Below are 144179 nucleotides of genomic sequence, written 5' to 3' on the forward strand. Positions count from 1 at the left end.
GGTTTATATTTTAAAACGTAATTTTCATTTTTGAGGAGAGAATGCACCTTCAGTGTATGGTAACGTACGCAAGGTCTGATTAATTGAACATGTTGTGTGAGGCTGTGTGGGTGGATGTCTCTCTGAGCTCTTAATATCCAGCATCCTTTTCTCCAGGGCATTTCTCTTCTTGAGTGACAAAATAGGACTAGAGACATAAAGACTTTAGTTCTCCCTATCCAAACAAACGATGTTGATAGAGGCACCAGCATGCAAAGTATGAATTTCAATTTCAATGAATCGATTTAAATCAGTAGCAAATTCCCCGATTTCAACAGAACATGGGTAAGGCTTCAAGCTCTCTTTGTTTTTGAGGAAAATAAGTGATCAACCTCTCTCTGCGTTCTTGGAGAGCACAGGTCAGAAGGGCTAATGCAGTAGAGTGGGTAGCACACTCTGGCTTGGGGCAACAGCTACCTCCATCATTTTGCTCGAGCGCTGCTCCATCCGTTCCCCTTCCTGTGCTTTACCTATTCAGATCATGAATTCTTTTAAGCAAGGATCAATCTTATTCTTTATCAAGACGGTCTTTCAAGCATGCAATAACTGGTGGTAGCAGCAGCAGTGATATTTTCTCGAGCGTTGTCTCAGGAAATGCTTGACCAAAGCCAGCTGTATCAGTTTCCAGCTCACAGGATTTCTGATTCATTTTAGCAATGTATCAGAACAAAACCCAAGGATTTGGGATAACGTGGAGCTTTGGAAGAAGTTTGATTCTGCTCTAAACTTGAGCACTGATGCTTTACTTTCTGGAATAAAAGCTCTGCCTGTGAGCATCTGTGAACTCTGTACAAGTTCAAAAAACAGAACCAGACCTACACTTTGTGGCTTCAGCCCATCTTTCATTCATTAATTTCTAAAGTATTTTATGGCCTTGGTTATCTGGCTGCTTCCTGATGCCTTTAACAGCTTCCTCATAGCAAGTGAAGCTAATAAATTTACAATCACCATTCTTACGGAAGTCTTAAGCAGAGTCACTTTCTTGAAAAAAAAATAAAAAAGGGAGCGGGGCTTCATCGTTTGATCTCTGTGATATCTGGCAGTTGGTAGGGAAACAATACAAATAATAATTGTGACTGATGAAATGTACGGGAAGAACATTTGATAATTGGGTGTGCAGGAAAATGTATGACCTGGAAGATGCTGGATCAGTCACTGGAACTCACCGTTCAGCTTAGGAAGCAGTATTCCCAGCTGCATTCCCAGCTCAGGGCCCTCTATGGCAGCACAACTTGTTAATCATCACACCATCAGACTGGCCAGAATGCAGCTATATAACTTAGGCTTTTGTGTTGCCGTGGATGCTATCTAAGCATTCCTGGAACAGTAATTTCCTTTTTGACCTCCATGGAAACAGTCATAAAACAATTCTTAAAATGTCAGGAGAAACTGCATCTAATGGTGGTGCGTTAGCCAAAGAAAACATACTTCAGTTTTGAAGCATTGCCACCAAAACACTGAAATCTTAAAGCTACTAATAGGCTGTGCATCAGTGCCTGAGCACTTTACCATGACATTTAATAAAATGTAATTCATATACCAGCTTTCCTGAAATCATAGTATTCACCAAGGTACACTAAAAACTTTCCAAAAGAGATCAGACAAAGAGAGAAGGGCACTGGCGACAGCCGAGCTGGAGGCAGAGAAGGACCAACTGGCTTGTATGCTCCAGTAATATTGCAGGCATCATGACTGGTAAATATTTAAAACCATGTCGCACTCCTTTAAGTATCTGTCGGCTAGCCAAAGGACTATTGGTGCTATCGATAAATATATCACACAGTCGATGTCACAACAAGAAGGATGTGACATCTCTGAGCAAGTCAATCCATACGGGCAGTAGTGCATTCTTACAGGGATTTGATTTTTTTCTGATACTGCTTTTTGGCAGCAGGGAAAAGGAGAAGATTCCTCATGCATTTTTATGGAAAAGTTGCCTCTTGAATCGCGGGTCTCGCGTGCTTTAGTGATTTTGAGGAAGGAAGGGAGGGGCAATCAAATGTGCCAGGTGAGCAGTTGTGACTCATTTTGTATCTTAGCTAAATAATTTGTCGCAGTCAATGGTTGATGGCTGAGAAGCCTTTGGTTGTGGCTACCTTGTGCCAGATTGGATCCAGTGCTCAGTTCTATGTTTCCTCTGAAGCAGGGTTTCCATGTTTAATTTAACTAGGTACCAGTGCCAGGAGCAAACAGAGTCATCCCTGGCCTTGTGCTGGATGGTACGACGGGGGAGAGCTGGCACAGCAATCGAGACACTGCCCTGTGCTGGGAGATGCTGGGCTTCCTCCACTTCTGTTGAAGTTGGCATATTGGGCTATTAATGCACTTTCAGTTCTGGAGATGCTCATTCACTCTATAGTAGGAAAATATGTCAGCTATTCCAGAGATAATGACACCACTGTGAGCAGCTGGCTGCCCTTCCTCTGCTGTAACGTTGATGTACATCAATAATCTGGTAGGGCAAACTTCAAAAGCTTCAGAGAGTGAGTTCATGCCAGCACACAAAGTTCAACTGCTTATGGGAAGCCTCTCCAAGCATATCAAATGCTTTTGGGCTGGAATTTGGACTGCGAGTCTTTCAGGATTAGGCTCTCTTTCGTCTGCTGGAGGACAGTAATTCCTGGTTCCAGCAAGGCTGGAATACCATGAGAACAGGCGCCTTTGAAATTTTCTGAGATTTGAGTTTCCATCCCGAAGATTACTGCCTGAAATCAAGTTGTGCTGATAGATATGGGAAAGAGGAGAAAAGAGCACTTAACCAAATTTCTTCACTGTTGGGTATGGCTTGGGCGTGTTTCAAGTTCTTGATGAAAGCCAAAGCCAGCTCTTTATTAAAACTGGCTCACGCATCCCCAGTTTGTGAGTGGCTGTCGTGCGGATTCCTGCTTATACCCCATGTTTCTTTAATTCACGGGTGTTTCAGATTGCCTTCGTCTTTTCACCCTGAAATATTTTATTTTAATACACTCTTTTAATATAACCAAAGTGTGGAAAGCTTTAAAAAATTCTACATGAAACTATTTGTACAATATTTAAACTCCACTTTAAAACCTTCCAAATGTCTTTAAATATTTCTCCCTTCTTAAGCCCTTCTGCACTTTGGAACATACTACAGTTTTGAAAGATGCTGCCTATTCATTTTATTTGTATAGTTTTATTTTGCTATTTTTTTTTTTAATTGGGACTGAGCTAAGCTTGTTCTCTGTAACTGATATGGATATCATTTAACTGATGTGGGTGTAAACTTTCACCCTTAAGACAATTCAAAAATTATATTTCTAATCCTCTTATCTCTCCCATGAATCATCCATCTTGCTTGTAGGTTTTCTGGAGAGAATGATTTAATTATGAATGAATTCTTTCCATTTGGATTTGTTTAGTTTTAAGAAAGATAAGTTATCTTTCTTTCTATGAGAGCGAGCGATTAAAATATTTCTAATTATAAATTTGACAGTGGTGCAATTCAAAGTACTTCACTGACTGTTTGCTGGTGGAGCAGAAATATAACTGATGAAAATGTATGAGAAAACTGATGAGCCTGTGAATTTGAACATCGTGATGAAGCGATATGAAAGGGAAAAGTAACAGCAAATTGCAGGAATAGTGAAATAAACAGCAATAAGTAATCAATGCATCTTTCCTCTTCAGTTACCATTTAATTTAGGTATTCATAGTGGTATTTACTCTTCAGCCAAGTCATTTGCTTGTTGTAGACAGGCGAGTTCTTTAGAAACTTACCTGGAGAAAACCTGTAAAATGCCTTTTACTTGATTCTTGCTGCATTGTACCTGGGAATGAAAGCTTCAGGATATATGAGCTCCAATAAGAAATAGAGAGATAAACACCCACTTGGGGCTGGAAGTGTGTCAGAAGTAAGCCTGAAGGGAGTGCGAGGGAGTGCTGTGGGATATAGTTTTGATATCTGAAGGGGAGTAGGTGTCACAGAGGACCCGTGCAGAATTTAATGGGTGGTGATAACGTGGGGGAGCTGGGGCTGTTGGGGAGTGAGGCCAAAGCAAAGAGATATTAATGCCTGACAAATTTTGTTACAATCTTGTGTGATCGTCAGCTCGTGGAAGCAGGAATCTAAATATTCCTTTTGTTCACATGGATACAGACCTGGTGTCCATAACGCTTTCTACAGTTACCTGAAAGGGGGTTGTGGGGAGGTGGGTGTTGGTCTCTTCTCCCAAGTGACAGGACAAGAGGAGATGGCCTCAAGTTGCGCCAGGGGAGGTTCAGGCTGGATATTAGGAGAAATTTCTTTCCTGAGAGAGTGGTGAAGCATTGGAAGAGGCTGCCCGGGGAGATGGTGGAGTCCCCATCGCTGGAGGTGTTCAAGGAAGGTGTGGACGTGGCCCTGCGGGACATGGTTTAGTGGGCATGGTGGGGTTGGGGTGGTGGTTGGACTTGGTGATCTGACAGGTCTTTTCCAACCGTAGTGATTCTGTGAGTGATACGCCGTGTCCCAGAGGTGGGCAATTGCCACCTAGCAAGGATGAGACAAAGCGATATTGTGAGGGGCCCAACATCAACCTTCTCCCACATTTTCCTACTTTAAGAGCTGTGATTTCATTGGGGGCCTCTTTCTAGTCAAAAAAAGGGTTCTGCATCTGTGCTGCCTTGTTCTGTGCTCCTGGTTGGGGCTTCTGCTCTGGCACCTAGGAGGATATCCCCGTTTTCCACGTTCACCTGGTGTTCACAGGGAACCAACATCCCACCAGCAGCATTTACAACCAAAAGGCCTGAAGTAAAGTGGGTAATCGGAGTCCCAACTTCCAGTCCAATACAGCACATACCAAGGCCTTTCCTGTGAAATCATCCGTAATAACACATTTCACCTTATGTTGCTGTTTCGCTTCAGTTTTTGCAGGTTATTTTTCAACTGAAGACACTGGTTTTGCTTGTGCCATCATTTCATTAATTCACTGGACACATTCTGATAATCCCTACGTTCAAAGCTAGGGGAGGGAAGCAGATGGCAAGGACTGTCTAGCAAAAGGTCTTCCAACTTTCCATGTTGTTTTCACTGGAAAAGGAGGATAAGTACGACTGCACTGGCATTTGGGATTTACTGTGACACAAATTTCATGCCATCTTCTGGAAAAATACCTTAGGGATGTTTTATCTGCTTTTACTGATACACCTTGAGGAAACTTTGAGCCTTTTCAAGGTGGTGTTACATTAATTACATGGTGAAAACCTTCTTTAAATATACATGGTTTCTTCAAAAAGGAAGTGGTCAGTATTTGCATTGTTAATGGAAAAGAAATTTAAATTGGAACTTTTTGGACAAACTGTTGTAAGTTCTTCTATAATCAATATTTTTTACATAAACAAGAATATATATTTATATATATATATATAAAATATAAATATAAAAATAACCCAGATTTATAAATATGAAAAATTTTGGAAGAAATGTGTTCACCATTTTGTGTCACTGCAGACAGTTACAAATCAAGAAGGTCCATGAATACTCAGAAACAACGCTCATGCATTCACACATGGGCTTAATAAAAATTTAGTGTGTGGGTAAAACCAGAAAATATTAGTGCACTATTTCAGTATGTTAGAGTTTAATGATACTCAAAATAAATCATGTCTTTTGCCATCCTTTGTAAGTAATCACTTGATGGGATCAGATTACAATGTGCTTTCAAAGACTGATGTAGAATTTCGCCTCTTCTCACCAACAGTTATTTTGATGGATGAGTAGTACGTTTCTCTCAGAGAGGGAAAAGGACTGTATATTAACATTTTCTATTAACATGGTATATTTTCATAACAAATAGACTGTGAGATGTTCATAAAACAGATACAGGCAGACAGTAACTCAAAATAATTCTTCCTTTAGAGCTCAGCGACTCAGGATCACCTGGTATCCTTGGTGGTTTGGACTGGGTTTTTCTGGTTCTAGCCCCTTCATGATCTGGACCATGAACCCCTCTTACAGTAGCGTATTTAAGCACATGCTTAAGTCTTATGAAAGTTACTCATGCGCTTAAGCACTCTGCTGAACTGGGCCCTGACATACGTTCAGGAAAAATGGATTTGAGGCTTTTTTGTTAAAGTTTTACTGGGCGCTTGGCACGTTAAGTGTGTGTCATGCGCAACTCCGAGCAATTAACATTCCTGTTAAGGTTCCTTTAAAAGTTCAGCATTATGGGATTCTTCTCAAAGAACGGGCTTTAAACCTTTGACCTTTCAGAGTATTTCTAAGGAGTTACAAGGACGGATACGTTCAAACTGTTCTGAGTTGCTCCTTCCGTAGTAAAATGTGTTATATTGATCTGAGTGACCCAGAGAGTCTGCTTTTGGGGAGAGAGAGCATAAAAAGGGACTTTGGTGACTGGTAAAAGGCCCCGGGCAGGTTCTTTATGGTGGGTGTCTTCCTGCTGGAGGAGGGAAAGGATGGTGGAAGACCTTCCTTTTCACCTGGCTCAGGTCTGTACGTCAGGGAATACACAAAAGTAGGCTGGGGCTGCTGTTCTGCTGGAAAAAACCTCACACCTCCAGAAGAACTTACTCTAAATGGCGCTCAAGGAAGAGCGGCATTTCTCTGCAGCACGAGGTGGTTTAAATGGTTATCAGACCCTGGCTCGTAGCCGTCAAGATGAGTTATGAACGATGGGCACGCAGGAGTGGGGACGCTCTGCAGCGAGCCGAGCGGCTTTGACATGGGAGAATTGTCCTTTGTCCGAAAAATAAGAACCAGCTTCTCCAACACTTCCAATCTCACGCTTTTCCCAAGGAGCGGTGCTAGAAGGGGCAGTTACGGGATACCTGACGGACGCAAAGACAGAAGAGAAGCGGGGTGAAGTTTTACTATATTTGGGTAATCCTCTAGCACTGAGGTAATCCAATATTTTGTTTCAGATGGCTGAATTTTTTTTTCCCTTTCCTATGCAAGCGAATTGGTGCTTTCTTAAATATTGACATTAATCTCCTCAGTTGGAAGCAAACCAAGCTTCTGTATTTCTTATCCTCCCAAATCGTCTGTACTTCAGATCTGTTTACCAAACGGACTATATTGCATTCCCATAAATCCTGTAATTCGAGTTTGCTGTGATATTAATTTATTAGTACGCATGCATTTTCAACATCAATTACGCTCTATCTCAGCAGGCATAATTCTCTCTTCAAAGGAGATAAAAAGCTGTGCAGCTCTTGGGTTTCCACATCCCCTCCCCTCCCTCCGCCCCGCTGCAGAGCGGCCGAGCTCAGCCGGGCTTGGGGGCACCCGGAACCTGCATCTCTGCAGCAGCAAATAGACGAATGAGAAATACCGCTGCTCCAGCGTTATTTTGGGTTTCCTGATATTTTGCTTAAATGCTGTGCTTGTACAGAAGGCAGTTTTCCCTGAACGCAGAACCACCGCAGACGCGTTTGTAGGAAGGAGCTTGAAATTCTGATGGGAGTGCAAATTTCTGCCTCAGAGAGCAGAAGAGGGCATTAGCTTTCAAAGTGTTGTCATTTGAAATCAGTTTTGAGATTTTAGGGGGAGGGAAGAACAGCAAGTCCTTTTTTTCTTTTAACTGAACAGATGTACGCATCTTCATTTATACCCAGAGCTTCCCACTACACCAAACATTGCCCGTTAAGGGAGAACAATACCGAGTGTTTATTTCTTAAAATGAAAAATGAGAAAAGGCAATTCTTTGAAAAAGACCTTTGTACCCGATCTACTCTCCATGTCCTAATATTGCAGTACTTGGGGGAAAACAGCACTGGAAAGGAAAAACTGCCTTGATAAAAAAGAGTTCAGTGCCTTCATTTTCTTCCTTACGTTGGGCTGGAATATAAATGGTGCCTTGTAAATGACAAATAACTTCTCTTTTAGATGACCTGTTTGAAACTGGAAGTACTGTTATAGTTTAAGAAATGCTTGTCAGCCCCTGTCGCTGATGCAAAGGGAAAAAAAAGAGAAGCACGTGGGACTTTGATCCAAATTTTACAGAGTTTTACCCGCATCCGCTACGCTTGTAGGCGCGCAAGCCGGTTCCTCGGATGGAAGCCTTGCAGAACGTGTTCGATTTGGTTCACGTAGGTTTCCAAAAATACAAAGTGTGCTTTCCCTTCATCACCCATTAGCTTGTTTAGTGAATCTGCATGTAATTCCTTGGTACTTTTTGCCAGAAATAATCGTAATAATTATCCCTGTTTTTTTCACTCAACATTTTAGAGGTTGTCAATACTTGATAGCGAAATGAGAGAGTCCATTTTTCCATTTTTTCTAACAAATTAGCCAATAACTGCAATCCAAATCGCTTCCTCCCATGGTGAGACTTGCAAGGGCTGTGAGGGGATTCTAGAGGCGGAAAACCCCTGATATTTTTCTCACTTTCTTTTTTCTTTTCCCCACTTGCCCACTCAGCCCGGCCAGGGCAGCTCTGGATCCCATTTCTTGCAGCCTGCCGTCCCTTTGAGATTTGTTCCTGTGCAAGCTGCCACAGGAATTCCAGCCTCCTTTTTATTCTTTCTAATTTTTTTCCTTATTTCCCCCCTATTTCTATATTTTGAATTTAAATTCCCCCCCTCCTTTTTTAAAGTGCCTTTCCATTGGGATACCTTTCCAACTTGCCACACTAAACTGCAGCACAGATGTTAAGCACATTTAACTGTACAGTCAGTGTGTGCATATTTTTAACATAACTTGTCTTGAAAATATTTATTCAAGCCAAGACAACAGAAAATTAGAGTAATTTGATTGCTCAGGCTTAAGGAATAGATTACTACTGTTCCAGATGTAAGAAACAACAGACTTCTTACTCTCTCCAGGCTGAAAAAAAGGTCTTTGGCTCCTGATACCAACCATATTTGCTATTATGTTCATAGTAAATCTTTTAAAAGTTGAATACCTTTAAGGATTTTCAGTTTAAACTTTTGCCAACTAGCATTACAAGAATTTCACCCCAAAATAAGCTCATTATGAAAGGTTTCAAAATACCCAGCGCTCCAAGGGTGCAGGATTACAAAGCAAAGTTATAAATCATCTTTGCTGTGAAATAAGGGTGCCAGATACCTCTCGAGCAGACTTGGTACTTGGACTACGCAGGGCTTTCAGCAGTCATTACTGATTAAGTTTAAAGGTCAGGCAGTTGGCACAAAAGACCTGTGATCTGGGTTGCCGGTTTTGTTTTTTCTTCCCTTTTCGTCTTCAACTAAATCTTCTTTGTTTAGATTTGCAGTTATCATTCGCAGAGTCACAGCTCCTGAAGAGTGTTTCCTCCAAGCTGATTTTAATCAAATGGAGCTGGGCAGGTACTCTTGGTGAAATTACGATTTTGCAATGCATCTCGTCTCCATTTTCTCCTAGGTACCGTTTTTATTTAATCTTTTATTTCTGATGGAGTGTGCCATTTTATGACCCTTTCAAAGCCAGAGAGTCAATGATAACCGGAGAGAGAACCAAGGTGTAGGGGACTCATACCGTTAAAGAAACGATCCTTCTCAAGCTACGTCTCTGCTGGTTCCCTCCAAACAGTGTGCTGGTCCTTTCTCCACAGGCTGCTCTGTTTATTTGGAAGATTAATTTTTCAAGGATTATCTTTCTCTCCCTTTTCCCCCCCGACGTTTTTTAACAGAAAAAGGCCTGTGTCTGGGGTTTTTCAGAAACTGCACCATGCAGCTTAATGGATGTTTCCTTACAGATCTTCCTCTCTGTCCCACCAGCTGCCTCTGCTCCAGCAGTACGTGGAGAAGAGACTATAAAACTTTCGGTCCAGTGTCTGGTTTTACTTAAGGACCTTATTATTTTAGGGTGAAGATGAGCGTGAGGAAATAGTCTTCATAATTGCTCTTGTACAACAGCTCCCTATGTTTGAAATTACTTCCTTAAACCCATCCTTCTTTTCTCTTCTCTGGACAGCAAAGAATGCTGTATTTTCACTTCTCCTTCTGCAGTAATGCCATATATTTCTCCTGTCAGAGCTTACTGGAAGGACTCATTCAGCGGTGAAGTAAAGCACCGTTTCCGCTCCCTTTTGAATCAAACCCTGTGCCTCCCCTAGCCTGGGTATAACTAGGGATATCCTTACGTCCAACCACTGTACGCCTTAAAGCCAGTCTTAGCCATCAGTGTCTGCGAAGAACAGCACTTTGACTCGTGGTTCCCTAAAACGGAGGTAATGAAAGCAGAATCGTTAAGTGGATAAATGTTTTTGGGCTGCTAATCAAGCAGTGTGGAGCTGTAACAGTGCTGTGTATACACTAGCTGCTGGAAATCTAGTTTAGTTGTCTAAAGGGAGATTTCCTTCATTCCTGTCCTTCCACATTCACCTTTTGAAGAATACAAATGTTTGTGTATAAAAGGTCGTTAGGGGCTGACTTACTGCTTAAATAACAGCACCTTGTGTCATTTTTCACATAATAGCCAGGATGGAGCACAGCACCCTTTAAAAGGCAACTTGAGCCATACTGCTAAATGTTAACTGACAGCCTAGTAAAAACAAAAGTCTTCATTTTTCTCATTTGTCTGCTTTCTAACCAGCCAGAAACTGCGCAGAGTGCTCTTATTAGATCTCCAAGCATGCAACGCGAAGAAATCCTTGGATTCTAAAATTGCTGAGTACACACAAATGGTGCCACAGTGTCCTCGCCCTGTGCCAAAGCAAATCTCTGAGTTATGTAATTCTTCTCCTCAGTATTTGAGTTAGGTAAAATGTTCAGCATGTCTGAGTTGCTTGTAAGAGTGCATAATCTGTAGGGTCCTGCAGTTTATCAAGGTGCCAGCGGCAGACACGCTGGCATTGGATTTCACGCAGCCCTCCGAGGCCGGGGTTGGCTGTGCTGGCCTGTGCTCGCCGTCATGGGAGTGCCCTGGATCAGTGTCTGCTGATGATTTCTAGTAACATGGTTCTGCGTGAAGTGTAAGTTGTGTCTTTTAGGTCAGTCAGAGCTTACGGGCCAGAGAATGCCTTGTTCATGCGCTAACCCCATTTAGCCCAGGAGGTTTTTCGTGTGCAAGAAAGCTCCAAAGCAACAATCAGTCTAAGTCCAAGTCAAGGGGCCGCGAGTCTACGCCACAAGACCAGATAACTATGCCGGTTCAATCAGTCCTGGCCTTATTTTACATCTGCAGTCTGCGAAAGTAACTATTTGGTTGGGTTTACGGTTGGACTTGATGATCTTAAAGGTCTTTTCCAACCTAAACGATTCTGTGGTTCTATTTAGGTTGCATATACTTCAGTAAGGTGACTCTGGTGGCTACAGAGCAGGGGGTTTTCACTCTCCTGAATTGTGATATACCTAGCATGTGCAAATAAACATGAAATTTAATTAAAGCCTAGGCCAAGATGAAGTGGCCTTCAGTAGATTGTCTGCAGATGAAAGGGACTGCGAGAGAATGTTAGCTGCTTATCTAATGCAGGCAGTCAGCGTGTGATGGTTTAGAAGGGCTTTCAAACATTTCTACCCCTTTCTTTGCTTTTACTTTACTTTCTTTATTTTCATTGCATGTAACTTGTAGAGCGGTTGTGAGCTAATAGCTTTGTAAGGCACTTTTCATCCACTTGTGCAGCTTTCAAAAGTGCTCAGCATTTCCTAATTCAATAGCAGCTTTACTGTTGACTTCAATGGAAGCACAAGTGAGACCAAGTACCTCTTGAAAAACCACACTGGTTTCCCCTGAGTTTTCTCTTTTTGACTCTTAGTTCATAGAATAAAGCTAGTAGCCTCACCAAGTGATAATTCTAACAGTTAAAATTTCAGCGTGTTCCTCGATTTCTGCCTTTGATGCTAGTGTCACTAGACAGTCCTTTCCATGGGGCTGCAGTAGGGCTGGGGGACATACAGATACTAATCAGCAGTTAAGAGTTAATTGTTAAGGAAAAGTTCCTACTCAAATCAAATGCGTCCCTTTGCATACATGGGATAATTTCTTTTTTCTCATTCTGCACGATGGCTTTGCTCTGCGTTTAAGTGCTCCGTGTAGGGGAATCTCCTGCTTCCCATAGTGACCTCTGTCTAGCCTGGCTCTTTCCCTTCATCAGCGACACTTGGTACCACTGGGACTTTCTTCTCAACCCAGTACATGAGAAGCTAATGCCACCACACTGTTTTCTGCTGACTTCCAAGTATTATGAAGTATTTTTGTATTTATTTATTTGAAAAGTAAACCCACCTGCACTGCTTTACATAAATACATGCTGAGATCTCCAAGACCCCTGTGTCTGCAGTGCAGTGTTTATCCACTTGGAGCAGAGATCAAGTTCTCCTTGCCTGGCACAATGTCAAGCATAATGGCACTAAGTAAGCCAAATCCTGAAAGCTTTGGGCAGTCCTTTGTTTATCCTTGTTAGTCAGAACTCCCTTGACCTCAGTGGGAACCCTCCCAGAACTGGGAAGCAACGTATGGGTATGGACAGGAGCCTCCAGCAGAAGAGCTCACAGCAATATGTGCAGAGCTGGCTCTGTGTGAGGTGCGGGGTGTCCCTGAACCCAAAAGGTCAGCTGTGCTGATGTCTGGAGGTTTCCCAGAAAAATAAATCAGCTTTTTTGATTCTGAAAAACCAGCAGTCTCTTCGGGGTGCCACGGTGTGTGCCGCAGTGTATGAAAGCAATGAGTGTACAGCTTTGCTTTTCCCCTGCCACACTTAAAGGTCTCTAGATACAAAAGGAGACCTCGTGCAGGAGTCAGCTGGAAGGCTGGAAGATGCACAGGTGCCTCATTGCGTTCACCACCTCCATCTCCTCTCATCCCTAGGAAGTAAGAGTCCATCTTTGGGCTGATATAAAGTGTGCAGAATATGAGGATGTCAGGCTTGTCTCTGATTCCATTTGTTAAGTGACTTTGTTATGTGTTTAAACCCAGTAAAACGTTCAAAGAAGTTTGGTTTCTTTCTTGTAAGGCAAAGCTGGGAAGTGTAATGTCCAGGTATCACAGAAGACTAGTTATGCTCATCCTTGCTCTTCATTAGACTTACACAGAGAGGTCAGTCACCTAACATCACTTGTTTCTAGATTAGTCTCCTGAATTCACACGCCCTACTGCATTAGTCCTCATTTCCGTCCTTGTGCTTCGGCTTTACGTTAGTATAAAGCTGTACACAAATGCACAAATACGTTTAATATCTACTTCCATCCTGGAAGAGGTTTAACAGAGGTTCTGCTCATCAATGGAAATAAAACCTGCATTTGTTGCTTTGGATACGACAGTGCAGGTTGCTAAAACTCTGGGCTGATCGTGTTGTTGAAGGGCTTAGGTAGGAGTGGTTAAAATTTGGTGGCACGATCTATGTTAGTAACTTCTTGTTTTCAACCAATTTTACCTTGAAGGAGCAGCAACAAAGCTTTGATTAGTAAACATGTCCACACTGTTTGTCTGCATCCGTCACCTAATTGAAATGCACTTTATTAGCAGTCAGAGCTTCTTCCCACCAGGCAGGACTTCAGGGTTCCTCATCCTCTAGCAGGACTTCATAGCCGCTTAGTTCACCGGGGAATGACTTGAGTGGGTATGTGCCCCTGTTGGTTCACGTCACATCTGTTTTCCATGTCTGCACCCACCGTAGCTCCTGGATTCCCGGTGTCGGAGGACACTGGGAGTTAACACCTCACCCCAGATAGTGTCCAAGGCATTTGGATGCGTACATTCCCCCAGCTGCATTTAAAGCCCGTGACCAGAGCTGTGCGTGCCGCTGCCTGCTACGTCAGCGAGCGGTTCAGTTTGTTAAAACAGAAAGCCGGAGGCAGAACAAAATTATGTCGATCACCACAAGAAATGCCTCTCAGTGAACATTGTGCTGTGATTTCTGCTGTGAAATGCGTCACAGGTGAGATGTTTGGGATGTGCTGTCTGTGATGTGACACTGCGTGTGCGGGATTTTGTATCTGAATCCAAAATCTGTATCTGCTTAGTTGTGTGCGCACGCATGTGCGTCGGTGCGTATACGTATGTGCGTGTATATGTATTAAATGGTTTCAAAGCTTTAAGCTAGTAATGCAAGGAAACCAAAATCACAGGGCACGATTTGCTCTGTGGTTTGGAGAGAACCACATCTTCTGAGAATTCCCGCCTTTGGCATACCAAGGCCAGGCATTTCAAACAAGGCATGATTTGCTGAGAAATGTGGTGAAAAAAGACACTTTTACATGATTGATATTTATGGTTTGCGTGTGCTTACACTGAGAGATAGGATGTTGCTCAGTGCCATCTCGGTGGCCCTCAATGAAGTTCATGGTCCCTCCAGGCTGAGTTGTTAATATCCCGGAGGAGTACCGGCACTGAGAGATCACTCGCGGGGAGAGAGAAAGAAATTCAGTCCTTTGGCTCTTGGAGTTGCCAGGAGGGTTACGGCGTCTGCTCGTCGCGCTGTCTGTGTCAGGGGTGTTTGGCTGCCGGGAGCTGGGCTGAGACCACCAAATAAAATGTCGTTATCAAAGCAGGTAACCCACAAGGAAATCTCTTCTCTTACTTCTCTTACACCCCTTCTGAGTCTTTAATAGCTAAATTTTTAAAAGATTTTTGTAACGCTATAATCTGCTATCCCTGGCCTTACGTAAACAGCATGACTAACAGCAGCACACAAACCCACTGTCAAAGTCAATTAATTTGGAAGCCTGGGTAAGAAAATACACAACTTGGCAGTGCTGTGTTTCAGGAGGATTAAAGACACGCACAAACCTGAAACAGCATCCAAAATCATTAATTGATGCTGGATTTTCCAGGTATCTCAGTAAAGTCTGGATTAGGTTCAAATATTCCTTCAGCATCTGTGTGTTAAATAGTGGAAAGTTTTTAGTCTTGTACAGCCACAGGGTAAGGAGTTTGATTACTTCAGCGTTTTAATTTAGACTAAACAGGTGGTAGATTGTGATATTTGACCAGAATCATGAAAATGAGAAGGTAATCTGCCAGAATAAAACCCAAGTCTTTCCAACATATTTCTCATATCACTGATGGAGCGTTTAGGCATTGTGCAATCCATGCTCCGTATCTGTCTGACAGAAACCCTCTTCCCAAAACTACAGCCACCCTTCAAGAGACCAAAATTGCGGTTGTGCGCGGTCTCTCTCCGTCGTTCATTCGGAAGCCCCTTTGGTAGCGTTAAGGTTTTGCTTTGTTTTGGTAAAATGGAGTCCTGCGCAAGACGGTCAGGGCTGGGAAGTGGGACGAAAGGGAGGGTGTAGCTCCTGGTGTAGTGAGGAAGGGACCTGTGAATGAACTTTAGGAGACTTGAAAAATTGAACAGCAGAAAAATTTGGCTTGACCACAAGGAGTGGTTTGGGAACTAATTACAGATGAGTGGAGAAAAATTGGAGGAGAGGTCTGTAAATGGTACGAAACTAATGAGGAGGCTATGGGACATTCTCCCGTTTCAGTGTCCCAGTGTCCTGTTTGCTTCGAAGCTTTCAAGGAGAAACTGTGTTTTCCTTTGCTTGTAAATAGTCTGTACAAAATATTTCGAGTGTGTCTGGATGCTGTCAGAGCTGACTAATGTTAGTGAACCCACTAGTCAAATTCAGCCCCGTAATAAGTATGTGCTCGTTTGTACTCAGCAGAATCTCCGCGCTCGGGCTTACTTTGGCAGACGTTCACTCTTATCACCTGCTGAGCTTGATATTAATGCAGTCCTTGGGCCTGAAGAACAAGAATTGAGCAACAGCAATGAAAAGGCTTTGCGCAGCTGTGTGGTTTGCAGCTACTAGGCGAGCAGTTGGTCCACTGGAACTTCATCTGGAGGTACTGTGCTCAGCGTGTTTATTTGGATTGCCCTGCCTTTCAGCGAAAACCTATATCCATTTCCAAGCTAGCTAGTTTCTTAAAGTATGGCAGTTGCCACGACTTTGAAACATAATCTCTGTAGATCTGCAGTAGCGTTACATCAAATGCCTAGCTTCTTGTTTGTTGAGCTAATAAAAAAATCATCAGTGGTTTATCCTTCCGTGAGGCTTCAGCGGCTGCAAAAGCAGTTAAGACTGAACAAGCCAACTTTGCCCTGCTCCTGTTGATTTCCTATTGTACAGGCTATTAACTTTTAGAGACTCTGGGGTTTTTTTGTGGCAAAGCCATTACGGGGTCATGAAGACTACAGACATTTGTACTTCTGGGAGCAATTAAGACGAAGGCTTGCTAAGTCTTAGTTGTGCTGTTTAGAAGTGGCTCTTTTGCACCAGCCATTTCCTCCGTCCTGACTGTGCTTGAGAAAGCGCATAAGGATTGCTGCATAATTTAAGGATTCAGGAACTTGGCTTCACCAGACCTGTGGATTTGGTGTCCATTATTAAGCTGCCAACGTGAGGCTCGCAGTGCTGAGATCTGCGTGCCCGTGATGGGATGTTCAGTAGCCCCTGGAAGTTTGCATAATTCTGCATCTGTTGAAATCATGGGGGATCTAGTACAAGAGTGTGCTTAAGCCACTGATGAAACAGTGTGAAGATCCCCCAAAAAGTAGCAGTGAAAATAAATTTGGTCCTATTGTTAAGTTTGGATTTAATTTTTCTTAATGTTAGAAAGTATCTGAATCCAGGAGGTCCTGATGAACCTTGGATTCAGGAAACTTCCCTATAGTAAATAAGTTGTAACTGTGGCTAAATCAGTACAGGAACTCACTCCAGCAATGAAAGGACTAAAAATAAACCTCTGAAGCATTGATGTAAACCTTTTGTGCAGACTAATTGCCTATAGAATTGCTTTTGTTAGCTAGCGTGTGGACAGCCCTGATCTGGAGTCCCACGAGGGCAGGACAAGGACAGATGTGCCTGTGTCGTGTCACCATTGTGTCTGAAAACCAACCTGGAGCCATGAAAAGGGAGTTCAGTCTTCATCTCTGAGAGACCTTGCCCTCTCTTGAGGCTGCTAATAAACGCAAATTAGCTGGAGGGTCTTGGTTTGGTTTTGGTCTCTTGGAGATGCTGTGCCTGCATGCGCCAGAGACGGAGAGATGTGGGTCAGATCCTGCCTCCCGGCACTTCCCTCGGTGCTCCCAGCTGAGACCTGAGCTAAGCCCCGTTCTTCACACTCGCACTGATCAGCTCTTACTCGCAAGTGTCATCTGGTTGACTTCAAGGAAAATTTAAAAACCCCAGTCTTTTAGCAGAAGAAATTAAGCTTTAAGTCTACCTTCTAAAATGTACGGGCTTTAAGCCTGTCTGAGATCAGGCTTGTGCGGGTTTAGACCAGGGTGTAAGTTCCTCTTGAACAATCAATGTAGCTCAGTCCCGACTTGGCCAAAGCATCCAGCTCTGGCATCAGTTAAATATTTACATTCCCTCCTTTTTATATAAATTGTGCTCTATTAGCATACGTTTCACAGTGTATCCTTGTGTTTCAGCCTCTTTATAAATTTGGCAGTTTGTACATTAATCAACATCAACCCATGTAAAATCCTAGGCATGAGGCTGAAGCCGTCAAACGTGCAACATTTACTGTTTCATCATACGCAGCCAATAAGTCATGTTGCAATGTATGCCTTGTACCAAGAGGATACGGTATAAAATGGAGCGTGTTTACACTAGGGAGACTTCTGTGTATTTAAGAAGTAATTGTTTCAGGACCGTTCATTAATTCATGAGCTGACATGGGTACATTTTTCCTCACTGCAACAAAAATAATTATCGAGCTCAAAAAATAATAATGAATTTGCACATGGCAGACTTCTACTGTAATTTTCTTCACAAGTTATAAGGGTTTAATTGTAGGTTGCTAGTAGCCTTATCCATTTCAATCATTTCTAGCCCTCAAGTGCTGAGGTGCAAGGAGTTACAGTGTGCTGCGATTTATGGTGGATGTAAATGATTTCTTGTTTGCCCTCCCTCTACTTGGCTGGGTTTGCCTTCTTTAAAGCTTTTGCGGGTGGATTTAGTGCAGTGGCACTGATGGAAGCCAGGGACAAGCGAGCAGGTGCAATGCAAAGCCCTGTCCAGGCACTTCATCCTCCGTCTGCAAACACTTCTATCCTAACCGTGCACTTGTGGGCGCTGCTCAGTCTGCTGTTCTGTGAGATAAATAAATGGGAAGCTGTGTGGATGTTGTGTCATTAGAGAGGCGAGCCCCCCCTGCCAAATGCTTGGGCATGGCATTGAAGCCTTCAGGAAAGCAAGCTTCCGTAGTAGGTGCGGGCTGGGTGATAGGGATCAACCACAGAACCACAGAATCGCTAAGGTTGGAAAAGACCTGATTCATTCTGATCATTCAGAGTCACAAGGACAGCTAGGCTTTGCAAGAGAGCCTCTCCTCTCTGCTTGGAGGGATCTTGGCACTCTTTAGATTCAGGACACTTTGAGTTGGGTTGTTGGGGAGGTCCCCATCTCATGCAGCCAGATGTTGCTACTACAGTGTTACCCCCAGAAAGGACCTAACAGAGATCGTTGCCTCCTTCCGTTCTTCCCTGGACTCTTCCTCACCATTCCTGGCGTTGAAGCCTCTTCACCAAACAGTGCCCTGGGACATATTTCTCTGTCTCCCTGCCCTCTTGATATTGTGATGGGTTTTTGTGACTCCTCTGTTTCTTGTCACGTCCTCTTGCCCCAGACTAGCCACCCAGTAATTTCGTGCTGCCGCTATTAGTTTTTTTGCTTTCTTCTGTTGCAGTCATGCAGTTTCCTTTGTGTGGTTCCCACTTCCACTTTCTCTTCTGTCTTTCCGCCAGTCTGAGGTGCCCAGAAGAGAATAGCTCAGGGCATGGGAAAAAATCCAGGATTATCTCAGGTAGGTTTGGAGAGATGGGAAATTTGCATTTATTATGCAAATTCCCAAACTTTGTAGGTTTGCGTGACAAACAGCTGTGCTGTGCTCCCTTCCAGGGTTATTACTACTGAAGAACAACCAGACTCTCTGATATCAGTGTCCAATAAAAGCTGCCTTTATGGGCAAAAACACGATGTGTTCCTCCAATATCTTGCTTCCACATCCCTCGTGTTTCAGATTGAGCAGAGTAGGAATAATTCTTCCTAGAGGAAGGTAGCGGTCCCGTGCCCTTATGCAGTGCAGGATCATGCCCGGTCCACCTGAGCGGTGCTGTTCCCAGCAACGCCGGGCAGAGCGTTTTCTGCACTAGGTTCACGCGCCTGAGGTTCACGTCTGGTTGACGTGCATTGAAGTGCCATTGTAGCCACATTTCTCCAGTTCGTAAGCACAAAGGCTCGACTGTGAGCTATGAAATGCTGGCGTTCAGCCAACTGGCCATTTCTTTTCTTCATTCCCTGTCATTAAAGCTGTGGGTTGCTCCAGGGTGCAGTGTTTTGCTCTTCTTAAGTGGAACTGTTAACGACCCAATTTAGAGCAATGTAAAGTGCACCCAGATTCCACAGTGACTTCTAAATCCATATAACATTAATGATAATCTGTAATTAATTGCTGCAATCAAAAGGAATTGTAGTTCAGTAATTAGAAATTTAGGATTAAAGTATTAGCATATAAAAAAAGGCCTCTTAAAAACCTCTTCTTCCAAGATCCCATGGAAGAAAACGGTTTTTAACTGATAGGACCTTAGCCGAAGACAAGTGACTAAAAATATTGCAGTCAGCCCTGACTTGTGTAGCCACTAGACTACTGCCAAAACTTTTAAAGGTACTTCAAGAGTTTGCAGGTATTCAGTACGTAGCCATTACGTAATTTTCTGATGATACTGCCTATTGATACTCCAGAAGAAATCTTAAAAACGATGTGTTTGAGGTTACTGTTCAGTAACCCCAATGACTGCTCACCTTTGAGCCAAAAGCTTTCCTGGTGTATCCTCATTGAAGAGAGCAGATCTGCAAGAGAAGGTAAGGCAGAGGTGTCAGGTGCATGCAGCACTCTTGGCTTCCTGCCCTGTAATCAGAAATAGGGCATCGGGATTCTTTCTGATGATGCATCATAAATAGGCTAATCCTTCAATTTATCTCTAGCCCTCGGGAGCTTGAGGCATTTAGAAAGGCTCCCAGGCAGAGAGGTTATTCATTGAGTACGTGCTGATGAAAGTGCCAGAAGCAGTGATGAGGTGCTCTGATAGACGGAATAGGCTGTGGTATAAATGAAGTTCCTAACAATTTCCAGTCCTGCACTAAATTAAATCATCCTGCTGCACGTCTCACTTTTGAAGCTGAAAATTAATGTATTGTACGTTTGAAATCCACAGAGCTCAAATTCTTCATTGGTGTTGAAAATTTCCCTATCTAATGTCAATTGTTAACCTACCCCAGGCTATCAATAATGATATACTACAGATAAATAACACGTAGATGTGCTTGAAAGTTTTATGTTCTAGTAGTGTGAGGAAAAGTAACCATTTGGACGTTATTAGCATCATGCAATGTCACCTCTGCCCCTATCTGCATGGAACGGCCTGAAGAGCTCCAGTGGGTCCTTTGCCAGCAGAACGTGCGGTTTCCGACATAGCGATGGCAGCAGTCATGAACTCTGCAGGAATCGTTTGGTAAACTCTGTCTCTCAGATCTGCCTATGCAAAGTTTTGGCAGAACAAGCTTTGCCTTTGCCTTTTCTGCCATAGAGTAACCAGGTGGAGTAAAGCTAACTAGTTAATGTTACGCGTTTGAGGGAGAAATGCCATCATGCGGCATTTCATCTTGCTTACCAAATAGATCTTTAGTTAAGGTCCGTTCTCCGGCACTTTTTATTGCGTACACTTTGTAGGCTGCTCTCTTTCAAAATATTTGAAGTGACAGTACAAAGGCCAACAGCTTCACCCGAACATGCAAGGTTGAGGCTTTTTGCAGGAATATGTTTTTAACATGCGCTATGTTTGCTGCAGGCTACATGTACTGTATTTTTTACACATCGTTGTGTACTGAAATCGCTATATTCGTAGCTAATCAATGGAAGGTTTGCCATTGACCTGTGGTGTTGCATAGTATTAAAGGCAGTATATTCTCCTTGAGAGACACCTGCCTTACTTGAAGAGCAGAAACGCTCTCAACGATTTCCCATCTTCATGCCGTTTTGCCTCGTTCAGCTGATGGAAGCATTTATGATTCCTGCCTCCTTTTGAAACACAAGAATTGTATAATGCAGACATGTCTACTGACATGCAGAGATACTGATGTCATGAAAATAATATCCTTTCACGTGTTGAAGATATAAGCAAAATTTTTGGGTATATATTATGGAAATGTCAGGATGGTGCCAATTTTTAAACAGACAAGAAAATTGGTAAATAATAGGTTGTATCCATTACAGTCTGCAGAAAGTATGTCTAGATTTCCTTCAGCACCTCCAGGGTGGGCTGTGGATAGGCTGGTAAGTGGCGGATTGCAAAACGTAGTATCTTGGGAGATCAGATGAAAATGTGTGGGCAACTTACAAAGGATCAGTGAAACAGAAAACGCAAAAGGCAAAAAAGGAAGATGAGGGAGATACGACTAAGAAGAAAAACAGCCGTGAGGCATATCTGTGGGAAGATCCTGGAAGAGATCAGTCAGGTAGGAACTAGACAGAGAGAAAGATGAAGCGTCGGTCTGGAATGTGCAGAAAAGCAAAAAATACTGAGCACTTAGTATAATTAGGTTTTGCTCTAAGTCCGTATAACTTTATCTATGTTTCCTGTTTTCCCAGTATTATATCCAAGTAGGATAGCTAAAGAGTCTATTTTCCGAAGATTTTTATTCACCTTTTAAAGAGGCATTGATGCTTCTACTAGATCTGCTGCTATCAAGTGTTTATCGGTGATTTGGCCAAAATAGTTGTGCCCAAATCTCCTGTCAAGTTATCCTGTCCTGACCCTCCTGACAGCGTGGGGTAGCTCCCCGTTTGTACCTGTCGTGAGGTCTTGCCCAATCTTGTTTTTAGTGTCTCGTGGAATTGGGGTTTTATCACTTCCTTAGGCAAATTCCATCACAGGATAACAAATCTCACTTGGGGTAGGCTTTCTGTGCAGTTGCAGAAAGAAATTCACAAATGGAAAACTTCTTTTTTTATTTAGTTTAAACATTAATTTTGTGTAGTTTATCGTATTGCTCAGACTTCTAACTCCTTGCTTACTCTAAATACCTCCTTGCTCTTTTTGCTATTTTGGGAATTCTACAGTGAGATCTGAATTGCATATGTGGCAGTCACATTCATATTTGTATCAGAAAAAATTACTTGCTCCTGATTATATCTATAATTACATAATTAGGGCATAAAATTAGGGTATAGAACGAGCCACTGGTGCGATAGAAAGTAAGGCAGAGGATGCCCATTAAGACACTCTGAATTTTTTGTTTGCGTGTTTTAACTAGACATATCTTCCACCTTAAAAGGATGTGTTCCTGCCAGACCTGGGATTTTCATCTCTGCGCCCGAGAAGAAAGCCTGTCCCAGGCAACACTTGTACTGGATGTGTACGTTCCTACGCTCAGCAGCCGTACGGACCTCGTGCATTGCTCGTAGGGCCTTGCAAGCAGAATAGCCACGTTCTTAGGCTTATTTTACTCTCTGCTTTGTTTCTATACAGCAGATTTATTCCCCATTAAAATCTTCAATCATTTCGGGGTTTGGTGTCATCTTAGTTATCTCCCTTCTTCCTGTTTTGACTTATATTCCCTTTACTTTGCGTTACAAATGCATCACACAGAGATATTAATTAGCCTGGGCACGGGGCCTGGATCTTCTCCTTCTTGGTTCTGCGGCCAGGGGATGAGCCTGCCCCGTCCTTTTGATGGTCTGTAACCGTGACAGTACAAACACTGGAGCACTGAGTAATGGTTGCTTCTGGTGAGAAAATGAGACAGTAGTGTGTGCCTGTGATAAGAACTAGCTCTGTAGTTTTTCTTCAGAGGCAGATTTTTGTAAACCTTATTGAAGTTTATTTAATCACAGAGGCTTTAAAAGCACTGACTTGTGTGAAATTCACTCTACACTTATGCAATATGGTAATAAAATCAGATATTAGCCAACTTCTCTGTTGGGAGTGTATTTGAATACACTTTTCTTGGCTTTTCACAGGGGTTATAATTGACTGTTGTGATTTCTCATTAACTTAAGACCACGGTTTCTTAACAGTGATAGAGATTTGAACAGATACTTATCTTTCCAGTATTAAGGACAAGATTCGTCATTCATCTGGAATGATTTCATCTATATATAAAATCTTACCGGGATGATGGTTCTCTCTGCTGATCACCTTTCTCAGGTTGCCCTTCTTTCAAAACAAATCTTATTGTTCAAATAGTTAAAGCGGAGCATAAAAGGGCATTTTTAACAATTAAGGATTAATTTTTAAACTCCTTATTTGAAATCCAGTTGCAATATTAAGCAGAATTTTTTTTCTTTTTTTTTAACGGTAACAGCAAATGGGCAAGCCTGGTTCAGTGCCCCAAATGCAAGTCGCTGTGTGTAAATCCCGGATATGGGATTTACAGAATGAAGGGAGCAATTGATTTGTGGGAAGTTGAAAGGTCGGATGCGTGGCTGAAGTGAGTGGATGGGCCATTGTCGAGCAGAGCGATGGATGCTGAGCCCTGCTCCCTGGTCTCCTCCATGCCTCCGAGGTGTCGTGCGGGAATAGCCGGTGTGACCTTCTGGGTGCTCCAGCTTTCACCCACCAGCACACAGTGGGTCCCAAAAGGGAAACAAGTCCTACTCATTCCCAGTCTGTTTTTTTTAAACCCATTTTCCTCCTGGAGGCAGCGTTACTGAGCGAGGCGGATCAGGCAAGAGCAGGAGGTGGGTTTGGTTCTGGGGGAGGAATGCTCAGTCGAGGCTTTGATCCTTCTCCCATCCATGACTCATCTCTCTCCATGGGCTGGCTGGGAGCTCACCTTCTGACGGAGTGCGCTTCAGATTTGGCCTGAAGGTTACAACATAGTTTTTCCAAGGAGAGGTATCATTGCTCTCACTTTCATGCACAGCAATCCTAAGTCATCGCAGTTAGAAATAAAACGTCTTGTGAACTTCTTTTCTGGGATACTTTTGTTTTCTGCATTAACTTTGAATCGGTGGTATGTTCCCGTGCTGTGTAATGGCTCTGCATGTTCCTTTCAATCAAATAAAATGTTTGCTAAGGTCACAGTAATACTTTGCTCTTAAATCGTAGCTTTAATTCAGGAATATCAGAAAATTACCAGTTACCAGCCTGGAGAACTATCTCACAAATAGTAAAGTTTGGTCTTCTAAAGTGGTTTCTTCTGTAGGTCAGATGATGGATGTCTGCTCTGTGAGATTTACGGTCATGTTTTCAAAGTCTATTTAAGAAAACGTTAACGTTGAACACTCTGGAGTTTTAAATAGCAAAATATTGCATTTGGTCATAGTATTGTTAGTACTTTTTCTTTCATTTTGGTTAACGTGTGTTAGCTGTTTGCAGAATATGGTTAATTTGTGGGCTTTTAATAGCAGAATATTTCCAGGTGAACAAAAGTAATATTACCTACAGAAAATATATTGTCGAGTGCACAACTTGAATGTGTGAGCAGCGCGAATGACATAACCTCAAATGGCCTCAAGTTGCGCGAGAGGAGGTTCAGGCTGGATATTAGGAAAAATTTCTTTCCCGAGAGAGCGGTGAAGCATTGGAAGAGGCTGCCCAGGGAGGTGGTGGAGTCCCCATCGCTGGAGGTGTTCAAGGAAGGTGTGGACGTGGCACTGCGGGACATGGTTTAGTGGGCATGGTGGGGTTGGGTTGGTGGTTGGACTTGGTGATCTGACAGGTCTTTTCCAACTTTAGTGATTCTGTGATTCTGTGAACCCATTGCCCCTGGGTTTGCACGGTGTCCTGTGGACATAAGAGATGAACCTGTTTGGTCTCAGTGGGAGGCGTGAGAGGCACCTCAGATCCCTCTCTTGGGTTTTACCACAAGCCTACAGGAGCTGCCCCATTTCTTGGGGAGGAGGGATGGAAGGGCAAGGGCCCAGGGGAGACAGTGGAGACTGAGTGTCCCAACCTTCTGTATCGGCCCGGCACCAACCGGATCCTGGTCTGCATTTTGCCCACCAGTGATTTGTCACCTACCCCACATCTCCGCTTTAGCCTCTGAGCAAATCCTGGGCCCCGTCGGCCACGGTGTCGTGCTGCCTGAATGACTGTGGTCACCGTGAAGGTGATATTAGCACTGGATCCATTTTGTTTTCCTTAAACCTTGTAGGTCTTTTAGCCACGTGGTCCCTAATGTTTGCGTTAGGTAAGAAGCTCAACTTTTAAAAAGTAAAGAACGAGGAGGGATGGACACAGTGGGCCAAAATTTCAGCTTGTGTAAACAGGGGTCACTGCCGACTTCAGAGCGATGCCGTTTTACACAGGCTCAGGATCTGTCCCCATCGGTGTGTTTCTGCCCTGCTTATCTGCGCAGGCCAGGGGCCATGTTCGTAGGTGAGTTATAATGCCTTCCAATTCCGTGTTTACATTGGAAATACTTGACAGAGTCTTAAATAAGCACTGCTACCAGGTGGGCTTTTAAGAAAGACGGTATTTATAAAAAGTGTAGTGGCTGTATCTGAGCTTAACAGCTTCATGCATTTGTATGACTTTGTGTTTACAATTTTTTGGTGATTTTTTTAATGAAATAGAATAGTTGCTAACTGGCCAAATAAACGCAGAACATCTTTGCATATCATTGCACTGCCACAGTTTTATGTGTGAAATCGCTTTGTAGCTAAAAGGTCTGGGAACAAGCTACAGGGATGGTGTCAAAATAAAAACAATACACTTCAAAATATTCCTGTTCTCATTTGGGATCCTGCTGACGCTCAGCATCCCGACTCTGCGCTCACTGTGCACCTATGGGACTGCATGAAATCACCCGGCACTGGGGGTCCAGCCAGGGCGCAGGATCGGGCCGCAGGGTGTTAATTGGTAGCGAGTCTTTTCAGCATCTCACTCAGATCTGGAGCTGACACATTGAGCACTGCTTGTTTTTATTTCAAATTCACCCTCCTCTCCCACGTTCGGTGCCATAGCACTCCTGTCCATCGTTGCTCTCCTCCTTTTTGAGGTCAGGTTTCCTGGGGCTGGGTGGACACAGGGAATTGGGAGGTGCACTGCGTTTCCATGCCACGTATTGTCTGTGCACACCCTTTCTTCCCACTCTTCTCACTCACCAAATTTCATATATATGTGTATTAATCCTTGGGGGTTGGCTCTGAGAGATCGTGCTCCAAAAGCTGTCTTTCCCAGATGCCTGAAGAGCCCATGAGGCGCCCGTGGGTCAGCTGTTACAAGGGGACAGTGACTCCCCCCCAGCGTGTGACGATGGCTTTACACTGCTGAACGTGGTAAAAGCAAAGACCCTCGGGAAGCCCAACAAACATCCCATCGCGGATACTGCACCCGGCCACCGTGGCCGGTTGGGATGTGGCAAATGCTACGGCAGTAGTTGCACACCAGAGTCCTCATGTGGGTTTTTGATGAAATCATCGATGTTCAGATACGGGGAGGTGTTTTACCATGACCTTCAGCTGGGGCTGGAACTATGCTGGCAGTGCCCTCAACACCGTCCTCCCTATGACTTACTGTTTGCATGTGAAAAAAAAAGTAAAAATATAAATGAAGACTAAGGTCACCATTCAACTTTTTCTTGAAAACGAAAAAAGTATCATAGCAATGAGAAAATGCTACTGATGAACAGATCAGTCTTTCCAGCCTGTGTTTACATGAGTCGTAGGAGGATTTTTTGTACAAGTAGCCCTATTAACTCAGTGCATAAATTGCGTCTCTTCTTGTGCGCATGGGTTTGCAGGATTAAAATCGCTTGTAAATGTTAATAGATAACATGTTCAGCAACCTCATAGCATTTGTGTTTTTCTTAGCTGTAACACTGCAGAGTCGTTCTACCTCTATAAAACTCGTGGAGAGATTTTAAGGTGGGCCAAATACATCTCAAAGATTGGTTGCTTAATTAACACAAGGCCTCACAGTGACAGCATTGCAAAACAAACTCCAGCGCTGGCCCTGTGCCTTTTTCCACTTCGCTGGTTCTGCTACCCATATGTCTCAGCCTGCCAACACAGAGCATCGAGTGCGTTTTAATAGCTGCTGTTCTTCAAATAATTTTATTACTGTGACAGCGACTTTACAAATGCCTCTTACTCTCCTGATGATACAGAATCAATATATTAACAGCATCTTTTTTTTTTCTTCCTATTTTTCCCTTCCAGGAGCAAATTCATCAGTTGTTGCTGATTTCATGCCTACATCATCATGGAACATCTCAAGTGAATTAGATAAAGGTAAGTGGACAGAAAAAACGAGAAAGATGTGAAATCAGATTTAAAAATCTCAATTCTTCTTCTTTACTTGGCCAAATCAGCAAGCCAAGGGGTGAGGGGGCATTTAAGATAAACCTTGTTTGCCTTGTGATCGTTTGACATTTAATTACGTGTGGTTCTGTGATTTCTGGAGAATGCTGTGTTCGTTTCTTGCACCAGTAAAATGTTCCACATGGTAAAAATATTTCAAGATGTGAGTTCTGTTGGTTTATGAACTGCTTGACATTTTGTCTGGTGGATCTTAGGATTTGAACTCAATATGTACAAGCATCAGGCAGTCAGTTTGCCTCGATGTGTTTTATTATGAAATTTTGAGGCTTTAAATTAATAGAGGGGGAAAATACATTTGCAGGTGGTAATTACGTGGGATTTGGAGCTCTCCGCTGGGTATATATTGTGAAAAAAGGGATGTATTTCTCATTCCCCTTCATTTTGTAAATTATGCCCCACCAATTATTTAAGCCAAATTGCCGAGCTTCCTCTAGCCCTTATTGCAAGGCAGTGGCCTGCAGCTCCTGAGTCAGTCTGGTCTTTGAAATGCTTCTAGCATAATGTTTCCAGTGGAGGATGCTGTTAGCCACACTAACTGTGCAATTTGTCAACCACTCTTTTCATTTGCTTATAACTTTGCCAACCATTAACTATTTAGACTGAAATTTCCCATAGCGGAGTTCTGCCACAGATGGTTTTTCCAAATGTTTTTTTTCTGTATTTTGTTAATGTTTTTTATGAACGTGTGTTCATAATGCTTTATGTTTATGCATAAATATGTTTTCTGTCCTTAAGTATGAAGAGAATATGTAGTTCTGAATACTTTAAGGCAAGGTTGACTCTTTCACTTCTGCCTTCCCACCGGGGCTTTCTGGTGATCCCGGACACGTTGGAGAAGACAAAAGTCAAAGCAGTTGTGCTTGCTGGTGGGAAAGGGAGAAAAGCATGTAGTCATTAAGCAGAGGATTCCCAATTCACAGCAAATTGCTGAAAGAAGGCGTTGACAGGATGGATGTCTTATCCTATTTAACTGATTCATCCAGGTGCCCGTGGCAGGTCCAGGCTGTGCACTGGGGACGTCCTGAAGCTGTGGAGAAGGGCGGGCGGTGGTTCCCCCAAACAGGATGCCTGCGTGTTTCTTTACTTGTTTGGCAGCTTTATTTGGTTTTTCAGAAAGTAAGAAATAAATAAGTGGCCTCGAAATGAGGTTGCAGAGGGGTGGGTGTTGGCCCCTTCTCCCAAGTGACAAGACAAGAGGCGATGGCCTCAAGTTGCGCCAGGGGAGGTTTAGACTGGATATTAGGAAAAAATTCTTTCCTGAGAGAGTGGTGAAGCATTGGAAGAGGCTGCCCAGGGAGGTGGTGGAGTCACCATCACTGGAGGTGTTCAAGGAAGGTGTGGATGTGGCACTGCGGGACATGGTTTAGTGGGCATGGTGGGGTTGGGTTGGTGGTTGGACTTGATGATCTGACAGGTCTTTTCCAACCTTAGTGATTCTGTGATTCTGTAAGTTAAGGCCACAAAGCCAAACACTCCAAAGTTAGGAAATGCCAGAGAGAAGGCAATCGGACAATCTTAATTCGGGCCTCTTATGATATCCTTGGCAGGCAACCTTTACTAACCTACAGGGTAGGTTTTTCTCTAGGAACCCAGCCCATGATCACAGGAGAAGACAGGGTCACACTTCATTGAAGTGGTGGAAATATTTTTTGCAAATGATCATCAGTGATAATATTCTTTGTTCTCCACTGTGAGCCCAAGGGTAAAGCGCCCGTAGATTGCTTTATATTCCAGGGAAAGCTGTGTGCCTCCAACCAAAACCTAGGTAGACGGGAGGGTGCACAGAGATATTGAAGATAATGTAATTTTACAGTAAATGATACCTGATCTGTGCTGAAAAATAGCCCCAGCAGCTTCCTTGCTGTTATTCCTAATGGGAGGGTTTGTGTAGACTGGTTTCTTCTGACCAGGGTGATTTTTAACCGATATATCGGTTAGGCTTGCTATCAGCTGGTAGTTCAAATGCTCCTTTTTTTCAGTAGCACGTGCCCCAGGTGGGCGTTCTCCAAAGTCTTGGTTTGATTGACTTAGCTAGGAAACAGAGAAAGGTGCCTGGTGGCAGCATGGACTGCCTGTCCCTTTTGGTGTCTGCTTTCTTCGAAATATTCTCCATGCTGGATTGTATCAACCACGGTTCAGGTGTCCCACCCGCGGTGTGCCGGCTCTGTCGGAAAGCAGCAACTCCGGCACTAGCAGAGGGAAAACTTGGGGTGACTGCCACCGTCCTGGACATCGAGTCATCTTATTGCTCAGAGCGAAGCTTATGCTTTCGGTGCCAGCACTGAGCTTGGCCTCTCCGTTAGTAATTAAACCATTTTCCGCGTTACTTCCATGGCACCTGTTCCTGAGCTGTATTGTCAGAAACAGGTAAAATGAAGTTACGCGCTTCTAATCCACCTGGAATGTGGCAATTACCACTCATTGGGCTGAATCCTGCATTCCTGGGGGATTACCGGCCCCTTTGCTTGAGGTGATTAGCATTTAGACTGCTGTAAGCTTACACACCTAAACACGGATTTACATATGTGATTAAAATGCATTTGCTGCCCAAAAAGCTTAGTCAGAGGGGCGGATTCTCCCGGTGTGCCTACAAGCAAAGTAAGGCACACGCGTTTTGTCTTGTCTAAGAGGGAAGCAAGGGCTTTAATGTGGGAGCTGCTGGTTCTGCTAAAGGTCTTTGAAACTCTCACTTACATAAAGCCAAACATACTGCAGCGCATGCTGACTTGGTGAGTTGAAACCTCAGAGGAGAAAATTAGGCGTGCGCTTAGTTTCCATTTCTTTTGCAAACAAGCATCTCAAGAAATCAACATCCACTTGTCTTTGCTGCAGTCAGCCATGAGGTCACGCGGGCGTCCCAGTAAAACTCATTTTAAAGCCTATTAAGTTCACCACATGAAAGTGGTTTCCAGCCAAATTTCCCAATTAAATGGCTGTCCGCTTTAAGTGGCTCTAACTCTACCTGCTGCCTTTTGGAAATGAGCATCTCTTCCTCAAACACGTCTCCTGTGTTCGGGAAAGAAGAACAGCTCATAGTCTTCCTAAACAATATTCTGCCTTTTGAAAAAGTTACTTAATATGGTGCTTTCCCTCGCTGGGTGAGTTCTGCAGTGATTATCTTACAACTGAGCCCTATTCAGGTTTCAATTTCTATTAAATAAGCTAAATCGACAGCATTAAACAGTTGCCTGTTTATTCTTTTTAACAGGAAATGAATTTAAAAGAGACGCAGCCACCCGTGAAGAGCTGTTGAAAGCAACGATTGATGGGAGGGAGGAGGTGGTTTCTCACCAAAACCTTAAAAAAACAAACAAACTGTGCATAAAAAATAAAAAATAATCACTTTTAAAATAGGAGAAATTTAGCTATGAGCATTTCTCTCTTTTCTGACTGGTAAATCAGCGTGAAGAGGGAATGCCATGAGGGAAAATGTGAATGAAAACGAGAAATGAAAATGTGATCCAATAAATATTTAATTATATAAGGAGAAAGAAGTGAACTTCAGGGAAAAAAGGGGTCTTTGGTGGTAGGAAAAGGCCCGTCTCAGGGTCGGTGGCAGGATGCGAAGCCTTTCACCCCCAAGTTGCGAGGTGAGATTTCCCTCGGGCGGGGGGAGCTTGCAGCTGCCCGGCGGGCGGGAGACGTCCAGCGAGGACCGTAGCTCATCACTTCGTGAGGCTCGGAGAGGTCCCCCTTCCTGTGTGCTCCTACGTGGCCCCGTTGCGCCAGGCCTTGTACCGCTCCTGACACGCGCCAGGGCTCGGCCATTCGCTCTGGGTGGCTTAAAGCAATTGCCTTATCCAGAAGTTGTTTGACATCGGCTGCAACAGTAGGTGATATCTGAGGCAAAATGAAAAGGGCAGATGAAACGAGGAGTAAGTGGAGTTCACGAGGATGCTCTGCCCTGGTGCCAGCTTTGAGGGTCCATGCTCCCTTCTTTAATGCGACTCTTTTTTGGGGTGTGCCAGCAGGCGAGGGAGCAGGGCCGGTGGCCCCGAGCATTTTTTAATCTTTCTTTCTTCCTCTTGTTTAAGGCACTCTGGTTTCTCATTTCTCCTTACCTGTGCATTGCCTCCCCTCTCTCCCCTTACAGCACGGGACAAGCTCCTGCTCCAGCTCTTTGTTTGAGAAAGCTTCCGATATACTGTGAGCTCTTCTTTTCCCTGATCCTTATTTAAAAAGGTGAAGGGCCCTTCGTTCAGCTTCTCTTCCACAAAGACGGTTGTGGAAGGGTAGGCTTTTCCTTCCATCAGATGTCGGTTTATTTACAAAGAAATAGGTAGGCCTATTTACATCTGGTACAGCAGAGGAATTGTTTGGGAACTCTTCATCCTTAGGCAAAGATAATACTGGCATCTTTGCTAAGAAAGAGTCAGCTTTGAAATACTATTTTCTTTTAACTGTGAGTAGGATTCAGCTTTGGTGGACGTTCACTCTACAGGACTGATAAGAGAACGATGCCGTCGCTGCAGCTTCCCCTGATCAGGTGCTCCCGGTCCCCCCATGCCCACCTGCAGCCCCCTCAGGAGCTCGTTTCATCGTGGCAGCTCCCTGACCATGCCCAAGGATGTGTCCTGGCCGTGGTTGAGCCAGAGCTGGGGACACTGGTGCTGGGGTGCAGCATGTTGTCTCATTGCTGGTACCTCCTCCTTCCAGGAGCTCTTCACTTGGTCCTTCAGTTTCCAAAGAAAACCTATTAGGGGGAGTTTTTGCAGATACTGCCTATTCTCCTTTCCCTTTCATGGCCTATCTGCTTTGGCAAACAAGTATAAAATGTTAGAATGATTCAGGGCTTGGGAACCATTTTTGTTTCCAGACATCCACGATCCCAAGCCCAGGCTTTGAGCTCCCCACAGCCTCTCTGTGTTGCAGAGACCTTGCAGTCGCTGCTGCGGCAGCACTTAGCGGTCTTGTGGTGCTCCAGGTGTTGGACGGAAAGCAAACATTCCCTGGAGATCTTGGCAGCAAGAGGCAGGATTTTACAAAACGCACCCCAAATCACTCAGTGGTTTAAGGTTAAGCTGGGATTTATCCTTAAGTATTCGAAGGCGTATCAATACAAGGATCGCCTATAGCAAGCATCCCTCCCCCGGGATGGTCTGGGCATCCAGAGCAGAACATAACTGTGGAAGGCCAAAACAGGGGATGGGAGAGCTGCAGTATTTGCTCCACTACCTGTGCGTGGAGCTGCGTGTCACTAACTTCTTGGAGATCCTTGTGCGGGCAGGGCAGATCCTGGCAGGGGGGGCTGGACGACAGCTACGGCGCAAGAGGAGGCCACGGAGCGCAAAAGGGGCTGCAGGACCTCCCGGTGGGTGCAGCCACGCTGCTGATGGACAATTGGGGGCTTCCCGAGGGGAGAAGCAAGCCTTGCCGTCCTTACTGATGAATCCAGGCTAAAGCTGTCACCTTGGCAAGGCTTTCCAGGCAGGGATATGACCTAGCTATGAATTCTTATAGGGAAAATCTTTCTGATGTCCCAGGGAGAATTTGACTCTTAGGCGAACTACATCTTAAAAAACATAAACAAAACCAAACGTGGAGAAAACCAGGTGGATCGAGGCCTCCTAACTTCAGCCCCAGTTCTTTAGAGATTTCCAGATTTTCTTTTGAAATCACTGGATGTGAATTTGATACGCGTGGTGAAAGGGGAAGAATTACAGCTTTCACATTCATGCACAATTTACCTTTTTATTTTCCTTTATTATCTGGGGGATATTCGGTAAATCAAGCTCCCCTGATGGGGCTCAGGATCCTGATTCTATTTGTGGGGTCCCGTTAGTAGCGAGGCAGTAAATTACTGCTACTTTGTTTGAAAATTTTTTTAGCCACAGTACATTAGCTCCTTTTGTTTGCTTTTCCACTGACGGAGTGTACGTTTTTATTTGAGAATTTGTGTTTCTTGAATGTCTCATTTATAAATAATACAGGGTGTGAAATTTGAAGGTCACAGAACGCAACCTGAAAAAGAAACCACCCCGAGTAACGTTGGGCATTCATGGCAAAAATCTTTCACAAAATGCTTCACTTACACGGGATTTTTTATAAAAACTCAGTGTGTGCAGTGAATATCTGACCATTATACATAAGGTAACTATATATAATAACCTTTTCCTGGCTCATCCAGCTATCTGTGTTTATTTGAAAGATTGATAGATCAGAGGGTCAAGGGACGTGTTTTATTGTAAGTTTCTGTTCCAAATTTCCTGACATTTTTGGTTTTTAAAAAAATAGACCTTTAAAAGGCACAGAAAGGGCTAATAAGAACCAGATCCTAAAGTGATGCTGTGTCAAAATGTCAAAAATAACAGCTTTTCTTTGACTCTACAGCATTAATCTTATGGCACATACCTTTCTATACACCCTTCCTTTAATAGCTTGAGGTTTTTGTACGTGGCTCTTTACTGCGGAGCAGCTTCTAAAGTGACAACAAAATCCCTTGATGGTTTTCAGTAGTTGCGTTTATAGCTGGATGTGGACATTTGTTTACCTATTCCAAATCACTTTTTTTGTGATAAAGTTTAGGGGCTTCCTACTTGTGCTATAAAACTGGTTCCTGAGTAAAGAAAAGCTTCATTTCCCCTTGCCAGATTATAGCCTCAAAGCTATCACCAAGACATCTGTCCTTAAACCTGGAAGTTGACTCATAAAAGGAGAGGCAGATGTGAACTCTCAAATGCATATTAAGAATTCACATAGGCATGAAGGGCAGTGAGTTGTCCAGTTCCCATCCAAAAGCAGTGGGATTCAGGTGCTCAGCCCCAGATAATTTTTTGGAAGTCTGCGGGCATCTGTGCTGCAGTTTCCCTCCACAAGCCCTCCCTCCTCTATGGCCCAGGGCAATCTCTAAGCTGCTAATTATCAGAAAGTAGCAATTAATTCTGAGAATCCCAAATACAGTGAATGTCACATGTGGACATCTGAAAAGCCAGAAGGCTTCGGGCAGCGGTCAGCCTGTTCCAGTTCAGTAAATTATCCTTGGGTGGCACTAAACCCTCTAGATAGTGTCTGGGAAGAGAAAGCCCGACACAGAGCTGCAGCGTGTATCCCGAATTGAGTCTTGCACATACACGTTGTTGAAGGAACTCGTTTGAAAATAAGCTGGGCAAGCAAAGGCAGTAGAGTATTTCCTTTTGTCCCAAGGCAGTTGACATTGAATATTTCCGCTTGATTGTCTGGACTTTTTTAACTCTGATATTATTCATATGGTTTGCCAAGTCATGGGTTGTGTGCGGTATCCCTTTCCTCCCACTGTCATTCCTCTACTTTTATTCACTTAAAATAAGTGAAATACCAGCCAGGAATCTTCCTTTTAACCCCTTTTAATAGCAAGGGTCTGTTGATCAGACCCACAGATCGAACTTGCCGGGAGTTGTCTTCCTTTGTGAGTTATTGGCAGATCAAGCAATCGATGGTTAATCCTTTTTCCAACTGAGAAATATGTGCTCTGTCTATGGCCACACTTCAGTCAGAAATCCTGGTGGTTCCTTCTTTAGCTTAAAACCCAAGTCAGTTGAACGTATGGAACAACCAGCAAGCCCCTCCAGCGTCTTCAGGCTGGGTGGGCTTCATGTTGTTGACTTTCTCCAAAGAGAACAATTCCATATAGAATATTTGCAACGGTCTGAGCTCGATGGTGGTGTGAATACATGTGAGTACGGGGCGCATCCAAGCGTAGCGTCAGACCGGGCTAATGTGGATAATCCAAAGCTCTCAATGAATGAAAATGCATCTTTCCAGACTAGTATATTAAATCGGACAGACTGTGTCAGACCCTCTGATGTACCTAACAGGCTCTTTCTCTTTAGACAAAGGTTATCAACTCTTTAAGTTAGCAATCACTAAACATATCTGTCTTGCGGGCACTGACTGAGACACTTTTTGCATTTCTTTTTGCCAATGTATGCTATGACAAAGAGCCGGTGAGCTGCTAAACCTTCTGGTGCGAAAAGATAAATGCAATACACAGTCTGTACGACTGGTGTCCCAACTGCTTTATCCACCTGTGTCAAGTGGTTCCTTTACGTGCTGCAATGCAAATTTGAACTTTCAAATCCAGAATTAAACTTGTTCTCCAGTCCAGCAGCTGCAAGCAGTGTTCCCACAGCTTTAGGTTTGCTTGAGAAAAGGTTGGGAGATGTTCCTTTCCAGAGAAGTGTGTTGTTACACATCTATAACGGGAAGTAACTTGGTACACTGGCCTCTTGCTTGCACCTGGATTAAAGCTGTTTTCAGGCTTGCAATGGCTTGAATGGAGACTTTAATTTTAGCTTTTCTTTGAATATTCCAAAAGATCAGAAGGGCATAAAGAAAAGGATAAATGAAACAGCAATTCTTCTCATAAAGTGAACATTTTATGGTCTAATCCTGCATCCCCATCGTGCTTTAAACACCTAGTGAAATCAGAAACACATAGCGCACACAGTGCTTGGGGGAAAAACATCTCACTGCGGCCAGCAAAATCCTCCTCCAAGCAAAGAGGGTGTTACTGCTCTAAGATGGGTCTTTGGTAATTTCAGATAGAGTAACCATGTGGTCACAGAGGAGATTAACATTCCTTGGCCAGAGAGGACGAGCTTTTATTTTGAAAGCCACCTGGGTTCCACTTAAAAGTAGTAGAATACTTCAGGATTTATTACGACCGGGCAGGCTTCTATTTAACAATGTCAAGACATAGCTGGGGAAATACACACACTTTTCTTCTTCCGAGACACGCAACGCACTACATTTTGTCCTTGCACAGCTGTTGCTATTCTGTAACATCAAACCAGCAAAAAATCTGGCCATGAAGGATACCTAATATTTGAATTTTATATGCAGTGTCTCCAATTTATGCGCTTAGAATCATGACGATGACTTATGATGTGTTGTGTTTGCATTGGCAACAGCTCAAAACCAGAAATATATTTCAGGCTTGGCTTTCCAGATATTATCTCAAGTCATTTAAAAGTTCATTATAGGGCACCCGCTAGTGCTGCTATAGTAAAGGGGCTGTCAGCATTTTTCAAGGGTTTATAACTCAGGCATTAAAAAAAAAAGATCTCTGTGGGCTGAAACTTGGCATTCAGGGTCTAGGCCCAGCAGTAAATTGTTTTTACAAATTAAAAAAAAATCAGTTTGACTGTTATTAAATTATAGGTGGGCTAAATTTTATTTAGAACTTTTTCAGGCTATTCTCCCATACTTTTGTAAATTAAAATGTTTCCAAAATGTTTTTATGGAGTGCTACTCTAAAATACGGACCGGCTTTTGTTATGTTCTTGAAACCCTGAGATTTAACTTAAAAATATAATAACAGTGCTTATCCCAGCATAGCACTTTTCACCTTCAAAGTGCTTTACGAGCATTATCTCATTAATGTACATAACAGCCTCCCCATGATGTAAGAGGGATTATTATCCTCACTTTATAGCTGGAGAGATTGAGCCAAAAGGTTTAAGGCTGTTTTTAAAAGGACTTAGTTGCACAAATCCCATGTGAGCTTTGATTGGCTTTGGGTGTCTACTTCCCTTTGGCTCTTCTAAAAATCACAACTGAAGTGATTCACCCAAGACTACTCAGAGCCAGGATTAAAACTCAGACTTTCCAATGGCCAGTGCCTCTAGACTGGTTAATTCTCAGAAGAGCAGTAATTACTTTGTACATAAGAACCATCATCTTTCTAAGAAATTATTCTTTAGGTCAGAGGGAGTCAACTGTGGGCATCTGGGGAGCTCCTTGATGGCAGGGAGGCTGTCAAATGAAACGTGGTAAAACGTGGCATGCTGTGCGACACGGTGTCGTCATCATGTGTGCAAGCAGTGTCCATCCCGTTTCATCAGCCCTGTCCGCCTCCTGCTGAAAGCACAAAAAGGAGGATTTGCTGCCCTTTGTCTTGGCCTTTGGTCCCAGAAGAAGGCGATGTTAATGCTGATGGCACCAGAGAGTGGCTGACGGGGGGTGACCTGGACAGAAACCTGGCCACAGGCAGGAACTATTTCATATGTTCTTTGCATAGTTGTTATCAAAGGGAGAGGATGGTGGCAGTACTTTGGAGATTTGATGGGCTTTGGTAGGTGAGATTTAGACGCAAGGATTAAAAATAAAATTGGGCTTCTCTTTCGCCCCTCCACGCCGGGCAAGGGCAGCAATGGATGGCTTTTTTGCATGCCAGGGAAAGAATGCTCTTAATTTTGTACGCCTCGGTAACAGTCTAAGGTTTTTTGGAAGCACTGTTAGACCTTCAGCTCATTTTCAATTACAGAACTGCTTTATCTGTGAGAAACGTCTTCTCACGAAGCTTCCATTTGCTTGAAGCCTGCCCTGTTCAAATCTCATCTCAGGTTCAAATCTCATCTCTGCTTGATCTGATGTATGATTTGGATGCAAAATTTATGGATTTGAGGACTAAGCTAAGCTGAATTTAGCAGATGCATTTTGGTTCAGTCTTTCTGTAGTAGTTTGCGGAGGAAGGTGGAGAACACTTAGAGTCAGAAGCTCCTGATGTGGAGAAGCTATTTCTGCTTGTACCTGTAGAGAAGTTGCACCATAGCTCTTGCATTACAGCCATACTTACTCACTGACTTTCTGTTGCTACTGATACTTCAGAATCCTTCTTCAGCATTTGGAAACCTACCCTACATCCGTACTCCTTTATTTGCCTCTCCTGTATACATAAGACCTTTAAAATATTATATTTACTGTGGTGTTTGTCAGCAAGATCATCACAAGACTGAGGCCGTTCTGTTCTCTCCCTGTGTTATACTGTAGATTTCTGAACCACTCTTTGAAATGTTATCAGGAATTACATAAACGACTGCGGTATAGAAATGTTACATTGGATAATTAAATGCGGTTATCCAGTTCCATGCTATTAGCGTGATTTTATTAAACCCAGATTGTGGAGAGAACCCAAGAATACGTGAGCTGACTTAGATTATGCTTCCCGGTGAGGTTATTAAGATAGCAAGTCAGAAACGTTTCTAGTCTTGCAATGAAGCATGCAGAAATGATTCTGGAGAGCTGAAAGGCCAGTCTGACACCCCTGGCAAGAGACATCGCACATTGTTGTCTGTCTTCGCTGAGGGCCGGGATCTCTGCCCTTTCTACCCCATACATAGATTTCCTAACTAATTAGATCCATGGGAGTGTAGATAACAGTCGTATTTTGCACAGTTTCATACCTGCACGTTAAAAGACTAGTCGATCAGTGAAAAAAAAGAAGTGTGGGCAGTTCCTTTGTGCTAAACGTTTATCCTGATGGCTCCTCGGGACCAAGTGAGAACAGGGACGCCTCGTATAAAGTGCTATGCAAATACAGGGTGAGAGCTTACAAGCTAAACAGATTAAACACAAAGGAAAGAGATATAGATATACTCAAAACATAATGAAGGGAGAGGCTAGTGAAGACATGATTAAAATAAGTAATTAGGGAAGTGGATTAGTTAGGCAAGTTAGTTGGCTAAGCTGTTTTTATACATGCCGGAGATTTTTTTCATACTTTTAGGCAGGCTTATTGCTGGAGTTAACAGTAGATGTACCTGAGAACGATGGAGCATAAGCAGCACAGCACAAGTTTACTTACTGATAGGCTTTTCTTGACCTCCCGGGTTGGCTCTGGGGGCACAGGAGCGGAGTACAGCCTCTGGATTTCTCATTCCTCGGCCGCCCTGCTGAGACAGCCAGCAGATGATAATGGGCTTTGGCCACTAATGACCACCGTTAGATTTGAACCTGTGACACGGAGATGAAAGCCTGCGTGTTCCATTCCCCGTACCCAATCCATCTCGCTCTCTGCCTTTAAAGGATTTAATTAAATGTTGGATACAGTTAGCTAGAAATAGTCCTCTTCCTGGATGATGCAGAATGAAATAGCACTTCCCAGGAGAAGGCAATGCTTACGAATGGATTAGAAGAGATTAATTTTGCTAAATTTTGATTTAACATTCTCTATCTTAGCAAAAGAATTCTTGGTTTTCTGCTTGCACCTATCATGAGACCTATTTCAGATTTAAGACAAACTTTAGTACTCTTAGCAAGGGAAATACTGAGTGAGAAGTCTCCGTCCCTAAGTATGATCCTTGTTCTTCATCTGTGTAATTAGTGCTTATAAAATCATTGACAACATACTGTCTACACTGCTCTGTGAATCAGTTGAAAATGGCTCTGAGATCCTCACTTCTGAGTGATTCATTTCATATATTCCTATATTTGGTGGGCCCTAACATGAACAGGGGCATAGGCAGAGGCATCAAAATGAGCAGCCGGATTTCTGATACGTTTATCATGTTTATTGCTTAGCAAAAAGGAAAAATAAAAGAACAAAAAGAAGCAGTGTTACCTCCTTTTTCTGTGTTAAATAAAGAATGATGTTGAGAAAGTAGAGAGAATCCATGGGTGTATGAAGGAAGAGAAGTTTTCAAGAAATATAACATTACTACTATAGTGCAATGGAAATTCCCAAATTTGTTCCTTTTATTACCATGCAAACCTATGTGGGACCTATTGCCTGCCTTGGAACATCAATTAACAAGTATTATCATTTTCTACTAATCCTTATAACCACTTCTTTTGTTTCCCTTTCAAAGACAAGCATGAGCCTTCTTTAAAATGACATTTCCTGCGCTGGAGTTCTTTATTCACCCTTTTTTCTTTTTACGTAACAGATTACTTCTTGACGCTTGATGAACCTATGAATAACATAACTACTACCCTTGGCCAGACCGCAGAGCTGCACTGTAAAGTCTCTGGCAATCCTCCTCCGACGGTCCGTTGGCTGAAAAACGACGCTCCGGTTGTCCAAGAACCCCGGAGGATCTCCTTCCGTGCCACAAGCTACGGGTCTCGGCTGCGAATAAGGAACCTTGACACTACAGATACTGGCTACTTCCAGTGCGTTGCGACTAACGGCAGAAAGACTGTTTCTACAACCGGTGTGCTCTTTGTGAAATTTGGTAAGTTTTCTCCTTTTCAGCTGTTCAAACTGTTACTTAAAAAAACAACTGGAGAAAGGCGTGTTCATCCGCTGAAAATGAACGCACTGAGGTAGTACCAGCCTGTCTGATTCAGCCTATTTCTGGCAGCATCCCTGGGGTGGCAGCTTATCCTCTCTGCCCGTGTGCTCTTTGCTCAGCTGAGATGCTCGTGTTGCCAGCCGTAACGGTGGTTTTTACTATGTAAAAGCCTACTGGAAGCAGGACTGAAACAGAAAGGTCACTAAACAGCAATCAATGTTCATTAATATGCTACCTGAGCGGATTCCAACCAGGCAAGAAAAAATATTTTATTCTCAAGTGCCTGAGTGACCTCCTTTGTCTCAAGCAAGTGAGAAATTCCAGCTTGCAGTATAGATTGGAGGCATGTTAGTGATATATATATACCTGTCAGGTAGAATAAGCGCTTTTTCTTCAAAGTTTATATTGAGATAATTGCCTTCAGAGCTGATCTTACGACTGAGAAGATTCCAAACAAGAAACAGGTTTTGTGCGTCTTCTCCTCCACCTTCACATTCAGAGGGAAATAATTCACTGAGATGAAGATGTTCGCATAGAGTCCTAGTTGAGCCTCTTAGGGACTGGACAAATAACACACAAGGAATGATGTACGTGATGAGTTTCATAGTCTTTTTTCATAAATCTTCCACATTTTCTAAGTTCTAATAAGAAATTAATCATTAGATGTTCTTTCCTAAGGCAGTTGTTGTCCTTTAGCCTGTATCTGAAATGTAGGAGATTTTTACCTGAGCAATGTTACTTTTATAGATGCTCCTGTAGAAAACAGTAAGTATTCCTCTTTTTTCTGACTGGAGCAATATTTAATGTCACAATTCCGTTTTTAGAGAAAATACTCATTAATATGAACTTAGCTGAAATCTGCTGCAGCCAGCTATTCAGTCTGTGCTGTGCCGGTGAACATGCACTCCAGCCCGCTCAGCCCTTCCGGTAGCTGCCAAAATATAAGCACCGAGGGCAATAACAATGAAACCCTCTCAGCTAAAGCCTGCTGAGGTCAGGACAAATTTGAGCAATGCATCTGAATCAGGCCTAGGATGAATTCCCTGACAAATAATGAAGATTGATAGGGGGAAACGATGCTGTTTTCTCCCAGTTATAGTTACAACATGCTTTTTTACAAGTCTCCTGTGGTTTGCTGTGACCTTTTCTGTGATGGCCCGAGAGACAGTTGAATTGCAGGATGAGTGCCTCACCTGTTTATTGTCCTCGGCTACGGCGTTTTGCAGACAATCACTGCTGCAGGATACAGTCCTGCCTTTGGTACTGAGAAACTGCGACTCGTCTGTTAAACTACATAAACCACATCCGACATGACAGACTGTTACTTTTATCTTTTAAAAGGTTTTCGAAAGCTTCCTACTTGCTACCTCACCATAACTCATCACACTGTTTTTCTTCTGTCACTTTTCCAGGTCCCCCGCCAACAGCAAGTCCCGGATCATCGTAAGTTGTTTCATGTCTGTTATGTCGATTCATTAATCTTGACTTTCAGCAGTCAGAAGTTAATTTTTCATGTTGTGTGACAGGAGCACTTTTACATTCCACTTTAAGTCAGATAGTGTGGTAATTTATTGTAACTGAATTATCTGTCTCTCAGATGTACTTTCATGTTATCATGTCAACTTCTATTTCTTACACTAGACTTCTTAATTTCCAATATTATTACCTTTAGATCCTCTGGTGCCTTCAGTCTTTGAACTTATTTCAGTGTACATACAGGTACGAGTAGAAACTGATCTTCATACACGTCATGCCCAGTCTGGAAAATACTTATCACTATAAGTAGATTTTAATACCTGGGGGCTTCTTACTGATTTTAAGGGGACTGATGTGGTACATAAGCTGTATCTGTATCTATCTGTACCTGTATTAGTAAACTGTCTTAAAAATGAGTTTTTAAAGATCGAGTATTTGGGTGGGAGTAGCGGCTGATTTTACGACAACTCCCTGTGTCCTGGAGCTCACGTTCTGTTCCTGCTGCTGGGTCCGTGCTCCTGGGTCTGAGCAGTTGCCACGTTGTTGTGTATTGGCAGCGGAGCTTCTGTCTTTGGTAGCTTTTGAGAACGTACATTTATCTTACCCTCTAGTTTCAAGATACGTGATCAGACTTGCTCACCTTTTATAGTCCCTTATTGTTTTCAAGTGCGATCTTCAGCTATTCCGAAGTTTGAAATTAAGTGTGTCCAGCTTATTCAGATCTTACATGCACGGAACAATACTGAAAACCCACCTCTCCTGGGGAGGGAAGCTGCAGCATTAGAAGAGAAATACAGTACCATAAAACATAAAACGAAACTATTAATACGATTACAAGGGATGCAAAAGTTTGGGGATGTGACTGTTGCTGACTGTCCTTATAGAAGATCATTCACAAAGTATCGCGGAGGATATAAATTAGGGGAAGCATCTGACCACAAAAGGACATGCTAGGATGCCCTCTAATGGAACATCATAAAATGTGGGTTTGTCTTCCCTTTTGAAGGTACCTGACCTGAAGTTACTGACTTAGTTTTGGAAGGGGAGCTCTTTGCTTGGACTTAGACACCTGTTTGTGATTGCGGTGTTCTGGGGAGGAAAGCTTCGTGGTGCTGTGGGAAGTGGGGGCTGTTGTGCTCTTTAGCAGTTTGGAGACATAATTAATGAGTTGAGAAGATTTTGTGTCTGCTTCCACCTAGTTTGGGGTTTTTGAAATTTGTAAGGTTAAGCAACGCATCCTTGGTGGTCAGAAGCCCATGGGAGAGCAGTGTGAGCATAGAAAGCAGAGCGCTGTGCTGGAATTTCACTGTCTAGGCTACTCAGGATTGCCTCACTTTTTAAAAACAGAATAGATTTGGAAACCTGTTTCCCATTTTTCTTTCTGGCAGGTTTTTGGGGCTTTTTGCCACCACCCCCCCAAAAAAAAGACCACAACTTAACTAACTAAAAGCCTCACCCAGTTACAGAGAGGTAACAGCAAATGGTCCCCTTGATTCAGTGAGTGTTGGGCTGAGCTCTAAGGTGATGTCTACACAGCATCATCCAGACCATGAGGAAAAAAACACACTGGTGTCATGAGTGCTAGTTCGGAGACTGGGAGTATTACACTCCACCTGAGCTAAGCACCCTTCTAGCAACAGTATCTTAACATAGTCCAGTCTTATTCTGCATGCAAAGCCCATATATCCATGGAACAAATAATTGCTGTTTTCTGTATGTACCATATCAAACATTAAATTGGCTTTAAAGTGACTTAATCCAAGATTTTCATTTTGTTTTCAGCATTCGCTGCCCATTGGCATACACAGGTACAAATACAAAGAGTGTGAAAAGGTGAAAATAAAGTGAGACTTCCTCTTTAATAGTTGACTTTATAATTGTGCCTTGTAATTTTGTAACCAGAAGAGATACTTAATCACACTTCATTATCCTGGGAGGTTGTGGGCTCTGTCTAGTAAGAGGTCACGTTGTACTAAACATTGGAGAGAAGCACATCCAAAGAAATGTGCAGAGGGATCTCCATTTTACTGAATGGAGAACATTTACGTTCCGGTAGAAGCTAACCAGATTTAATCTATGAAATAAGAGAATCGGGAAGGAGCTTATGACAAAGAAATGATAAACTTGGAACTCATACTAAATTAGAGTAAAAAAAAGGTCAGTGTACATTGTCTTAAACCTAGTTCATATCTGCTGCCGGTAGCATGAGTGCAAGAACCTTACGGACAGCAGCAGCAGGTTAGGTCCAGGTGCGTGAAGCAAAATTGCAAAGAGAAATTGCACGTTGTGGAATGCCGGAGGGAAAATGCCTTGAAATCTGTTCCTAGCTGTTTGCTCTTCTTTCCATGCAAACAATATCTTGAGTATTTTATAGCCTACTCGTGCATAGCCTTCTCCCCGTACAAGTTGGCAAACAAATTCGTAGCTATGAAATTAAGGAAAATTTGGTGGAATGGCCAGTGGTAAAAGTGATCCCACATTACGTAGGTAAGTGTCACAAAAAAGCGTTTGAAGGAGTGCTGGCTAAAGGCAGCAGTACTCTTCAGCACAGGGGAACAGAGCATTTTGTACAGCTCTGCTAAATTTTCTTCCTGAAAAACAAATTTATTTAAGTTGTTCTGGAGATTAATACCTCATTTTTCTGGTATTTTGATTGCAAGTTTCTTCAGGTATGAAGAGAAATTGGAGCCTGCTCCCTGTGATACCCTTCGAATGCATCAGTCCTCAGACTATTATGTTGTTTCATAGTATTGATGCCAATTGAGGACTCCTCCTTGCTATTAGATGAGCAATAGGTATAGTCATGAGAAATACCTGCTTTTATCTGTGAAGACCAACCTCCAAGAAGGCCAGCGGCATCCTGGCCTGTATCAGAAATGGTGTGGCCAGCAGGAGTAGGGAGGGGATCGTGCCCCTGTACTCGGTGCTGGTGAGGCCGCACCTCGAATGCTGTGTTCAGTGTTGGGCCCCTCACTACAAGAAGGACATTGAGGTGCTGGAGCGTGTCCAGAGAAGGGCGACAAAGCTGGTGAGGGGTCTGGAGCACAAGTCTGATGAGGAGCGGCTGAGGGAGCTGGGGTTGTTCAGTCTGGAGAAGAGGAGGCTGAGGGGAGACCTCATCGCTCTCTACAACTCCCTGAAAGGGGGTTGTGGGGAGGTGGGTGTTGGTCTCTTCTCCCAAGTGACAAGTGATAGGACAAGAGGAGATGGCCTCAAGTTGCGCCAGGGGAGGTTCAGGCTGGATATTAGGAGGAATTTCTTTCCTGAGAGAGTGGTGAAGCATTGGAAGAGGCTGCCCAGGGAGGTGCTGGAGTCCCCATCGCTGGAGGTGTTCAAGGAAGGTGTGGACGTGGCACTGCAGGACATGGTTTAGTGGGCATGGTGGGGTTGGGTTGGTGGTTGGACTTGATGATCTGACAGGTCTTTTCCAACCTTAATGATTCTGTGATTCTGTGATCTATGCCATCCTCAATTTTCAAGTTCCAGAGTGTTAGATGTACTCCGTGGTCGACCTCCCTGCCCATTATTTAAGGCTTATAGGAGTCCTGTGGGGAAACACTTTCTTCAAGGAATAGTCCTGAAAGCTGGGTCAGAAAATACCTTCCTGCCATTTTCTCAAAAGTTAGGGCATTGGTCCTGGTGCTTTGGCTAAACTGGCTGTGAGTCCGTGGGTTCAGCTGATTTTGGTTCCCCAAAATGCATTCACGGGAACCTGTGTCTCTTCCCCTGCTGTGCAGGCTGACCGCTGGTGTGCTCTGAGCAAACGGACACTCACCGTACGTCATCGTAGGGCCATATCATATTATTTTACAGCGGTTAAATGAAGGCTAAATATGGAAAAAACTTTGGAGGATGTTGTGGAAATGAAAACTCAACTTGGGTAGTGTTTGTGCCTTATCAGCATGAGTTTCTTCTCCTATGATAAGGCAATGAACAAAATCGATGGCAAGTAGCAACCTTGCTCAGTGGGCGTGCTTTTCCCATGTTGTCTTTATCAATCTACCATGAGTGGAAGGTTCTGTTCATTTAAGGATTTAATTTGAGGATCGTGTTTTTAAAAAAATCCATATGCTCAGCAATTTTTCTTTGCATAATTTATAGGTGCAGAGTTCTGCACTGATGTGATGGCAGAAAAATAGATGGGCCAACTGTAGCTTAAAAAAAAAGAGGTTAAATGGATGACTTTTGCAAAAGAAGACAGGCAATGCTAGATAACATAATAATTCACGTGTGTGTTATATCCTTATTCTTTCTGCTTTCCTTAAGCACTGTTATAGTTAGCTAGAGCCAAATGTCTGATTTGTAAATCAGTCTGAAGCGAATGAAAGAAACTCCAGCAGAAACATACCACTGCAGTCCGTAAGGAAATCAAGAACCCACAGTATTGCTGCAGCGTAAAGCACTGGGTGACCTGAACGTCCTTCCTTTAACTCTCCTGTGTTTGGCAAAGGTCAGCTTTAAAGCCCTTATCTGCGAGGCCGTGGAGTTACATTCCATTAATGTGCTCTGCCGTTCCGCGTCTCTGACATAGCTTGAAGAAGCTGCTTTTGTTTAAAAAAAACCCAACAAACCCAACCCATGCTCCTGCTTTATAAATAAATCATTATTTTATCTTTCGTTTTGCCGGAAGGTGCTACAGATACAGCGCCAGCTACAAGCAGCTCAGTGAGCTGTGGGGAGAGTGCGAATGCCTCTGTCCCGCAGTCCGGATGTGTGCCCAGGAGCTGGGCGGCCGTGCCGGCTCCGGCTCTCGGACTGCTGGAATAGTTTCCATAAAGTGGATGGTGTCAAGGGCACCTCCACAACAGGCAGGAGTCTGGGGGTGGCCTCTTCTGGCAGATAAGTCAGGTCCTGCTGGCTCTTGGTGTAAAAGGCCACCACCAACTAACTTAGCCCTTTTTTGAATCCATGGAATTTATAAATGCAAACTCACATTGAATTCATTGACTAAGCTGAGAAAGATCAAAGGGAGCATTTTGCTAATTAACTATTTTCCAGTGTGTGTCAGGGTATATTTGTACGTTGCGTATTTCTGTGTGTGTATATATATTGCACGCACATATATTTGCACTGCTGTAGCCATCGGTTTTAAAGGTTTCCTGAAAGACCGTAATTTTAACATTATTTTTGAAGCTTCACATCACTTTGAAACTCACTTTTTATCCATCATCCATGGCAAGGTTTGGTCCTTTAAGGACGTAGAAATGTGTATCTTAACCTCAGGTCTCTCCGGTTGCTACAGAGATCGAAATCAGAAAGGGCTGAGGTCAGAGCACAACAGATTCCAGGAGATGAGAGAATTTAATGTAACAATAGAGATACTTTGGCCTGGAAAATGGTTGTGTGCCCAGTCTTTTCCATTATTATTGTCCTTTTTTTCTCATTCCGTATTGTTTCCACTACCTGGAGCGATGGCCCTGTGCTTGCCCTGAACTTCACCCACTCCAGGAGAAATCCTGGGCACTGAAATCAGAGGAGGTGGAGCACACTTGCACCCTGTTCGAGAACTGCCACAAGAGCTACAGTGGGAAAGAAAACAAAACCACCTTTTTACATGGTCCAGTCTTAAAATGAGCTAGGCAAACCCTGCTGGAGTGTAGTCCGGTGGGAAGAGTTCAGGAAAATGCTCTGTATATTCTGTGTCGGAAAACCGCACACAATGTATTTTGTTGTGAGCATGTTTCAAAAAGGCTTAACCTGCCGGTGAAATAGTTCACTCAACAACACAGACTTTTGACTTTATTACAGTGGAAACGTCGGAAGAACAGGGTGGTACCTCTTGGATGTATTCTGTACGTTCACAAGACACGGTGTTCTCGGTTTTAGAGGAGAAAAATGAGTAGCTCATCCGTATTGCTGCTCTTGGATGTGCAGCGGTTACCATGCGGCACAGAGGCAACGGCGTGAACGTAAATCAGACTGGATGTGTATACCACGGGCTGGCACCTCCTGAGTAGAGTGTATACAGTCCTTGTGTCAGTATTGCTCTTGAACAGTCCTTTTATTCTTAACGGAGCCTTTTCTATATATATAACCTAAATATGGTATTGTTTTGATCTTTATTTAACCACTGGGAATGAGGAGAGGAGAGGAGGAAAAGAGGAGAGGAGAGGGCTGTAATTTTAAGGGGCATTTGATTCATAAAATCAAATGGGGTTTGTGATTCCCAGAAAAAGCTTGCAAGGCTTGTGAAACCACAAACCCCACAGGATTCTCCCATCCTCTTTTTCAGTGATTAAGATTTTTTTTTTTTTTTAGTTAAACACATCTGGGTTCTTTAGTAAAACAGATCTTTTATACAGTGGCTCTGTGTGGCTGGATGTCAGCACGGTTCCTTCAACGAGAAAACGCACAACCACTGGCCAGCATCCAGGTGAGACTTGGCCAACTGTGTATTTGATTGTGGATTTCAAAGAGTAACAGAGAGACTTTCCCCTTTTGGCCGTAGAAGCTGAATTTTGTAGAAGAAAAAATGCCGATAACGAGGCAAGAGTAGATTCACCGGAGAGCCACTCCAGCAGCATCTTGAGACCGACCCCCGCTGCCCGCTGCCTGCCCACAGCACCCACCACCCCAGGGCTCCTGCGCCCGGGCTGGGCACCAGGCTCGACCCCCAGGATCTTGGTGAAGGAGGTGTATTGATTTCCAGTCCTGTAACACGTTTTGTTGCTGTCGTAGGAATTACCTCCGTGTTGCTTAGTGACGGTGGAAATTTTGAATGAGGACTGAAGGCGAGTCCCACAAGTTTTGGTACGGGATCTTTTATAGCCCCACTGCGTGGTGATGCAATAGCCTGTGCGTATAGCATGTAGGATCTGAGACGCAAACCTGAAGTGGGATATTCTGTGTGGAGGCCAATATAAATATATTTGTGCAAAAATATCACGCGGTATGAAGATGAAGCCTGAGTGGCCGATGCTGACAGAAACCATGTTACGTTCTGTTGCATTACTTCACTCAAGTGAAAATAATACTCCCTTAGTTTTGCCAGGGTCTGAGAGTCAGATTATCTGCTGTGAGCATGCCAGTCATGGAAATGAAATGTTTCCAGGGAGAGCTGGACTTGTCCTCTTCACTGGGTCTTTGATCTGGTGCACACTTATCTGCTATGCCACTGTCTCACCTTTTCCCTTGTTCTGATTATTCTGCTGCGATTTTCTCTGTGACATTCCTGTAGCACCGCGGGCAGTAAGGTGACTGCTGAGGCACCAGGGTGTACAGTTTAGGAGGGAGCGTGCTCTTGGACTTTTCCTGAGCGAGCAAAAATCAATTAAAACCTGGGGGTAAATGTAGTACAGAATTTAGGAAACCATATTTGTGTCTTGTATTAAATGAGTTGGTTATAGGCAGTATTCCAGTGCCTTTTATCTACCTCAATTTACTTACATAGCTAAATATACACATTATCTGAGAATCCCAGGATCCTTTACCTCCTCTTATCTCCCAGGCCACATACGGGAAACTGAACCAGAGCAAGATTAAAGGTGCGTTTCAGTTGCCTTAACTGCAGCCATTTGTTCTACCTCAGATGCAGCTGAAGTCACCCTGGTCACCTCGCTGGGGTTTGACACCCTGGGGTGGCTTGCCTGCGCTATTGCCTGTGTAGCCTGTAACGAAGTAGAGAATCGAGCTCTGTCTCTGGAGGCGCAGGGCAAAACCTGTGCCGCTGGATTATTGTTCTTGTCTGCTGCGGCCGTGCATCGTCCACTGGTTTTCATGTGAGCAATGCTGCAAAAATCCGAGCTCTTTGCCACAGAGCTCTTCCTAATGAAGTGGGTTAAACTGTATTTTGTTATGCTGTGGTAAGTCTACAGAAAAGAAAGTGGCCTGTAGTTTGGAGCAAGATTGACCTTAGAAAGTGCTTTTCACTTTTGAAAGGGTATCTGATAAATATTTTTACCAATTTTTAGCTGAAGTGTTCCACTCTTATCTGCCTGTAGTGCAAACAGAAAGCCCTTCTATCTTCATGCGGCACGAAGGAAAGGTATGACACAATATGGAGACATAGTTGTATTATCTGAAAACAAATTAATTACACTGATGTCAATATTTTTTTAAGTGGGGAGGGAGAAAGGAGTAAAGTACTTTATGACGTGGGCACGGGGAGCCAGAGGTCCCTAATGCATTTTTGTAATATGAGGGAAAAGACAATGTGGTCTTAAGAACTGGATTTGTTTTCACTCTGCGCAGGATCACCCATAGCAACTCCGTATGCAAATAAATGTTTGGTATAGAAATGGCCTTTGCAGAATGCTACAGCCAGTATTCAAAGAGTATTTGTACTTTTATTTCTACGAGGCTTTAATATGACCCAGTTGCACAGTCAGTAACCCTGACATTGCACACAAGAACTGTAGTGAGACCCCAGGAGACAGAGGGAGTTGAAAATGTGCCCCCAGTGTTTTGTTCCCCTCGTCCTGAAGCCAACTTGCCTGGTTTTGAGTGGCACCGTTGCCTGCTCAGCACGTCTTTTTCAAGCGCAAGTCTACGCAGGCAGCTTAGTGCAGCACCCTGCTACACCCAGCGCCCTTCAGCAGCTGCCCTGTGGTACCCAAGGACGGCAACACAAGCGCTGCTATTTCATGTCTTGGCAAAATCAGTTCTCGGCTCTGCGTGGTGGCCTTCCTCAAGAAGTGGTAACAGAGTTCTTGTGCTAATTCCCACTGCATATCCAAACAGAGGGAAAAAATGTACCTGCAGTGCATTTTATACAGTGAAAGAGTTTCTCGACGTGCCCGCAGAAGTCGGGAGGAGGCAGGCAGCGTGGATTGTGCATGGATTACGACCCACAGTGGGAGTGAAGACGAAAATGTGAAATTGCTTTACTTGCTTAGGAAGCGCTCAGCTTTCAGCGTTTTGGAAACACTGGATCAGGTCTCGTGCCTTTTTATATTTAGCTGGGTGTTAATTTAGCCTTGCCGCGTTAGTCCTGTTGCACTGAGCTTCTTTGTCCAGGTTTGATGAATGCTGAGGATAACACTGAAAGGTGAATTTACGCTGTCGATACAAACTAGGCTCAGATACCTTATTGTCATTTTTTTAACACCGTGGATCTAGGAACATTTCAAATCCCACACAGGAACCTGGGCGGGCTGATACGTAAAGTGCGGATAGAGGATAGATTTTCCTTCCTCTAACTGGTGATCTCAATTGTCAGTGTTTGTACAAACTCTTAAAGAAATCCTGTAATTATATAATTTGACCCTGAGTTACAGACTGTGTGCGTATTTTCCTGATTTGTTTAAAAAGGAGCAAAGCACTTTGAAGTTTCTTCAGCTTGGCAACAGAAAGGAAAAAAAAAATCAGGAAAGGCTGAAAAGTTGCCTTACTTACCCAGATCCTCTCCTGCAGCCCTCAGGGCATTGTGTTTATGGAGATATTCTTTAACTGTTGCAAAAAAAAAAAAAAAAAAGAAGAAAAGATCATGACGCGCGGTTGGCAATCTGTCTCTGACTAATAATAAACTGAGTCTTGTGAGTTAAACCAAATAGTCAGACCTGCCAAGTATTGTTCCTATTAATGCTGTATATCCTTAATGTCACACAGAGGCCTTTTTCCCACTGAACTGCCTGCAGAAGTTGTCTGGGTAGGAGTTCAATCCACCCCAGGACAGAGGACCTGTGCTCCTAAGCTCCACATTAAGGCTGCAGAGAAGGCTGGTTGGAAAAAAGTATTGGATTTGAATAAAAATACTGAGCCTTCAATATTTGGTTTTATTCCATGTTGAAATGAAGCTGAGACCATCAGGCATTTTTCTCCAAAAATAAATGTTGCGTAGCCCCTAGCCCAGCATATACTCACTTGAGAGGAGGAAGACGCTGGCTCTGCTTTAGAGCAGAGGTATAACCTTGTTTTCCCATATTTCATGTGGTCATTCCAGATAACAGCTATTTTGAAGCCAACCCAAAAATTCCTTCCGGAGCTGCTAAAAGATTGCAGCAGCAATTTTGTCCAAATCACTGTGTTTTTGTGGAACATTCCAGTTTTCAGAAGATGATGTTTTCTCTCTAAGACAATTTTCATCAAAAAAATTCTCATTTAGCTCTAATCATAAGCGCAATTTAAATGACTTACAAGGATTTCTTTGAGCCCCAAGGCTGTGAGGAAAGATCTGACAATATTACAATTAATTTCACCCTTCCTGGACCGGGTCAGGTTACAGTACTGGCTAAACAGAGCCCGTCTTTGTCCTGCTTTATTTTGGAAGGGACTTGCCCTGAATGTATGTCTTGTCCTCAAAGAGGACAGATAAAAAACGATGTTTTAGAGTGTCTCTGATTCACATGGGATTAGACCTGATTTGTGTTACGCTCGGACAACACGGTATCTTAAAGTTTCTGGCAGAGATTATTGGTCTGTTGTTTTATTTGCGTATATGTACAAGATGGTGCCTTCTTCGATGGCTCTTCATCCAAGAGTTGCTAAAATAGAGATGAATACTCTTGTTTTGGGGAGGAGGGGTGTATTTTACGATGTGGCCCAAGTGCCAGAAGAGCCTCCTCCCTCCCAGTCCCAGGTTTTTGGAGCTTTCTATTATATTTTGGGGGTTTGTTGGTCTATCTTAAACAGTTAAAAAAAACCACAACAAAAAGTTAAAAGACTGGAAACCAACCTCCTTGATTTCCTTCCCCACCAGCCTGCGGTGGGATGACAGTCAACATAAGACTTTGGTGTTGCGGGAGAATACATTGCTGGAGTTTCTCTTGTCTGGCTGTTGCCCAGTTAGCACTATTGCCCAATGCATACAAGTGTTACTTCTGGGGAGATGGGTGTAAAGGTCTTTAGATGTAGGAGGAAAGAAGAGAAACAATCGTACAACCTGTGTTATGTACTTATGGTATAAAATGATTTCTAGCTGTCACTGAATGAGTTAAATGTAACTAAGTCAGAAAAATGACAAATGAAAATGCGAATTACTCATCTTTCTAACGATTTTCAGAAAGAGAAAATTGAACTTCTGCCACATGCAGCAAGCGTGTTTAAAAGTCTTGTATGGTCTTGCTTTACTTAAAAACCTGCAACTTCTGGTGGCCGAATGCCCTTAGAGCACTTTCCTGGGCTTCTGGCAGTTCGCACAGCCATGGGAGTGGGTCAGGCACAAGAGATGAAATAAAGAAATAGTCAAACGTTTCAGAAACCAGTTAATGTCGGAGGTCATCTCCAAGGTATAGGGAGATTCCCTTATGCTGTAAGGCCTTTAATTGTATGGGAAATCCTATTTAAAGGCCTATAATGTTTCTGTGGTTGTAATAAAATACCCTGCATAACCAGGTAGTAAAATCTCAGTGGGCAAATCTCAATCTCTTTCTCATTTTGCTCTTCTTTTACTTTAGTGCCCAGCTGTCATTGATATTCCTTAAACAAATCCTCTGCTGCTATTTTCAGTTTGTGTTGATGGGGAACCAAGAAAAGGAGGAGCAATGAGGGATCTGTCGGAGGTTCATCAGATCGTAATGGCATGCAATGGCTCAACTCTGGGCAAAACTTCAAGCAGGTTTTTGTTTTATCTGCTAGCTGCCAGCGGGCTGAAAAGTGAATTAACGTGAAGCGTTAGGGCAGTGAAAGCTCTGGTTCTTTGTGATAGGAATTATTCAAGAGAACCAAAAAAGACTAATAATAATAATTACAGTATTGCAGACAAAGGGTGGGTACTGGAAGGGGGAGAGGTGGTCTCAGAGCCCTCTGTGCGATGGATTTGTTTCCTGTCCTAGGCTCTCTTTCACCAACATGAAAAATTGTCTCTGTCCATATGCAGCCCCCTTCTTCCTGTCCCCCTTCCCATGGCCCCTTTATGCTTCTCCTCCCCCTTCAGATGGACTCAGCACCCAGCCTTTGCTTTTTCCCTAATGAGACACCCTAGGACTTGCACCCGGAGCTGTGTGCTGGTCCACTGCTTGGCTGCCTGGGCAGCTGCAAATTTTCCTTCCTTAACCCCCACAATGTATCTTCAGATCTTCTGATTTCATAAATGCAGATGACACCAAGTTGGGCGGGAGTGTTGATCTGCTGGAGGGCAGGAAGGCTCTGCAGAGGGATCTGGACAGGTTGGATCGATGGGCCCAGGCCAATTGTATGAGGTTCAACAAGGTCAAGTGCCGGGTCCTGCACTTGGGTCACAACAACCCCACACAGGCTTGGGGACGAGTGGCTGGAAAGGTGCCCCGCAGAAAAGGACCTGGGGGTGTTGATTGACAGCCAGCTGGATATGAGCCGGCAGTGTGCCCAGGTGGCCAAGAAGGCCAACGGCATCCTGGCCTGTATCAGAAATGGTGTGGGCAGCAGGAGCAGGGAGGGGATCGTGCCCCTGTACTCGGTGCTGGTGAGGCCGCACCTCGAATGCTGTGTTCAGTGTGGGCCCCTCACTCCAAGAAGGACACTGAGGTGCTGGAGCGTGTCCAGAGAAGGGCGACGGAGCTGGTGAGGGGTCTGGAGCACAAGTCTGATGAGGAGCGGCTGAGGGAGCTGGGGTTGTTCAGTCTGGAGAAGAGGAGGCTGAGGGGAGACCTCATCGCTCTCTGCAACTCCCTGAAAGGGGGTTGTGGGGAGGTGGGTGTTGGTCTCTTCTCCCAAGTGACAAGTGATAGGACAAGGGGAAATGGCCTCAAGTTGTGCCAGAGGAGGTTCAGGCTGGATATTAGGAGGAATTTCTTTCCTGAGAGAGTGGTGAAGCACTGGAAGAGGCTGCCCAGGGAGGTGGTGGAGTCCCCATCGCTGGAGGTGTTCAAGGAATGTGTGGACGTGGCACTGCGGGACATGGTTTAGTGGGCATGGTGGGGTTGGGCTGGTGGTTGGACTTGGTGATCTGACAGGTCTTTTCCAACCTTAATGATTCTGTGGTTCAGTGATTATGGGGTGTTTCTCCTTCCACCTTGAATTGTGTCCTACCTCCCTTGGGCTGGCCCAGCGTGCCTGCTGGGAGCAAGCTCCTCCACTCCCGGGAGAGGACAAGTGCAGGCATGCTTCAGGCATCCCCATGCTGAAATGGGTCTCTCTTGTGAAGACCACCTGAAAATCAGCAATTTAAAAGGGCCACCCAATGCCATTGGCAGCCACACTGTAATCAGTCACCGTCAGGAGTGTTGTGAGCCAGAGCCCCGTGACAAAGGGGCTGTGAAAGCCCACGTGAAACTCAGGGAACAATCCTCACCCTGAACTAACAGTGCGGCTCCTTGTTGCAAGGACGTGTCAATCACGCCAAGCTCAACTTAAGAGTTTACCCTGAGCTTCCGCAGCTTTTAGGAGAACCCGTAGTTTCAGTCTTGGGGCAAGTGTTTATTCAGTCTAGAAAAAACATTAAAAATGGGAATAAATCTGGATTGACTCAAGGTGCTTTCACTGCTGCAATACGGTGTAAAACCTTCAGAATGAGTTTTCCTATAAAGATAACATCGTTGCGCAGCTCGCCTGTATGTAGTTACCTACTCAATCGCAATTTGTGTTACTTCATCGCAAAATCATTAAGTGCGAGGAAGAAGATTATAAGGTGTTACATTATTTATCCTGATAATTAAAAACATGCATGACGCTCTAGATTTGGCCGTTCAAAGCAATAACCCTGTGTGACTTCAAATACTGTAAAAGGAGTTAATCATCGATTTCAGAATGTGCCAAGTTTATTGATCTTGTTAACAGGAAAATATGTGTGGTTACCTCGGTGGGGAAGGAAAGCGGTTATCATCTGACCTGTTATTAGTTGGATGCCATTATTGATGCCTGAGCCAACAAAGATCCATGTTAAGCAAAAATTAATTGCAAATGTTACCCTGCTATAGTTTTCCAGGCAAATTTTTCATGTCAGTAAATTTAATTTAAATAAATAAATTTTCTCTCGGTCCTGATTTTGCTCGAGATGAATGGGCACATTCTTTTGCCACAGTTCTGCCCGGCAGTTCGCACTAAGAACACTTAGCAAGCCGATCCCCTTTCAAGGTTCACAGCTAGTTTAGAGATTTGGAGGTTTTAGAGGTGAGAAGAGACCGTCGCCGTCCTCCATCTAACCATCTGGGGGACTGCACAGGCTGTAGCACTTCTCTCAGGTATGTTATGTTCCAAATCCGGTGGTTTTGAATTAACTAGGGCACATCCTTGGGGAAAAAAAAAGGAAAAGAAGTGTCATGTTGATTTTATCTGTTTTTAACTTCTGAACATGCTTGTGCTATGTCAAGTCAAATGCCTTTCTAAGATTCTAAATATACAGACATTGTTATCTTTACAACCCAACTCTTGACTTTGCCAAAGTGCGTCTGAGAGGTCTCTTTTCCGTAAGCTCCTGGGAATTGCCACCAGCTCTGTTACTGCCACAAATCCTGTGTTGTTTGGGCTTCATTTCAGCCATTGCACTGTTTTGTCTTGGATGGTGTAAGGCCGGCAGACGTGGAGTCACTTGGGTCTTTCCACGATGCAAGGCTGCCGGGCAGTCGGTTAAGTCGACAGCCGTGAAGAGATCAAGGAAACATTGTCTTTTACAATTCTTGGATGCAAGCTGTCTCAACCTGCCTATGTTTAAAAGATCTAATTTCAGTAGCTGGTGAGGGGTCTGGAGCACAAGTCTGATGAGGAGCGGCTGAGGGAGCTGGGGTTGTTCAGTCTGGAGGAGAGGAGGCTGAGGGGAGACCTCATCGCTCTCTGCAACTCCCTGAAAGGGGGTTGTGGGGAGGTGGGTGTTGGTCTCTTCTCCCAAGTGACAAGTGATAGGACAAGAGGAAACGGCCTCAAGTTGCGCCAGGGGAGGTTCAGGCTGGATATTAGGAGAAATTTCTTTCCCGAGAGAGCGGTGAAGCATTGGAAGAGGCTGCCCAGGGAGGTGGTGGAGTCACCATCCCTGGAGGTGTTCAAGGAAGGTGTGGACGTGGCACTGCGGGACATGGTTTAGTGGGCATGGTGGGGTTGGGGTGGTGGTTGGACTTGATGATCTGACAGGTCTTTTCCAACCTTAGTGATTCTGTGATTCTGTGAGCTGCTATCTAATGTCTTCTTTAGTTACTTTTGGGATAGAAACTTTTCTTTTATTTATATAAAGAAATGCAATTTCTCTGTGCTATTGTTGACAGTTCCACCATTTCCATCTTACAAGAAGCAAATACAAAGTATAGCATAATCTGTTAATCTTGGGCTTAAAAGCATAGTAAAACCCTTCTCTTTCCTGTTTGCAGCTATGCTATTTCCAGAAATCTCCTTGTGCGCCTTTTGCTTCTCATGGTAATTTTTTTGGCATTTATTTAAAATTTGGTGGTGTCAGTTTTCTTCCTCAACGGATGCAAATTAGCCCAGACACAAGTAGCAGGTGAGGATTTGACCTTCTGTGAGTGTACTGTCTTTTGGAGATTTGAAAGGAACAAAAGATAATGAGAGAAAATATTATTTTAGCGATGATAAATGTGAAGGAATGATCTGGAGAGTGTTTGCTTTGCATTGGGAGCTGTATTTTGGGCAATAGTTGGCATCAGGAGCTGCGACTGTTCCAGAATCTGATCTCAGCTGTACGAGGATAAACCCAGGGGAACTCCATAGGTTTCTGTGGAGCTGCTCCATAGTTTTCCTCGGTGTGAATAACAAGGAATGATACTCCATCCTTGACATATAAGGCGTTTTTGTGAGACAAAATAGGCAATTGTGGTCTTGCCAAAATGAAGTTCCTCAGCTGGATAAAAGGAGCAATGGTGTATAAATACCAGTGTTCCCTTTGATTTTTGTCTCACACACACTGTGCGTAAATCGCTTTGCTGCATGGAGGTATGTGTGCATGCCTTTTTAAATGATGTTTGGCTTAATCCTCATTTAATTTTTTATGCAGTTGTAAAATACATGTTTTATGTTACCACACTGTGATAAGAATTAGTATTGATACAAACCAGCAATTCACCTACTCAAAGAGAAACCAGCTTTTAGATTTGATATAGTACAACTGCAAAAGTATGCTGGGACAGACTTCATTAAAACAAGGTTCTAGAAACAGTTCTATTATCTTAAATAATATTTTTCCAGTGAGGGAATGCATTAATGTAATACATAACATGTACATAACCTTATCAATACCAATTAATTTCAGAATTACAGCTGAAATTCTGGTGTCACACAGCTCAGCCCACCACGCCAAGCTGAAGCAGGTAGGAAGTCTGGCAGACACGGCTGCACTTTCTGACTGAGAAATGGTACAGGCGGATCACAGAATCACAGAATCACTAAGGTTGGAAAAGACCTGTAAGTTCATCAAGTCCAACCACCAACCCAAACCCACCAAACCATGTCCCGCAGTGCCACGTCCACACCTTCCTTGAACACCTCCAGGGGTGGTGACTCCACCACTTCCCTGAGCAGCTTATTCCAGTGTTTCACCAAGATGTTATGAGTATCCCGAATAGAGTTCGCATCAAAGTACCCAAGTAATCATGTGGAAGATGTCTTCAAACTTTGTGATCCATTGACAGTGGCAAGTTAGCATAATTACTTCTAATGCAAAACTCGATCGAATTACTATTCTCAATTGCTGATACACTGGAATAATAAAATAAAACTAATAAAACAATTGGGATAGGGGTTTGGGGTTTTTTTGTTGGTAAATATCAACAATTGCATATCCTGGAAACTTGGACAAGTCCAGAAAAATATGTACACTTTCCTTCGTCTGCCACTTGAATCATAAAAAACATGGTGCTGGGAATGGGGGGAGGAAAGTGGTTTTTTCACCTTGAATGCCGATTATTGGCTGTAAATGAGCTGCAAACCGGCATTATCTTACATGTTTTCTACGAACACCTTACTGCAAGCAAGCTGGGCTTTTCTTTGAGTTGCTCAGAAGAACGCTTTAAGCTTGCAGTGTTTCGAACTGGTTGACCTTGCAAAATTAGACGTTTCCATCTTTATTTACCACAACAGGAAAGAAGATTGGAGGTCAGAATTCACTTAATAATTCTTTTAATGCTGCTGCCAGAAAATAGGCAGGAAGGCATGTTGCAACGTATTCATTCTTTTGGGGTAGCAGGAGGAAAAGGCACTGACTGCCCTTTTTTCCTAAGAACAAGAGTTTTAGAAGGAATTTAGCCCATTTCTGAGTAGAAAGCTGCCATTTTCACACAGTTCTTTCTTCAGAGCAGGATTTTCAGAATTTAGGGCTAGGCATCCTTCTCAAGGCTAACCAAAATATGAATATTTTGGTCCCAAAACGGTTACTGAAGTGTGGTTGCTTCACGCTGGTCTGTGCAGCCTACATAGAGAGGCAAAATGCTTTTAAAGAAAACAAACAAGTTCTCCGTGCCTTATCCGATTACTGTTAGGGAATGGATGGACAGATCTTAATTTTCACTGAAGCATATTTTCACTCACGTTTGTTGTTTTAGGAATGTTTCTTATCTCGCAAGCAATCTTTTTGACAAGACATTCTCAGTTTAATATAACTCATGATACTCTTTAAAGCAGACTGGCTATTCCCAGCTGAAGAGCCTCTATTTATGTGTGTCTGTCAGGAGCAGAATTTATGATAGACCTGCAAGTTATGTGAACTTTAAATGTTTTCACAGTTGTTAAACCTGACCAACTATTTCAATAAGACTAACTGCTTGAAATGGTTTGGGCTTACCAGCTATCCCAGCCGAAGTATTAGTATTATGCTCATAAACCCAGCAAGCCCCAGACTGCTCGTCAGCGGTGAAAATCACTGTATTCCTACCTTGACAAAATTTCTAGGAAGGCCGTTTAGAAAAATATGTTTTTCACTAGGTTTTTTAAAGGGGTCTGGAATTTCGGATCATCTTTTTCCATGTTGTTGTTCTCCATCCACTGTCCTGACTTTGTAGCACCTGGGATCTCGCCTGTCCCATCAAAGGGAACCACAGTTACACATTTCAGGACAAGAGTTACCACATTGAGAGGAACAAGGCTACACACCTGTAAAATAAGTTATCTGCAAGTAATTTTTGGTATCTGAATTAGTAGCGGGGCATCTAACAGCCATGCAAAACGCTGAGCAGGTACAGGGCTTGTGTTCGGGTACCGCTGTGCTGAAGTCCATACCCGTGGCCCCGTATCCAGGCAGCCCTCGTGCACGCTGTGTGCTCCAGCATCTCTTTGGGCAGAGCTCGGCAATTCGCCTCAGCACCTTCGGCGGGATCTGGGAAAACTTTTGTTAAATAAAAGAAGTAATATAGCTAATTTTTGCAGTGAGTTTGAGCTTATGGTAGTTACTGTTATTTTTTGTAGCAATTGTGGACTATAGTAGTTATTGATGGGTGCAAATTTTTGGTCAAATAATAGTTTAAACAAGCTAACATTATGCGTATTGTTTTTAATTAACTTGTGCTGAGGCATGTGTTTCACTTTTAATTCAAGTGTCAGATTTGTGAAGTCTGTTTTTCATCATGCTTAAGGTTAAAATATTAGGTCACCAGAAGAAAGACCTATTTGAGTCACATAAGACAAATTAAATGTTAGAAGGAAGGAGAGGGGAGGGAGGAGCAGAAATAAAGCTGTGACTTCAGAAAATAAGGCAAAGCAGGAAAGAGTTAGTGAGAGATAAAATGGGCTGCAGAAGTTCTGAAACTCATTTTGTAGTGCTCAATATCGACTCTTGGTGCTCACAAGTTTTTGTATTGGGTAGGCGTAGTTCAAAGCTGTATTTGCAGCGTCCTGAGGCCCAGGAAGGGATATTGCTTTCTGTAAGAAGTCCTTCCCGGGCAAAGAACAATCTGCAGTAGTTTTATATGCAGTAGTTTTTAATAGCTTGAAAATGAAGATACTTTCCCATGTTATTTAAATAGTCAATCTGTTAATTCCCCCACCAAATTGTCTTTTGCTTTAGACTAAATGGTTTTGGCTTTGATGGTCTCATTTATGAATGTGTGTTATTTCCTGTGTATTCCAGAAGACTTGACTATGCGGTTGCAAAGGTAGGCGTGTATCATAGAGTAGCAAGCAAAATCTCTTTTGCTGAAGACTTGGGCAGTTTCGGTCGTCAGCAATGAGTAAGCAGTCGTAAGAGAGACAAGAATCATTAGCAACGCTAGCTGGAAAATTGAAAATGTTAATTTTTCCTTAAAAAAGGACATCTGACAAAAGAGATTTAATGTAAGGCAAACAGAAAGGTACTATTAAAACCTTGTTATTAGTCTCACCCTCTTCTAATTGCAGGGGTTCAAAGTACCCTTGTCCCTGCTGTTTTCTCAAACCAACACTCCTCGGAGCACCCAGCTCCTCATGCATTAAAGCCTGGTTATGCCACACTTTTGGTGTAAAGAGTCCTTCTCATGTGGTATCAGTTGCATGAACACTCGCTCTGAGACCCCATTATGCCTGTAAAGAGGAGTAAAATATTTGGGAATAAAGCACTTAATGTCCAGATCAAGCCATTTGAAAGGCCACTCAACCTTGACTGTATTTCTCTTGTATTTAAAGTTTCTTTTTTTAATATATCATAGAGGTGCGTTTTTCTGTATATTACAAGGAAGAAAAAAATCAAATTTGTGGGGGAGATGCACAATGTAATCTGCAACTTATTTTATCGCTCAATGAAATCTGAACAACCTCCGTAACTTCATGTGACTGAATAATGAATAAATTCCTTAGTCTTGGGGTTTTTTATCTGACTAGAGACTGAATACAATCTAAGTATGTCCTTTGTGATGTGACCTGTTTGTAGTTCTATGTGTATCCTCCTGGCAGACCCCCGAGAGGCAGAAATCTGGGCTGTTCTCCCCTTCCTATGTCAAAAGGTGCCGGCCTCATGCAGCGCCAAGCAAACCTGTAGTAACCCTCCCATATGGCAATGCTATAGATGGAGAACGGTCTCCGGGGAATATCACCTTCCCGGTCAAATAGGTCACTTAAAGACTTTTTGTGCATATGAAAGCAATGAGATGTTTGATTAAGGAGCTCCATCGGATCTGGTGGCTTGATATCACTTGTACAAACAGAGCTGCACCAAGCCGTGAAGGTTGAGCACGGGTGGCTGATGGCGATGCGGCAGTCGGGCTATCGTATACTTTGAGGCCACTCATAAAACGCGCGTTCAAAAAGGTCCCAGTTATTAGGGATTTGGACAAAAATCTGAGGGACGGGGCCGAGGCGCTTAGACAGAGGAAGTCTCTTCCCTTTGCCTGTCTTCTTATTTCGTGTCCAGCATCCCGGCGCAGTGCCTGAGGGTTGCTCTCTCGTCGCGTAGGAGACGGGTGTGGATGTGATATGGTCCGGTCCTGTCCGTCCGCTCCTGAGGGCCATCAGCCTGAGGGCCTGAGCCGCGGCGGGGCGGAGGGGGAGTCTGGTATCGCTCAGGGCAGAGCGGCTGCAGCCGATTTATGGGGTGAAGCTGATGATCGTTCCATCAAAAACTCCTTATCTAAAGGTTAATGCCTGATGAGAGGTGGATAAGGAACGTGTGTGTGAGATCATTGCAGCTCCGTGAGGGAATCCAGGAGGAGGGAGTGTGTTTTTCTGTGCAGTACAAAGGTTTGATAGAAGCGGCAACGTTTAGTGCTTGTAATCTTATCCTGCTTGACTGCTCTTCAAAAACATTGTACTTTTTTTTTCCTCCGCATCTAAAAACTTGGACGAACCGACCTTCCAAACGTAACCTTAAAATAGCTTTGTCAAACAAAACATAAGTGCAAGAAGTTTCCTGCCATTTCCATAACTACGAGCATATGATTTGCAGTTCATCTTGAATAATGATGTAAGAAATCTGCCAGGAAAGATCCAAACGCTGTTACCAGGGTTGTTCCCTAACCAGCTGCAGCTGCTGAGCCAGCGCCGCCGGCCCGCGCCCTCGCTTGCGGGAATGCCTATCGACTCTGCAGGAGGAGTTTTGGTAGGGAAGGGATTGTTATAAAGTGTTTAAGAGGAGAAAAAGAGTGAATCTCAGGGGCTAACAGCCCAGCTATTTTCTTCATTTTTGGTCAATATTTAGATCAAATTCATGGCCACCGTTATTGAGCTTTTCTAGGCAGCTTTTGCGTCCCCAAAATGAGTCGTTTTGATAGAGACACTAAAACTTTCTTCTGATGACAAAGAAAAACACGCAGTAATTGCTTTGGTGCATCCTCGCCAAGGGATTAATTGCATGAGAGATGTATTTTATTAAGCTTCCAAAACCGTGGATGCTGCCGCGCTGCCCAGATGAGGTTAGTAGAAAACACATGTCAGCTCTCACCAGTGATGTTTATGTCTCTGCGCAAACCTGCCTCCTTTCAGCACCGAAATCCTTTAACGAGAAGTGACTGGGGGAAGGGAGCGCAACGATATGCAGCCCTGAGAAACGCTCAGACCGGTATGTTTGGGTAATTATAAGATATTGGGGGGGTCAGGGAATTTTGTCTGTCCCAGTTGTAGCGTAGAATGGCCATAATGTGGCCTCAGCGCTGGCCTGGGCCACGCGGTGCCATCCTGCGTGCTAAGCCCTGCAAAAACTCACATTAATTTTGGATGCTTTATCTGTCCCTGGGTCGGGGGCATCGGGTTAAACCAGCTATCAGTCTGGAATGTGAGATAACGACTAAGTAAAGTAGTTACTTAAGTAGATCATATTTGCTTATTGATTTTTTAAATTATTATTATTTTTAGGAACCGGGTGTATCAGTGGTGCTATAGGACTCTGTAAATTTAATGATGTCAAAGGACAGCATTATTATTTTTTTATTTTATGCCTATGCTTTTCTAGTGAACTGTTTAAACCCCAGCTGCCCTGTGACCTTAAAGGGGCGTCAGAAGAGCAATACCTTGTATTACACGGAACTTTTCCTTAAATTACACAGTGACGTGCAAGTCCGGGCCATTCTTTTCCTTTTGCAAAGTAAAATGCAGCCCTCACATTTCTGAAATATCATTGTGAAACAGAGCCAATATGTTCCCATTTTCAAAGCGAGGCACAAGCAACTGGGTTTTGCTCTTTGGAAAGTATGACAGAATATTATTCATCTGTTTGCTTTAAGGGATATCTGCCAAGTAAAAACTCTTTTTGTTTTATTCCGTGTGAAGCTGGAACATGAGTACAGAACAAAATACAATTTATTTAACAATGTACAAATAATTTATACAGCATTAATGCATGTACAGAGGGTGTATTGGATATATGTAATAATAAAAATAATTTCTCAAAGCACCTTTTAATTAACTGCAAAGTTTTCTAGAGCATGTTTCTTCCCTCTGTGCTGTCATCTATCAGCGTTCCTTCTGGACTCAACTCCCCTAAAGCAACACCCTCCGTAACCCCAGTTTCAGGCTGCAAATTTATAAGTGCATGATTCAAGCGTTAAGCTGGATCCTTTCAGTGCGACTCTTGAGAGGGCACAAGAGTCTCCCCAGGCGCCGTGCGGATCCCCGGCTGTGCCGCGGGACTTGCCTGTGACGGGAGCTGAGCCGTCCACTCACACTTCTGTTGTCCCACTGCAGCAAGCAGCAGTTTTTCCTTGGAAGAGAAGGGTATAAAGCACTTGGTTGTCTGAACTAGGCAACATTGGCTGCATTTTCCCATCAGTACTCTGCTGTTGGATATAAATTATTTAGATAAACAGCACTGACTAGTTTAGAGCTATGGTAGAACTTCTTTTTTTTTAAGCAAGACAAAATGCCTTTCACTTTGTAAGTGAAAAAAATGTCTGGACAGTCTTCACACAGAGCCAAAGCTACTCCATCTCCACTTGGTAGATCTTGGAGATGATACAGCATTTATTTGCTTTTGCTCTTCAAGTCGGTTAATCTTCATAAATCAGTCTGGCTTTGCAGGCACACCTTAATCCCATGCTGGCTTTACACAGCCGTCTTCCAGTGTCACTGAATGTTATGATGTCCCTTCTCCTGCTGCTTTTATTAATCCTCACTGCCTCTATGTACACTCACCTGTTTATGCTGCTGTTGGTTAGAGATTTGGTTGCGAAAATAATGGTAATCCAATGATCCCACCTAACGAACTAACTAACAGACCTGAGCATAAGTATATATCATAGCTGGTGTTGGAACAGGTATTGGGAGGGAGAACGATAGGACAAGAGGAGATGGCCTGAAGTTGTGCCAGGGGAGGTTCAGGCTGGATATTAGGAGAAATTTCTTTCCTGAGAGAGTGGTGAAGCACTGGAAGAGGCTGCCCAGGGAGGTGGTGGAGTCACCATCACTGGAGGTGTTCAAGGAAGGTGTGGACGTGGCACTGCGGGACATGGTTTAGTGGGCATGGTGGGGTTGGGGTGGTGGTTGGACTTGATGATCTGACAGGTCTTTGCCAACCTTAGTGATTCTGTGAACAATGCTCCTACCTCTTGTCTTGGGACACTCAAAGCATTTGGGACTTTGCCCTGCCTTGTCCTACATCTCTCCTTTGCCCATTTGCACTCAAGATATCAAAATTACTCCTGTGTTTATGATTCTTTCTCCTTGGGTACTCATGCAGATCCTTCTTAAAGGAAAAGAAAAAAAAGAAAAAAAAAGAAAGAAAGAAAGAAATCCATGGGGTGTGGTAGAAATGACCACACAATTACACCATCTTTGGAATATGTATTTTTAATACATTGGCTATTGTACAAATAAATACAACATGATCTCATAAGATTCAGTTTTCCTATTAATTTATGAAACACTTGTAAGTGAACTCATGTTACAGCCTGGTTACAAAGCTTTTGCTATGCTAAGTTCCTGGACCCGTTGTTGATGTTTGCTGGGAACATTGTTTAGATTCGGGCAATTTCTGGTAATTTAGAAAAAGACTGGCAAAGAAAAGTCAGGATGTTGGGAAGTGGACTTTGACGGAGAATCTTGCAGAAATGGTTCGTATTTAGAAACCAGACTGCGGAGATGCGTTTGGATGAGGTGGATACCGTGCAGCCCCTCCAGGTTTAGCGCGAGCCGATAAGAAACAAATTGCAAACTGACTGTTACTGCTTTTCCGCTGCTGCAAGCTACTTTGCCTGGTTTGCACGGGAATACCTAAAAAGCTGCTGCTGTTTCAAGTCAGAGGCAATTAGAAATTCTCCCTGATTTCAGGCTGCAACAGAAAGGCACTGCCTGGAAGGCAGATCAACCTTTCGATTCGCTGGAGCCGTCACGCCACGAGCAGATGAGATAAAGAGATCTCTCCTGATAGGGCCCACGTAACTACCTCCTCTGGGATCCCAGTGCAAAGTCAGAGATTTTGGTGCTCCCTTCCTTTTCTTTCACATTTTCATGCATTACTGTATCTCCCATAAGAAACAACCCTCTTGGGAGCTTCTATTAATGAATTGCTGTCTGGGGAGTGCCTGCCGCACTCAGTCCTGTTGCCGGTTGCTGATCCTGCCTTCGCCTGGAAAAGGGCCAAGGAGTTTGTGGCACGCGGGAAGCGGCAGACATCAGTAGTGGGGTAACCTTTACGGAGAGCAGCACCTCCATCGCCCGTACGAAGCACCCCTGCGTTTTGACACTGCAGCAATGCAGCAGTGCCGCAGCGGTGCCAGACCCAGCGATGGATGGTGTTCGAGTCTCAGACCGCTCTGCCTTTTCTGAATGTGCTTTATCATTCACCGTAAGGCCTTTGCACATGGAGCCATAAGCCCTCTTTTGCTTTCATGTTTACCTGTTCAATATGCCAAAGTCAGGTGGGATGAAAGAGAATATCCCAGACGGAAGGGAAGGAGCTCGCTATGCAGTTAGGTAACACCGAGAAAGCCATTGGGAGGATTGGAGTGAGAAGCAAAGGGAAGGAGGAGAAGCATGAACTTGCACTGCCCATTCTTTGGTTTAGGGTTGCTTTATTATTTTGTTACCATTTCAGTATGTGAAAAGCTGCTGGTGACCCAGGGTTGACAGATGTAAATATTGCTAGCACAAAACAAAAGAAAATTAAAGAGGGGAAAATGAACCCAAGCGGTGACAGTGAATTCTTTGTCAGTTGTTTGCAAATTTTTGTGTGTGCTGTGACTTGCTCTCTCTTTCCGGCTCCGTCTAGGTGACCCTTGTTGAGACCTTTGCCATCTTAAGCTGTATGTGAAGGACAGGGTCCTTTTACTCATACAGGCACTTACTCATATTCAGATGTACCCAGAGAGACATGAAGTACCTTATTACGGGGCTGATCTTTCTATGCAGCCTCTGTAATCCGTAGAAAGAAAGATGCTGGTCAAGTTGGGCTGCATGAAGACCCGGAGCATCCCATGTTGATGCAGGCTCTAGGTTAGGTCAGATAACATTAGTGAATTGGTGTGGACACCCTTCAAAGCTCTTACTCAGTCTTCTGTAAACTTTGTGCGATCAGACACTTCAAGACACCTGAGTATAGCGTAAATTTAATCATGGTACTATTATTACATGAAGCCAGAAACAGGGGCAACTGCAGCAGGATCTAAGAGCAATGGGCAAGCTCCAAGATAAACATCAATGCTAGAAATATTTAAAGACCCAAACAGAAAACAGAGTGGAAACCAAATCTGAAAAGAAAGAATTTTAAAACGCTACAGTGCTGTTTCATCTGTCGGTCATTAAAATCCAGCGCTTTCCTTTTTCTTGGGTAGTCTTCACCGAACAGTCACCGGGGCTTTGCGGGGTGCAGGCAGCAGAAGAAGCGGGAGTCAGTCGAGGGGCAGCACCCAGACCCCGAAACCTGTGCTGTGATTATCACTGAAGTTGCTCCTGCAAACTGGCATCTGCGGTTTTCCCCTGCTGACTGCTTACCTCTCTAGTTCAGCGCAGAATTTGCACAAGGGATTGAGTCCGTCCCCAATCAGCAACGCGTACGGGCTTAGGTTGACTTCCATTTCATTAGGATTTAAGCTTGTCCGTAGATTTTAACACATGAATTCCTGAATCAGGCCTAATTTACATCCTGTTTGAGCCAAAGGGACCCATCTTTTTGCTGTGGGTAGAATCGGATCAGGACCATGAAGCAGGTACACATTTGAGCAGCGATGCTGTGCTTTGCTTACAAAAAGCATGTGAGGTATGCAAAACGTGAACCGTGTAAAAGGAATCGCTGATCTCAGCCTTGATCCCAAGAAACTGATAGCTGTGTTTTAAAGCCAGCCGCCAAAGCGGCTGCCAGTTGGCAGCAGGAGGTGGGGAATGTGTTTAAGCCGTGTAGGAGCTCTGTGTGCTATTGTGGGCTCCGTGTCAGGCTACGGCTCTGGTTTTGGATGAAACGTCTGGCGAGCAGAGGCTGTTCAGCCTCGGCAGCAGTCTGTTCAGCGGGAAGCGGTCTTAGATGGAGAGCTGGCGGCTGCCCCCCCAAGATGTTGTATTGTGGGGAGCGATGGCTCGGGGAGTGTCCATCTGGCAGAGTTGCAGCGGCATTGGCAGCACCGTTGTCTCCAGGGCTGCCCTGGATATCGCTGGGTACAGCTTCAGTTGCCCGTCAAGGACCAAAGAGGTGCCCAGGGAGGCCCCAGATGCTAGATGTATACATTTCCATCCTGAATTCCATTTCCATCCAATGACTTCCATCATAGAAGAGAGCTGCAGGAACGAGGGAGGGGAAGAGACATCATGAAGAGATGCAGAGGCAAGAGGGGATTTCATGTGACCCTGAACGGCTGACGAAGGATGACATGGAAACGGAGCCGGGAGTGAGATGTGGCCGCTTATTCATTGACGAGCATGTGCCGGTAACCACAATGACATGTTACCAGCTGATGATCAGGACTGCTATTGTAGGAGCTGCTATTTTGAGCTCCTGATAGGTGTCAGGAGCAATAGATGAATGTCACAGCCCAGTACTTCCCTTCTTTATCACCATGCCCAGGCGGAGCAGCTCTGGGAGAGGAGACCAGGGGACTGTGTCCTCTCCTCTCGTGTCTCAGGCGTACTTCTGTCATACTCTGATGCTGCTGTTCCTTTCATTTGATCTATCCTTCTGCCCCATTACGGAGCTGATTTCCAAAACAATTCCAAGTGGTGCCTGCTCCATTTGAGCTACTAATCTCATGTTTTACCTCTGTGAATTCAAGGCTGGCATGCAGCCCTGGGGGCAGAGGTGGTGGGATCCAGGCTCTCCTCCTTACTCCAATCTTCACCTTCTGAGATTATCTCCAAAATCCTGCTCCTCGGGGCATTTCCATCCAGGTAAACTGGTGTCCTTGCTCACTCGCAATCCTTGCTGTGTGCAGCTATTGCAGCTAAATCTTCTTTAGTTCAAAGGTGAACCTCAGAGTGAGGTGAGTTTGCTTTGTTGATATGTTAATCGCATTCCTCCTGGTTTTGTCTTCTTTATCTAGTTGTGTGCTTAAATTGCAATGCTTGATAGTCTTCAAGAGCAGTTTCTATTAGGTGTAGTCCCTGAGTTAAATTCCATAATAAATTATAATAAATAATAAATGAATAATAAATTATATCCTATTGGGGGATTCATTGATTAGAAGATGGAGAATTGACCTCCAGAGCCTGCAGTAGCTATTGTGGTTTTTCAGCTCAGGTTTCAGCTATTTCATCTTCTCTGCAAGAACCAACAGAGTAAAAATATTTTCGCCAGAGCTGACTCCAGGCAGAAACACATGGATGTGGTTGTGTGTCTCTGTTTACATCTCAGAGTATCCGTGTTGGCTGGGTACTATCCATTATCCGAGGCATCGCAGCCTACCATCGCTCCAGTTAATAAAGAGTTTAATTGGCAGGTTAAAGGTTGCGCTTTTGCAATCCAATTTTCAACGTACTTGGGAACATTTTGGCACCATCGTCCGATGAAGCCTGGACCCCTTCCCGTTTATTTCTCAACTGAAGTGAGGTGTCTGTGGAAGGAGGTTTCCATCTCCACCATCCCTCTTTCCCACCCCCCTGTCTTTACAGTCATAAATTACTGTTATTTCAGTAGTTAATTCATGGTGTCTAGCTTCTCCCTGTGAACTGGAAAACAACGCTGCATGACTCCTGGGACGGTGCTCTGGAGCTGGGAGCCGAGGATTGCTGGGAGATGTTTGGGGTGTCCTGGAAGGCGATCCTAGCACTTCTTCCCGCTAATCCCATTAGCTCGCCCTGGCCGCTGTGACAGGGCGCTGGGGAGCCCGGCTTCGAGGCTGGCCGCTTGCTCTAAGCCATGCACACAATGAAAGGGTGACTTCAAAGAGGCTAAATGTAATTTACATTTCCAAGCTTTCACAGCCAAGGTCTTCAGGAAGGGATGAAAGTGTCTTTTGTTGAACTTAATGGCAGAGTTGATTAAAAAAGCTCTGATTTTTCCCTATTGACAGCATAGCCTGATTCCACTGTTAGGCTTTCGGCATCTGAGGAGGATGAATTCTGCAAAAATAAAAGCACACAAGGAAAGTAACCTGTTGCCTACCCAGCTGTGATCATACTTGGCGATATTCCAATATCATTTTTCCTAATTTGAGCCATGTAGTAGCTGTCTTGGGTGGGTACCAGCATGAATAAGAAATAAATTATCAGCAAATTTTCATTAGGCATCTCCCTTTGCCGGTGCCTCAGCAGAGCCGAGGTGTCTGTCGTTCCAGAAAACGGGTCCCAAATATCTCCAACTGGATTCTCAAAGCAAGAAAGTAAAAGGGCTGATTCATGCAGTTGGGTGCGTGTTGTCAGCGATCACGTATGCAAACCCCTCCCCAAAACATCCATAAAACTATCTGTTGTGTGCCAGCACTTAGCTGTTGATTATCTGTTCAAAATAAGCAGTGACTGGTCTGGTCTTCAGAGGTTTAGTAATTTCCTTTCTTTGCTTTGTTTGAAGAATATTGGCAAATAATTTCACATCTGGATTTATGTATTAAATGTCTCCTATATTGCATAAAACAAAGCACTTAATGAAAGAAATCTGTCTATTTAACTCCTGTCTTAGCTTTGGTTCTGTTTTAGCAATAACTGTTACCGCACTCACGGAAGATGGAAGAAACATTTCCCATTTCAAGGGTATCCGTGCTGGGAGTGGTTTGATTTTCTATATACACTTGAAATTCTGTCTCTGCTAGCATGACTCTTCCTGCTACGTTTATCAACATGAAGTACAAGTTTGGTTCAAAAATAGAAAACAGCATGTTAGCTGCTTTAAATAAATGTAAATCTTTTTTTTTCAGGCAGTTTATGTTTTCTCTTCGAATCAAGGCTGGGTATATTCCTGAATATAGCCTTCCCCCTCGTACAAAAAGCATTCATTTCGTACAACATTAATGCATATTCTGTGTAACCTGCAATGCCGCTACCTGTTTTTACCAGGCAGCTGAAGTTTTTTAAAAAAAAACATATTCAAGATCTTGTTGATTGTAAGGATTATATTCACTTTGGGATCGTTTGTGAGATACTGAAAACTACCTGCAGCAGTGTGGGAACCCTTTAAGGTTAAAATCATCCAGGGCACAAAGCCCGTGCCGTGCCCCCTGCACTACCTAAAGACCATATAATCCCTTATCACAGGCTCTTAATGGAGGGGAAGGCGGCATGTGGGCTCCGGCGCTGGGTGAGCGTCACCCAGAACGAATCGCAGAGCGCAAGACAAACACAGTAAGCCCCTCGCATCGGCCTCTAGTAATACAAGTGCCAGCTCCCTGTAGTGACGTTTTGTTGCAAAGTCGCATGTGAAATGTTTCACCCTTTTGTGTTTCTGATTGATTTCAGTGACGAGTATGAAGAGGACGGGTTTTGCCAGCCCTACAGGGGGATCGCTTGTGCACGATTTATTGGAAATCGAACCATTTATATGGAGTCTTTGCATATGCAAGGCGAAATAGAAAATCAGATTACAGGTGGGTAAAAAAAGCACTCGCTTCTTTCCCAAGAAGCTGTCTTTTCCCAAAAAGCTGCTAGAGTTTTATAAACTGCAATACTATTTTTATTTCCTCTTCATCCTCTCTTGCTGTGAGCTTCCCACCACAACGCTCGCCCGGGACTCCTGCCTTGTGCGGTGTCAGTGCAGGGAGTCCTCTGAAGAGTGGCGATCTGAGCAGCCTGCATCTCTCTGCTCATCCAGCTCCCCCCAAAGGAAACTCAAAAATGACTTTCCAAGGAGAAGGGGTTGTGTATTTACAGCTTCTGGGAGTGGCTCAAAGCCAGGCTGCCTTGTGCTGCTGTTTCCCAAGCAGATTTGAAAAGTGAAGGGAGACCAGACTTAGTTGATTATTAGGTGGTTGAGATCATTTAGGAGAGCCGTAGATGCTGGAAGAGGCTGCACCTCTTCCAGCATGAGATAGTAGATGTGTAAATAATTCAGCAGGTCACATTTTCCCTTTAGATTTAGTAAAGAACCATTTTTCATTGTTTTTGTGGGAGATGCTCTGCTAATGGGGGTGCTGAATTCAAGCTGAGGCCTCATAAATATCGTGATACTGCTCTGTTTTTTTATATACATTAACCACGGCCAGATCCTAGCCAGTAATCGTCTTGTCTATATTCAGATTTTCTCTTACTGTCAGAATATTCCAAATTTCTCTTCCACCTGGAGTGTTCTTCCTTTGTTTTGTAAATGCTGTCAGCATTGCGAAAAAGACTTTTGCATTGCTCGCAGGAAAGGCCAATGATTCCTACACAGCCAACCGTTTGTAATCTTATGCCATTTTGTTTGAAAAGTCATTTGGAATATTAGGAAAGCTGTCATATTCCACAAAGGTACGGCTGCTGTCATCCTACAGCCTGCAGGGACTTTGGGTTTTACCAGTTGGGTAAAAGGCATCCAAATATGATACGACTTCGCAAACCATTATAAATGATTTGGCAAAAAAAAAAAAAGGATAATTAGGTTTCAGGTTTTGGTAACGTACTTAACATTAATCCCATGTTGAAAACCAGATACATTTTCTCTGTCAGCGAAATCAGCATCGTTAATAACTTTCAATGTAATTAGTGCTCTGTATTTCTTGAAGGCCCGTTCATCACCTGAACATCTGAAAATAATAGTCGCAATGGGAAGTGAGGGTTATACTGGGAAGGCAAGAGCACAGGAATAAAGTTCCCACTGGGTTAAGTAAAATCCTTTTGTATATTTTACAGCTGCCTTCACCATGATTGGCACTTCCAGCCATTTGTCGGATAAATGCTCCCAGTTTGCTATTCCTTCGCTGTGCCATTACGCCTTCCCCTACTGCGATGAGACTTCATCAGCTCCCAAGCCACGAGACCTGTGCCGCGATGAATGTGAAATTCTGGAAAATGTCCTGTGTCAGACAGAGTATATTTTTGCAAGATCTAATCCCATGATTCTGATGAGATTAAAGCTGCCCAACTGCGAAGATCTTCCCCAGCCCGATAGCCCCGAAGCTGTCAATTGTATCCGGATTGGGATTCCAATGGCAGATCCCATAAATAAAAGTAAGTGAAAGCCGCCTGTTTCTCCGTGCAAGGTTGGCACGTGAAAAGGTTGCCTGTAAGGGCTTGTGCACCAGGGTTGGAGCTAGTGCTGGGCTTTGAAAGCTCGCAGACACCGTGCTCTCGCACTTGCCTCTAGCTACTCCGGAGCGGGTGGAGGTTCAGAAATACTTTTTCAGTTTTTTCTTTAGCTGCCTATGGGCTCACACTAAATGCTGTTGATTGGTGTCAGGTCTTTTCTAATTAATATGAAGTAGGAAACAATGACAGTGTAAGCATTTGAATAGTGAGGAACTTCGGTAGCTTTAGCCTCCCTGTCCTCCCACAGCAGCTCGATGTGCTCCAGCCCGACCATGGGTGCAGTATAGGGGTGCTTGTCAGGAGGAGCGTTTCCAGGGGCCGGGGCCGGGGCTGTCCCTGCCTAATACAGCCTAATTTTCGGCATTGGCTAGCTCGCTCTTTGATCAGGCTGGGCTGCAGCCTGTTCACAACCCTTATACATCTGAATAGTCAAATATAAAACGTGGCTCCCACAAATTCTCCACCTTCATATGAAAATAATGGCTGCAATTCAGGTTCCCACTGTAGTTTTTACTTCTTTTGTGTATTTTATATTAAAAACGCTTGGCATAAGCTGTTTTCATTACAGAAGCATAAGCTTTAAATCCTCCCAGGAATGTGAATGCAAAGCAGGCCCTGCGTTACAGCCGCAGCAAATTGGGAGCCCCTGCTCCCAAACTGGGTTTCCCGGCCCCGGGCCAGCAGCAGTGCGCTGGGGCTGGGGGATGCCGGCAGCTCGCTGGCCCCGGGTGCTGCGGCTGTCTGCCTTGCCACCACCGACCCTTGCTTTGGAGTTTTGATTTTTTAAATTTTTTTTTTTTTTCAGATCACAAATGCTACAACAGCACAGGAGTAGATTACCGGGGGACGGTGAGCGTGACCAGGTCGGGGCGGCAGTGCCAGCCATGGAACTCGCAGTACCCCCACACCCACACCTTCACCGCCATCCGGTACCCCGAGCTCAACGGGGGCCACTCCTACTGCCGCAACCCAGGGAACCAGAAGGACGCCCCGTGGTGCTTCACCTTAGATGAGAACTTTAAGTCTGAGCTTTGTGACGTCCCGGCATGTGGTAATTGCTGACCTTTTTTTGCGTTTCACTTTGGAACAAAAAGGGGAACCGTTTTGTCGCGTCCATACAGCCGTCCTGCAAAACAGGAGCTCGGGGGAGCTGTGCCCAACGTGTCTTTTTTTGAATCCCTGAAAAGAGAGCTGTAGGAAAGGCTAACTACAGGGTTTGCAGCTAAAGCCACAGCATCCCTGCCCCGAGGAGACCTTCGAGCACTTACTGCCCGTGCAGCTGGCAAAGTGGTGGCATGAAAATATTTCACTAAGGAATACCTGAGCACTCGCCAGAAGGTGGGGAAGCAGCAGCACGTTACCAGCCCGAGCGTCCCAGGCTTTCCGGGTCGCTGTTACGATCAATACAACTCCTGAGTCCAAATTAAATTGGATCACAGAAGTTGCACTGTTGATGCCAGTCCACAAAGCGGTTATAAAATGTTCTGCATTTCACTTGGTTTATTAAGAGCCATTTTAATAAAGTCAAACCTCACTTAACAGAGCTCAGGCCTTGTTTAAAAAATAGAGATGATCTTGCCAGATCCTCTTAGCTGTATTTTAAGTTTGTGTTTACAGAACTGCCCTGGCTGCGTTTTGCTTTTGCAAAATGCACAAAACTGGAGATTCAGCTCTCGTTTTATTCTACTTTTCTGTGAGCTGGGGGAAGTGGATGGAAGACCTGAACAAATGGTTCCCAATTGTTTTATCTGCATTGAAAAATAACAATCTTGATAGCGTGCCAAGAAAAAAATTCAGCTCTTTGCACGGACATGCCAGAAATGCACCCAGAAATGTTCTGGAAATTCACGGTACAAAGTTGCACACAAAATTTTATGTTGCCTACAAGTTGTCACAGTAACATTACCTTTCCCCTTGGAAAGGAGACACCTTTTGATGTTACTGTTCGATAGCCAGCACCAAATTAAATTATTTCTGGTTATGGTTATGAACATTCCTGCAGTGAGACATGTTCTGAGCCTGCTCCAAAGTCTTTTTCAATTAATGGAAAGATGGGAATCGATGCCAAAATGGGATCTAAATTATGTTCTTTCTGAAAGAGTAGATCAGGGGAAAGGCAGACAGTCTGGGCTATATCATGTGCATCTCAAACCCTCTCTTACATTCATATACGCTTTTTAGAGTCCTGTATCTCTTTTGATATTATTTCAGTGCATTTAACTTCAGTTATTTTTCTTGTTAATTAGGCACAGTGATAGACTGACTACACAAGAACAGTTCAATCTATATAAATTGTTCCAAAGACCTTTTTCAGCCCTTCGGTACAAAAATCTGGACCTAAGTATCAGTCAGCAGGACTCCCCTTAGTGTACTGTCGGCTCTTGGCTCTCCATCCCGGGAGCTGCACGGCTGCAGGCACAGATGTAGGAGGAGACGTAGCTCAGCCCCGGGGGGTTTGGGCAGCTCGGTTTGGGCAAGCTCAGGGTCTCTATATGTCCACCGCCAGCGATGCTGTTGAGCTTTCTGTACTCCACCGCACCGTCGCTGTACGACCTTTCGGCCGTGTGCATTTTGTGTTTTCCACAACTGCTGGATAATTGGGTAATTAAGAGTTGATGGGGGGGCTGCTTGCCAGGCCCCCTCTAGATAGGCTCTGAGATCCCAGGACTGGCCCAGTCTTTTGATGTGCAGTAGCTGAAAGCAGGGCACTTTTGGACGTGTTGCAAAAGTCTCTGATTTGAATGTTTTACTAGATAATAAATGAGATAGGCTGGCTGGCTTGAAGAATTCCTGACAAGGGTTTTAATTACCTCTCACCGCTGCCTTAAATGGTACTCGCTGTACAGCTGGGTTATATGGCTTTATTGTTCTGAATACAAATAGAGCTCTATCAGGTGAGTAGTAGTTGAATTGTTAAATGCTAATGTGCATATTAAAACCAAAATACCATGTGGGACTTGCATTCTGCTGGTTTTGCACTGGCTGAAAGAGCCATTTCAGGCACATTTCAATAAGTATTGTGCATTCTGCCTCACCAGGACATGCCTAGATGGGAAATGGATTTAATTAGGGTGGCTCCCAAGAAACCTATTAACCTAATGAGGCTTCATGGCAGGGGCTGCTACTTAATAAGAATAATAATTCCCTTTGACTGGAATAGCTCAGGTGATGAACTAGTGCCCAGGTCTCCATCTGCCTCATGCTGATGCTTTCTTTTTCTTTCTTCAACTGTATCTTTCAGTTGTCTCACAAGCTGCAATAGATTCATTTCATAAAAGTTTGTCAACCTGAATATAGGAAGATGTGAAACATGGAGCAATTTGAGCATGAGGCTTAGCAAAGACAAACGTAAGAAGGTTTTGAAGGAGAGGGGAAGGCACTGATTGTGTGTCCATGCTAGAGGGCAGCACCTCGTGAAGGACACCTGCAGTGGGTCCGCGCTGTAGAGCTGGACGTTCACTGAAGACAGGGCGAGACCACACGCTGCCTGTTTGCTGGGCACGGGGAGACTGTAATAGGGACGGTACTTTAGTCCTCTCTTGTTTCCCAAAGGCTTTAGAAATATTTGGACTACCTCTCCTCTCAATTAAAAAACAGATGGCACAACTTAGTCTAAAAAGAATGGTCAAAAATGAGCGTGGGGGGAGCAGAAGGACAGCGCGAGCCTGTAAGAGGAGAGGGGTTATGCAGAGTGACAACCAGAACCATTTGAACTTTGCCTCTGTCACAATTTGAGTCAAACCCAAGCTTCAGATCAAGTTCATGTTTAATTAAGTGCATAAAAGATATCTGTGTGGGCCGCTAAGCACTTCTACAAATCCAGCCTGGAAAACACAGACAAACAAACTGAAATGACCCTGCAGGAATAATAAAACATTCCCCATTCTGCCAGAATCCACTAAGCCTGATGCTGCCGCAGACATTCACCATCTCCCTCGGAAACAATCACCCAACGGCCACCGGTCCTGCAGCTCAAGGTGATCCTCAAAGTTCCCGGGGTGCCTTATAGTTATGTGTTAATCCGTGCGTAATTATACCCTAACCTTTATGAATGCTCCTGGGAAATACCAGAGCAAAGCAGGCTTCAGCGTCCCCGTGCTCAGAGCAGTCTGGCTGGAAGGTATGTCCTTGTCAACGCGAGCGGGCGCTGCGTGAACGCGAGGACGTGAGCTCCTTCCCGAAGCCTCTCTCTCCTCTCCCGCTGCACCTTTCCCCTAAGCAGCGTGCCCTGTGAAACCGGAGCCAGCTGGAGGGAGGTGAGCGCCTGATGTCCCGGCTACGCCTTCCTGGGCACTGGTAGAAGAGGGTTTCACATTTCTAAAATTAATCACTCGCTCCCTAACTGTGAAGAGAGCTGCGTGCAGAGGGAGCGAATGTTGCAGCTAGCATTCACACTGTGTTAGATAAACTGGCTTCCCAACCTCTTCTGGATCCTTCTTTTTTATCCATGCTCTAGCTTTCCTTTCAGCTTTCATTGCTGTGTCCCTTGTGCCAGCATTTGCCACCCTGCTCAGATGACACACTATTAGTTTATAGTTGGTAGAGGGATGGGTTTTCCCATTAGCCCGTTAATCCTATTAAGACCAAGTCCTCAGTAAGTAAGGTTTTTTTTTAAGATTATGCTACAGCCTTTGTCTGGGTTCAGACTATTTGAACCCCTTTCCTGGTTTCCTGGGATATAAAACAGGATTGTTCTCTCTATTTCTTGCCATTTCCATGCATTTCCTCCCATTTCCCAGGTGTTCTCCGTTTCTTCTGCTCTAGAGTCCCTAATCATCCTGCTCCTGCACCTAAAACGAACTAGAAAATAAGTTTTCAGTTGCACGTGTTGTTTGTTCCGGTGCCCTGGGTGGCCACACAAATGCTTTGGCCAATGCTAGGAAGTGCTGAGAACAGGAGGTTGGAAATAAATAGGGGGATAAAACTGTCCTTTTTAATGGCTCTCCACATTTCTGTTGGATTAAAGAAACTATGGCACCAAACCCTACTGTACGTCTTAAAACAAGGAGTCCCTAATCCTGCCAAAGCCTTTCTTCCATAAGCTATTTTAGAAATTAACTTTCCTGTGGACCTGTGTTAGAGCGTTACTTCATTTCACCCCACGCAACAGCCACCTCACAGTATCCAGCTATTTCATGACCGTAAGTAACTTTGAACTGACATGTTGCAGGGAAGTTGTTCCTGGCCATTCTGTATTCTTACAGAAACGTTATTCAACAAAATTAATTGGTCTGTTAATATAAAAGAAATAAAACAGCATTCAAGGCGGATTGCAGTGCTATTGCCTGGGTGGTTTATGCTTCTTAACACTTCTAGTTGACCCAGGAATGTATTTGACTCTGTGGGATATTTCATTCATTGTTGGTTTTTTTTTTCTGAATCAGATTATAAGGATTCCAAGGAAAAGAATAAAATGGAAATCCTGTATATCCTGGTGCCAAGTGTAACTATTCCCCTGGCCATAGCCTTGCTCTTCTTCTTCATCTGCATCTGTCGCAACAATCAGAAGTCCTCCTCCCCTCCCGTTCAAAGACAGCCTAAACACGTACGAGGGCAAAACGTGGAGATGTCAATGCTCAACGCCTATAAACCAAAGGTAATCCCTCATTTCTGCTTCGACATTTGCTGCCTGTAAAGGCAGGGAGTGACATGCTTTGATCAACTCAGCGCTGAAATATTAAGCTGATTTCCAACTTGCAGTTTCTGCCGGTGCCTTTAGCTCTAAGTTTTGTAAGGACTTTTCTCAGCAGCAGCATAGCAAGCGTGCTGGACCTGTGGAGGTAATTCCTACGGGTCCGTGTATCTGGATAAATAGGAGCTGGAGGTTTTTTGTGATAAAGAAAGCAACCCCTTACTGAAGCATCTCTAAATTGCCTTGTGTAAGTTAGAAAGTAGTGCAGATAAAGATGTGATTCAGCATTTTCTCAAGAGAGTTTTTTCATGAGTCTGCTGGAGTCGTATGTCGTCTTTCACTCAGCTGAAATCACTTTGGAAAGATTTGTTCCTTGCTTTTTCAGGCTTACCCGTTCTCTCAGTTAAAACGAGAAATTACCAAAAAGAGCCTCAAAAATCCGCCTGCAGTTCTGGCCAGCACAGCTGACGCATAAGCGGCTCTCGTTGCTGGTATTGTTTTGCTTCACTGTAGTCCCAGGTTCACGAAGCGTTTTTTAAAATCATTTAAGATTTAAGCGTGATTAACCTTGAGCTCCTTGTTTATTGGCAGGGCGGCCGATTTGCAAACTTGTATGGATCACCCGCTTCAGGGCTGTAACTGCCTCCTGCCACCTACAGTCAGAATAATGCTTTGCAAAGGGGATTTACCTTATTTTTCGCTCCGTGCCAATTCTCTTCAACAACTTGATGGAGATTGTTCTTTTGAAGCATTTCGGAGCGAAAATCGCTATCTACAAGTCATTAGAATAGAAACTGTGCGGACTGTAGTATCTGAAACAGTCAGACACGCCTTTGAGTAAGCTGTGGTTTTTGTTAGAAAATGACGTAGCAAAATGAATCCAAATTCTGATTTTATTGAGTTTCAGCAATGTGAACTCTAATCTTCAAATATTGCTGCCGTAGGTATTCTTTCAGCAGAGTTAATCATTTGGCATCGAGAAAGGTTACCCTTGTGCTTCAGGAGCCGTGTTCTGAATAAATTCTGGAGTAGTTTTCTTAAGTTTAATAAAGCAGCTACGGGATGCTGGTATTGCTTGCTCTTAAATGTCAAGTTTACAGAATTAGGTTATACAGAGTTAATTGCAGGAGCCTAGGGAAAATGACTGAAGGAGCTGTCCTGGGAGATACAGGGAGCGCAGTACCCGGGGCAGGGATGGATGGAGCTGTGCCACCCAGGCAGTAGTTGCTCTTTCATGGGTGCTGCCCCATGTGTCTGTGGAGCTGCAGTCTCGGTGCGGCAGCGACAGACACAGAAGGCTGTTGCGGAGGAAAATTTCAGCTCACCACCATCTCGCGGAAAGTGTAGGAGACTCCTTTTAAGTCAGCGATAAAAGTAAAGCCACTGGGCGGCTGTGCTGGAAAATGCAGGGCTGCTTTTGCCCATTAGTAATCCAAACTGCGTCCAGAGATGTTTTTACACGGCGTAACGCTAACACTAGGATTCCCGTTTTAAATAGCGTTACAGGCGCTGGCTGCGGGTGTGGTGATGCCAGCAGGACTGTTGTGCGGGGGTATTATCTGTTCAAGGTGGCCAGACAGAGTTTGGTCTATTGTTACATCTTAATTCCTCAGCCCCACGCACACTGGCCCAGTGAATTTCTCTTGATTTTTCTTTCAAGTTCTTAATTTCAACTTTCATGTACAGCTTAGAGTAGCTGTATATCAAAATGTTGGTAATAGTACAAAACCCAGTTAATTAGGTAAGTGTCAAAACTACATCTTGCATCCAACCTCCATGGGATATTTTGTTAAATTTGGATTTGCTTCTTGGTGCCAGTTCTACTAGATATTTGGGGTACAATCCTGGCTAAACTGATGACAATGGGAACGTCAGCATCCTTTTAATGAAGTCACAGTTTCCACCTAGGCTGCTGACGCACTGATGCCTGACGCACGTAACGCAGGAAAGCAACTTGCCCAGAAATGTTTGCAAATATAGACCGCACCGTTTTCTTTTTATGTTCAAAGTCGTATGCTGCAAAAAGCTTTCCATCTTATTTACGCTAATTCTGTATTTTCCCACTGGAAAACGCAGCTCTCCCTGTCTCAAATGTTTTTATTGCCTTTCAAACAAAATTTGAAAAGAAAGGAAGTAGAATCCTATTTTTAAATACTGTATCCAGTATTAATGTCAACTTTGGGTAAAAACATGCTTAGGCTTCAAGCTCCAACTGAGGTAGGTGTGTGTTTGCTCATACAAATAAAAACGTTAGCATTTCATCCAAAAGCCTGTTCCGGTTTGAAGGGATTTTAATTGCCTTCAAAAAAGACAATAAACTAAGCTCGTCTTGTCATTCACCTAATGGAGGGAGCCGATAAAGAGATAGAGGCGATGGGCTTCACTCTTACCGCTCTCCCTTTGTACTCGGTTTACTTTGGCATGCTGCCTCGTATGTATTTTACACTTCTTTACATTTTGTACACCGATGTATGACAAATACTTGTCAAACAAAAACTAAGCAGATTTATAACCGCTTAACTTGAAATGAGCCCTTCCTGCCAAAACTTTATGACTTCATTTTCTTTCATAGTTTTCCACTATGTTGGTTCAAACAGACGAAGCCAGCCTCAGGTCAGACAGAGGTCATTTCACTTTCATTACTAAAATATAATTTACAATATGCCAGACCTAAACAAGTTTTAGCCTAAAGGATTTGTATAATATAAACCATCTGTTCCTCAACAATATAGCTAATTTCCTGCCATCACCGTACAGTCTACCGGCTGCCTGCTTAAATGGCTTTATTATTATTATTATTATTATTATTATTATTATTATTATTACTACTACTACTACCACCACCACCACCACCACCACCACCACTACTACTATTAATGCAGTATTTGTCTAAAAGTCATAAGTGGTCAATACAATTAGAATTCATTTATTCTAAAATGCCACTTTTTAATGATTTTTTAAAATGTCGGTTCTTTTCCTATATTGCTGCTGTAACGCTGCCATTATATTAGTTCAGGAATGCAAATGCTAATGTTTACACTAATTTACGAAACATAGAACCCAAACTCATTAGCCTTAAATTACTACCTGTGGCTATACTGAGGACCCTGAATGAGTGGGTTTGGGTGTAGGAGTTACAAGCACGTGTGGAAGTTAATGTCGGAAAAGAATACAACTTCATTATGGCTTAAGAGTGAATATGTGCACCCAGAATAACAACAGAGTTTTTAAAAAGTTTGCCTTTCTTCTTTGACCGCTATCTCATTTTTCCGGCTGACCCTGTCCTGAGTGTTTCAGGATTGAACGTTCAGTCAAGTGTGAGCACAAATAGTCTCTGCTGTACATCGAAGGGTTAATAGCAAAGCCAAGGAAGAATTGGCTATACGGACATAGTTTTAAAGAAAAAGTTTTCTGCTAAAACTTTAGGCCCTGGCGCAGAAAGCACTTCAGCATGTACTTACTTAAAGTATGTGAATTGCTGCAATTCCTGAAATTAGTCAAATTCGATTTTAAGTATATAAATGCCCAAGCCCAAGTATATAAATGCTTTTGGTGAAACACTGATGGTTCCCGCATATATTTAGATCTAGTGTAGAGGGTAGAAAGTAATTCTAAATTCAGTCTTGGAGCTGGGTGCACAGAGATTAGGTGTCACTCAGCCCTGAGCTTTGCTGATGTTGGGATACTGGTGTCCCTCAGGCTGTATCTGGCCTGGGGCTGATGCTGTCGCACCAGCGCCCGCGTCTCGTCTCGCAGGGCTGAGCAGAATCGTTGCCAAATGGGCATGCGGCCCAGGGAGTTCCCGGGTCCGTCTGCTTGGCTTTCAGACGTGCCGTGCGAAAAGATCTTTGTCTTAAAAATATGTTTTCAGACTCATTTTTCTGACACGTTTTTGCTGTCGTTTCTTTAACAGAGTAAGGCTAAGGAGTTGCCTCTGTCTGCTGTTCGTTTCATGGAAGAACTGGGTGAATGTGCTTTCGGCAAGATCTACAAGGGACATCTCTACCTTCCAGGCATGGATCACGCTCAGCTCGTTGCTATCAAGACGCTAAAAGACTTTAACAACCCCCAGCAGTGGGCAGAGTTCCAGCAAGAAGCATCGCTCATGGCCGAGCTCCACCACCCTAACATCGTTTGCCTCTTAGGTGTTGTGACCCAGGAACAACCTGTCTGCATGCTTTTTGAGTACATGAACCAAGGAGACCTCCACGAGTTTCTCATCATGCGATCGCCGCATTCAGATGTCGGATGCAGCAGCGATGAGGATGGGACTGTAAAATCCAGCCTGGACCATGGGGATTTCCTGCATATTGCAGTCCAGATCGCAGCAGGGATGGAGCACTTAGCAAGTCATTTTTTTGTCCATAAAGATCTCGCCGCTCGTAACATTTTAATTGGAGAACAACTTCATGTGAAAATTTCAGACCTTGGACTCTCAAGAGAAATCTACTCGGCAGATTATTACAGAGTTCAAAACAAGTCTCTCTTGCCAATTCGCTGGATGCCACCGGAGGCAATTATGTACGGCAAGTTCTCTTCCGATTCAGATATTTGGTCATTTGGAGTTGTTTTATGGGAAATATTCAGCTTTGGACTGCAACCTTATTATGGATTTAGTAATCAAGAAGTCATAGAGATGATCAGGAAAAGACAACTGCTGCCATGCTCTGAAGACTGTCCTCCCAGAATGTATAGCCTGATGACAGAGTGCTGGCATGATCTGCCATCCCGGAGGCCACGATTTAAAGAAATCCATGCCAGGCTGCGCTCGTGGGAGGGTCTTTCAAGTCACACTAGTTCTACTACCCCCTCCGGTGGGAACGCCACCACTCAAACGACTTCCCTCAGCGCAAGTCCAGTTAGTAATCTCAGTAATCCGAGGTACCCTAACTACATGTTTCCAGCCCAAGGCATACCACAAGGCCAGATCGCCGGGTTCATCGGACCACCAATACCTCAAAACCAGCGATATATCCCAATCAACGGGTACCCGATTCCACCAGGATATGCTGCTTTCCCGGCTGCCCACTACCAACCACAGGGTCCACCCAGGGTAATCCAGCACTGTCCTCCACCAAAGAGTCGTTCTCCGAGCAGTGCCAGTGGATCGACTAGCACAGGTCACGTCACTAGTTTGCCGTCTTCGGGATCCAACCAGGAAGCAAATATTCCTTTGCTATCTCATATGTCAATTCCTAGTCATCCGGCGGGAATCGGTATTACAGTTTTTGGAAATAAAACTCAAAAACCGTACAAAATTGACTCAAAGCAGTCTTCCCTATTAGGAGACGCCAGCATCCATGGACCTAATGAATCTATGATTTCAGCTGAATTGTAAATAAGCGAGGCCTTTGTAAATATAACTATTTACAATACAAACTAGAAAGTCGTAGAAAAGATTTATATTCAAATATTTTATTAAAGATTCTTCTGGTTGTTTAACAGACATTGCAGCAAGTATCTTCTGTGAAGTTTAACTGCTTAACAGGATGGGCAGACTCAACCAGACAAAGATCATTGTGGTAGGAATACTCAGCTTTGGGAATGGACGCATTGTTTCTTTAAGTGCCACCGACAATTCCAAGAGGGGAGGGGGTTTTTTTGTTCTTAGGATAAAAACATTTTATCATACGCCTTTTCACAGCTTTTTAAACCTCTGATGTGGTTTAAATCACAGAAACTTTTTTATACTGAAAGCATATTTTAATATTTGTCTCTTTTTTAGGAGATGCAAATATTCGGAGATCTACTGGGTGTGCAATTTCAGTTCCAATAGCTAGTTAAAATATTTGTAAATTTTGCAGTCAAGGATTATGTTTCAAATATGTGATCTGAGAGCTGAATAAATTACATCAGGTAGGATTTGGGTCTTTCGTTAAGTTGGGAGTCTGAGTTCAGATTCAGACCAAAAAAAAGTCACTCGTATGACAGCACAATAGCTTGAGTTATCAACTTGCAGTCTACAAAAATCGTCTTCTATTGGCTGCTAAAGGTGGCTGGAGTTCTAAGAAATTGCCTCAAAGGAAATGAAGTTAAAATGTTTTAATTTCAGAACCTGAATCAACTTATCCAAAGATAACATTTCACAATCTAGTAGTTAAAGCAGAAATTTTATATCCTTTTGTTGCTATGCAACTGTTTAATGGAAAGGCTCCAAACCACAATTTTATATATGACAATCAGTTTTCCCAGGAGTATTTATTGTTTCAGATCAATGTGTAAGTTCAGTGACTATGACTCCAGTCACCCCGAAAAAAGGGGAACTCGCATTCCGTCAGGCAGCAAATCCGTTGATAGCAATTCTGTCTATCAATTCTAATAATGTGAATTAGTGTTAACTTTCAACTTAGAAATATGACATTTGTATAATTACTAAAAATTCATTCAGGTATAAGCAACCTAGATTATTCATTTGAAACCACTTTAATGAGTTACAAAAGTGCTGTGTACAGTACGGCTTTTCACAGACTCTTTTTTGTACTGAATAGTATTTTTATTATACACGGAACGAAAACAATCTTTTGCTCGGTTGACAATGTTGTATAATAGGACTTTATTTTTATCTTTTTGCACAAAAGTGTGATAATGTTTTGTACAGCAGAAGTGAAAATACATCTCTGCATTTTATATCTTGGTCTGTTTCCTTTTATTTTTAACCTGATGTAGATGTTCTTGAAATATATTATGGTGATATTCAGCCACTACCTTATACAAATATTTTTCTTTGTTTTCACTGCATGCGTTTAATCACTGTATTACTTGATGATTGATTTATTAATTATGGGCATTTCAATTAGGCAAGCATGACAATGTAATAACAAAGGCTATTTTATAATTAAGATATGTGCATTTTTGTATTTCACATGCCAGAGATGATATTAAACACTGATTATTTTATGCTGCTGTTTATTAAAACATTGTTTTAATACATCGGTACTTCCTCCATCTTGGTATAAGGCATTTGAAAAGTTCCGTATTTAACAGAGAGCTAAAATCTGCTCACGCAGCTCTGGTAGGGAGTCTGCTGAAACGCTCACTTGAATGGGACATGAGAGTGTTGCAAATACTATTTGCAGACAGATTACTTAGGGGTAACATACAGAGGCTTAAATGAATATTTGACTGTGCAAATATTTGCAGAGCACACAAAAGAAGCGGGATGGCATAACTGCCCTGGGAGAATGATGCAGTCTTTGCCGTGATCTCATCGCTGCCGTTTAGCGCCGCACCAAGGGCCAGCACCGCCCCTTCAGCTCCTCGCGTAAGTTTTATGTCCTGCTGCATCGTATGAGCTTTCGTGGTACGTTGTGCTGCTGCTGCCTCCGGAGCTGCCAAGCTTCCTCTCCATTGCACAGGCATGAAACCGTACTTGCAGACTAATTACTAATCAGTAATTATATAGTGACGACTTCCATGACTTCAGAGATCCTTTATAAAACCTGAGATGTCAGCTTCCACGTGGGTTGAATTTCTCTGTGGGTCAGTAATGAAAATATGTTACATGTGTAACATATGTCACTCCCAAGTGACGAGTGACAGGACAAGAGAAGATGGCCTCAAGTTGCGCCAGGGGAGGTTCAGGCTGGATATTAGGAGAAGTTTCTTTCCTGAGAGAGTGGTGAGACACTGGAATAAACTGCCCAGGGAGGTGGTGGAGTCACCATCCCTGGAGGTGTTCAAGGAAGGTGTGGACGTGGCGTTGTGGGACATGGTTTAGTGGGCATGGTGGGGTTTGTTGGTTGATGGTTGGACTTGATGATCTTACAGGTCTTTTCCAACCTTAGTGATTCTGTGATTCTGTGATGTTAGCTAAAATTTAGTTTTGACTGAAGATTCAGACAATAATTACATATTACTAACTTCTATATCTGTGTCAGGTTATCAGACTCAAATGCTAAAACATTACTTTTGAAGAGAGGTGTTTTACAGGACTGGATGAGATGTTTTTCTCTGAGTGTAGCTATCAATGTAACCAGAGGCGAGGGAATTGCTCTTTCTCACTTATATACATACACAGCTTTGCAGCGCTCGCTTGGCATCTTGTTCAACAGAGAGTGAGTGTATTGTCGTTCTCGATCCATCTTTTCTCTCGTCTACTCCTGCATACTTTTTCGAGTGGTTGCATCAGCGCGAACAATTCTTCTGCATCTTCAGCATCAAATGCACTGAGAAGGAAGAAGCCTTTTTTTTCACCCATTTTTCCTATGGGATTTCTTAGCTTGTACCATTAAGGGCTTGAAATTTCAGCAGTGCCAGTTTGAAGACAATCTGCCACTTCATAAGTACCTGGTTTCAGAAACAGAAGAAATGATATGCAGCCAAACAAGTCTGTGGTCCTTAGGTTATGCTGTTACTGCAAAATCTTCAGTAAAGAATGTGCTGTAAATGAAGTCAATAGAGAAATAAAAATCTTCGCACCGTAGTTGACACACAAACATTTGTGCAAAAACGTGGCTGAAAAAGATAGTGAGATATCATGATCGATGATCTCAAAGTATTTGCTCATCGCTGTCAAGCAACAGCCTTCACTGAGTGAACGTGTGAAGAAAATGGAAGTGCCTTCAGGAGGTTCTCTCTACATCTACACAGGCTGGAAAAAACAGCCATGGAACCAGCTCACGAACCAGCTGGGATGGCAAGTGATGTATGTCCCATCGGGTCAAATCTGGATGTATTGGGCATAATGCCATCATTCAGTTCAATTCTGTAAAGACAAGCATGAGCCACGCTCGAGTCAAACCACCCTCCCACCAGGACTATACACACTTAGCTCCCATGGGACTGCCGTCTTACGTAGGTGAGCTTAGCTGTGAATTTGCATACTTTGCTTTAATCACCCTGATAGGAAAGCAGTAACCTAATACTTACGGGAGCAGCAATGGGAGTCATAAAAGAGTCCCTCACACACTTTGTGGTTTTATGTTAAAAAAACAGTGCAAGCCCACTCACGGCTCAATTTAGGGTCTTTTCCTTTATTTCAAAGGGAGCTGGGTCCTTAGGGTTAAAATATTTTTAGACTCACAGATGTAAACCAGCACTGAACAATACACCTGAAAACTCCTGCAAAGACCTCTTCCTGCCCTCTCTCCCTCTCTCAGTGGGTGAAGTTTGTGAACTGTGAGGCTGAAGTCACAGTCTGGCTCACAACCGATGCATAGGGAACAAATGCTAATGCAGAGAGGCAGGAATTCATCAGGGAGAGATTAGAGGGAAAAAATCTTCGAAAACCCAATTAGATAATGTGGAAAATAAATGTTGCCAGAAATTAAGGAATTAGTCCTCAGGTGGGAATGCAGACATACAGATGAAAATTATTTTCATGGCAAACGAAGGAAGAGGGAATTTTCCAGATTCCTAATGCTACATGCTAGAATCATCATCCCTTCTTCCTTCAAAGAGATAGGACAGCCAAGACTCTTGGAAATGCAATAATGAATTGAGAAGCTCTAGAGGTTTGGAAATAAAACTCTGAATAAACACTGGTTAGTAAGCCTTCAATCTGGAGAATCTCATTCTCTCCAGGTTAGCTTGTATTTCTGTAAAAGAGAATAAATATTTGCTGATTTAAAGACCAAATTGTGGAGACCGAGGTGGAGATTTGTATCCTTTGTTCCCACAGAGGAGTGATTATAGTGGGTTTCTGCATTCTCTGGATTGAAAGCAGAAGGTAAAGCAGAGAACTACTTGTGCAGAAATTTGGGCTGGAAAACTCAGAAATACCAGCATATGTTTATCCAGAGCATGAAAAATTATCAAAAAGGAATCTATGCTTTGCTTTGCACGAATAAGGATATCCAAGAAGGTTGCAGGCTTGGCAATACTCTATTACATTTACTTGTTGTTCCAATACTGTTCTGTAACCTACATTCACCAGGAGAACTTTAAAATGTCCACCTAACTCAAAACACTTGTGACGGTCAGGCAGGCGATACAAGAACTATCTTGAGTACAAACACATGCTGTTCCCTACGGACCCGATTCTATGGAATGAGTACCTTCAACATCTATTGGCTCTAGTTCTTGTATCTACCAGAAGGTATTTGGCTCGTTGGCAGGATTCACTCTTTTCAGTATGTCTGAGCCTTGCCTTTGCTTCCTCACAAAGTGGGGTCGTTTGACCAAAGGATACTTACTTTCTTCTGTTTCATCCCGTTAGGCCTGGCTTGGTCAAGGTAGGCTTGGCGCAACTCCAGCTAAGGAGAGGAGCTACGTAGCCAGGACTGCCTTTCGGGAGGCACTGGGGAGTGCTGGTGGGAAGAGGGTGATGGGCTAAACCACCCTCCGTCCTTGCACGCCGTGTCACGCTAGGTGTTAGGTACACCACAGCACTACGGTAGCTATGACTTTATCATCCACCCTCCCCATGCAAGCATAAGGTACAGTAACTGGTTATAAATGATATAGATTACCTAGAAAGTCGTGAACACGATAAAGCTGCAGGTAGGGCGAGAGGGCTGTCTGCATGTAGCAAAGATGGGAATTTCATAGGAAGGCTAGTTTTGTGAAAAATACTCTTCTCATTGTTCCTTCTGGCTTGACATAAAGCACACTGAAATCCACAGGAGTCTTTGCATTGATTTTAGAGGTGTCGGAATCGAGCTTTCTACCTTCTGGAGAGTCCTTAGGAGTTGTAACAGACTTGATGAAACCCTGAACCTTCAGTCTGTACCTGTGAGAAGTTTGGTCTTGCAGCACAGGTTCACAAATGGTTCTGGTGCATGCACAGAGTGTGCTATAAAGCAGGTTCCCAGGCCAGCAAGAAGAGACACGTTAACACATTTGTTCAAAAGAGGAATTTTGGTCAAAACCTGACTTTTTTTCTGAAGTACTACAATAAACAACAAAAGGTCAATTTTTTATTTGCCAGAAAAAAATACAGCATCTTTACTGTATGTTACAATAATTTAACCAGTATTTCTTTAGCATATGAATTCATCATCGTTCTGTGGTCAGGGAATGGAATGAGCAGCCACACTAAGCTGAATTTCACCACCTCTGGTTCTGCTGGAGAACCTCAGTGGAAAACCGAGGAAGCTGGGTTAAGCTGATGGAGAACAAACATCTTCTGGAGAGGAAGCACTAGCTGTGTTTTGAAAGAGCACCTCCTTTTGTGTCCGTAAGATATGCGTACTGATTCCTAAATTCCCCTCCCCAGATATCACGATGTCTCCATGGTATGCAAACTTGCCCCTTTGTCCCAGATATTTCTTTCGCTTGAGACAGAGCCAGCACATTTATTCCGGTGAAAAGGGAGTAGCCAAACGGTTTTCGGCTGTTAGACTTGCAGAGCATGGCTAAACCGAGGAGGTCTGAGGGTGCTGGGACCAATCTTAAAGCATGTAGTCACCCAAACCACATCCTCGAGGTCTGTGAGAGCATGCTTTCTTTTGGCTGCATCTTCAATGGCGATGGTTTTTTGTGGCCCCAAGTCTGCTCTCTCCGTGGGCCTGAAAGCCTCTCTTAAAGATGTGATGTTCATGGAATCTGAGAAGCAATTTTTATCTTGCTGTGGGCTGTCTTTTATAGGAGGAGAGAATATTGCCCCCAAGTCAGTCACTCTCTATCCCATCATGTTTCTTCCTGTTTGATCTCTCAAAGATTAAAGTTCAGTATATTTCAGGACAGTTATATTGCTGAGGTAATATAAAATTATTAAAAACAGAGAGAGAGACAATATTGTGACTACACATCAAAAGCTCTTAAAGACAAAGGAGGGAAAATTGACTTGAAACTGGAATTATTAGAAGCATCTGTGGTGTCCTTTATTTTCCATTTAACAGTGCAACACATTCTGGTATGGTGTCTAACTGTTTTGAACTGGCAGCTTGGTACTGCCTTAATTTTCTGATTTGTACCCTCAGCCCCGTGGTTTATCTGCTCCCGCAGAGGGGAACAGCAACTCTTGGTTAATGAGTTTTGACCTTGAGACACAAAGGAACATTTTCCAATGCTGCAACCGATAGCCTGTATGAAGAAGTTGGGTTATATTTTTGCTCATCTGAGGAATTTAAAACAAAACAGAAATATCTATTAGATTCATAAGAAGCATGTGAGTTGGTGAGGGGTCTGGAGCACAAGTCTGATGAGGAGCAGCTGAGGGAGCTGGGGTTGTTCAGCCTGGAGGAGAGGAGGCTGAGGGGAGACCTCATCGCTCTCTACAACTCCCTGAAAGGGGGTTGTGGGGAGGTGGGTGTTGGTCTCTTCTCCCAAGTGACAAGTGATAGGACAAGAGGAAATGGCCTCAAGTTGTGCCAGGGGAGGTTCAGGCTGGATATTAGGAGAAATGTCTTTCCTGAGAGAGTGGTGAAGCACTGGAAGAGGCTGCCCAGGGAGATGGTGGAGTCCCCATCCCTGGAGGTGTTCAAGGAAGGTGTGGACGTGGCACTGCGGGACATGGTTTAGTGGGCATGGTGGGGTTGGGTTGATGGTTGGAATTGGTGATCTGACAGGTCTTTTCCAACCATAGTGATTCAGTGATTCTGTGACTGAGTTTTTAAACCACACCTGCTACTTGGTGTACAATGAGCCTATGGTTTTTTGTATATCTGGGTACATGTATCTATACACACTCAAATGTTGTCCATGGGTATTTTCATAGTTGAAAAAATCCAATAACATTCTGAAACGGTAACTAACAGGAATGAGGATAACACTCATTTCCAGTCACCCTCAGTGTAAACACAAGCAAGCTTATTTGGGTTGAGCCCGAGCTGTGGAAGGCAGAAAGTGCTGCCTTTATGGTGCGGTCTGTAATTGATGGGTCCCTATAGAAGGAGCCGTGCCAGCTCGCTCGGGTTTGGACGCTCGCTCTCAGCGCAGCTGCGGGATGATTCAGCCACCGGCCAGATGAGGAGCCAGGCGGCCAGAGCCGTGGGGAGAGTGAGCAAAACATCTCACCCTTGGAAAAAACACCCTTTAATGTGAGCTCACCTGCCTTCACACACATCTTCCTACATTTTAAGGCCAAAAGAGGCAGAAAAGGACAAGTGACTTCCTAGCACCGGACATCATATTTAGCCCTTCTTCCACCAAGCCCAAAGTGCTGCTTGAGGCAGAGTATCTCCTTTTGAGCAGGACTGTACGACACGTGGCCGGTGGATCCCATGTGGCCTGATGTGCTTTACACGGCTCTCTGATGAGCTCTGAGTTACCTTGCACCGGGCAGCAACAGCCTGTGTGCATCCTCTTCCTCTCCACACGGGACGGAGCGGCCACCGCCGTGGTTCCTGGGGGTACAAGCATGTACAGGGATGGATCCTGCGGAGCCGCAGAAGAACGACAGTCCCTCTGCGACGTCCACCTCGTGCCAGGGAGGTACGGCACAGGAAAAGTTGGGCTAAGTCTGGATCTGGGAAAGAGATGGATGTCTGAGGGAAGGTGGGCTGGAGGGGCCGGGGGGTCCGGATGAGGTGGCGAGGGCTGAGGTGGGAGCCAGGAGAGCGGGGAGGCAGGTGAGGAAGACGGGGGGGTGAAGGACTGCGGGGGGATGAATGCTGCAGCGTGGCAGATGTAGGGATGAAAAACAAAGGTGGGGGACCTCCGCAACCAGGGAGGAGAGCAAGGACTCCCCATTCCAGAGAGAGGAACCCCGCTGGGCCTAGTCACAGAGAACATGGCGGGCATCACCCGCTGACCACCCTTCGGCAGCGCTCCGGGGTGGGTTACCGCAGGGAGGCCGCCCTGACGGCTGCTGAGCCCTTTCCCGAGTGCGGTGCTTCCCAACCAAGGCCTGCGTTTCCCCCCCGTTCTGGTTAAATTCACCTTCTCACACCCAGCTTTCCAGCAAACGAAACAAAATCGTAGTCTGTGAAGGCCGCGGCTTGTTTTCTTTAAAGACTGCCGTCTCTGTTTTGCGTTGGTATTACCCAAAATCATTATGCTGAGCCAATGTTGTTTAAACAACCTTCACTGTACGTGGTTCCTCTCCGGTTAGGCCTGGCTTATTCTCAGGAGCTGCAGGAAAGGTGGTCGGCGTCCGAAGACATCCCCATCGCGGCTCAGCGCCGGTCCTGGTTAGTGTCACCTTGCTTGCGCAGGGCTACGAGGTGGGAATTTGGCTTGGCTCAGGAGCCACCTTAGAAATCATAGAATCATGGAATCATTTAGGTTGGAAAAGACCTTTAAGATCATCAAGTCCAACTGTAAACCTAACACTGCCAAGTCCACCACTAAACCATGTCCCCAAGCGCCTCATCCACACGTCTTTTAAATACCTCCAGGGACGGGGACTCCACCACCTCCCTGGGCAGCCTCTTCCAGTGTCTGACAGCCCTTTCCGTGAAGAAATTTTTCCTAATATCCAGCCTGAACCTCCCCTGGCACAACTTGCAGCCATTTCCTCATATTTGCTGTTCTGTTGTTATTACATTTCATAATGCATTTGCTTGTCTCTTTAGTACTTTTATGCACCAAAGAACTTGAATGCTTTAGAGATTTCATTTTTTTTTTTTTTTTTTTAAATTAAAGGCTTGGTAAAAGCTCTGCTGAGTAGCCCATGCTGAACTCCAGGTTTCTACTGGTATGACCATCCCACAAGTTCACATCTAAACCTTTGCTACTCCGCCTCAGCCACTCCTGCCGTTTGGTGCCTTACCTGGCTCTGCACGTTTTCAGGCTAAGGTGCAGCGTCCAGAATAGAAATCCTCTCTTTCCTCACAGGATCTACCTGGACTGCCAGGCTCTGGGCACTGGCGCAAACCACCACATTGCTATAATTCCTCCCACATCATGCTGTAGTCCATTTGGACTTCTATGGAAGCGGTACAGGAGGGCAACTGCTGGGCAGCGTGAAAGTAACTGTTCTTCACTGTTAACGTGTGTACGTTCGGGCAGCTAAGTTGTTGGGTGGCTATGGTTGCCTTGAAAAAGATCTGTGCCAATGCAATAAAGGTATTGCTAGACAAGGAGAAGGAAGAAACGGAAGAATTAAGTTTTTAACATGACTCCACACAGCGACGCTGACTTCTGGAAGAAGAGGGGGATACAGAACTGTGCGGACCCCAGTCAGAAGTACAACTGTGGTTGGGGAAGGTCATATTCTCAGAGCTCCGTACAGAGTTCACTGGTGAACAGGAGCAATGTGAGTGCTCTTCCTCCTCTGGAAGGTCATTGCCTCTTCTCCCTCGGCACTCTGAGAGCTGCTTGCAGAGCCTGATAATTCCAGTAACTCCCGTTAGGAGTTCAGGCTGCTCAGAGGGCAGCAGGTCCCAGTGGGAACAGCTAAAACCCCGTGACCGAGCTGCTGTGCTGAGGGTGGGTGGGATGCTGAGCATGTAAAACCACCACTAGTCCCAGCCGTAAAGGGGTGTATGTGTCTTGTGTGCAAGCATTTCAAAGAGGTCAAATCCAGGCAGACTAACTTAGGAGCATTAGGGAAGACACAAATAAACAGATGGTCTGGACACTGTATTACAGTATAGCGGGAAACAGTGCCAGAAATGGAATAATTATTCCAAAGCAGATTCACATAAGCCGTATCCAACAATAGTTGGCATTAAATCGATTAGACATTTGATAAGAAAGTTAAGATTACTTTTGTGTGTGGCCACAAGTTAGTTTACGCTGAAAAAATCTCCAGTCCTAAGGAAGCCAGCCTTCCTAAGTAGCCAAGCCATGAAGATTGCACAAGAGGCCATAAATCTAGCGGTTCTTAATTTCTGAGCGCTCAGCATTGCAGCATAAATAATACTCCTTTCAAACATCGCTTTGTAGGCAATTTCTTTGCAATATAATTTATGTATTTATTTTCTTATCTGGTAGTTAGTCTCAGTCCTGAAAATATGCAGACCACTTAACAGAGCAGGATCGAGACTTAACACTATTATTGGGTTGTATCCTACAAAAGCTGCTGCGGTGCATGGCGCAATAGCTGTCTAGGGTGCAAATGCTGGATCGTTCCATGCCGGTGCAGAAAGAAGGGGCGTGGGCTCTTTCTCCCATATTCTGCTATTGCAGCAACTGGCAGGGACCTGGGGAGAGCCTGGTTCGCATGTCGCTGGTTTTCATCTCGCTGACTGTAAGGCAGTTGCGTTTATTCACCGCTGGCTGCTTCGTGAGGGTTTGTTCAGCTCCTCAAAATAACGCTGTTCCAAGTGACTTGTGGAGGGTGGCAGGAACCCAGCTGATGGTCACATCCAGTTCTCGGTTTGATCCTGCAGCGATCAGGATCAAAAAACACTTAGGCTGTCGTTAACATGAGGTGGGTGCTGTCGACCTAACAGCTCCTTGCCATGGAGGAGAGGAGGACAGACGCACCAAATTGCTACGGCAATGCCCGTATAGACACGCTGTTAACTAGAACCTCAGAGAGGAATGTGTGAACTCCTGAAAAATCAGAAAGAACAGAGGAGAACGTGGAAGATAACAGTCATGGGTCACCTGGGTAGTGTTGCCATATCTTTCTCCAGGATAAGAAGCAGGGACACCTTCCAGGTAGGACTCGCTGCATACTGCTCGCTGTTCATTTTATCAGTGCATTTGTTATCAAAATTTGCAGGGCTGAAATACAACAGGCTGGTAGGAACTGTTGAGCTGTTGTTCTAGCCTGGCCATTAAATGTCCAAAAGTCTTGGACAAATATAGCAATTTTAACAGCTTTTGCTAGGACGGATTTTTTTCTGGGTAGAAAAATGGGAACAGATCTGGGAAACCATGCAAATACTCCCATAGACAGGAAGTCTGGAGATAGGTTTTTGAGTCATTCAAAAATGCAAGATATATGGGGCAAACAGGAATGATCTCTAGTTCCTGGGGTCCACACAGTTCTGTAGCCCCCTCTTCTGCCAGAAGTCAGCGTCGCTGTGTGGAGTCATGTCCTATCTTAAAGTTATACAGCATCTGAACGTTTTCCCTTCGTGCCGTGGATCAGTACTCTGGGAGGCCATGTATAGACATCCTTGGCAACCCTGAGAAGTGGAAAGAAAAGTAACATTTTACTTGCTATCCAGGTAAGGAAAAAGATGGAGGTTTACGTGTCTTCTCTGTCAGAAAACATTAAAAAATGCTTTACGTAGTGGTTGTGAATTTTAAAATCCAGACTCCCAGATGACACCCAAGCTTGGGTGAATAGGATCTGTTGGCCGTTCCTCTTTGCAAACAGGAATAATTTCATTTCACTTCTGCACTTCTTCACCAGTGGCTCTTTTGGCAGCTCCTTAACTCTGATGAAAACAGATGATGAAATGAATGACTATTGTTGGAGTTGTTACCAATGCTAATTTTTAGATAGACCTAGACCAGGCTAACTGGCTTCTTTGATCTTTAGGATTTACACTCTTTTATCTTGTGTAAGTCAACTGCTCAAGAGGCAGGTACCCACCCAGCTCTCTGCACTTCAGAAAAATGCTTTCAAGAAGCTGATAATTTTACTTTTAAGTTTCCTGGGCTATCATATTGTCAATCCTGATCAAGAGTGTTGGCATGAATCCTAAGATCAGTGGTAACTTAAAATGTTGTTTCATTTTGCCACATGGGCCTCTATGTTTCACATTTACTGCCCCCTCTGTTTTTTGTTGTTTGGTGGTCTTTATTTAAAGACAAATTAATCCAGATTTTTTTCGTGGAGCACTCTTTCCCCTTCTTGATGTCTTCATTTCTCACTGCCTGCTCTCACTTTAAATAATACTATACTCTCCTATCATAACTGAATATGTCCCCCAGGTGTATGCATGATTTTTCCAGACAACTTCGTATTGATTATGAGTAAAACAAATGGCAAAGTCAGGTATTGTTTACGGCTGTCTGCTGGGATTTATAAAAGAAGGAAGAGGAAAATTGAAAGGAGCAAGAAGATTGTGTCCTTTTTTTCAAAATATCGAAATTAAAAGGCTGTTGTGATCATTCTGGCCATGAAGCAATGAGTTTAACAGAACAGAGTTGTGTAATTTTACTAATTAAGTATGAAATCAGGGTTTTGATAGCTTATGCTTTACAGACACGTGTGTGTGTGCGCGCGTGCGCACGCGTGTGTGCGTTCCTGTTTCTTCAGGTGATGCTTTCAAATCCAGTAACAGAAAATGCAGTCTACAGGGACGCAGCAGAAATGGTGGCAAACAATATATCTTGTATAGGCAAATGGTTTTGTAGCGTGTTAGAAAGAACCTGCACCCAGAAGGTAACACTGTCTCTTTTTTGGTTATTATTCATAAATAAATGTTAAGAACTTTTAAAACTCTTTAAACAATTCTAAAACCTGCTTAACAAGTAAATTTGAACACTGATTTAATTTTAATGGACAAGAAGTAGAGTTTTGAAAGCAAACACGTGGCCTGGTCTTACAAACGGTGTAGCGGTGAATGAGACCCAGCACAATCCCTGCGTTCTGGTGAACACGGCTGAGATAAAACAGGGAGATGGGAAACGCTGGTATTTTCTCTCCGACACACCAGCTGGTTTCTCTACCCTCCAGTCTAAGCACAGCACAGCCACTCAACAAATATTGGCTTCATTTCAAGGAAACAAACAGAAAACAAAACTCTGCCCGTTCAAACCATCCAGCGAAAGCAGCCAGGAACCCTCATTCACGTCTCTTTCTCCTCCCCTGCTCGGATATTTCTGGAATGGAGAAAAAAAACCCCTTCTTTCCCAAAGGAAGGTCCCTAAAAGTCCTCCACCTCCGGAGAAGTCCATTTCTGCCATTCCTTCCCGGCTGGCCCTTAAGTAAGTCCTTTAGCCAGGAATGCTGTTCCTTAGTGATTCCCAGGAGTGGCGTGCTGATTCTCAACACAGTGGGGCCAGCTCTGCTCCGGGCTTTTTGAAGGGCGCGGGTGTCATCCCGGCAGCGCAGGGGCTGATTGAGCCCAGTGCTTCTGTTTTACAGCCATCAGCTGCCACAATGGATTGCCTGGAGGGTAAAACTTGTGGCAGAACTTCTCTCCGTTTGCTTAGTAAGTGCCAACAGGGAGAGGGAGGGTGCAGGTATGGATCCTGTACATTTTTTTCTACTTGACAAATCGGATGCTTTAGCCCCTTACAGTAGCGGAAAGCGTCCAGAGTCTGGTGGTCAGGAAGACATTCCCATTACCGTGAAGGCAGAAAAGCCGTGCTTTCAGAAGGCCATCAGAACGATGGTTCAGCTGCCTCTCCACGTTCCTTCATATCCCTTATTCTTTTGCTATGCTGCTGGGGTGAGATATGCTGCACGCAAACGAGAATCAAGCCCAATCTCTATGCAAATGCATGCATAGGCGGATCTTGCCTACATGACTATTAAAGATAGGGAAGGAGGGTAAGTTCCTCCTCAAAGTCAGCACAGCTTCAGTTCATACCAGTAGGATCTAGGTGAGAAATGTTTTAAAAGACCCCGTTTTCCACTGCAGAACTTCCTGATATCGAGATGGACTGTGTTTCCTCTCTGAAGTTTTACCAGCCAGCTAAAGGGTCTTCTCTCGGCTTTGCCAAGTAACAAATTCCAATGAACTTTCTGCTTCCACTGCCACTATTTCAGAAAAGCAACATAAGTCGAAGGATGTTTAGGTCTGTATACTAAAGAGAGCGATTATTTCCTTTTTCCTGTTAGTGAATATTCTCAATTATTTAATTTCCTATGGAGACATTTGGCAAGCGGTTTCCTTCCCAGCTACTGCCAGCAACTCTTGTTCCTAAATGAAACAAGTTCTTGGCCCACAGGAGCACAGCCAGGAAATTTGTCATTGTTGGGCCAAGTGATATTTTTATTTGACCTAATCAATGACATTTATTTCAGGCAATACATATTTTAAGGTCATTTATTATATTAATAAATAGCATAGGGAAACCAGTGAATTCACTCCAAGTTAAAAAAAAACAAACCTGGATCGTTTTTATGATGTATTTCTTTTTGTACTGCTAGGGTTGTACATGGCATCACCGTTGAAATATTTCTGAAGCTAACTTTCAAACTAGCAGATGGAGCCAGATTCTTTTTCTCAGTTCAGTTGCCTTTGCTTCCCTCCAGAATTTGGCAGTACTTGGCCTGCTGACAGTTTTCTTAAGGACAAGAAGTTCTCAGCCCCGGTAATACTAGCGCAGTGGATTCCTAACTCATTCTATTTCCAGACCCTAGCAATGGGGATGTGTCTGGGACATTAAGAATAAAATCTTGGCCCTGCCGAAGTTAAATTCTAATTCACGCTGGTGGAAACAGAATTTCATTGCAGAATTTTTGCTCGGGTACAGAATCAGACTGGTTGCAAACCCCCAACAGATATCTTCAGTTTGTCTTCAGAGTTGACCTAGTTGTGCCTTTGACGCTCAGGTACAACTTCCACCGGTTTCATCTCAAATTCCGAGTGTGCAATGGAAGGAAATTGAGATCTGTAACGGGATTGTTTCCTTTTATGGACACAGCTTTAAATATTGCTAAAAGCAAAAGGCCTCTGGCAAGCAGCTTTTGACATTTTACAGGACTACGATGGCAAGGGAGGTTGGAAGGATATCAAAGAGACAAAAATAATGTTGATTACTGAGCTCAAAAGTCCATGTTTTTTCATAACTGGTGTCTTCCTCTCACTTTCATTGTTACTTCCTGAAAGATAATAGACAGTAGTGGGATCACAGGGGATTTCATAATTCAGACAGTGGGTGATTCAACGTTTTGTCATGTATAAAATTGCACCGGCCCAATATGTTTTGTTTACAATTTAATCTGCTCCCCCAATCAATTATTTTTATAGAAGCAGGGGTAATAAGAATGAGATAACGCAGAGCTTTAGGAGGGCGCCAAGACAGACAATGCTGGCTAGCTGCGAGTAGACAAGAGTCTCGTGCAAGTTTGCCAGGTTTCTGCTGGAGGCCAGTAAAGGGGATGCAATTTTTAATTTTCCTCCTTCCCATAAAAACATCTTGCTAAAGAAATGTTCAGTATTGTGAGTTTTGTTTCAGAAGAAGTGTCCTAAGATGGGATTTAGGAAAGCGGTCAGTGCTGGCTTCCAGCACTCTTGACAGTTACTCAGTTTTATGGTGATGGAGCCACAGAGCCACAGTCTTCAACCAGACCCACTGATGTAGGAGTCCTCCGAGCAGCGTAAGAGTCCTCCTCCCAAGTGACGAGTGACAGGACAAGAGGAGATGGCCTCAAGTTGTGCCAGGGGAGGTTTAGACTTGGTATTAGGAAAAATTTCTTTACTGAGAGAGTGGTGACACACTGGAATAAACTGCCCAGGGAAGTGGTGGAGTTACCATCCCTGGAGGTGTTCAAGGAATGAATGTGTGGACGTGGCGTTGTGGGACATGGTTTAATGGGCATGGTGGTGTTTGTTGGTTGATGGATGGACTTGATGCTCTTATAGGTCTTTTCCAACCTTAGTGATTCTGTGATTCTGTGAAAAGTGCTTCCTGTGCTCTTATGGGCACCTGGGGCCTCAGGAACCTCTTTCTTGCCTTACTCTAGAATAGACGCACACCTAATCAAAAATCATGGCACTGCGGGACATGGTTTAGTGGGCATGGTGGTGTTGGGTTGATGGTTGGACTTGATGATCTTACAGGTCTTTTCCAACCTTAGTGATTCTGTGATTCTGTGACTCTGTGATCTCATCTCATGAAGTCAATGGTAAAACGGTGACATAAAACCACACAGGGCTGGGGTGGTGGCAAGGAGGGTTGTTCCAGATGAGACAAGATGAGCCAATGTGACTTCTGTGAAAAAGGGGAGGGCTCCTTTCCCTTCCCATTCCCAGATACGCCGCCCCGCTCTGTGCCCATACCAGCGCTCTTGCAAGTCGCACCCTCCCACGAACCACGTCTGCTCTCTGACCGGCCCATCCCCAAGCCCGGAGAAGGAAGCAGCTCATTCCCTGCTTTGCCTGTGGACCAAACGAGCTGACAGAAAGGTCCTGCGGATGCCAGAACTGGCCCTGAGGGGAATGGGAGCATGCTGCCGGAGACTTTCTGATTAAAGATGACAGTCCATGGGAGTTTAAACCTCCCTAAAGCAGCTGTGGTCCTGCCCCCTCCCTAACCCCAGCGCTGGTGCCTGCCTGACCCTGCAGTGTCCTGGCTCAGGAAGCCAAACTAGGAGAAAACAATCCTTTTTTTATTTTATTTTATTTTATTGGTTTTCTGATGGCTTCCCTCTCAGTTCACAGCAGGATCAGATGAACCCTGGGGAGGGATAGGAATGTGTGGACAAAAGCCCAAGAGGCGGTGGGGTCATGGCAGCACCAGCTTGGGCTCTTTTAAGCTGTCATGAAACTGAAAATTGCCTTACCTTGCTTAGGTTGCGGTTTCTCTCACTTAGTTTACTAAAGATAACGTAGATATAGAGTACATCTGAGGCAGGAACAATGCCTACAGTGTGAATAGCCCACGCAGCAATGTGATGAACCATAAAGGAACCATAGTTGAAGAGGCACTTTGCTTAATTTATTTTCAATGTTTGTGTAGTAACTTTGAAACTAAGGCAGAAAACTCATGCAAAAATACCAAATGGATTTTACAAAACTCTACCTAATGGCAAAAATATTTCTCCCCTTGGCTTTAGACTGGCTTTATAAATGATTTTAAACAATATTTTATTTTTCTTGGAGTAGAAGGGAAGGACAGAATATTAAAATAATCTTTGCTTTTGCTTTTTACAGCAGTAATGAACAGACATATCAATTTCTTGTGGAAGTAATTTCTCTTGGGTTTGTTGGAGCATTGTGCACCTATTTCTTTCTGCCATTTTTGAACCATTAATACTGTAAGGGTTTTAAATCCACTTAATTGATTATGTTCTTTTGTGGAAGTTATACATGAGTGCCTGCGTTAAATAACAAATTCTGCAATTGCCAGAAACTTCTCCCTTGTTCGGTATTTATGTGTTCAGAGGGATTAGAAGCATTATATTTGAAGATTACCACAGGACATGGTCTAGAATAGCTACATCAAAAGCAAGAGAGCATTTTAAAGATTGATGTAAGACGATATGCCTGGTTTAGCAAAATGGAACATAACAGACTTGATGCTGCACTCGTGCCAGATTTATCCTAGTGTAATCAGGGGAGTGTCCGTGGTCAGGCTGTTTCAGCCAGGTGTCCAAAAGTGGCAGTCAAGATGATGTGTTGACATGAGCTCACGTATCTCAGGACAACCATGTCAGGTAACACCTACCGGAGATCCAGCCTTCGGTAGCTGGTCTGGAGTCAGGCAGCGTGCTGGCATTGTACAAACCCAGCACAAGGGATGATCACAGAATTACAGAATCACTAAGGTTGGAAAAGACCTGTAAGATCATCAAGTCCAACCACCAACCCAACCCCACCATGCCCACTAAACCATGTCCCGCAAGGCCACGTCCACACCTTCCTTGAACACCTCCAGGGATGGTGACTCCACCATCTCCCTGGGCAGCCTCTTCCAGTGCTTCACTGCTCTCTCAGGAGAGACATTTCTCCTAATATCCAGCCTGAACCTCCCCTGGCGCACCTTGAGGCCATCTCCTCTTGCCCTATCACTTGTCACTTGGGAGAAGAGACCAACACCCACCTCCCCACAACCCCCTTTCAGGGAGTTGTAGAGAGCGATGAGGTCTCCCCTCAGCCTCCTCTTCTCCAGACTGAACAACCCCAGCTCCCTCAGCCGCTCCTCATCAGACTTGTGCTCCAGACCCCTCACCAGCTCCGTCGCCCTTCTCTGGACACGCTCCAGCACCTCAATGTCCTTCTTGGAGTGAGGGGCCCAACACTGAACACAGGATTCGAGGTGCGGCCTCACCAGCGCCGAGTACAGGGGCACGATCCCCTCCCCACTCCTGCTGGCCACACCATTTCTGATACAGGCCAGGATGCCGTTGGCCTTCTTGGCCACCTGGGCACACTGCCGGCTCATATCCAGCTGGCTGTCAATCAACACCCCCAGGTCCTTTTCCACCGGGCAGCTTTCCAGCCACTCGTCCCCAAGCCTGTAGCGTTGCGTGGGGTTGTTGTGCCCCAAGTGCAGGACCCGGCACTTGGCCTTGTTGAACCTCATACAGTTGGCCTGGGCCCATTGATCCAACCTGTCCAGATCCCTCTGCAGAGCCTTCCTGCCCTCCAGCAGATCAACACTCCCGCCCAACTTGGTGTCGTCTGCAAACTTACTTAGGGAGCACTCAATCCCCTCATCCAGATCATCAATAAATATATTAAACAAGACCGGCCCCAAAACTGATCATTACCTCAGAGGCCTTCCAGTCAGAGAACTACCTTGTTGGCTGGGGACAGTCTTGGAAGTTAGAATTGGAACTGGGCACCATCATATTGAGAAGTCATTAATTACAAGTATTAAAGCATCGAGGGGTGATAAGGAAAGCGTGTATGTCAGCTACGGTCTTTGTGAAGGCCAACACCCTACTGCTGGATTTTGCCGTGCCTAAATTGCTAACCAAACTGGGTAATTGCTAGTGTCTTACGGGGGGTTTATATGGGCTTACTACTAACCTGGCTTTGCAGCATGAGGGCTGTATTATTCTTTTTTGTACTGTAGGGAAGACAAATAGCAGGCAGTCCCCATTTTCTGTTTTCCTCCTGCCAAGCAACTCAGTGTTACTTACGGACTATGCCATGAAGACAAATCTAACCAGTTCTCTGTTTTTCAGGAGACTGGGGGGTGATGGAGTGTGAGGAAACCAAGCAACACAACTAGGCAAAACCCGTAAGTAGCACCACTGCTGCTAGACCCAGGTAGCTCCTAATAAAGCCGCCTTTGGGGCTGAAGTCCCCGGTGTGTTTGGTTCCAGGAAAACTTACCGACAAATCCAGCTGGGGTTTGGAAGCAGCATATCCAAGTGCAATTACAGTGGAGGCCAAAGGGACCAGATCATTCATCCCTTTCCTTTGCCTGCACACACTCTGTCTTTGGAGAAGTCTATTTGTGTAAGACCGATGGAGAGAGCCCGGACTCTGTTGGAAGCACAGATCCTGCAGCGCTTGATGAGGGACATCCTTTCGAACAAAGGCAGCTGCCCTTCCACTCGTCCTCTGGTGTTTTTAGAGATGCATTTACATGGAGCAGTGCCTGAGCTAACGAGCATAGACTGCTCTGGCCAACACAGAACAAGCACAAGTGTCTCTGAACCTGTGGAATTTTTGGCACCCCCAATAACCCCTTCACAGGCGGAGGAGACTGTGCTTCAACTGCACATGTGCTGTTTTGCCACCCCCTTGAGTGTAAGTGGCCAAATTCAATCCTAAATTGTGCCGGAAAGTGTTAGGGTGATTTCTAGAAAGCAAGAGGGTGATTTCAATAGAGTTCCTTTGAATTTGCCACCCATGGATGTGAGATCAGCAGTACAGCATGGGGTCTGTATTTAGTAATGGTACTCAGCCCTAAATCGATTTGGTCCTGAGTCAGCCTCATTGAAACGTAGAGGAAAATTCATAGTGGCTTACAAGAAAATAAAATAAGTATAACAAAGTAAAATAAAAATGGGATTTTATTATGAGCACTGCAAATATCAGCAGGACTTATGTAATCACTAGTTTTGGAGAATTTAACGGTTAGTGTGTAATTCTCTCTAAATGTAATTTCTGGTAATTATGCCATTTTAGTTTCTGAAGACCCAGAATTCATGGGGAACTACTATGATTGGAAGGCAAAACCTGTAAAAAGAACAGAAGACTGGGATGAGGATGCGTAAGTTTAAATCCCTGAACATTTGCACCTCGGGGTCATTTTAAGTGCAGTGGCAATATTTGGCTATCATGATATTTTCAGATTCTGGATGTTTGTCCCTGTGTGTCCTTAAAATATAGCAGTTCTCACATTACCTTAAATTTCACCTCCTAAGTCAAATGTTCCCTCGTAAGGTGCATCTATGGGGGGACAAGTTGGGGAGGGAAGGACGCGCGGTAGCTGGGAGGGTACCTGTCCAAACCAGCAGCTTCACTCCTCACAAAGGAGGTTCTCTCTACCAAACACAGCTCTTGACAAGCTGGAACAAATTCCTTGTTGTAACTGTGAAGTTACACACACTTAATGTCAGCTGAAGAAGTGATCAAGCTTCTTAAATTTTACTCTCGAATCCTCCTGTGGCTTAGTTAGTGGAAAAAATTTAGGGACATTGCAAAGCCAGGATGCTGCCTTGTGTCTCAGAGGTGACTGGAATTTACTTCCTTCTTATTTCTTAGGTGGTAACTCCATAACAGTTTAAAGAAAATCCCTTTTCCCTTTGAATCCCATTTGATTTCAACATCAATTAGAAAGGAAAGGACTGCTTCACTGAATTTGAAGGACAGCAAGTCCTGAATTCAAATTAAGACTATTTTTTCTTTCACAAGAAGCCCCTAGAATATAGGGTTAATTTGCCTTTGACATGGCTTCCTTGTTTTTATGTCCTTTAACAGAACTCCTTTGTTTTATACGTTTGATAATTGTTTCATTATGCAGTGGCACACCATCCTAGGAGACTGTCGAAAAGGCTGCGAATGTCCCTTTTGGCGCATGCAGCTCACGCAACCTGGAGCTGGTTTAGGGCGGTGTCTTCACCTCCCGTGGCAGTGATTTCCCCCCCCCCCCCCCCAATTAAATTCATACGAACTAGAGAGGAAATTACAAAGGTAATGATTTGGAGGGGGGTGAGGACAAGAGGCCTGGTGATGGGGCATGGGGATCTCGGTGCCACGCGGTGGCAGCAGGTCATGGGCTTTTGACAGATTTCTTCTTGCCTTTGAACTGCTGGGGCTGATAGATCAAAGACAGGTCCAAGCATTCAGCTGCAGGTTCAAACACAGGGTTGCCTCTCGTTTTGGTGTTGGGTTGGGTTTTCTTTCCCCCCCTCAATTGCAACCAGCTCACAAAACATTCTTGTTTTTTTAAAAGCTTGCAGTCTGTTCTTAACTCCTGGCATGGGATTAGAGAGGAAAGAGGCCAAAAATTTGCTGACATAAGTGCAGCAGCAGCAACAATCTTAATTTCAGTTATATAATAAGGCAAATGTTCGTACTTATATGTGTTTTCTTCATAAAATTGGATCTCTCAATTCAATTACTTCCATAAAAGAGATTTGAAATACAGCTTGTTTTTGTATAATACGCTGTTCACAGTACTGTGAGCAGTTTGCCCCTGTTGAGTTTTTACATGTTCGCTAATTACGGTGGCACTGAGTCAATTTTTACGTCGTTAAATCAGTGTAAGCCTTCAAGGACTAGCGATTTGTCCTGGTGTAATGAGCAGTTTGTTGCACATCATCCTCAGGAAGAACTGAATATTGTTAAAGAAATGACGATGAAACACAGGGAGATGTGGAGGTGCAAGGTATAAAAATGCGATTATAATTTGGTGAGCTTTAAGAATGATAGGGCAAGAAGCAGAGCAGATCTTGAAGGAGCGCTTAAGCAATCACAATAGAGACTAGGGTTTTGTTTTCTGACGGTGAAGGACAGAAGTGGTACTTATGGTGCAGGGACAAAAAGAATAAAACCAAAACCATGTTTTCAGAGAGCTTGTTGAACAAACAGAGGGGACTGGCAAGGGAACTGGTAGTGGGCATGTCTCCTTTGGAGTGACTGTAGCCTGTGCCAGAACTGCGTAGAGCAGGGGAGGGATACCTTCAGGAGTGTGGCTATCATAGCGTGAGGTTCAATACAGGTTGAAAATCCATCTGAGAAGCTAGGTGAATACTCAGGTAGCCAGACATGCTATTCTGCAGGCATCCAAGGCATTGCTACAAGCCAGTTTCCAGCTAGCAGGGCTATTTCTGCAGAAGCGACGCTTACGGCCACAGTGTAGGCGTTCTAGCGACCAAGAAAGGAATGCAAGCAAGAACCTCCAGTTCCCAGCTAAGCTTTCACACTGCAGGCCTACATCTTCCTGGGAGCTCTTCTCCTTACTCATGACCACAAAATAAAAACGTGCATAGTAGAAATGTACTGAGATCCTTTACCTCTTTTTCATTTTCCCTCTCTGATATAGCAGGCATTCTCAGCATACTCTGTATCAGAAATGGTGTGGGCAGCAGGAGTGGGGAGGGGATCGTGCCCCTGTACTCGGTGCTGGTGAGGCCGCACCTCGAATACTCTGTTCAGTTTTGGGCCCCTCACTCCAAGAAGGACACTGAGGTGCTGGAGCGTGTCCAGAGAAGGGCGACGGAGCTGGTGAGGGGTCTGGAGCACAAGTCTGATGAGGAGCGGCTGAGGGAGCTGGGGTTGTTCAGCCTGGAGAAGAGGAGGCTGAGGGGAGACCTCATCGCTCTCTACAACTCCCTGAAAGGGGGTTGTGGGGAGGTGGGTGCTGGTCTCTTCTCCCAAGTGACAAGTGATAGGACCAGAGGAGATGGCCTCAAGTTGTGCCAGAGGAGGTTCAGGCTGGATATTAGGAGAAATTTCTTTCCGGAGAGAGCGGTGAAGCACTGGAAGAGGCTGCCCAGGGAGGTGGTGGAGTCACCATCGCTGGAGGTGTTCAAGGAAGGTGTGGACGTGGCACTGCGGGACATGGTTTAGTGGGCATGGTGGGGTTGGGTTGGTGGTTGGACTTGGTGATCTGACAGGTCTTTTCCAACCTTAGTGATTCTGTCATGTGGACCAACCGCCCTGTGCTCTCTAAAAACCACCACTGGTAAGAGAAGAGTGTGAAGAATATACAGTTAGAATTTGAGTATGTGTTTTGCTAAGCTCCTTAAAAACCAGAGGTGCTGGGATTTAACTGCATGTTAAAAGCTCGTTTGCCATCTTGTGGCTGTAAAGAGAAGGCAGTGACCAGATGCTCTATTTTGATGACTCCTTGGTTTCGTTCCGTGAGAGATAAATTAAAGATCTGATTAACAGCAGTATGTTTAGGAACCATTTTCCCCCACTATTTCCCCAACTACAAAAATAAATGTTCCAGGAAGCGTGACCATAAAAAATATCCTCTAAAAGCCAAGGCAGAGTGACAGGTATTAGACAAGTTACTGGACTGGCTCATATTTTAAAGGATATTATTCTCTGATTCTTTTTTACTTTACATCAGTTTTGTCTCCAGTTCCAGTTATATTTTGACACAGGCGAGAAGAAGTGATGACAAGTCAGACCAAAGAGTAGTACTTGACTCCAGGGGAATGAAAGGGGATGACATGAGTGAGGTTTAAGAATTGTATTTAATCTTTCTTTTGCACTCTATCATCCCTAGTACACCACTGCTTTTCAGAATTGTGGGGGGTTTAAAACAAATTTAAAATAGAAAGCAAGGTTGTTTGATTTGCTAAAACTGGAAGGGATGTGGCAAGGCTAAGAGCCGTATCATGTGATAGAACAAACTTGTGTGGACAAATGTTATCAGTATCACCAGTTTTTTAAAAAAATTGTTAGGATACAATCACCATAGTATATTTTTCTGTGTTTTATCATGGTTCCCTTTTCCATTTCTCATCCTTTGGAGAATGAAAGTTGTTCCAGTCCATTTCATATGCTTCTGAGACTCAGTCCTGAAAGGTGTTCAGCAATCTAGTCATGAGCCAGCCAAGTTCTTACCACATAATTATCTTCAAAATTGACAACTTGGCAATTAACTCCAAGTTATTAACTTCCGAGTGCCTTACTAGTGCTTGTAGTTAGTTGTGTGATTAGTGCTTTACAGAGTCTGGGTCAAAGCTCTCAGCACTTTGCAGGATAAAGCCTCTCTAACCTGTGTGGTTTTCAGGTCTTTATATGCTACAGCTGCTCAGTCAAGTGGCTTTTGCATCTTCCAGAGGTTTCTCATTTAAAAAATGTACTTAGGAAGAGATCAGAGAAAGAGACCTGTACCCATCCTGTATTGCTGGCCTAGGATAGAGGATTTAATAGTCTGATTCTCTGCTTTGACTCAAGCATAAACTTTGACTTTGACCTCCAAGACCAAAGGGTGGGGAGAAAGCTGGGAACAGAGGGGGAAGGAAGTCTTTTTCAGTTTAGACAGACCAAGATACAGACATGTCAATAGGAATGACATCCTGGTCAAAACAAGCGTGTGTGTGTCCCTTCAAGTTTGGTTCACGAATAAAGAGCAAAACCAAAAGTCAAACACATTTCTTCAGAAAACTCCTGCTCACCTCTGCCTCCAAATGCTTTTTACAAGCACTTGTTTGACACGAACAACAGCTGAAGTGGCCATTGTGTCTACCACATAAAATTGTCTTAAAGAAGTGTAGGCTAAATTGATTTTTATCCATCAAGTTATATTTTTGCTTACAGATGCAACGCTATCATGTCTCCGCTCATCAGAAAGGAAAGGAAACAAATAGCTACAGGATTATTTGAAATGAGCAAAATAGAGCTAGAAAACTACCTGTCCCCAGGTGGAGAGTCAGTACCACATAAATTAATCTTTCCTATGATATGTACAACATAATTTTCCCCTGTTTCTTTCACCAGTGTAAATCTGCCACAACGTCATTGCAATTTAATGCTAGTGGGAGTCTTGAATCAAGTATTTTAATGTTGACATTTGTGGATTTAAATGTGCTTCCACCCAGGGGAAAAAATCACATTGGAAATTATTGACAGAAGCAAATGCTATGGAAGAAAAATCAGTGTCATTATAAATACATGTGCAGATCCCCAGCATATTAGTAATGGTTGCAGGTTGCTTTTTGACCTATTCAGAAGTCTAAATGTTAATAATATACGACCATTTCTTCAGCAAGAATTGAGTAGGACCCTGCTCTAAACCATGCAGCAGAGCATGTTTTGGCTGGGGTTTGTAGGTTTGATTTTTCTCTACTAACCAAAGGAAATTGGGATCAGCTCAACTCAAATATGTAGAAGCTTTACCAAAATAGAAGTTATATAAATGGAAGAAGAGTTGGGTTCTACATACCTGAAGTCAGGAGGTGGGTTACACGCTTCTATTAGCATAAGGTTTCATTTTTAATTTATCTTTTTCCATTTCTTTTACAATAGGGAAGAAAGAACAGATGTAAAGTTGTTACATAGAGATGCTGTTGGACTACAGCTGTTACACACTGATTTTAAATATTTATTACTTCATGGGAGCACTGTTAATGGCTCTCCAAAGTTTATCATTGTGTGCTGACAAGGGAGTCTTCCTAGTATTTCTGATATATTTTACTTTGACCCACACTAACTCTTCCCAAGATTGCTAAAATATCCGATCATCAGAGGCCCAAATAGTACTGCATTAGATTTATTTGTTTCAAATGACTCAATGTCTAAATTGGGGGGGTGTGGGGGGGGTGTGTGGGGGGGTGTTTAAAAATAGAATATTAGGACCAGATTTTCTTATTGAGAATTAGATCTAGAGGAGAAGTTGGACCTCTACACAGTAAGAGGAAAATCTTCCCCTTTTTTTTGCCGAAGCCAAGCAGTTGGCAGGCACATGGCACGTCTGCGGCACCAAGCAAGATCCCCACCCCAGCAGAGCAGTGATGTAACTGGTGTAACTGGAGGACTCCAGTAGCCACCACAGAGCTGCTGATTCCACCCAACGCCCCACTTGCTTTAGCTTCAGGGACCTGCAGCCAGCTATTGCACAGAGCTCCTGAAATGTCAATTTTTTGACAGCAGAGGCTGAAAACTGTAAAATCCTGCACAGCAAATCACTGCAACTTGACCCACTCGTAGTCAGTAAGAGAAGGAGCAGGACTTAAGGTTGACAGGCGGAGTTTATTGAGACTAAGCGATGAAGTCTGTAGCTTGATTACACTGTCTTCTGATTGCTTTTTTCCTTACAAGCCTGTTTTTGCAAGCCTGTGCTTGGAAAGAAAATAGGTGACCCATTGAAAATTACATTTTTGTCAGTACCTTAAAGGAAAAATGCCGTATGTGTTCTTCATAAGTGTATGGGCCGTTGTTTCACAACCTGAAACATTTTCCCCACATGTTTTTGCATGTGAAAAATAGAAGTTTCCTAAGTTCTTTTCTTTCTCAGAATAGTATACAAAGCAAGAGTTTAGTGGTTTGGAGCATTGTGATTTTCTAACATTCAGAGTAGATGACATCACTAACTGGCTGCAAATTAGTCAGACAAAATGTTTAAAAATAGCACCATTTTCTCAATAAATCTGTTCCTTGTTTGTATTAGAGGCATATGGGCTTACTTAACTGACAAAAACAAATTATAATACTGTTAACACAGCAGAGGCCTAGAGCTATAAAAGAGCAAATGGGAATCCTGCTGACAGAATCGTTAATATTGATAATGCTGGGAGTGATGGAAAGGATATTTCACTCATTCAGAACACAACGTCGTCATTCAGAGCCTCAGAAAGGAACTTTATTTTTGACAGGTTAAAAAGCAGTTGTCCAGAAGAGTTTGGAAGAATCTATAAAGTTCGAGTTTAAATGGCCAGATTTCAAGCAGGACTGTCAAACAGATGAAAAATGTAGTTTATTACATTATTCTGCAACTTGTTATACAAATACTGCTCTATTTATAGCGCATGTGAATCTGCATGTTCCCTGTGCATTCCCAGCAGATGCAGTTTCATGTATTATGACAAATTCGGGCCTGCATTTAAAATGAAAAATATGTTTTGGCTTGTTTTAGAAGCATCCTTTCTACTCTTTCCTGCTGTTCTTCGTTTCCTTCGGTCATTATTGATCTTCCTCGTTTCAAACCACAGATGTGCCTGAGCTCCTACCAGAAAGGCAAATAGCTGATGAAGATGGACATGACAACCAAGAGGAACGATGGGGGAAGGAAGTGGACAATCTAGTAGCTTGGACTAACTCCTTAACAAAAGATGACAGGATTGAACGAGGGAGGCTGCATGAGCTAAGCAAGTACTTTATTACCTTTCAAACTACTTTCTTACCTTTCAAACTACTTTCTTACCTTTCAAACAGCTGAAGGCTTTTTCACAGAATCACAGAATCATTAAGGTTGGAAAAGACCTTTAAGATGATCAAGTCCAACCACCAACCCAACCCCACCATGCCCACTAAACCATGTCCCGCAGTGCCACGTCCACACCTTCCTTGAACACCTCCAGGGATGGTGACTCCACCACCTCCCTGGGCAGCCTCTTCCAGTGCTTCACCACTCTCTCAGGAGAGAAATTTCTCCTAATATCCAGCCTAAACCTCCCCTGGCGCAACTTGAGGCCATTTCCCCTTGTCCTGTCACTTGTCACTTGGGAGAAGAGACCAACAGCCACCTCACCACAACCCCCTTTCAGGGAGTTGTAGAGAGCGATGAGGTCTCCCCTCAGCCTCCTCTTCTCCGGACTGAACAACCCCAGCTCCCTCAGCCACTCATAATTCCTACCAGGCAAATCTTCAGCTATTACTTGGTTGGGGGGTTTGTTTGGTTGAGTGATTTGCCAGCCCGGTGCTATCAGCTTCAGTTAGAGGTTGAGTAGGAATGGAATAAGAATGTTTTGTGCATGCAAGCTTGGCTTTTTCCCAGGACTTGGGCCTTCCCCTTGCCCTTGGTGGTTTGTTGCTGTGTAATTTTTTTGATCTTATTGTCTAAATAGCTTGGTATTTTCAGGTGTTTTAAGCTCTGCCAGGCCTAGAGCAATGACAAGATGTGGGAGAAACATCTAGTTTTGAATGCACAGAAGAGTGTATCTATTGAGTGAGAAGGTGCCATTGCTTATATCAAAATCGGATTATGGTTGTGTTCCGAATTGAAAACCCAACGGTGGTAGTTTTGCACTCCAAAATTCCTGTGTTCTTCTGCTCTTTACACTGGATATGAAATGTATGGATGTAGGGTATTGTAGTTTTCCTAAAAGAACTGTACGTTTCTCAACTCTTCCGGGCTTATCAGTTGTAGCCATCACTAAGTAATTCATGCAGCTGTGTTGAGACCTATAAAATGGGCAAATGACATGTAGGTAGACAGGAAGGTAAAGATTCATACAGCTTGGATCCAGGCTCAGGTTTCAAAAGCCAGCCAGATACTGTCATTAAGTAAACAAGAGCCACAGCGTTACAAAGTCTGCAGAATCACATTCACAGATCTCTGAGATTACAAAAGAAATGTGGTTTTTCCGTCTTCAAGTCACTGGCCTCTTAACATGTCTGTAAGCTGCCTAAAGAGAGATGTAAGTGTCTTTTATACTTGCACACTGTGTCCTATAAAAAAAACAACTCATAGGACTGGAGCACAACGGTGAAAGACACAAGCATTAGAAATGTCAGTTGTGTAATGAAACTTCAGAAACATTTATTACCTGAATACCTGGAGATAAAAAAAGATATGAGTGTCCCACCTCTGAAACCTGTTCCCTAAGTGACATATTGCAGACAAACAGAGTAGCTGCCATAAAGCAACCCTGCTTCATGGCTTGCTCTGTGTGTGTGTGTGCACGTGTGTGAGAAATGCACACACATGAAATCTCTTCTCAGTAGCCGGTATCTTGTCATTTTTATGCTTATGAGGATGATCCTGAAAGACTAAAAACATTGGACATGCGTGTACAACAGTGCTTGCAGGCATCAGTCTCTAAGAAAAGAGCACAGGACTGGAGAGCACACCTCTCCACGGCTCGGCCACTACGACGTGACCATGGTCAAGTCATTTCACCTGTCTGAGACATCCTTCTCATTTGACCTGTCTCTTATCTATGAGGGTGGTAAAGTTTGGTCCAGAATTCGTTTCTGTGATGTGCTTGAACGTTCACAGCCAGCCTGGTGATGCTCTGAAAATATTGTACTATTTCAGAAGCAAAGCAGGAGCCTCAGAACTTATCAATAAACTCACTTTTCTAAGAAAATTCTCATATTAGCCTTGCAATACACTAGGAATTTTTATATCTTGTGTGTATTAAAAGCTCTCTTGAGTTCTGACATCTGCTTACTTACGGCAAGTAAGGTAACTAGGGCTTTGGTAAACAAGGGTCAGCGCTGCATCCAGTAGAGACCTATACATGTACATCTGGAAAAACTAAGAACTAAGAAAAACTAAGAAACATTCTTGGTCTAAAAAGGCTTTTCAAAATCAGCAGGCCCAGAACATGGAGTAGGTCTGAGCAGGTATTGGCTCCGTCAGACCGGCAGCCGAAGGGATGAAAGGTCGCTGTACCGTATCTCTGACCGTGCCTTTCTAGAAACGGTTCACAGCCAGGAATGCAAACAATCTATAACTGAGTGAAGCTGTGGTTTGTACTTCGGTCTTGGATGCAGATGATATCGTTTTAATCTTGTTGACCATGTGTGGAAAATTATCTCCAGCTACAAACGCCTCTCATCTTTTCCAGTGAAAATCCAGCTCCAGATTTTCCTGCGTACAGGGTAATGGGACATCGAACTGCAGTCTTTTAAATTTCACCCTTCTTTATAGGCTCCTGTAGGTGACCTTTTCTTCGTCTATTGTACTACAGCAGAGTGTAGTGCAAACTGCGTGTGCCTGCTGTGAGAAAAAGCAGTGTACGTCCCACGGCGGTTTCATTAACGGCAGAAAGATTGTTCACTCGCTTTTTATCAAATACCTGTAGAAAAACTACCCAACAGCAGATACTCTCCAGCCCTGTTTCTGGTTTAGTCGCAGGTGTAAGCCTGACCTGGCTGAAGCTGCCCAAGGTTCTGTTGCAGAAGCTCCTTCTCCTCTAGATGGCCCTGTGTCCCTGCCTGGGACCTGCTTTCAGAACCTCCTTGTTTGAGTACCAGCTGCCAAAAAGTAGAATTCTGCTTCTAATAGGCTAGGAACGCTCCTCGGCTTTTCCATAGGAAATGTGTAGTCTTACCTGAGAGGGTGCTCAACAGAAGCCCCTTCAAAAGACTGTCTGAAATGTTGTCTCAGCCGATGCCGAAGGAATTGGCTCCTTGCACATCACCGTGGTTTTGGTGTACCCACTCTGCTTGTTCGGGTAACTTAAAGTCTGTACGCTCACCAGCTCGAAGAGCGCTGGCAGGAGAGTTACACTGAACGCTACCGTCCCATATAGCGTTAAACGTATAGACATCGTGCAGCCCCTCAGAAAGTATTGTGCCTGAAGAAGCTGCGTGCAGTGCTGATGAGCACTGCAAAGGATCGTTGAGGGAAAATACATGAGTCCCGGCAGCCGCACTGAAGGGGACATAAATGGGACAGTGGGAAACACCGTGTCTTGTTTTTACATGCGGGTATCCGACAATGTTGTTACACAGGTTCAAATATGTGGTTGTAAATAAGCACAGGAGTATAGCACAGACCATATGCTGTCTTCAGTCTATAATATAGATCAGTGATGTGAATAGATGTGCTCACACGGAGCTCAAGGTGCTTTGTCTCCTGTCTGCTGCACTTTCTATGGACTACATTGTGCTATTGTCATTGTCGATAATATTCTTTAAATAATCCTGAGAAAACCAGCAGGGTTACATGCAGAGGAAGGTACTACTTGCTCTGTACACAATAATATTTCATATTAAGGACAGGTTGAAAAATAATTTAGAAGAGGTTAGCAAAGTACAGAAGACCTTGTTCATAGTGAGGCAAATCTTGGAGTCAAACCAGGTAATAAATGGTTTGCTACCCCTGGTACCAACTTCCACTGGCAGAGTATTTGTAACTGTATGTGTTACCCCTGTATGTGTTTATAATGAACATGTGCTCCTTTGTATAATTATGCTTTTCTTAACGTTAAGGGTGACCTCTCTCAGAGCCTGGCCGTAAGCTTGGGCGACTTCAAAGTGCTGCCCTAGCTCAGCAGAAAATTCTGATGGCAAGGGATTGCTGAAAGGCTTCCTCCTGATTCTTTTCTCACTAGGGGTGTCCTGTGGTTTAACATCCGACAAGCAGGTTGATCAAAGGTATCCAGTGAGAAACAACATGACTGGCTCAACCAAGGGGTGAGAGAATGAAAGTTGAAAGATCTCTTTTATCTTGAGCACACTGTAAAATATGTTAATAATTTAGAGCATCCAAGGACAAAAAGATAGCACTTGAAAGGGAGGTGAGAGCATGGCGGAAGTTTGTAAGAGTTGTTTGCAAAGCAGCTAAATCAAACAAATCTTTCATTTGACTCTAAGCATAAGAAAGAGGTGTGAACAAATTCTTAATTAGACTGATGCCCAAGGCAAAGTGGTTTATGCTAAAGTTAGCCTGCCTAGTTCTTTTGTGTTGGCGTTTTTTCTTAAATAAAAAATAAAATAAGGAATGATCTTAAAATCTCAAGGCCAGGTCCCCTGTTTTGTTGGTCGCTGCTGTGAATAGCCCTAAAGGTTGCAAGATTTGCCTCGAAGTGAAGGCCAGCCTGCGGAGAACTTCTGCCAGCACCACCGCTCCGACCTTGCCCCTCTCTCCCAGCTGCTCTGAACGGCAGCCGGCAGGGCAGAAGGCAGCCGGGGCTGCGTCACTTTTACGGTGGAGCAGCCATCCTTGAGTGCTGCTCTTCTGCACCATTGACCTGGGGATTTTGGAAACTCTTAGTATAGCTCTGAGCTAGCCAGGGAATGCTCTTCGGACGCTCTATAGAAGCCACATGGCTTTCTTATAGAGCCCCATGTTTTGGGAGATGACCAGGGAGGCAGTCATTATGTTTTATTTTGAGAATAGCATTCCCTGTTCTCCTGATAGCAACACCCTAGTAATAACCCATATGACATCCAGAATTTGTTTTTTAGGCCCCCCACCAATACCTTCCACAGGTGTGTCACTTCTACAAGAGGTAGCTCTGAACCTTTTAATCTGACCAGTTTAGCAGCTCCAACTACAGAGTGCAAAAGAGCTTGCCTCTGCCGCGCTTGCTGGTAATGAAAAAACCTAGTCCTTCGGTGTGATGGGTGAGTTAAGAACAACTTTACAACTTCTCCAGCTTTTGTCTGTATTTAATCACCCCCTGGATATAGCTAATGCTGCTTCTTCAACGTATTAGAGTACAGTAGTTTAAACCACCCGAATGCATATGCTTCTTGTGGTTAATGAAAAAGCAGTTAGTATCAGCAAATAGGCGATCGGCCTTCCTTGGGCGCAGGCAACGTTGTTCTGCCCTGAAGACAGTAGTAGGCCTAAGTAGATTGGGGAGAGGGTGGGGGACAAAACCAAAACGCTCATGGTTGGGCAGATGAGCCTCCAGAACCCAAGCCTTTGAAAGCGTTCCAACTATTATCCCATCTCTGTTGGATGTTGCGGCTCTGATGATTTCCGTGTGTCTGCAGAGCAAGGACAGCTGCAATTTAAAATGATGGCACATTAATTGTTAAATTACATTGGAGAGCCCAGGAAATGCATGTTAGTGCCACATTAAAGCCACATTAATTTATCATGATTAATTGCACAAGGAATATCAAATGAATTATTGATTGGTCTCTTATTACCGCAACAGCTGTCTGTCATTACTGTGCGTGGTGGTTTGTGATAACTATTACCCTTGTCATTTTCTGGGCTAAAACTCTGTGATGAATCATAATCTACATTCCCACAACTAACAGATGCCAATTTTCCTGCTTTCAGTGGTCAAATGAGTCGGTTTTAAAGTTTAGTGTAGACATAGACTAAATAATCTAGTAGCATTTAATATGTTGTTAAGGATTGAAGAATTCAACCGTCCTGGAAATACCAGCAAGGAGGGGTGTTCACACCCCTAAGCATACCTATTACGGCAGCCTTTGAAGAAGAAAACTGCTGGGTTCTGCGTGTTAAGGTCAGCTTTCATTTTGTACTTGCCTTGAGTTCAAAGTTATGCAACGTGGGTCGAGCCTGCACAGTGAGGCGTAGCTGGGGATATACTGATGTGAAATTTGTTTGTGCTTACACCATTGCTTTCTCTCCGACCGGAATGAGGTGCAAGAGCCTCTCTCCCTGTCTACTTGTTGACAAGGCACACCTCGTGCCCAGCTCAGAGCAGGCAGAGGAAGGTTTGATCCTGGCCTCAAGAGGCACAGTCCTGCTTTCACAGAAGGCACCAGCACGTTCTTAATTTTTAACTGTAGGTTCATGTTAGATCAAATTGCCTATTTCTGGTGCTTCTCGCCAAACACAGCGCCTGGCAGTCACTTCCTCTGGATGCTTCTCTTCCGCGATGTTCGTGAGCGAGCTTTGTTCCTAACACTATAGGAACGGCTTGGTGAGATGTGATATGTGAGGATTATAATGCGCTGAGAGGGTATGACTAATTGCAATGACAGGGCAGAGCTGGTGGATTCATTGCAGAGAAATTAAATAGCACATTCCACACCACTGTCTGATCAGCTGTCGGCAAGAGAGGAAGGCACATACAATGGGAAAGAAAGGCCAGGCTCTAGAGACAACACCCAGATCCCCTCCTCAGCCGATCATCCATTCAGACCAGGAATTATACCAGTGTACGTATGTCAGAGGAAGCCGAGCTGAGATAATGGCCATTGGTGATTGATTAGTGAAATAAAAAGAAAAATGCAGGAGTGAAGACAAGCAAAAGCATCTCCTCGGGGCAGGTATTCTTTATGCTGTGCTGAATCCAGCATGGTTTTGTCCTTGTGCACCCTTCTAAATTGATTTTAAGTAAAACTCTTGTTAATTCTTGCAAGTCTCAAACTAAAGTGAAAGCTGCAATTTCCAATGACAATACATAGAAAAACATCATACGCATTACCAGAGAAAGCATCACCTCCAAAGCTGAAACCAGAAGAGGTGAATTAACTTACTCACAGTCACTGGAAGAAATAGAAACCATTACCTAAATCCTGCACGGATGGACTGCAGCATCCACCAACACTGCTGCTTCTAACACCAGCCATGGTATCGTACCCCAGACTGTATGAGTGTAAAACCCAAAGGAACCCCTCAGAGTAAGAGAATTATTTCATCCTTTTGCGTAATGGAATTTGGAGGGTAATAGCTGCCAGGCTGTGACCCTAAATATCAAACAAAAAAGATGCTGGGTAAATGAGGCGAATTTGGCAGACGTCTTCCCCTTTCTCTAAGGAGTATGTGTCTGGCAGTCAAAAAAGAGTTCTGTGTAGAGTTGCCACTGAGTGCTACCAGCAAGGGGATCGGTGTTCCTAACAGAGCCTCACACATAGTCTGAAAAAAAAATCAAATGCTGTTATAGAAGATGTTTTTTGCCTACAATGAAGAGAAAGGTGAAGGAAAATTTGAATACAACTGATTTATTTGCTGAAAAATGCATTTAAGCTTAGCCAAAATTGTTAGTAGATCTGCACTAATTTCAGTGAATGCAGTCGGTTTTCTGTCATAATGTTGAGGGGTTGCCATACTCCCGTTAGTAGAAGAATGCAGATAAATGGAGTAGTACCATCCTGCACGGAACCGTTCAGGCCCATCAGGGCTGTTAGTTGCAAAGCGGCTCCATTCCCCACTGGCTCCGTGTCTTTTTTCACCCTGCTCTGTTTGTGCTTTGCCTCCTGGGAGGGTCTGTTGGCCCCTCCCGGCACCAGGACTGAGCTGGCTTTAGAGACAGGGTGGCTTAGACTAAGTGTAAAGAAAAGATCCACTAAGCAAAGAAATAAAAATCATCTAATCCCAAAGCTCCTGATGTAAAACCTCCAGTCAATAGGCAATGTTACCTCCACATCAAGGAGTAACATGGGTGGAGAAAATGGAAAGAAATTACTCTTTTCTATGTGAAGAAATGGTTTGAAGGCTAGAGTGTGGGGTTGGGAAGATGAAAGCTCTTTCCTTGCTTGTGCTAGAGGCCAGGAGTATCATGCAAAGTGCACTGCTTCTCCATACTGCTTTTTCCCCAAATGTAAGAAGGGAGATAATCACAGAATCACAGAATCACTAAGGTTGGAAAAGACCTGTCAGATCACCAAGTCCAACCACCACCCCAACCCCACCATGCCCACTAAACCATGTCCCGCAGTGCCATGTCCACACCTTCCTTGAACGCATCCAGCGATGGGGACTCCACCACCTCCCTGGGCAGCCTCTTCCAGTGCTTCACCACTCTCTCAGGAAAGAAATTTTTCCTAACATCCAGCCTGAACCTCCCCTGGTGCAACTTGAGGCCATGTCCTCTTGTCCTATCACTTGTCACTTGCGCATCTCAGAAGTCTTTAAAAGCTATGGATGAAAATTGCAACTTAAGAGTTTGGTATTGCTCTCCATACCTAAACATCTCTGGTTGGCCTTGGTAACACTCATGAAATCTTTCGCAAACTCCCTCTCCTTAGCCATTAATTTAGCTGCAGAAATGAAGCTGCGCAGGCTTAAAGGATGCAGAAAGGGAACTGGCAGTATTGCAGAAGACCACGGGAAGAGAGCTTGGGGTGATGCACTGGGTGGAAGGCTGGGGCCAGAGACACAAACCTGTTAGAAACGCTCTGTTAGTTCTGCTGTTGCTCACAGTACAACTTGTTTTTATGAGGCATTTCATTCAAAGACTTTTGGAATAACTGAATGAACTAGTTAAATTTTAAAAGTGAATTGATGTACGTGTTTTTGATTTACCATGACAGCGTATTTTATTATAGAAGAAAACCTCAGTCTCACAGTAACTTTTTCCTTCCCGTATAAGGCTAAAAAAAGGGGGCAATTAAATATTTAAACCTCTCAGTCTCCTTTGCTGTGCAATGATACTAACACATGCAAACCTAGACTCTACCTAATGGCATGATATTTTTAAAATGCATTGATGTATAGTATTGCAGTAACCGGATCCTAATTGGTGTAAATGGATGTATTTGCATTAGCTGGATGGAGCAGTGCCAGTTCTGGCCCTCTGTTTTGAAAGATGCACCTCTGATTCTTAAGGAGAACAGAATACCTTCCTGTGCTCAAAAGTAAATGACAAAGCACAGGCCTTTTCTTTTTGAAATCAGCGGCTGAAGTCCGATTGAGTTAAATGAGAGCCAGATTGTGCCCATATGTACATTGAGAACTGGAAATGGAGAGGGTCTCTTTACAGAATCACAGAATCATTAAGGTTGGAAAAGACCTTTAAGATGATCAAGTCCCACCACCAACCCAACCCCACCATGCCCACTAAACCATGTCCCACAGTGCCACGTCCACACCTTCCTTGAACACCTCCAGCGATGGGGACTCCACCACCTCCCTGGGCAGCCTCTTCCAGTGCTTCACCGCTCTCTCAGGAAAGAAATGGCAGGGAGGAGAAGTGTCCTGTAAACTGAATACCAGGGCTTCCTGGGGCAGAGCCATCGCTCATCAGGTGGGGCATGCTGTCCTTCTTGCCCATCCGCGGCAGAATTCGGCAGGCAGCCCTTGGCTCCTTGGCCCCGAGCCCCCGTGCCTGGCAGCGGCGGGACACTCACTTGTCACACCCTTCCCTGCCACAGCTGGATTCTGCTTCCCCCGGCCCTTGCCACTTCCCACCAGGAAGGAGAGGCTCTTATTTTATTTACTACATTTGATTCAAAGTCATTTGTGCTGATAGGGCTCTTGATCCCAATGGTCAGTAGCCACCTAGGTGGCCAGATGGCTGTAACTGCCATTATCAGAGGCAGCGTTAAAGCAAGAGGCAGAGGGGAAAACACACAACTTGCAGAAGAGGGAAGATGCGTAAATGAGACATTTCTGTGCCACTTTCTCAAAATAAGATGTAAGAAGTAATGAAGCCCAGCTGCTTTTTCTAGAGCACCACAGCAAGGAGTAGGCTGGCGTGAAGCGGGAGGGAGAGCTGCCGGCAAAAGAACAGCTCAGGTGAAGTCTGCCAAGGCTGTTGTTAAATGATTAACTTCTCCCTGGGGGAAGGCTGGCCGTCTGCAGCAGCCGCAAGGGCTGCAGGGAGAGCTGACGCGGAGCTGGCGAGGGAGAGCAGAGCTGGCCAGAAGCGCCTTAGCTTTTAGAAGTTGTTTCATTAAGCTTAAATCTCAGCCATTCAGGCCAAGGATCTGGAGATCTGCCCGATGATACGCAGTGGCTGCAGGGCCGTCAGTCGCTCACCCACATGGGAACTAATCGGTAGGATCTGCCCATACCAGATGGAGAGGAAGGATCACATAAAAATGTCCCCAGCATCCTTACCGTCTGCAAAGGCTTACTGCAAAGTCAGTGGCCCCGGCTCTTCATTAGGATGATCTTACACTAATGGCAACTGATTGGCTTTTGAGTAAAGACTTGAGGAATCAAAGAAGGTTCACTCAGCCGCAGGGGATGTGATAACACCTGACTGGCAGGAGGCTGGTAGCAAACTCCGCTCCCAGAAGACCATATGCTCATCTTCTTGTTCTAGGGCGACTAATTTAATTTTGAATGTCTTCAGCTCTGCTTGCAGGTATTGGCATATATAGGAGGGAAATTAGGGGGAAAAAGAAGTGGGGGAAATGTACACATTGAGGTGGAAAGAACATATCACTTTGGTCTAATCAACTATGGCCCCTTCACATGGGCGGTATTTTCTTAAGAGGCCTCTTATAGACGCGAGTGTAGCTTTCTGGCCCTGCTGTGGGGTAGGGAAGGATGTTACCCAAGTCAGTGTTTGGGCTCTTGTTCCTTATGTAGAACGCCTTGCTTGGATTCAGCAAGGTCTGCGATGTTTGCACAGCATGTGTTCGGTTCTTTTTTTTCAGTGTGGAAAGCCCTACGGTCTCCTCTGTGTTTGGTAGAACTATTAGAGTGAGGTGCCAATTCAAAGTGCATTATATATTACAAAACAAGCTACTGAGTGTTTGCAGCCAGAGGTTATAGGATCATTAAAGAGTCTTCACCAAAAAGATCCCAACCAAGTAGCTGCAGCCTCAGCCACAAAACAGAGGAAATATCCCAAATCTCCACCAAGGACCTCTCTCTCTTCCTGAATAAAAAGGTATTTGGCCACAAAGAAGAGACTGTGATTTCCTGGAATCATCTTTTGGGTGGTTGGTTTATAACACAGGAAGGAGAGAGAAGGGAATTGAAGGTTTGAGCATATTAATGTGCTTGAGAACGGAGCATTTCATTGCAATTCTTGTGTGTAAGCTGGGCAATATTCCCATGTCAGGACAGTTTTTAGCCTGGATTAGTCTTTCCTCCACTAAACTCTTTCTCTTCCCTTCAAAGCTTTCTCCAACAGCCAATTCTTTCAACAATAGTTCCTCTTCCTTTTTTTTGCTATTAATTTTTCCACACCTCTTTTCTTTCTTACTCTTTCCCCACTGTTTTTCGTGCCCTGTGTTTATGGCATCTGTTGGGCGATGAGAACTGTAGGGGAGAGGTGTCCCATCGTATATTTGAAAAGCACCGCATACGTGCCGGGAGCTGCCTAAATGGTTTGCTGTAATAACATCTCTCGTGGTTTGGAGTTTTTTTTCCCCACTCTTCCAATGCAATCCTTCCATCATGAGCTTGCAGAGAAAAAACTGAACTAGCTAGTCCACATTTTGCTGACATGTTAATATTTGATTATTTGCTCCTTCTCTTGTCTTCCATAATGTGTAATTCCATGTGTAAATGTCAGTCCTGGGGGTATAATAAGACGGTGTTCAATCTTATGCCCTACATGTCACATTATTTCAAATCATGCAAGAGAAAAACTTCTCTAGAGAAGGGAAACCTGTGGTCTAGATTCCGTTATAACTCCAGCATAGAAATCTGCATGGGTCAGAGACATTTTACATACAAAAGCTCGAGGATGGATTTCTCCCGTCTGCCCTCCTCCATCCCTCCCCTGTGAAATGCAAGGCAGCTTATTCCTATTCCCCTGGAAGATGGGAATCCTCACAGGGATCCTCATAGGGATTATCTAATGCCGGAGATAAGCAGACCTGAACGCTTAGCTGGTGCTGTGAGTTCATGCTCTTTTTCATCTCTTGTTTTTAACTTGTGAGAGGAACTTGGTCCATCAGTACTCATTTTGTTCAAATAAAAGCAATCCTTTCTGCCTTGGGCGATTGCTCAGACCTCATGGTATCTTTCATACGTACGCAATTTGTTCTCATGTCAGTACATCCCAGCTGCCATTTCAACTGTTGGTTGTTCTGTATCAATCGGCAGTTGTGTTTCTTGCTGGAGATGAAGGTATTTCCTTGCTACCCTGCATGTGTGTTCGTGAGGGTACGGCATGCTGACTCAGCTAGGCTGGTTTAATAGCTGGGTGCCATCACAAGGGCTGGTTCTGCTCTCCTTCTCCTCTGATCGGGCTGCTTGCTCCTGTCCCTTCTCTTCTACCGACACTGATGCTTATCTGACCTCATAGGTCATTAAATTGGCAGAAAATTAATCGCATCAACAGGAAAAAAACCCGTCAAACCCAGACGGCTTTTCTTCTGAGAGCAGGTTTTTTGTCCCAGTACTGAACTGAAGGGACACTGTAGGGTTGGGTGAGTACAGAATTGGTGCGAGGACAATAGGAGGAAGGTAGACGGGGGGATCGCCCTTTGAGATGAAGTGGGGAGTGCATGGGGAAATGGAAGAGCATAAGGAGAAGTATCTGCAGATGACAGAAGAGAAGTAACTGAAACAAGGCTGAGGGACTTGGGTCTTTTTAGTCTGGAGGAGAGAAGACTGAGGGGGATCTTATCAATGCTTATCAATACCTAAGGGGTGGGTGCCAGCAGGATGGGGCCAGTCTTTTTTCAGTGGTGCCCAGTGACAGGACGAGAGGTGATGGGCACAAACCTGGTCATAGGACGTTCCACCTAAACATGAGGAGGAACTTCTTCACTTTGAGGGTGGCAGAGCACTGGAACAGGCTGCCCAGAGAGGTTGTGGACTCTCCTTCTCTAGAGATACTCAAAACTCGCCTGGATGCATTCCTGTGCAATCTGCTCTGGGTGACCCTGCTCTGGCGGGGGCTTGGACGAGATGATCTCCAGAGGTCCCTTCCAACCCCCATCATTCTGTGACTGTGATTCTGTGACATCCCTCTAAAGCAAATCTATTCATAGCACAACACCACTGAGCGCATCTGCCTCTGCGAAAATCATCTTTTAGCAGTGCAGTGATTCATGAACTGACTTTTGCCATATGTTTTGCTACTCGCATATTTTCGGGAGAATGGAAGGAAAATTCATGGTTTTAGCGCAGAAGAGCTCTCCCTGCGTACCAGCCTGGAAATGCTGCTGGCCGGAAAGCCCATGCCTGCTGTGCCTGGGCTTTCTTCACAAACATGATCTAGGTTCAGGCAAGCAAAATATTCATTTGTGAGGACATGCCAGAACTGGTACGTACATTGGTAAACCTCAAACCCAGAGGTACTGATTGCCAGGCCCATGAGAGCAATTCTTAGCACTTAAACCAGTCAGAGGACAACAAGCTTTAAAAACACAAGCTTTTTAGCACCCAAACCACCTTTGCAAAGTAAAACATTATTTTGGAAGCCAGAAACTTGCATCAGCAGAAACTGGGAGTGATTCTGGCAGAGCTGGTGTGGAGGTGGCGGCACAAACCTGAAGCCTCCTCTGTGCATTGTTGAGGTCTGGGTTCAATATCTACGTGTTTTGATCAAGTTTGCCGTGGCAGCCTTAGTCTCTTGATTAAAACCTCATGTTGCCAGCAGTCCTCTCCTCCTCCCTCCTGAAACAGGAATTTGCAGAGTAATCAGAAGAAGAATTTCCACTGGTTTCCATCTGTCTGGGACCCAAAGCCTTGAAAAGGAAACCCTTTGTCATGGTCTCTTGCCTGTCATTGCAAAGATCCCCTAGATTTATCTAGCTACACCTTTCATTCATAGATCTGAAAGCATTTCAGACTTCGTAAAGAGATTTATAAGCTGCTGTGAAAACTGAGATGTGATGTTCGTATTGTCACTCAGTAAAATGCACGGAAAGCCAGGGAGCTGAGATATTCCCATTCATCTTATACGAGCTAACGCTATTTAGAAATAGGTTTAAACTAGCTATTCAGACTAATTATAAAGCTACATATAGAGAAATCTATATAGCATTTTATACATTGGTATATCTTTTATTTTAAATTGTGGATTTAAAAAAAAAAATCATCATTATCAATTCCGATAGTTAAGTGGCTCTTTTGTAAGTGTATTTGTTAGCCCACTGTATAATTAGTTACATATATCTGTAGAGCAAACTGACTTCTGTAGGTTTTCTATCACTTGTAAATCAAAGTTTGTTTTGACAAATAGTCAAGTATGACAAAAATAATTTGCTAGCAGTTAATGTGAAGGCACATTAGGTCATGCTGTAATAGTTGGACGAAGTCAGGTCTATGAAGTTTATCTTACTGTTTCTAGCATTTAACCAAGAGCAGCTATTCAAACTTTCATTATCATTTTTTAAAGTTTCTATTCTAGATTCATTGCATTTGCTGAATATCTCTGTGTGACAGAAAATTGAAGAGTAATTTTTCTTTTTGAGAAGAAATATAGACAAACACACTTTAATGAAGACACTCCTTTACTTCAGGGCTAGTCTGCACATTCTACTTGAAATATACCCATAGCATGGCTTTAACAGCAGAAAAATCATTAGTAGAGATGAGTATTAACCGCAAAACTCAATCTCGCATTTTGTTTTTGAATACTTTCTCCTTCCAAAAAATTAGATAATGAAGGGTAACTAATGACTACAAGTTTACTTCCGTATTTCTTAACGTGCCAGTGGCTTCCAAGCCGATCCCAGCTGTAATTACACACCTACTGCATAAGTGATCTGGATACTCTTCATAGATAATTCACACTTTGTCAGCAGATTGTCCTGGCTCCATCAGAAAGTTGGGACCAAATACAAACCCTACTGCAGCATCTAATGAAGCTGAGCGCCCCGGAGAAAGGGGGGGACCACAACCAGTGGCATCGCCTGTTGTCAAGGCATCCCGCAGCGGCTGGAGGAACAGCTGCCCGTTAAGGCCAGCTCAAACGAAGCACGGTGCTTTAGCTTTGCACAGCGGTGTGCTCCACGCGTGGAGAGGGCAGGTGAGACATCTCAGCTGCTGCTTGGCTCTGGTGCCATTGCCTTTGCTCCTCAGGGCAGAAATACCATACACCGAGGGATATCCCTCTGCCTGTAAATCACAGCTTTTCTCTTCTTCTGAGCACCCATGTATTTTTCTGCCCAGCACATCTTCACGGGACACCTTTACTTTGAGGTCTGCTTTTATAAGCTGAAAAACAGCGGTAAGGGTCAAGGAGAAATATCGCTGTTGGTTGTAGCAACACTTCACCTCAGCGTAACAAACTGGCTGGTTTTGCAGCTGATCCCCCAGTTAGAGTGGCATATCTCACATCCTACTCGCTACTTCAGATCTTACTCCGTACGTCCATAGATGTCAAAATATAATCTGGTATATCTGAGGAAAGTTTGATACTACAGGAGCTCGAGCATTGTTCACGGATTACTGACAGCATTGTCTGTTACCGACAGCCTTCTCTATGTAAATGATATTAGGCACTAACAGGGAAAAAAATGTGTGAAATGAAAAACTATGATTATGCTCTTCATCTGTAACATAGTTTAAATAGTATCATTCCAGTCTGAATATGTAATTTGGCATTAAAATCTCGTAACAGGATTAGCCCATCACTCATAGACCCTGCAAGAATAATTTTAAAGGAAGTTATTTATATGGAGAAGCCAAGACACTTGCGCTTTTTACGGGCAGATAATGGAGACGGGAGAATGATTTATGCCAAATGGAAACAATTCCTCATAATTGCATGAAGTACTTAATATTCCATCTCCGCCCCCATGAACAGGAAACTGTCTGGGTTTCAATTTATGGTTAATTTGTAATAATCATATATTAAATCTATCATGTCTTCAGTTGCACTCTGAAATACAACAAAGTCTTTTCCCCTGAGAGTCATCTTCCAAACCCTCACTAACCCCTCACTGTCAGTAGCATCGCTTCCTTTCCCTGCATCACGTGCCTCTAATCAATCAGCCTCTAAGCAAGAGTCACACATTTAATTCGGCCAATATTTGGAAACAAAATCCGTGCATTCCCATCTCTAGCAGAACAAGAATTTCTGAATATACTACATGCATCCCAGGAGGGGAAAATACACTTCATTTGTGTTGGAAGCTGGGAAGTGGCAACAGGTATAGAGCAGGGCAGCGAGAGCTTTTGTTCGCAATATCCTCCGCTGGAAGGATTTCGTTTTGTATCAGAGCAGGAGAGGCTGGATGCGGAGCAGAATGTGCTCGCCCGTGTCTCCCGGCCGCTGTGCAGCATGACACCCACCGCCGAGCACAGCTGGGAGCTCCGGCTCTTTTAAAGGCACAACTAACTTGAAGATAAATTGGGATCCGTTCTGTATCCAGCATCGGTGTTGGAGGAATTTGCCTGGAAATCGCTTTACATTACAGTGGCATGTTCATTTTCTGAAGCTTAAGGATCTTGGCTTGAGCTCTGAATAAAAACCCACAAACTTTAATTTAGTGGGATGGCTTGAAATCGGGACTCTGCCCTCCAGCAGACCTTGACATTAACCAGCTTCCCCACCATCTCTTCTTACCAGTATAATTACAGCCTGAAATGCTGCCAGAGTATGTGTGCCCAAGAGGGCAAGGAACTGATTTTGGAGGCTGTAGGAATGTAAATAGTCAGAGATAGCAGAGCTGGAAAAGCACAGGTTAGGCTGATCGTTAGGAAACACAAGCACAGGCTGGCAGTGAGGTCTATGAGCTTCTCTTCATAATTTTCACAAGAGGAGGAGGAAGAAAGCAAAGAGCAAAGATTCTTTCAATTAGATCTGAAAATTAAGAGCCCTGAAAGCTACGCTGAAGGAAACAAGTCTGCACCGACCCCCCAGGCTGACATAACAGGCTTCCTGCGCAGGGAAACCCGCTGGATATCCGTGCAGGCTCTAAATAAGACTCTGTATATTTATTCCAAGCACACAGAGTATAAGCATGGAGCCGAGTCTGGAAAAATCCACCATAGATATTTTGTGAGAAACCAGGTTACTGCCAACCTACCGACGGAGCTGGACTGTCCTGCTGTGCAATGGATGCAACAGTGAAAGAGTTAACGTGGGAGGGAGACGAGCAGGGATGTTTGCTGGGTGGGAGAGTTCAGCGGAAGGTTTGACCCAAGTCGAACAACTAGTCCTTTATCCTCAGGTAGAAGAAACCCAAAGCTCAAGCAAGGCGCAGTCAGGCTGCTCAACTCTCCCCCCAGCACTTGGAGATTACTACGGGTCCGGGGCACAAGACCACGCGTGGGGGGACGCAGGTGGGGTGCAGGACAGCAGTAACGCTTTTCCCTTTTCTTCTAACAGCTGTTAATAACTCCCCAATCTGCTGGACAGGATGAGTGGAAGTCAAATTTAATCAGTCTGTATAAACCCTCCACAGAGACCGAGGGATTTTTTTTGGTTACGTTTGGGAAGAAAAAGGGCAGTTCTGCATTAACGTGTGTTTGTAAATGGATCTTGTAGAACCCAGCACAAAATGACCAGAGTGTTTTGACCCACTGCAAAGAGCAGATATGCCAAGTCTCTTCTATACCTTGATTTTTTCCTAGGTCAAAGAAATACAGCCTGAAATTCTAGGTTAAAAAATACAGCCTGAAATCTTAAAGGTCATTCCAACATCCATGGGAAAAGCCAGGTATAGAGAATGTACTTGGTCACAGTCAGATAAGCGATTGGCTTTATCAGTCAATCCTCCGTGAGCCCAAAGATACCAAAAATTACTGTATTATTTATAATGCCCTTGTGGAATCTAACTAGGCTGAGAAATATTTTTCTCACATCTTTCGATTCTTCCCCAGAAGGACACTTCCCTGACATTTAAGCAGTCTTTGAGGACAACAACTAGCTGCAATCCAGGAGTCTCCGCTAATTTTGAAGCACTGCTTGTTTTTAGACAATATCTGAAGGAACTGGCTGTTTAAAACCCAGTAAATCTTCTTGGTTTGTCTTGGATTACCAAGATACCTGGAAAATAGCTTTGCAGCCGTCGTTATGCTTGCAGGCAGGCTCTGTTGGCACAGCAGACCACTGCCCCTCGCCTTCCCGAAGCTTTCTCCGGGCGATTTTATCAGCACAGTGTCCTGCAGCCCAGCAGTGGGATGGGGCTTGGAGCAGGATGAGTATTTTATATTGATATTCCATAGGAATTAGCAAGAGCAATTATGTCAGTGAGAGTCTTCTTAACAGAGCATGAGAGATGCGGCTGAATTAAAGAGCTCCATTATGGAGTACATACACGTTGCAATTATTTTCACTGGGAGTCTGGAGGAACGCTTCCCTCCAGGCACAGAAATACTGGAAGAGAATGGCTTGAAACAGGAGCCTGAGCATCAGGAATAGAACACTGGTGTTTCCTGTGGAGGGGAGTCTTTCAACTTGCTTTTATTCCTTCCTCCCAAGAGACAGGCAAGTGATGCATTTGCAATATTGATTACATGGGACATGGGGCATCATTTGTAATGCCTGAATCCAATAGGAATCCATCATTATTAATAATAATCTGGTTCAGCACTGCACCCACACCCCTCCATGGTCCTTTTCTCATCCCTCCCTTTGCTGTTGCCCTGGTGACTTTTCCAGCCGTGGCCGATCCAGGCTTCATCCATCTGTTAATGCTATTTCCAAAGGCAGCCTCTCAGCTATGGTTGTTCCTGGGAAGGGAAAAGCTGAACACGAGTCAGAAATACAGCTGTTGTCAGCAGGCAGTAGTCGTGATGAATGAAAACTTAACTTTTCCCGTATGCTCTCCCATTCTTTCCAGTTTCTCCGTCCCCTGGCCTTTGCATTCATCAACCCTTTCATCCCACTGCTGTGTTTAAGACGGTGCCTATGGTCAGAAGAGCGCTGGTCTCTCCGAGCTTGCATAATGGATGTTGACAGTGAATTGAACCCTAAAGGGAGAGATCCAGCCCACAGCCACGGCCTGAGCTGGAAGTTTAATGGTTCAAAGACATCAAGACGGCCTCTGCACAAGGAGAGCATCTGGAAGAAATAATAATCAGAGGTTTAGGCAGCTGGTCAGCACAGCAGCACTGGTTGGCATGTTCTGAGCAGGTTGGACAGTACACGTGCAGTACTGTAATGTTAAAATTGCCCTCTAATTTTGGAGTGCTCTTGTAGATGTTAAAGTAGATACTTACTGGCCAATGTGCCTCCTAAGGGGCTCAGAAACCTGCTGTCGGGCTTTAGCTCCTGATGAGGATTTAATAGTGAAGTTTGGAATCAGAGTCAACCCTATTATTTTGTTTATTTATGTTTTTTCAAAACATAGGCAGAAGCAGTTGCTAGAACAAAAGGCAGTATTTATAAATGATGAAAATTGAATTATATAGGCATGTGTACGTAGCTAATCGCCTAATGCATTGGGTTTGTGTTAATGTATTATATGATATTATAGACTACTACATCTATACTTATGTATAGCATGTATGTGTGTACACACACATATACTTACATATGGTTTATATACACAAACCATAACTGTACTGTATATCTAACCCCAGTTCTTGTAAGGCTTGTCCAGGCAGACAGCAAAGGGAGATAAGAAAACAAGGGCTCTGTGTAGCAACAGGTTCTTCAGCTCTGCATCTCTCAGGCTCGGCCCCTGCAAAATAAAACTCCAGAAGTTTCTGGCTGCCACATCCAGCCTCGTCTTGCTCGTCACCTCTGCCAGCAGCAGAGCTGCCCTGGGAGTTGAGAGGTGCCCGGGTCCCCAGCGCTTCACCCAGATGGAGCAGGAGGAACCCTTCCATCTGCACACTGGGTAGAACAATGCTAACTCTTAGATGCATAGATTGTCCATGCCAGTAAGTCCTCTGCTGTTTGCCCTAAGAAAACAGTCACTCCAGTGCAGCTTTCAGCTTATATCCATGATGAATTAATATTTTCCTCCTTTTCTCCAATCGCTAAATTTTGAGTGCTGCTTCCCCTCACCTCCAACCAGCCCCTGTGCCCCTGGCTGACCTGCAGCCTGGTGGGACATCCCGATTCTGCCGGCTGCATTTCAAGCACCGTCACACGAGGGTTTGCTGGTGCACATGGCGTTCCTCTCCCCTGGCTGTGGATTGACGTTGGGGAGCGTGTCACCAGCTGTGCGACAGGGATCGGGGGCTGCATCCTTAGCTAGCGCACATTAGCCGAGCTCCCTTTGCGTTTACAAAGTGATGCTATTTTACACCAGCAGAATATCTGCGTCGTTAAAGCTAAATACCAGTGGAAATTGTTTGATTTGATCCTACAGTCATTGTCTCGCTGTTGATAGCTGTGATCACGGGCTGCAGATGGCCGTTATTCCCTTCTTGGGGGGAAATCCTGTTTCCAATAAGGAAGCCTCATTGATCCTTGCTCCGACACGGCACATCAGCTGGGTCGTATCCTGCCCAGTGGGCTGTCTCTCAGCCCCACTGCCTGAGCCCAGGAAAACATCTGAGGGCGTTGCACTGTACTTATTTTCCCCAGCTTTTTTGCAGATGCACCCAACCCAAAATTTGATCTCAATTATTTTTGTCATCATCAATGACAGTTGTGATTCATCATCTAGTTTTATTTTCTTGCACATAATAACTTCTATGGAGCAGAAATACACTTCAGCTGCACATCTGTCAGCAAACCATGGTTCCTTATCCAAGTAAACAAAATAACTTCATTTATTCTTACTAACAAAGACATTTTCTAAAATGTGCTGTAAATATTTAGAATGAGTTGCGTTGCTGTGTAATCTTTATATGCCTCCCAAATATTTCCGTCATTATGATCTATACCAGAGAACTGGATTGAAAGACAAGCTACATGCGCCATTAAAGGAGCAAATAAGAGCATCAAAGCCCTTCGTGGATGCATAGGGTAATTCCTCTTAGCACACTTTAGAAGTCAAACTATTGTAGCTTCACTATAATTGCTGTATATGTACTCAGCTAAGTAATAAATATTTTAAAGCAGAAAATAAATGATGTGAAAAAGACCAGCGTGTTGCCTGGGCTGTTTTATATGCGTTGGACTTCATCGAGGCCTGGTTGGCCAAGTTCACGTTGTTTTCAGCTAACGCCACGACCCTTCCCTGCATGTGCTGAGGTCTCAGGACAGGCACAGCCAAGTCCGAGCAGCTTTGCTCTCCTCTAGCTCATCTCTGGGATGGTACGCGGCATGGTTCTGCTCCAGCGCATCACACGGTGCTCGAGCTGCAGTGCATGCCCTCACCTATGTGGTTTGGAAGATTTAATATATGGGGACTGGGAAAAAAACCCCACAAATGGCAATTGGATTTAAACATGATATTGTAGCAAGAAAGAATAAAGCATAAATATCCAAAACACATGAAACACTACACTGAGGTACAAACACAAATGTCATTTATCTTTGGCCTCAGCATAAACGGCAACGTCATCTCCGCTGTTACACATCATGAAGCTCTTTGGCTGCAATAACGTACCCGGTTTGGATTCAGGCTTTTGCTATGTCCTTTGATCTGTATTCTGTTCACTGATGCCTGGCCCCTTACATGTGGTTATTTGTGTATTCTGGGAACACCAGCACCACATTACAACAATAAGTAACATAACACAGTTATTTTTCATTTCTCCTTTCTTTAAATTTGCCACTTAAAAACACCATGGGGCTCAACAGACATAGATTATGGAAATCATCAGTTGTCCATTAGCTTAATTCCAAATTCCTATGAAATATAGCCAGTGCTCAGGAACTATATTCTTACAGTACCCTCTTTTTTCATATTACAGTAAAAATGCATTTTATAAAATAATAACTTCCCTCCCTCGCATTGTTTAAAACCCAACTCTTACAGCCCAGTGAATCTGAGATGAGGCTGACTTCAAAGGTTCCCACCGTCTGAACCGAAACATAAAATACAGCCAAGGAGCGAAACTAATGACAAATAAACCGGAGGTTACAAATTTATTCACGATCAGGTTGACAGTTTCTCTTTAAATTAAGTGTTGTGGCTTGAATAATTTAGAGTAAAGTCAATAACGAGGCACCAGCAAGGAAATGCTGGGTCTGGGTTAGAGTGGCAGCAGTGGGGTCCTGCGCGGGTTGCAGCGGGGCGATGCCGCTGGCACCCCGGGGACATTAACTTGACATCGTGCAAATGAGTAGCGTGGAGCCAGAGGAGCGAAAACAGCTATGCTGCTGCATCCCACCCGCCTGCCTCTCAGGGCAGGGTTGGCCCTACGGCACGCTATCGGTTGTGGCCAACGGAAGGGGGTTTGCACATGCACAAGTGACTGCCAGTGTTGCCTAAGTTTAAATTTTGTTTCGTATTGAAATTTATTGTAGATGGGAGCAGAGTGTGACTTACTGGATGGGATTGATGTGATTTTTTTTTTTTTTACTACAGTTGGCAAAGTCAATTGACTATAATATTTTCCAAAGGAAATTAGATTTTTGCTTGTGTAAGCAATTCAGCAAAACCTGTTTGCAACCCATTGGTAATTCTTAGTTTTTAAAAGCAAAATCAAAATTTGGTTTTGAATTTCAATTAAAAGGGGAAGGTTTTACTTGGGAAACACTGCCGCGATCCCTCCTGGGAGCTGGAACTGCCGTCTTTCCTGTATCCATCCTTGTTTGCGGGCCAGGCTCCTGGTTTGGTCTCCCTTTTCAGAGGGGAGAGACTGAGGAACCCGGCAGCAGGTGCGGTTCAAGTGCAAAGCCCAGCCCAAAATAAAGTGAGAGTAGGGGTGACAGTGAAGGAAATAGAAGAGCCTGTATCTACTTTGAAGCATGCGGAGAAGTTAACGGCAAACACGACAAGAGAATCCATGGGGAAAATCTTTCTGCTCACACCAGGAAAGTGTTGAGTTTGGGGTTGTAAGTGTGGATTGACAATAGGAATAGAGTATTAAATGGCTTCACATTAAACGAGGGCTAAACTAGGTAATGAATGAGTATTTTGAGGAGAAAATATAAATTATGGTGTCATATAAATTAAGTGCTGTAATCGCTGCCTCTAGCAGGGCTCAGCTGAGGTTGCACACAGCCTCAGTTCTGGCATTTCCTTCGTTTTGAATGTTTATTTTTACAGTCTTAGTTTAATATATGTTGCGTGTATCTGGGATGGGCGTACATTCATATGTGCACAGGCATGAACTATGTATGGATTCATTAATGTATAGATCAATTAGCTTTTTCATAGTGTCTATTTTCTAGAAACCGGCCCAGTTAATGACAACACCAAGGAGGGGAGTGAGCCAGTATGTCTGGCTGTTCTCCTCCTCCACTTTTTTTCATTTTATTGAGTAAAAAAAAGATAGTGGTACACCTATTGATATCTATTGATCATCTTTAATAGATGACTGTCTCACCCACTATTAAATACCTGGGATGGGATCCACAAGCTCCATATTATCTACTGCTGTACTTCAGTTGTATTATATGTACTATGTTTTTTCTAAGTATCTAATGTAAACCCCTCTTGCTGTGAATTGAACTGATTTCTTCTAGTTTTATCCTTAGTGGACATGGAAAACAGTTGATAATGGTCTTATGTAAAATAACCTGTGAGGATTGTTACTGTCTTTTATCTGTCTTCATGTTTTTTGTACGAAGCAAAGTCAATACTTCCCAACTTTCCTTGTGCATCTTATTTTAGAAATCTATTATAATTTCTCTGAACCTTTTTCCAGTTGTCTATTGTGTGGGTGCAGAATAACTCTATCAATACAGATGCGACATTCCTCCTAATACTTGGCAGGCCAAGCTCTTCCCTAAATATTACAGTAATACTCTGCTCGTGCCTGGCTCAAAAGAAGGACTAATGAGCAGTTGATCTCTGTTGCAAAGCTCCCTCCTCCTCTGCCAAGATACTCAGTTGCTTCTGGTCTCTTCATCTGGCGTTTGCTTTTGGGTAAATCTTTGCACATCAGAAGCAGCCCAGCAGAGGGGGTGCAGATCTCCTTTTTAAACTAGGGTTAAGGGATGAGTTGCATTGAAACGCGTTAATGGCTTTTTATTCTTGCACCACCAAAGTTTCACTTTATAAAATAATGCTGGAGCTGTATACATCACCAGATGGTTGTTGTCACCCAACGTCACCCACGTGAACGTTGATTGAAATATTTGCTTTGCTGATTCTTGGAAACAGTCAGAGGAGCGGAGGTCCCTCATCAATATTTAATCAGTGCTTAATGGGGCAATATTCTCTTTGACCTCTGATAGCTCTGCTTGAGCAAGAATTGCAAAATTCAGCCTTTGGAGAACAGCCTAGTGACAGGGCAGGTTCTTATTGTGTGTCAAAGACATGCAGTTTATAAAGCAAGCAGGGAGCAGAGGTGAGCCTGAGGGACAGAAAGAGATTTTGAACTTTTTCCAGAGGCCAGGAAGTAATTTCAGGTTTTGGACGCATTCTTCTCAGAGAAATACTTGCAGCAATAGAGTTCAAGCTCTCAGCTGAAAACAAGTAACTACTAGAAAGAGTGCTCAGGGTTCCTTTTTCCACGTATATGCAATGATGGTGAGCCTGGCAGAAACTGGTACAGTATTAATTATCAAGGGAAATACCCCCTGAACAGAAAAAGAAAATGTTCGGTAGAGTCAAATCAGTTACTACTAGAATATCATGAAACATAAACAGACCTGGATCGTCCTCTGAATATAGTGGCACACATCAGTGAAATTATCTGCTGGTGCAAATGAAAAGAAACTTTGGATCATCAGATAAAATAAACTTGGGGTTTGCCTACATTGACAAAGCCCCTTAAGTCCTTGAGATGCTTCCCAGTTAAGCGTGCGGGCTTTGAGCTAAATTAACAGTGGGACACGTGTGAACTTTGTCCATTCCTCTTAATGGAGAGTTAAGATAACAAGTGGCCTGACTGGATAGCTTCTCAAGCTGATGCTTTGGAAAAAGGAAACGTGCTATAACATGAAACACTTGGCTATAAACTATGGCAAGACCCATGTGTGCATTGCAGCTTGAGTCTTTACTTGTTGGTGCAGTAGCTCAGCAGGGCTGGAGAAGCTGGAGGTTGGGAAGCCAGGTCCGGTTCTTCCCTTCCACGTGCAGTCAAGCATCAAGAAGCTGAAGACTTCTTCTGCAGCAACCCAGTTAAAAACAGGGAAACACTTCACCAGGCAGTGAAAGTTTTCACCTCCCTGGTTTTGAAGCTGCATTCCTTTGAATGGAGATGATTTAAAATGAACAACAACTTGTCCCACCTTTGGCGTTGAACAAAAGGAGATTTAGCGTAAACCCAAGAAGCGAGTGCTCAGGACAAGCCAAAACACAGTGCCAACGCCCCCGTCCTGGCCTGCCCCAGCAGAGCTCAAAAGCAGCCAAGAAACCAAATGCAGTTTGCAGCACGGATGGTTTAACTCGTCTTATACCCAAATGATGGAAACACAGCTCTAAACATTTTTTTCATAGCAAGGCAGCTGCTTTTGTGCAAATACAGTTCTCCCCAGGCTCCCTGCAGGGTGATCCCCACGTCCTTCTCACCTCCGAACTCACCACATTGTGTTGCCCTCCATCTTACACTGAGAACCTCAACAACCCAACCAGTTTGATCTACTGTTGCTGTACGTTTGCTTTATCCTGACACACATAGTTGCAACGTGCATTGCTGGGATGGTTTGCATCCTCGGCAGAGGAAGTCGGGGTGTATTTGCACACCAAAGTAAGCTGTAATTGTAGTGTGGTAAGTGTGTTAGCTTCGTTAAAGCAGGGCAAAAATGTCCAGCACAATCACCTCTTCTTTTCCGATGCCAAATCAGCATTTTCTAGAACAAATATAATCTTTTCACGTCACCAACTATGAGTGCCTTATTAGCCAGAAATGAAGGGTCGTACATCACGCACATACCATGCACCGCAGAGGGCTTGTAAAGCTCCAAGGTTCAAACAGGTAATAACAAGCAAGACTTGACAAGACTAATGAGTCCACCAAAGATTTTAAACACTTTAGTTTTTTGGGGGTTTTTTAGTGCATTTGATAAAGGTGGACTTTTCGCTCATTATTTTTAATGGTTCCTCCATGAAATGGGAATTGCAAGCTTTCTGCCAGCTAGTAATAACATTTGGCACTTGTATGGCATCTCTGGTCTGAAGATCTTGAAGTATTTTTAAAACATTAGCTAATTACGTGTGACAACACACCTGTCAGATAGGCAGATGAAGGGATAAAGCAGCAGCAAACTTCCCCCGGCGCTGGAGTAGTGCCGGGTTTTGGCTGGTGCCCGACTGCCGCTGCCAGCCGGGGAAACAGCAGCTCCAGGAAGGGAACGGAGCAGGGTGTCTAAGACGATGGGAAACGTAAAAAGGAGGAAATGGCCTCAAGTTGCACCAGGGGAGGTTCAGGCTGGATATTAGGAGAAATGTCTTCCCTGAGAGAGTGGTGAAGCACTAGAAGAGGCTGCCCAGGGAGGTGGTGGAGTCACCATCGCTGGAGGTGTTCAAGGAAGGTGTGGACGTGGCACTGCAGGACATGGTTTAGTGGGCATGGTGGGGTTGGGTTGGTGGTTGGACTCGATGATCTGACAGGTCTTTTCCAACCTTAGTGATCCTGTGATTTTGTAAATTTCTGAAGATGGAGTTTATGAGGGCTGCATGAGATTACCCCTGCTGAGATTTAGCAGGTGGTCTCCGGCATGTGGCTTTGTGACATCTTTAAAGTCATATTTGCTACGCTATTTTTTTTTCCCCAAGTAAAAAGAAGAAACTGAAGAGACGGCAGCATGGCATCTCCCAACCCCAGAGGAGGGCTCACAGCTTCAGCTTCCTTTCATAAGGAAAACTGTTATTTTTACCATGCATTGCACAGAAGAGCTGACTCCGCTCATCCCACTGTGTGGCTGAGGTAGGTGAGCTCGGTGGACGGCTGAGAGCCTGGGGACTCTCCCCGCCATGGCTTGGCGAACCACGGCTGCTTGTGCTGAGCCCCAGTTTGGAAACCTCCACCAGACCTTTCCTCATTGCATTAGGAGAATGACCCTTAATATTACGGAGCAATACCGGCTTCATGCTGCTCAATTCAGATTCAGGCCCTTTGCCATACTAATAAGGATTGACTTTGCTTTTCAAAGACACTTCTTAAAGAAGGTGTTGCCCCAGCTTACAAAACCCCAAATAAGCAGTTTGTAGCTCTCTGTAATAAGAAGGTCTGAAATATAGAACACCAAACATAGCGAAAACAAAACAGAAATAAAATCCATACTCCTCACCCATAATCATAAACTGTACCAAAACCCACCCCAACCACTGCTCTGCCCCAGCATTTGCTTTCCCTCCACACACAGGCTTTGATTCCACTTCCCCAAAGCACCCCACACCCCCCCACACCAGCTCTGCGCTGCGGTTGCCTTGTGGTGATATGTAAGTTTTTATTTGTCCTGCTCTTTGTTGCTAGGACTATAGAAACGCAGGAACGGGGGACCGGGAGGGACTCCCCGGCTCAGGGCGGCCGAGCCCCGGGTTTTGCAAGGCACCACATCATCCAGCTGCTGTTCTGTGCTGAGTGAGTGGGGTTTTCTCACGGTATTCTTCTATTTGGGTAGATGTTCCAAATACCGTGTCCTGGTGGCTAGAGATGGTCTAACCTTCTGTCCAAATGTCTCTGGTCAATTTTTGCCTGTATGTTCTTTGTGCCAGCGTTGTTCCCGAACACAAATAGCTCTTCTCTCCTGCTCCCTCTCCCTTCCTTGGGTGTCACCTTCCAAATGCTCTTCCTATTTTTATCTGTTGACCTCGTGCAAATTAGAGCTGAGTATTTTCGATGCACTTACAGTACCTGCTCGTGATGTTTTGGGAACTTCTAGGCTTTTTTGGAGAGAGATGGACATTATGCCCCCCGTGAAACACGCCTGCAGTTTTGCTGTCTTCATGCGGTCACATCTACGTCCAGAGCTCTGACAGTGATGGTTATATGCACTGTCCCATAGCAACATTTCTCCAAGCAGCATTCAGTTTATTTCCATGGTTCACTTTAAAGTTTGCACTGTTTTTTTTCTTTCCATTTGAAAATGTAAACAATTTGTCTGAAAGTCAAATTAATTTACAAGTGCCAGGTCTGTAATCGCCCAGAACTGCACTTTGGGTGCCTCATGGGTCCATTTTCTAACGCGTGCCTGGTTCCCTGCTCGCATTGCAACTGTCATACCACAGGTCCCCCTCGGTGCCCAGGTGTCCAGCATGCCATCGCATTGCAGCTTGCAGTCCTGTTGCAACATTGCCATCTTATTGCAGCATTGCTATTTCATTGCAGCATTGCCATCTCATTCCAGCCTTGCATCTCATTCCAGCATTGCTGTCTCATTGCAGCACTGCCATCTCATTCCAGCCTTGCCATCTTATTCCAGCATTGCCGTCACATTGCAGCACACCGTCTCATTCCACTGTTGCTGTCTTATGCAGCTTGCAAGCTCATTGCAGCATTGCCCTCTCAGTCAGTAGATGTGCCGTGGCTGAACCAGGCACCTTTTTTTGATCCTGCCCATTTTCATGGTTTCTGCAGGATGTATTTTTCTATAACTGTGAAATTTTGAGGAACTCGTATGAGGAGTGGCTGAGGGAGCTGGGGTTGTTCAGTCTGGAGGAGAGGAGGCTGAGGGGAGACCTCATCGCTCTCTACAACTCCCTGAAAGGGGGTTGTGGGGAGGTGGGTGTTGGTCTCTTCTCCCAAGTGACAAGTGACAGGACAAGAGGAGATGGCCTCCAGTTGTGCCAGGGGAGGTTCAGGCTGGATATTAGGAAAAACTTCTGCACTGAAAGGGTTGTCAGACACTGGAAGAGGCTGCCCAGGGAGGTGGTGGAGTCCCCGTCCCTGGAGGTATTTAAAAGACGTGTGGATGAGGCGCTGAGGGACATGGTTTAGTGGTGGACTTGGCAGCGTTAGGTTTACGGTTGGACTCGATGATCTTAAAGGTCTTTTCCAATCTAAATGATTCTATGATTCTGTGATTACAAGGATGACTTTGGGGGGTCATGAAACCTTATCTGGGTAACAAACCCCTGACAGCTGGTTTTGCTGAGCACGGTGGCAGCGAGCCCTGCAGAGCGCCCAGTGGCAGGTCCTTGCTATGGATGCTGCCGCTCGCCCAGCCCGAACTCTACCTTTCAGCCTGGGCATTGTAACCAAGACAGACTTGTCTTATAGGAAACCCATAGTGTGTGTGTGTATGAGGCATAGGGGGGATAGATTGAGCTGGATTGTTTTCATCCAGAGAGGTAAAAGCATCCTGGATTTGTTAGATCTCAATGAGTTTGCGTCAAATACCAAACCAGTTTTTAAAAATAAAAAATAGCCAATTCATTCCAGCAGAGCAAAGGGTTAAAGCCTTGATTACAAGATCAGAAATTATATTAAGAATAAATCATAGGAACTAAAAAAAAAAGAAAATCAGAAGGCACTTTGCAATCCAGCTGCCACGCGGGGTTTCCCTGCAGCCATCTGCAGCGAGGAGCAAGGCGGAACACAGCCTCTGCCTGGATTCCTTTGTAGCCTGGCTCAGCCCCTGGGCAGAGCTGCAGCTCAGCACCGCGGCTCAGCACCGCAGGCCCCGCATGGTCCCGCAGGATGGCCCTGGGAAGCCCAGGCCGGCTGCTCGCAGGGTCCCCGGGGCCGGCACAACCCCTCTCCTCTTCTTCCAGGCGGAATCACCTCTGCCAGATGCCTGTAGCTTCCTGCCTCCTCTTTCTTCCCGACTGTCTGTATAATTTGTTGTACTCCCAAGCTCTGGTTCAGTGGCTCTTTGCAGAGACAGTGCATAGCAGACGGGTAAGACGTCTGTTGCCATCAGCGTGAGAGCCCTGAGTCCATCCCCGTCCCTAATCCCTCCTCAGCTTGTGGCCTTTGGCTTGCGCAGTCCCACGGCTCCATTTGCTCCAGGACTCAGAAATATTCCCAACCGGTCTACTCCAGTCAAATCAGACGAGCCAGGAATGTGTGGAAACCTCTGGTACCTGCTGCGGCGGAGGCCCGGCCAGCCTGACCGCGGCAGTCGGCAGGATGCCCCAGCACGGTGGTGGCTTTCCGGGGTGGCTTTGCCCTCCACAAAATAGAGCGGGGGGGCGGCTTTTAAGCTGCTAAAGCTCAAAATGCAGTCTTCATTTTGATGGAATTGTATCATCTTCTGTGCTACATACCTTTAAATGTTGTGTCTTTACTAACGTCTTTTAAAATTCATTTTCCCCCCTCTGTGGGAGCCCTACCATATTGCCTCCAGATGTCCAGGAGGGAGCAGGGCGAGCGATCCCCGCGAGCTCCTCACCCCCCTGCTCAGCTGGCAAAGCTGCTGGCCCCCCTCTCGCTAACATTGTATTTTTAGTCAGTTTAAATGAGCATCATCCACAGCCCTTGTCAGAAAGGTGGCCCCACCGCCTCCATCCCTGGCTGCTCTTTCCCATTTCCGTCTCCTTTGAACCATCTTGGGGAACGGATCAGGGTTTAAATAACTCCTTTTTTCCCCCAGCGGTTTAGGTTTAATCCGGATGGGTTGTTTGAAGTTGGATCTGGATCACTGAGATGACCTCTGCTCGTGGTGGGGTGGCCGTGGCAGGGACCTGCAGGGCGAGGAGGAGGCGCGTGGACCGATGTCCTCCAGGCTGATGGCCTCTAGAGCTGCACAAAGCAGGAGAAATGTTGGCTTCAGGGCAAAAAGCTTTAAAATAAGTGAAATAACTGAAACCCAGCAGGTGAGAGAGCCCTGCGCCTGCTCCCATCCCGCATTGTGCAGCATCCCTACTCTCCTCGCCACATCCCGGGTAGCAGGAGTTTGCCAACATGAGGCTTTTCCATGGGGTCTTCATCTGCATCAGTATTCCAAGCTGCTTTTTTATTTGCTCCAGATGGGCTACAATAGTTTCCTATCTTCCTTCTTTGGTCTTTTTATCTTTTATTTCAATCCAAACAATTTCTGTGCTTCTTGCCAAACTATATATTGTATCACATTCTTTCCTTCTTCAGACACAATATCCTCCTTGACCCAGGCTGGCACATTTCCACCTGCCCTGTTGTGTCTATTCCTTCTACAAACTCTTATTTCAACGTTAAAAGCAAAACCAGAGGGATGTGATATCCTGTTGTCTGTCATCCCAGTTACATAAAGTGTCTCTTTGACATCAGGGGGACAAATTTCTGTCCCCTAGACCTCTGCAGCAGCCCAGGAATCGTCTGTTTGCATGTACACCCAACCTCTCTTCCAGGTTGACTCCTGCAGTTGCATACATCCGCACGTGCCAAAAAGTACATTTTAAATTTCTAAAGTGTTTCTGCTTAGCAAGTCAGGACAGTGTTTAATTGCGTAGATACACCTCTGCCTCCCAACGCTGTCTACTTTAGAGCAAAGCTTATTTTTATTATTTGTTTGTTATTTCTCATCTTCAATGGTTGGAAAAAAAAATTTGTGAAGACCCTTTTGAGTGTTTCTATGCACGTTTTCAGTATTTCCAACGTCATCTCTGCATACTTTAGTCTTTTGAGGTAAAGCTAAGGACGACCTGCATATAGGAATAAATGAAAGCTACTCCTGCCGATGAAGAGTATTTGAGGTACTGATGGTACCATCTTCTTGTCATTTCTCAGCAGATCTGATGCCAGGCAATGGTCCCATATAACCGAGGTCACTTAATTTAATAGATTATGCTAGATTTGCTCTCAACACTTCTGTTTTCTGTTATTTTTTAAAATGCATTTTCCATGGACAATCCAAAAGAGAAGTGAAAAGTAAGCAAATTATTCTAATATCTCCAACAAAAAAAGAGAGAAACTAGTGATAAGTTCAAACTAATTTGACTAATAAATCAAAACTAATTCAACTAATAAATCAAAACTAATTCAAGCAAATTATAATACTGGGGTAATTTTACTGTAGTTTCAAAGTGAGTGTGAAGGTACCTTTGAGTAGTTATTCTGGGCCACAGGCTTGTGAGGGGTTTTTTGAGATTAATGATGTGCAGGGAGGAAGAACGCAGTTTGACTCTTGATATTTATGAATATTAATGAGTTTGCACTGGCATAATTTGGACAATGAAAAATAAATTTGATATCACTGCGGCAAATCCTTATGGTGGAGCTAGTTACACTAGGTGAAGGTGCATTTAAATTGTCCTTTTTTGGTATAATGATTAAAAATATATTTACTTTGCACAAGCTAAAGTTCTCTTCCATAGAAGTGCCTTTTTAACCTGGAATAATTTGGGTCTGTTTGTAGTTAAGGAAAATATTTTAATGTTGCTATCTGAGCAGCTTTGACTTGATGTTCTATTTTAACAGATACTCTTCCTGTAAGAGAAATGCAATTTAAAGTTGCTTAATTGCTAAATAATTCATAAGAGAAGTGAAAGAATGAGTGCCTTTATAGACTCAGGCCCAAACAAGTGCCAGCTAAAAGATGGAGTGTTATCTGTGGCTTTGCTCTGATGTATCTGAGGCTGCTGTATCCATGGCCCCATCTTAATTTGTCATTCACACTGGAAAGCAACTAAAGGGTCTGCTGGGAGATCTTTTCACTGCTGCTGTTAAAAAAGGCCATTTTCTTTGCAAGCCATTTGTCTCTGCCTTGTTTATAACAGCAGGAGGTATGGCTGCATGTCTATCATACTTTAAAGGGCCATTGGTGATAAGATGATCAAAAGAATGCAGACTCCTTCCAACCACTTGAGTCCAACAAGCTATATATATCCAGTACGATGAATGGATTATTCTACTTTTCTCTCATTTTAAATATACAGTCATTTCCAATAAGACTGTTGGGTACGAACTTATTCTGCAGAATATATACAGTGGCTGTGCATTGTTGAGTGGATAATTAACCGATAAGGGTATCAGGAGCCTTTTATAAATGATAAGTATTCCTCCACCTTTGAGGAATCATTAACGGCAAATTTGCAAGGGGCTTTGTGGAAAGTCCCCACCAATTTTCACAATGCAGTAACATTCATTTCCAATGAATTTGTTGGTAGGTAGAGGCAGGCACCATGAAACTGCCCACTCTGCAATGACTCCTACTAAAGCAATATCGCACGCGTTAGACATTTCGTTTCGATTACGGTAAAGATCGTCTCACAGAATCACAGAATCACTAAGGTTGGAAAAGACCTGTAAGATCATCAAGTCCAACCCA

At 44.1% G+C, this 144179-nt stretch overlaps 1 protein-coding gene across 1 annotated transcript; it reads left to right on the forward strand.

The window, feature by feature from the left end:
- The first annotated feature begins 25258 nt into the window (after nt 1-25258).
- On the forward strand, nt 25259-83964 carry ROR1 (receptor tyrosine kinase like orphan receptor 1). The gene is made up of 9 exons (XM_059822224.1): nt 25259-25268; nt 27053-27124; nt 39859-40146; nt 41619-41649; nt 71182-71309; nt 72550-72867; nt 73751-73996; nt 78330-78541; nt 82491-83964. Exons 1-9 carry the CDS (start codon nt 25259-25261, stop codon nt 83913-83915), a joined length of 2730 nt encoding a protein of 909 aa, XP_059678207.1. The 3' UTR covers nt 83916-83964.
- The last annotated feature ends 60215 nt before the right edge of the window (nt 83965-144179 follow it).

Source organism: Gavia stellata, chromosome 10 (genome assembly GCF_030936135.1).
Source record: "Gavia stellata isolate bGavSte3 chromosome 10, bGavSte3.hap2, whole genome shotgun sequence".
NCBI lineage: Eukaryota > Metazoa > Chordata > Aves > Gaviiformes > Gaviidae > Gavia > Gavia stellata.

What these genes read in the sequence shown, in the direction of transcription:
- ROR1 (XM_059822224.1), top strand. An exon ending in GGCAGATCCCATAAATAAAA is followed by an intron (nt 72,868 to 73,750) that starts GTAAGTGAAAGC and finishes TTTTTTTTTCAG; the next exon opens with ATCACAAATGCTACAACAGC. An exon ending in TTGTGACGTCCCGGCATGTG is followed by an intron (nt 73,997 to 78,329) that starts GTAATTGCTGAC and finishes TTTCTGAATCAG; the next exon opens with ATTATAAGGATTCCAAGGAA.